The sequence below is a fragment of the Lactuca serriola genome, chromosome 3 (assembly GCF_051521515.1).
Source record: "Lactuca serriola cultivar US96UC23 chromosome 3, Lser_US96UC23_V15, whole genome shotgun sequence".
NCBI lineage: Eukaryota > Viridiplantae > Streptophyta > Magnoliopsida > Asterales > Asteraceae > Lactuca > Lactuca serriola.
Window position 1 is genome coordinate 29,157,628 of NC_136410.1, and position 144,179 is coordinate 29,301,806.

General features: G+C 38.7%; 1 long non-coding RNA gene across 1 annotated transcript; it reads right to left on the reverse strand.

Moving 5' to 3' along the window:
• Positions 1 to 101,270: 101,270 nt before the first annotated feature.
• On the reverse strand, positions 101,271 to 103,010 carry LOC145094321 (uncharacterized). The gene is made up of 3 exons (XR_013703286.1): positions 102,427 to 103,010; positions 102,245 to 102,342; positions 101,271 to 101,850 (listed from the first exon to the last, which is right to left on the reverse strand). It is a non-coding gene; the product is annotated as an uncharacterized LOC145094321 (long non-coding RNA).
• Positions 103,011 to 144,179: the final 41,169 nt, after the last annotated feature.

Below are 144,179 nucleotides of genomic sequence, written 5' to 3' on the forward strand. Positions count from 1 at the left end.
GGGGCATTGGTGAGCCCGAACGGCATCACCACGAACTCATAATGGCCATAGCGCGTTCGAAACGCGGTCTTCTGTACATCCTCTTCTCTGACCCTCATCTGATGATAACCTGAATGCAAATCGATCTTGGAGAACCAAGATGCTCCCTGCAACTAATCAAAAAGGTCATCAATCCTCGGGAGTGGGTAACGGTTCTTCACCGTCACCTTATTCAGCTCCCGGTAATCTATACACATCCGATGCGACCCATCCTTCTTCTTCACAAACAGGATCGGGTCTCCCCAGGGTGAACTGCTCGGTCGAATAAACCCCTTGTCTAGCAGCTCCTGCAGCTGCGTAGACAACTCCTGCATCTCGGGAGGAGCCAACTGATAGGGTGCCTTGGCTATCGGAGCCGCACCAGGAACTAGGTCGATCCTGAACTCCACCTGACGCTCCGGAGGTATTCCAGGTTGCTCCTCCGGGAACACATCAGCGTAGTCTCACACCACCGGAACCTCGCTGACGGTCGCCTTACCCGTCTCCCGGGTATCCATAACATACGCGACATATCCCGTGCAACGCTGCTAAAAGTAGCGCCTAGCTCTCGCTGCTGAACATATTATAGGTCCACGCTGTGCCCTCTCGCCGTGGATCACCAACTCTCCCCCGCTTGGGGTCCTGACCCGCACTAGCTGATGTGCGCAATCTATCACCGCCCCATTAGGGCTCAACCAATCCATGCCTATAATCACCTTGTTCCTTCGCAAAGGGATGGGAACCAAATCCACCAAATAGCGCTCCTCAAATAACCTTAGGACACAATCCTTGAATACTGCTGACGCTCGCACCGATCGATCATCGGCAATCTCTACCTCTAAAGGGCAATCCAACATGCTCGAAGACTCAGTAAACCTCTTGCTAAGCACAAGAGAAACAAATGATCGGGTGGCACCCGAGTCAAACAACACCTGGACAGGAATACCGTTCACATGGAACGATCCAAATGCATATACACAAATCACATATCAATATCATAACATCATAAAAATAAAGTAGAGGGAAAGAATCATACCCGTCACCACATCGGGTGCGGCGCGTGCCTCCTCTGCCGTCAGTAGAAACGCCCGGCTCCTCACCACCGGAGCCTCTGCCTTGCCCAGCCAGCTATCTGTAATCCGCAGGGTAGCTGGAGTTGGCGCCTTAACCGGTGCTGAAGCTGTCAACTGGGGGAAATTGGCCTTCTTGTAGCCCCTCTGGTTGCAGTGGAAAGATAGCAACTCAGATGTCTGAACAACCAAGACAGGAGCAGTACAATCCCTGCTAAAATGCCCCGCTTTGCCACACTTGTAGCTGCCTGATGATCCCATCCTACATGCTCCCTCATGCGACCTACCACATTTCCCGCAGCGGCCAGGCCCTTCTTGGCCTTTCGGCCTCCCCTCTGATCCTTTGGGCTTCTTCCCCAAAGCCCCAGCCACATGCCCTGCCTCTACCTTCCTCTTTCGAATGTGCTCTAAATCAATCAACCTTTCCCTCGCCCTGGCAATCATGGACTCCAGGGTAGGGCAAGCTGAAAAGCTAACATGCTCCCGGATGTCAGCCCGAGCATGTTATGATAACGGGTCCTCCTCATCTCCTCATCTCCCACATACTGGGGCACCAACAATGCCCTCTCCCGGAACTTGGCGGTGATCTCCGCCACAGTCTCCGTCGTTTGTCGCATGTCCAGGAACTCCCAGGCCAGCTGCTGAAGCTCGACAGTCGGTGCGAACTCCGCCTTGAACCCGGTAGCGAAGTCCGACCAAGTCATAGCCTCAACAGTCGAGGCTCCCAACGAGTCCCCCACGGACTCCCACCAATCCCTAGCTCGATCTCGTAAACACGCTGCTGCGAACCTCACCTTCGACCCCTCAGGGCAGAAGCTAATCGTCTATGCATATTCAATGTCTGCAATCCATCGTCTGGCAGCTATGGGGTCTTTCGCCCCGTGAAAATCCAGCGCACCACTGCCCCGAAAGTCCTTGAAGGGCAGCGTGCGAGATCCCGACTGGCCAGATGCCATGTCACTCCTGAATGCCCGGAGGCGATCCTCCATCAACTCCAATATCCCTTCCTTGATCGAACCAAAGATAATGGGGGTCGACTCAAGGATGCCCATGGTGATCTCTGACGCGATGAACTCGCGTACCCCTCATCTACTAGCTCAGAACCTGATCCCGAACCCGATCCCTCTCCTGTACTGCCGACTGTTGGCCTCGAGCGTAGTACCACCATTCTGAAACACAAAAGAAATAACAACCGGTAGCGATACTGATACCTCTGGAGGGATCACACCCACTACAAGTTCCCATGTCTTATTTTGGCCTTCCTCGATTCGGGTACGGATCCTCTGCTTTCAGTAGTATGGGCCCATACTACCTTCCACATCTATCCATACCTTCTCCAAGGACTGCCTTGACTCCACCAGGTCCCTTTCACTACCGCTGATCTCTGCTACTCTTATCCTAGGCTTACCCTAGGAAACCTCTAATTCCACTCAACATAGTCCTCAGCTGCGGAAGGTCTCTTGGTGATGCCAATTTAGCTATTACCTGAATACATTCACATGTGACGAGGCTCGGATAATCCTTCGAGTAAAGGACTCATCCCTACAACGGTTAGGACTCAAACAAGAGCTACGTAATAGGGGCAAATCCAACACTCTGAGATTATTCAACCCTGATCACATGTGACCTTAACGTATTCACCTAACAGCTAACTCTCATCACTCAAGGCCCACATAGCACAAAGCAAACAACATTTGGACAAAAAGGAAACAATTCTCAAGCAACTCTATCCTTGTAGAGAAAAACTGAATTAGCATACAATGCTAAACTAGTACTATCAGGCATAACCTAAACAGGCTATCCTACTGCTGTCTACTCAGCTCTAGCATGCAACTTTTCATACATTAAAGCACATAAAGCAGGCACATAAGGCATCACTCCTAGATCCTTAGTCCTATTCTAGCATGTTGTTCTACTGAAACTGAAAAACATAACATAAGCTTGTATGGGTACTTTGGGGAATACTTAATTGAGCTCGGCCGGTCGCACACATCACACAAGTATTCTTTCTTAAAACCCCTTTACTTATCCTTTTAGAAAACATTTTCTTTTTCCATAATCTTTTAATCGCTCGATTTGAGTTCAAACACCCCCGAAGGTGTGTCTGGATCCCTCAAACCAGGGCTCTGATATCAACTTGTAACATCCCAAAAATACGAGCGAAAAATTTCATTTTTAAAAACAGGTACTTAGCAAAACATTTAGGAATAAATCATTCAACGATCATATCATTTCACAAAAGATGTTGCATCTCGGGAAAACATTGTCATAAACATAAAAGTGTAAGAGTACATTTCACCAGGAAGATTTCATAATGCGGAATACAAAGCATGTGTGTGATGTGCCGCTACCACGCCATCTCCTTCCCCTTCGAAGTAGAGGTACCTGAAACCAAAACTGAAAACTGTAAGCATGAAGCTTAGTGAGTTCCCCCATAATACCTCATAACATACAAACATACAATGAACAACTAGGAGATACGGGCCTCGCCCACACTCATGAAGATACGGGCCTCGCCCACACTCCGCTAGCTGGGAGATACGGGCCTCGCCCACACTCCACTATCTGGGAGATACGGGCCTCGCCCACACTCCATTCTCAGAGAGATACGAGCCTCGCCCACACTCAGCTACTAACCCATAATATACAAGTATCACACAGACAACAAGTATAGACAACTCTATTATACTGGCATATATCATAATCCACTCAACCAAGAGATACAGGCTCGGCCCACACTCTAATACTAACATCTCGTCTATACGGGCCGGACTTGGTGCCTTAGACCCGTTACTACTGGAAGGAAACTCACCTCAGAGTAACTGCTGATCTGTGTGGGAACTGACTGTCTGCTGCTGCTACCGCTCCGGAAATCCTCCGGCTATAATTCCCACAAAACCCTTAGTCAAATACTGCTAACCGACCTCAGGGTAAAATGACCATTAACCCTTTACAAATCAAGAGTCAAGTGAAAGACAACTGTCAGTTGGCCTGACTCACCGAGTTGACTTGTCAACTCGCCGAGTCCCTATCTCTTTGTCCGACCCTAAACCCGTCACCACTCATCGAGTTAAGCATTGACCCGACGAGTTCTCCTTCTAAACTAAAGGCCAATAATCCTTCATCCTACTCGCCGAGTTGTATGAACAACTCGCCGAGTTTGTCTTCATTCGAAGAACACTCTAATCTGAGACTCGCCGAGTTGTATGATCAACTCGCCGAGTTGTTCTTGAGGCAAGAAGATTGCCTTGAACGCGCCGAGTCATGGCACTGACTCGCCGAGTTGCTTCACGAGTGAGTCTAGCTTCCGACTCGCTGAGTCCTATCCCACGACTCACCACTCCACCCCGCAAGCATGAAAAGGGGAAACTTGGGGACTCACGACTCGACTCACCGAGTCAGATGAACGACTCGCCGAGTCGGCCACATGCAAATACTATACACGCGATTCTGCTTGAATCCAGCTTATGCTATTCATAGATGTGGGTTCCTATGGCATGAATAACACGTAAAGTTTCCAACTTTATGTGTAAATATCCACCAATGAAGGTTTTAGGGCTCAAAATGCACCAAAAGGGTAGATCTAGGGCTTTCATGCAATATGGCTCCATAAAGGCAATATATCTAAGCTCTTGGAGCTCGATCCCACCTAGATCTAGAGGCTAACAACTTATTACAAACCATAAGGCCCAAAACAAGCTTGGGGAAAACTCAAGAAGGACTTCCATGGAGCTCAAAAGGGACTAAAATCATGAAAACAGAGGGAAATAGAGTTATACCTCAAGGAAAATACTGAGATAACACAAAGATGCTTGGCCTCCTCCTCTTCTTCTTGATCTAGTCTCTTCCCCTCTCCAAAACTTCAAGAAAACACCCAAAATGCTTCAAACACACAAGGAATAAGGCTTGAACGAAGTATAGAGCTCTGAGGGTGAATGGGGACGAGCTTGGGGGCGGATAAGAGGGTTTAAATAGGGTGCAAACCCTTGAAATTTAGGGTTTCATCAGACAGCGGGGACTCGCCGAGTCTAGAATATGGACTCGCCGAGTCACCAACTTAAACATGCTCCGGATCCTGTCTCTACTCGGCGAGTCGGACCTACAACTCGCCGAGTCCAAGGCTAAAAATGAAAAATGCTAAGATAAATTTTACGTACCAGGAACCAGGTGCTACAGGTAGGTTCATAAACTCCAAGCTACTCACTACAAGAAAAGGTATGTAATTCTATCTAGAGTTTTTGTTATTTATGTACCTAGGATTGCATGCTAGATATGTGAAGACTTTGGAAATCATTTTGCATGTATAATAGAGAAAACAGAGTTCCAAAGCTTCTAAGGTTGTATGTGCACCTTAAGGTTGTTAGGATTCTCAAAACCCATCAAATTGTTCTTCGGCTAAGGTCCCCATGGCCTTTGGATATAAGATATCTGCTGATCCCTTAGGCGAATCTGTTGATCACAAGTCTTATAGAGGTATTATTGGCTCTTTTATGTACCTCACCGCAAGCCGACTAGATATAGTCTTTGCAACGGGTGTATGCGCAACGTACCAGGTTGACCTAAAAGTGTTTCACATGACCGCAGGCAAACAAATTCTACGGTACTTAAAAGGAAGCAAAACTCTTGGATTATGGTACCCTGCAGGAAATGTTTTCAGTCTTCAAGCATTCACCGATACGGATCATGCCGGATGCAAACTTGATCGCAAAAGCACCTCAGGTGGATGTCAATTTCTAGGTGGAAGACTAGTCAACTGGTCTTCAAGGAAACAAAATTGTGTATCATTGTCTACCGCAGAAGCTGAATCTGTGGCCGCAACCAGCTGTTGTTCTCAAGTCTTATGGATGAAAACACAACTACTAGACTACGGATACAGAATGCTGCGGATACCAATCTATTGTGACTCTGAAAGTGCTATAGCAATTTCTCACAATCCTATTCAACACTCCAAGACCAAGCATATTGAACTATGGTATCACTTCATTAAAGACCACATCCTGAAAGGTAACATTGAACTAATTTTTTTCCATACTCATGAAGAGATTGTCGATGTATTCACAAAGGCACTTGACTCTACAAAAGTCAACACTTTCTTACAAATGTTAGGAATGATGAATCCGGACCCACAATTCTTTTTGAATTGATAGGTACCACAGACCATCCTTGGTCTTCGTTGCAGTCCTAGTTGAAGTTATTTATGATAGATGGTTTCGATATATCCTTTGTACTGCAACCATATATCATACTTTTACTTCAATGGTCCTTACTGTTTTTTTATTACTAATCTTTGTTCAAGTGCTCTTCTCAGTTCATCTACTGCAGTCATCCATCCGACAGTATATGATCCATCCGCAATGAAGTTTCAATCCACAATCACTTTAATTGATTTTCAGACTATTACATTCTTTTGAAAATAAAAAAAACATGGTGTGTTATTTAATGATCCTTCATTAAATAGAGAAACATTAAAGAAAAACATTCTTTGTGTAACTGTCTCCTTCTTTTTGAATAAACCTCGTGCCAGACCTATTTTAGGTATGATGACAAAAAGAAAGATTTTCCAAATCAAATCCTTTTAATCTGTCTCTTCCTATTACCCTAAAACAATCCGTTACAACTTCCCTTTACCCAATGGATTAATCTCACCCTCACCACACGTTCTCCAGACGTGGTCTTAAATCTGACATTTCATTAAATGCGAACTTTTTTTTTTGGTAAATCTCAAATACAAATTTAATCCTCTTTTTAATCTGTGGCTGAGATTAACGCTCTTAATTCGAAATAAACACCCAAATGTTTTACCCAAATTCACTTAGACTAAAATCGTTTCTCTCTTCCATAAGTCACTATAAAACCTCTTTCTTCTTCCCAAAGAAAAGTTTACGCTCTCTAAATTTCAACCTTCATCTTGCACTCTGTTTACCCTTCTCTTTCAAAGCTTTCTTCAAAATCCCACAATGGTGAAATCTAGTGTATCCAAGAAACCCTCCAAGGCATCTGGATTGGTGAACCCTACTGGTTCAAACTCTGCCTCGAGACATCCTTCTCCAACGATTGCCTCTAGCAACTTCAGAGCTGTGTTCGAAGAGCACTCTTTCTACGATGCTCCCACAAAGCTGATGATCAAATTTCTAACAAATCAGCCTCTATTTGGACCGTTTGACTCCTTCACAGACGTTGTTCCTCTTTCTACCCTATTCAAATGTGCCTTCTCAGCGTATCGACCACTTGAGAATCCTCAAGAAGTTCATTTAAACCTAGTTAACGATTCTTTGGTCATTTTGACAAAAGAAAAGTTTCTTATAGCCATTAACCTTCTTGTCGATCCATCCATCAAGATCTTTACTCCATCCATGGAGGACATCCTTTCTTCGCTTTACCAGATGGGATATCAGAAGAAAATCAAAGGCATTGGGGAATTCAAGAAAAACCAATTGCGTGCGGTCTGGCAATTTGTTTTCCATTTTGTTATCCGCAGTCTATCCGGCAAAACCGGAGGCACGGACAACATCGGACTCAAGCTCCTAAAACTCGTATGGAGAATCTTCACAGACCATGACGTCAACTATGGTCAGATACTATGGGATGATTTCCTACAATACATTCCAAAAGAAAGGCCAAGAGAGAACCCTACCGAACTAACATTTGCAAGGTTCCGGTCACTATGCATCTCAGACCTCAATGCAGATGCAAGAATTAGCATGGTCAACGACATCAACCTATTTGTCACCAAGGATCTCAAATTGTATAATCCCTCATCTGATCAATCTATTTTTGGACCAATTAGAAGACTACCAACCCACATGTTTTCTATTCTCGGTCTTAAGACTACTGATGTTTCAGATCATATTGAGGCTACAAAAGGTATTGCCCCATACCTTCCTACCCCGACTCTTCAAACCCTATCTGCAATCATTGCCCTAGGTAGTACCGTAGTCCCATCTTCCACAAATCTTTCCAATCTATCATTATCCCAAAGACACAAACAGCTAGTCTCTGCTCGTCAAGGCCCCCGCAACACCAAGAAACAAGGAAATCCCAAAGAGGATGCTTCCAAACAAACCAATCCCTCAAAGAAAAGGAAAATCACCCCACCTGTGATAACACAAGTCGAACCAAGCAAACGTCCCTCTAGTAGTGATTCTGATGAGGATGATCAACCTATCGTAATCCTCAAGAAACGAAAAACCGATCCCACAAGCCATATGCGTGACCGGACTGATACCTCAGCCTCTCAAAAGGCTCCAGTAGTCCTTGGGATGGTCGCAAATCCATTCGAAACAACTATCCTATACCACTCAGGTGCAAGTGGTGCGTCTGATTCACCGTAACGTGGAAACTCCTGTAGGTCAATCCAAAGAGGATGGATCAGGCTCCCGCCCTAAGGTCTCCAGGGCTTCCCGTCTTCATTTCTTTTCCCTAAAGAAGTTGCACTCCATTCTTTTGTCTCTTACCCAAACACTTCAAACACCATCCCAACCGCAAGGTGACTCTTCAGGCTTTGCCAGAACTGAGACGAGGCCAAACTTGACTTTAGGTCAAGGAGAACAAGGAAACTCAGGAAATCCTACTCTGCTTACATCATTAACAGGTGGTTTAGGCACGATGAGCACAAATGTGCAAGGATCCGTGAACCCGAGGGACACGTCGGTCCGGTACCAAGGAATTAATGATATAGATCTAAATGACTCATGGAGTAGGTATCAACCATCCAATGAAGCCGAGGCCATGAAATATGCTGCTTTCCGTAGGGTATCCCAAGCAAGAAGGGCAAGACAAACAAAGCAGCTTCAGCATAAACAAAAAGAAATCCAATCTGTAGCTAAGTATTGGGCAAAAGCAATCAATAATGCCAATACTGTAGCTACTTTCTGCAAGATCCATGCTCTAATGGACAACATGGCTAATACCATCCGCAAGGCTCAAGAAGTGACTGCTGATTAGACTCCTTCAAAGCCCCCTCCATCTCCAACTGCCAAATACTCTCAAGATGCAGGCACCGAAATCGAAGTTAGCTCTGCTCCCACCTTTGGTTTTGATGAAGTTGATCTACAGGAGGTCAGTCAGCCCATTCCGTCGGATGATGACCTCATGATGTTCGTTGAAGAAGAGGAATCGAGTGGTTCTCAACACTCAACCTCTAAGCCCAAGGAGAAAAAGAAGAAGAAAAAGATGGTCGTTTCAAGAAAAGAATTCCTCAGTCTTCAATCCAAAGATGACCAAATTTTGGCCGCAGTCAAGTCAATTCACCCACAATCCGAAGACCATCCTGTACCGTAGTCCTTGATCAAAAGGATTGAAAGGTTGGAAACAAGGGAACAACTGGTTGCTGAGAGAATTTCTCTCAAGGTATAAATGGGAATTAGGTCCCTTGATAATAATCGTCAAGAGGATCACAAGGAATTCTTGGCTGCTGCAGAACGCCTCATATCTGAGGTATCCGCAATCAAAGACAACCTGCAAGCAGCCATTACGGACCAATCTTCTCTGTCTTAGAAACTAATAGTTGAGACTCACACTGCTTATGAGTCCACTATTTCAGTCCTCCATGCAACCATCAAGAAACTCCAACGTTCCTTATCCTCAAGCGTACATGGTCCCGAAATTCTCTAATTAACAAAGGAGATTCATCGGCTACTCTTTAACACCATCATTCCAGACAATCAGCAACTGGCTGATGTTCTCAAAGCCCATTTCCAGGAGGTGTGTGCCAAAGTCGATGGTCTCAAACAATAGCTTGAGGAGGCTCCGGGTCTGAACTCCTCGAGAGGGGGAAGTGGAGAAGACCATCGAGAAGAAGAACACTATGAAGAAGATCATCAATCCAACAGTGCTTCTCAGATAATCCCTTCACCGCAACCCTCACCACAACATCAATCTCCTCCACATCAATCTCCACCACCGCAACAAAAAATTGTTCCTTCCCCTGAACAACCAGAGACTCCCCCTCACTTTAAGAATCTGGCGGATCACATGTCTTCTCCAAGCTCAAATGACTCCCCTGTCACTAAACAGAAGAAAGTTGACTGAAAAGTAGCTAAACTTGCAGAGCTTATATGGAGAGAATGCGGTTTTTCCACTGTGATGGATGAATCCTTGATAAATTCTTAGATCAATCCCCACCACAAATTGCTGGATGACGAGTACAAACCATACCTCACGTATGCTGAACCCCCTTCGGATGGCTACTGGGATGTACCTATCTCCCCAAATGCTAAATATTTTACAGTATTTGAGCAGTTTGACCGTAGCCTTCCTGATCACAAAAGATTGTCAATGGAATTCGAGAGACTTAATCGATTCTATGCAAAGCATGTCTCTCCCATTGAGAAGATATGGTCTAACGATAGACCATCAGTAGTTAAAAACTTCAAGCCCCGCAAATTCATGAAGGCTGACTTCGTGCAATATACACTCACTAGAAGGAATCAGGACTATGTCTGCACCCAAGCTGACTTCCCCTGTATAAACCCAGAATAAGTTTTCCTGGTAGCAAAGGTGTTCTAGAACAAGTGTGAAAAGCATCCGAAGATGAAGATACCACTTGAAAAGGCAAGTATTTATCTGAAGGAAATTGTTTGTGACTTTGCAAAGATCGATGCGCATATCCACCCAATCATTGCCAAGAAGTTTGATCTACCTCCTCTAAATCCTGCACCGATGCAAACCGAAGGCTATCAAGAAAGATCCCTTGGTGCAACAAACTTTCTTGAACATGGAGTTATATTCAAAAGAAAGACCGATCAGGTCAAGTACTTCATTTCCGTGGCCTCCATGAACCGACTAACAAAGAAACAACTTGAAATCTATCGAACCGCAGTGGAAAAATTGAAACATAAAACTGCCGAAGTGAAGTTTGAGATTTTAAGGAGGATCACTTGGTTGGAAAATATCAGGAAGTTTTGGTGGATCCTGATCAAGTTCCTTAAACTTGATAAGTGAAGATAAATTAGAGGTCACTTAGGGGGAAATTGTTGATACTTCAAGTGACCCTCTTAATTTAGCCTACCGCAGCCTACAAGCATCCGCAATTAAGCTTCCATCAACAGCCTCATCCGAAGTCATCTAGTCAACCACAGTCTTTTTACTTTACTTACTTTATCTTTCTTTAGTACTCTCTATTGTCCAGTATGCCTTGCATGGCTACTCTTAGAGAGTAAATCAAGTGTATTTCATGAGTGTCTATAAATAGGGCTCAATCTTTCTCAATCAATACATATCTCTCTTTACTCGTCTCTAAATCTGAATTATCTTCAAGTTTTCCTTATGCATCTCATATCTTTCTTACTCTCTAAATCCTCTCGTATATAACTAATTAATACTTCTCTTTGGAGCAAGTCATTCGTGACTTTATCACTAAGATTGATCTCACTCACTAACTTGGTCTGAATGCATTCCATATTATGAATCAACTTATGTGTTTTCTTGATATATATCCTGAAGGGTTTTATCCATAAGAACATCCTATGTGTTCATGCAAACCCTAATGCTTGGATCTAGGTTTCTCTATTGTACATGCAATTCATCCAAGACTTTAAACCCTAATTCTAGCATACAATTAATCAAATTAGCATATGAATGGGGTTTAGATCTTACCTTGATTGTTATGTAGCAATAACAATCTCAAATCCTCCTTGTAATGACTTTAGAAAGCTTAGAGTCACAAATGTCACTCCTCTAATGGTTCACAAACACCAAGGGCAAGAGGATGAAGAATAAGGAGAGGGGAGGCTGCCCAAAACGTGTGGCAACCCTAAGGAATAAGTTCACCACGTTTTTGAGTCTCAAGGGTTCTTTAAATAGTGAGGCTATTAGGGTTATCTAACAAGGAAATCCTAATTTGGATGCTTAGGCCCTAAGCAACCCATGGACTCCCTCCTTAGAGGCCTAGGACGATTTCTAATGGGTTTCCCCATAGTATTCGTGTACCCCTCTAATATGGAGTCCATTAGCCCAATATTCAACTATCACACAATTAACAGTTCTAGTCCCATAAGTTTAATTAATGTCTTTTAGCCACAAAGTTAATTCTTATTAATTCTTGACGAATATTAATTAAACAATATGATTTCTCCTTTAATATATTATTCTCATAATATATTAATAAATCATAATTAATCCTTTCTCTCCATAATTCATCCTATCAAGTTGCTTTGGTGAAGGCAACCCAAAAGGACCATGCACCATCGGGTCAAGTACATACCAAAATAGTTATGGACTTAGACACTAATCCAACAGTCTCCCACTTGGATAAGTCTAATAACTATTATGTGTATGACTTCAGATCCTGATCTGCAATTGTAGCTTTCCAAAGCCGCTGTCAACTCTGATCTTATCAGATACGAGTGTCATTTAGATAAGGGATCATATATTCCTCCATTCTAGATATCGTATAGATATAAGTCATAATTCTAATCATTCTCTTTATACTATTTCCTGACTTCCGATTTATGACGACTGACAACAGACTATAATTGATCACATTAAATTAGTCCCGGCTCGGCCAAGCGCTTAGGTGCCATCACTAAATCATCGAGGGGCCCAAAGATATCGCTTTTATCCTACTTTAGATAAAAGGAACGGATAAACTTTGAATCAATGCTCGCTTGCACTCACTTACCGAATTACACACAACAATATGTTTTATAACACCAAGTTACTGATGCGTTTACATATTATCAATGTGCAACCGACTCGCAAGATACAACTCACACATCTCGGTTTCAAGAATATAAGATGTTATCGTCTCACCAATCACTCGTGATATAATTCATGGAGTGATCCAAGTGAGTGTGGGTTTAATCCAATGCTCAAATCATATTCATAAGCACTCATGAACGTTGTAGCAAACAATTGCTTATGTCTAATACACTTTAGACAATCCACATACCAATTCACGACAGTCTTCATTCATACCTACTTCCAACATATGAACGACTGTGGTCCGTTCGAATAATTTGACTGTTCTAAACCAATTAAATTATTCAGGAAGTCAAAACCTGCAAAGTGAAACACAAGAATAATACTAATCCCATATGGCCCCAAACTTTTGAGTATAAATAAAACACTTTTTATCTATCACCATATTGATTACTCATTATTTGTTGTTTCGGGTAATCAACTTCTTATTTGAATTATTACTACACTTGTCCCACGCTCTTAGCATGCATACAATGTTTACCTACGGTTCTTACTTTGTGAAATAGATCAAATGAACACATTTCCAATCATACTCATTTCACAACTCCTAATCCTTTTCAAAAGTGAAAGAATATCAAATTCTTACCACTTATAGAATATGCTAGATTCTGACATTTTATGCAATGATCCTTTCATAATGTTATAGTACAAAAGTCACAATGACTATTCCCAATGAAATTACAAAGTCCTCTATCTGAGATTGTTACAATACAATTCCATAGACATGATGTCTCTCACTCAAAGTACATTCCTTTAACATCCTTTTGCATAAAAAAATATTAATCTACACATAGACTCTCAATATCCAACTCCTAATATGGAACCATTTCCATATTTCCCATATGACAACTCATTCTTAATAGAATCTTATCTATTCAAAATAATGTTGATATGGTCCATCCAATACTATACTTCCAACTACTCACAAGAGACCAATCCTCGGCGAACTTTGGATCGTCCTTTGATAGTTGTTTAATTATCTTAGTCAAAACCGATTCTTGTCCTTTTTCCCTCTAAATGCGCTAGACATTTGGAAAATTTTAGAATGGTTAAATATTATAATCCTTGCAATCGATCCTATACCCGAAGCGTATGGGACACGATGCATAATGTCTTACATAAAGATATGATACTTTATCAATCTTCTGCCATAATATTTAATGTGTCACGTTCTCACAATTCAAACTATGAAGAGGGATGCCATTATCATAATCGAAATTTAAGAATGCACTATGTATCCTTGACTAAATTTATTAACATTCCACAACCTAAGCCTTTAGATTTGAAATGAAGCATAATATTCTCTCCCTTAATTATAGCAAAACAACTTTTCAATCCTTATGACTTTTGCAAGGTATAACTCTTGTTTTCTATAATTAATATTGCTAACTTGCAATACTTACCTTAATAATCATACAAGCACAACATTTATGCTCCCACTATTATGATGATTATTGTCATATAAGCATAACACTTATGCTCCCACTAGCTTTGACATGTATTCAGAAAATTGCTTAACTTCCAGAAAAATATTACCTATTGAATTTCTTAAGTTCATATTTCTAATACCTAGTGATTTGATAATCCTTTTATCTAAGCTTCTCAAACTTATACACTTTTGCCTTAAATAGCTCACATGTGTGTCTAAACAATTCAGACTAATTGCTAAATCTCATAATTCGAATCATGGAAAGGGATACCATAACCATAATCGAATTCGAGAATCCAATTTTCACAATCACTATCTTCTTCAAATCTCTCTTAGTGAAAGCATTTCCTATCAGTCATTTTTATGAAGGAGGGAATCTTATGACACTTAGATTTTAATGGTGTATGTGTTCCTATCCATGTGAATTTGTCAAAACCAAAGTTTACGACAAATTCAAACTCATATGGATTGAACCTTCTCAATCTTGATTTCTTGACTTATTGTAACACGAGTGCTCACCATGTCTTCCAAGTAGTTAAGCAGCTCACCCTTTCCTATCAATGTACTTTTCATTGATCAAGGTGCTTGCCTCTTATGCATTCAAATGAGAACTCATAGAACTCATATGCATAATTAACTCGATTGGAACGACATAGAAACAAGATAGTGTCAACACGATAGGTTGTACACCTCAAGTCGTGTACTAGTGATGTTCGATAAGGTTTATTTTGATTTGTTCTTGAACCCTTTCAAGACCATTAAGACTCTCACTAACTCCTTGACATTTAAGATTCTCTTGTCAATAAACATTTCTTGACAAACAAATATTCAAGAGTTAGTGTAGCTTTTATCAAGACAAAACACTTCACAAAATTGGTCCTCGTTGGTCTTTGTCTAATCCAAGACATCACAACTTACCAATTTCAAATGTGCAAGAATAAGAAAACTTTTTTCCAAATTCTACATTTGATGAATGTTATAAGCCTTCTTAAGACTTGTCACTCAATGTCACTATCTTAACTCTAAGACTTGTTTTGGAACGAAGTATGATTGACTTCTTGATTTAACCATTTCTTCAATTCTTGATTCCTCTTCTCAGACATACAATTGTACTAAGACTCACTTAGAGGATCAATTGAGATATGGTTCTTAATCATTAAGACCTATCATAAAACATAATAAAAGGTACTCTCCCTTCTTCTTAGAATAGAGAAACTTTTATCTTTCTGCCTACTTGATTCTTCTTATTCGTTCTGCTATCAATTCAGAATTACAGTTAATCTTATAAGTATAATCATATTTACTAAACTTTTACTAAATCATGACGAATATCTTTGTTACTCTTGTGGTGGACTTGATCAACACACAACTTTGTGTACTCGATCTCTTAGTCCTTCACTTGACACTTTGTGAACGAATTAGTCTAATTTCCAAATGTGAAAGTTTTTGATTCATCATACACGTTGCATGATTCCAAGTTTCTGTCTAATTGAAACTTGGACGATGAGAAACTCTCCCTATTTGGTAAATTCTTGACATTTCCACATAATTAAGAAACAAATACATTATTGCTAATAATAGAAATCTTCAAACATCAATTTTTCATGCATGCCATTGTAAGGATAAATAAATAATATAAAACAAAATTTTATTTTATTGCAGAAAAATTTGTCCTTACAATGCAACTCATCGGAAAACTATGTTAATACATATTTCTTAGCAATCTTTTCTAACTCTAAGTAATAGCTCAAGAATCCAATCTTCAAGGAATGCGATCGAAATCCATTTCTTCACGATTAGATTCCGCTCACTTCTTCCCTTAAGCTTCCTCTCCTTTTTCTTTGATCCTATAAAACATCAATTGTAATCTTATCACATCATGTATTAAGAATCTAGAATAAGAACTTAAAAGAGTTAGTTAATGGATTTTACCTAAAGCAGAGCCATACGTTTTGACTCTCCCATCTCTTAGATCTCTTAGGTAAATAGGGCAGCTTCGTCTCCAATGCCCCTTCTCTTGGCAATAAAAGCAAATTGACTCTTTTGGGACAGCACATGGAACAACTTCAGACTTTGCCTTTCTCTTATGATCAAACTTTTCGATCATGACATGTCTTTCATTGCCATTGCCTATATCCATAGAGGTCTGGAAGGCAGATTCACCAATCAACTTTGCTTTTCCAGTGCGCCAAATCATTGCTGATTCAGCAGCAATAAGCATGTAGGTGAGATCTATAAGGGTCAAGTCGTGATTTATCATATAGTACTTTCGTACGAACTCACTATATGAGTTAGGAAGTGACTGAAGAACCCAGTCAACAGCCAGCTCCTCACCGACAACGGATCCCAACATTCTTAACCTATCAATGTGTGACTTCATCTCTAGGACGTGTGAACACACCGACTTTCCTTCTTCATGTTTACTTGCCAAAAGGGCTTGAGTGAGCTTGAACTTTTCAAGCCTTCGAACTTGTGGGTTAGGGAGAATAATTGGAGGAGGTGGAGGAAGTGAAGCATGATCTATTGTTGCTCGATCGAATTGTGGAATATCATCTTCATGTGGAAAGCTTGTTCCACGGGATTTAGGAATACCATAGTTGTCATACTTCGACATCTACAAAACGGGAGAAAACAAATTCAAGTTAGTCGATTAGAATCCTCGATGTGACAACCAAATGAAACATTGAGGCTAGGATCCAACACAATACACTACAACCTAGAAAAGGGATGTCGTAATCTAGTTGCAGAATATTTGAAGGTAGGTAAATGACGATTTACCAATTTCCACCATGAAAAACGAAAAAGAAAATTTAAGTTTTAAATCTATTGAAAATTCCTAGATCTTTTGAGATTCATTGAACATTTCAATGGCATGTTTAAATCTCGATATACCCCTCTAGTTTGTGACTGGGATATCGAAGATCACAAAATGGGTGTGAATAACCATGCAAACTTACATGGTGCCCCCACACGTCACAGTCACATATTCGATGTGCCGGTTAACCACACACGCTCCACCGAACTATGACAAACATTGAGTCACCCTTTGCTACCTTTTCTTAGAACTATTTAGTGTGTCGGTTAACCACACACGCTCCACTAACGTCTTCACAAGGGTACAAAGTGTAATTTCATGGAATTACATCAATTCACTTTTGCCTAAAGTTACTAAGATTAGGAATTTTATGAAAGCATTTAGTTACTTTTGTACTTCATTATACTTATAATGGAAGGTTTCTGTCCTATCCTACCCGTTTGGCTAACGACCCTCCACTAGTCAAGAGTGCGGTGGGTAAGAGTGGATACCTACTAACGGTAAGACTGAATTTTACTCATACATATATAATGTTAGACTTTTAATGTTATATATAGTATAGGGTGTATTTTACACTTTTAAAATACTAGGTGGTCTAATTTAATAAATTATACTTTTAATTTAACTAAATGTGAACCTAAACTTTATGGATTTATTAAATCTCCTTTAATTATACACCTTAATTAAATAATAAAACCATAAGGGTGTGATTTGAACTTTTTCAAACAATGCTAGGGTTTTAGAATTTAACATTTCTAAATTAAACTTTTAATCAACTTTTAAATTCCAAAACTTGAGGGCAAGTTTTGAAACATTTCAAAACATTAGGGTTTAACTTATTTTAATTTTAAAAACAAAACTTTTGAGTTCAAATTTAAACTAATAAAACCTAAAGGGGGAAAATTGAAACTTTTTCACAACATAATTCAAATCTAAATTACAAATAATCAAACTTTATCTAATAAAACAAATGATTATCCAAATTTTGACAATTATCTTCTATTTTGGTAAGGATAATCACCAAATATTGATAAAATTCGGATTTTATTACAAAAACATGTTTATGGTAATTATCCAAAGCTAAAACAGGAAGAAAATCACAAAAACGAGCTGTCAGACCCTTTGACTCGTCGAGTCTGGACCTGGACTCGTCGAGTACAACTGACTCAGTGAGTTCACCAAGTGACTCGGCGAGTCAAACACTCAGAAGCAAAAATTTCGATTTTCAGTGATAATTTCGATCAAATAAGCATCTGTACAATAGAAACCAATCAAGGCTCTGATACCACTGATGGGTTTAGCCATAAGAACATCCTATGTGTTCATGCAAACCCTAATGCTTGGATCTAGGTTTCTTTATTGTACATGCAATTCATCCAAGACTTTAAACCCTAGTTCTAGCATACAATTAATCAAATTAACTTATGAATGGGGTTTAGATCTTACCTTGATTGTTATGTAGCAATAACAATCTCAAATCCTCCTTGTAATGACTTTAGAAAGCTTAGAGTCACAAATGTCACTCCTCTAATGGTTCACAAACACCAAGGGCAAGAGGATGAAGAATAAGGAGAGGGGAGGCTGCCCAAAACGTGTGGAAACCCTAAGGAATAAGTTCACCACGTTTTTGAGTCTCAAGGGTCCTTTAAATAGTGAGGCTATTAGGGTTATCTAACAAAGAAACCCTAATTTGGTTGCTTAGGCCCTAAGCAACCCATGGACTCCCTCCTTAGAAGCCTAGGACGATTTCTAATGGGTTTCCCCATAGAATTCGTCCACTCCTCTAATATGGAGTCCATTAGCCCAATATTCAACTATCACACAATTAACAGTTCTAGTCCCATAAGTTTAATTAATGTCTTTTAGCAACAAACTTAATTCTTATTAATTCTTGAATAATATTAATTAAACAATATGATTTCTCCTTTAATATATTATTCTCATAATATATTAATAAATCATAATTAATCCTTTCTCTCCATAATTCATCCTATCAAGTTGCTTTGGTGAAGGCAACCCAAAAGGACCATGCACCATCGGGTCAAGTACATACCAAAATAGTTATGGACTTAGACACTAATCCAACATATCCTGCTATCATTTATGTCTCCTTACATTTCTACAACTAACTACCTAACTATCTAACTCATTAACTTATTATTGTTGAGCTTTTAGTTCCGTTGAGATTAACTAATTCCGCAAATATACTTGTTTTAACGTTTGTTCAAGTGTGTCTCAAGTTTTTCTCTCAACAATTAGGATTATGTTTTGTGATTATAGCGTGGGGATTTAAGTGGCTCAACAGCCAGGGATTTATCTGCAATATTAAGAAGTGCAAGGTGAGTCTCCTCACTAAGTTTAGCAGGTCAAAGGTGATGTGTTTTGAGCATTCTAACACCCCTATGGTGTACATGCAACCCTAGAAACCTTGGATCTATGTTTTTTCTATAATACATGCAAATAATAATTTTCCAAGGTTTGCTTCCTAACTAGCATGTTATGGGGTACTTGAATCATAAAATACTAGTAGAATTACATACCTTTTGGTAGTAGTTGATTGCTTGGAGTTTGAGAGCCTAACACTAATAATGTGGATGCCACAAATGAAAGTCACAAATCACCACAAACCTTGGAAACTTGAGAGAATAGTAGAAGACTACTTGAAATCATCCCACCCTTGTTCTCCCACAAAAACTAGTCCATTTCAAGTGCCCATGACTCCTTTATATAGTGTGGTGGATTAGGCTTACATCCATGTAAACCCTAATACCCATGACCTTGCATTTCCATGAGATCCATGGGTTAAAGCTCCATGGACTATCCATGGACTTACCATGCAAGCCTATCCCATTCTAAATAAACATTAATCCCACACTATATAAATACAAGAGTCCATATTTAATTAGTCACACTTTTGATCACTAAATTAATTTAGATCAAGACTAATTAAATAATATAATTTCATATTAATATATTAGAACTTATAATATATTAATAAATCATAACTTATACTTTTCTCAAAAGATTATCCATATAACACTTAGCACATGGTGTACGTATCTAAGATCACATACACAAATTTTGTGCAACCATAAACCTTAGTGGTGAAGACCGATAGTCTCGAGGGTTACAATGGTGAACCGAAATTTAATGGAGAATGTAAGGAGGAGGGTTGAAGAACCGAAAGTACCTCTGCTATATTATCATGACAAAGCAGAAAACTCTTAACTCATTTGAGAAGAGTAAGGTAGCTCTGGACTTGAGTTGATTTTATCAGCCTGATTGGAAAGAAACGATAGGTATAGATCGAATCATTAAGGCCTTGCTCTTAGTCATAGAGGCTTTGGTCAACATGCAACAACATGCTTCTAGGGACCCTTAACTAGTTCAAATGGAAATAATCATACCTGCCTTAGCTCCAAATTTTGTTGTACTAGTATACTTGGGACCTAATTAAAAGAACAAGCAAACAAAGACACCACACAAACAAAACAAACAAAAAATAATGTTGAGAGAAAAAAAATATTTTTGTAGTTTTGAGATTTTCTGAAAAATAATAAAAACAGAAAAACAAAATAATTATGGATTTTGAAGTTTTCTGAAAAATAATAAAAACAGAAAAAGAAAATATTTTTGGATTTTTGAAGTTTTCTTAAAAGTAATAAAAATAGAAAGACATAAATAAAGTAGCACAAAACACCAAAAAAAAATAAAAATATAGTTAAAAGAATAAGCAAAACGTACAACCGAAACCTTATCTTAAAAGAATGAAGCGAAATAAGCTGAGCGTTCGGTTCATTTCGATTCCTAAAAATTCCAGAGCCCAAATAGACCGAGCGTTCGGTTCATTTCGGTTCTCGAAATTATGGAGCTGAAATAGATAGAGCGTTCGGTTCATTTTGGTTCCTGAAAAATCCGGAACCGAAATAGACTGAGCATTCGCTCTATTTCGCTTGTCTGATTTTTAGTGAAAGATTTGAGGATTTGGTACCAACTCGGCTTCCATCATTCCCATGACTTGTAAAATTTTATTGAAGCTTGCTTTAGGCAAGGCTTTAGTGAATATGTCAGCCAGTTCATCAGAGGACTGAACAAAATGTACTTCCACGTTCACATCTTCTACATGGTCCTTGATGAAATGATATCTAAGTGCATTATGCTTAGCCTTTGAGTGTTGCACTGGATTGTGACATATTCTTATTGCACGTTCTGAGTCACAATAGAGAGGAATCTTCATCATACTCAGCCCATAATCTCCTATTTGACTTTGAATCCATATTACTTGGGAAGTACAGGATGCTACAGCTAGATACACAGCTTCGGCTGTTGAAAGTGACACACAGGTTTTCTTCTTGAACTGCCAGCTAACAAGTTTACCGTCAAGGAATTGGCATCCACCAGTTGTGCTCTTTTGGTCCAGACCACATCCTCCAAGATCAGCATCAAAAAAAGCTTGAATAAAGAATCCAGATCTAGCAGGGTACCGGAGACCGAGAGATGAGGTTCGCTTCAGGTAACGGAAAATATTTTTCACCGCCACCATGTGAGGTTCTCTTGGATTAGTTTGAAACCTGGAACAATAACAAACACAAAACATAATGTCCGGTCTACTCGCTGTTAGATACATAAGGGACCCTATCATTTGTCGATATAGTGTTATCTCAACAACAGGTTTTTCCAGAGAATGTGTTAACTTAGTGCCAAATGCCGTAGGAACCTTCCCTTTCGAATCTCTAGTCATACCAAATTTTGCCAGCAATTTCTTTATGTAGGCCTCCTAGTTGATAAATATATCTTCTGGTCCCTGTCTAGTATTCAAACCAAGGAAAAAATTAATCGGACCCATTGCGCTCATTTCAAATTTAGTCTCCATCAACTTCCTGAATTCAGCCGTTAAGCTAGGATTCATAGAGCTGAAGATGATGTCATCGGCATAAATCTGAACTGTCATTAGATGTTCGCCTTCTTTCTTTCGAAAGAAGGTTGGGTCAACCGAACCTTGCTTAAATTTTGACATTTTTAAAAAGCGAGTTCAAGTTTCATACCAGGCCCTCGGTGCTTGCTTTAAACCATATACAGCTTTATCCAGCACATAGCAATGATCTAGAAAGCGCATTCTACATCCATTAGGAAAATTTCGAAGTTTTTATGAGCAACATATGCCAGAAAGATTCTAACTGATTCCAACCTTGCTACTGGAGCGAAGGTTTCCTCATAGTCTATCCCTTCCTCTTGGCAATATCCTTTTACTACCAACCGAGCCTTGTTTCTAATGACGTTCCCCTCTTTGTCCAATTTATTCTTAAATACCCACTTCAAGCCAACCACTGAAGCATCCTTTGGTGTGGGAATCAGTCTCCAAACTCGATTGCATTCGAACTCCTGGAGCTCATCTTGCATTGCTTGTACCCAATCAGAATGATCAAGTGCAGCATTAACTGTTTTATGTTCGACTTTGGAGACAAACAAATTAAACATACAAAATTCAACTTTAGAGAATAATGCAATTTGTTTCGCTTTCAATTGAAAACGAGTAAGAACTTTCTCAAATGATTCACCAATGATTTGTGTTTTGGGGTGATCCTTGGTCCATTTTACTAAAGGAGGATAATTTGGGTCATAGGCTGGATCCAACTCTGCATTTACTTCCTCTTCAAGTTCTGATTGATCATCTTCGTCAGTTGTATTCTCTTTCTCCCCCTCGACTAGCGAAGTATAACCTATGTCAAGATTAGAGTTTTCATCCTCTGTGGAAGTCGGATTCTCCCCTCGATTGGACTATGATTGGGTTGGTTTGGAGTTGTATGCTCCCCCTCGCTTGGACCCTTATGAGTTGAGGATGGAATTGGATTCTCCCCCTTGAAAGACATTTCGGTTATCTTTGGTGCTGATGAACTCTCTCCTTTGAACATTGAGCCGTTGTTTGGAGAGCCATTGGAGGATTGACCTCTTGTCGGTTTAGGAGGTTCACTTTCCATTTCTTTAGCCGCTTCATCTATGATCTTTTTGAGATTGTTGATTTTGTTGTCTGCTGCTTTCACTTCTGAGTGTACTGCTTTCTCTGGTTCATCAAATAACCGAATGTACTCTTCAAACAAGTTGGATATTGGAACCGAGACTTGCCCTGATCAGGAAATATTTCCCCCAAGGCAGTTTTTCTCCTTTAAACTTTCTTCATGTAATTATCGTCAAAGGTTACATAATATGTTTCTTCAATTCGTTTGGAGCGTTTGTTCAAAACTCTGTATGCCTTTGAAGTGAGTGAATAACCAAGAAATTCCCTCGTTAGCTTTGACATCAAACTTATTGCGGTTCTCTTTTGAATTAAATATGAAACACCTTGAACTGAACACATGGAAAAAGTTAGCATTGGGCTTTCGATTGATCAAAATCTCATATGGAGTGATTGAGAATCTTTTGTTGAGCAAGGATCGGTTCTGAGTGTAGCATGCAGTTGCAACTGCATCAGCCCAAAAGTATAGTGGAAGAGAAGCGAAGCTTAGCATGGTTCTGGCTGCCTCACATAGGGAACGGTTTCGTCTTACAACAATCCCATTCTGTTGTTGGGTATAAGAATCTGAGAAATTGTGAGATATCCCTTTTTCAGCCAGAAAATCCTCGAACTCTTTATTCTTGAATTCCAACCCATTGTCACTTCTAATGTTTCTCACCAGTTTCCTCAGCTGTACTTCCACTTGCTTGATGAACGTCTTCAACATGGGCGTTGCATCTGATTTCTGTTTAAGAAAGAAAACCCAGGTGAAGCATGAAAAATCATCTACAATGACAAGAATGAACTTACTACCATGAAAGCTTTCGATAGCCGAAGGTCCATACAAGTCAATGTGCAGAAGTTCAGGAGCTTCAACTATCTTTGTGTTGATTCGTGTAGGATGGCTCTTTCTTCTTTGTTTGCCCATCTCACACGGTGCACAAAGATGTTCCTTATCAAACTTGAGAAGAGGAAGTCCTTAAACGTGGTCACCAAGCACTAACTTATTAATGTCGTTGAAGTTCAGGTGTGATAGGCATCGATGCCACAACTAGCTTTCATCAGTGTTTGCCTTTGATAACAATCATATTGTTGGTTTTCCTTGAATTGGGTTGAGATTCAAAGGATACATGTCTCCCTTATGTTCAGACTTCAACATAACCCTTTTGGATTCCTTGTCAATTATTTAAGAGGCCTCATCATCAAATGAAACCTTCAATCCTATTCCCATAACTAATTGTGACACACTGATGAGGTTATGCTGCAATCCTTCCACATACGCTACTTTTCGAATCGAGAAGTCTCCGTTGGTTATCATACCATATCCTTTGATTGTCCCATATGAGTTATTGCCATACTTCTGACATCCACCATCCATTAGGTACCGAAACTCCCTCATCTCTTCCTTCCTTTCTGTCATGTGACGTGAGCAGCCACTGTCTATATACCATTCATCATCGAACTGCTCGTCACTTATCAAATACAAATTCAAGCATATTTAGGAACCCAAAATTTATTGGGTCCTTGTGAGTTTTTCACAGAAAAAGGAATTGCAGTAGAAACATCAACCAAATAAGTTATTTTTATTAGAGTGGATTGATCTTTTCTTTTGATGATATACACCTTGATTTTGGTTTTATGTTGTTTAAATTTTAGTGTACTCGATGTTCTGTTGTTAAATGGTTCTTTTGAATTATAGGGTTAGCTGACTTTTTCTTATTATTGATATCAAAATCAGAATCAAGCTTTCCCTTTCCTTTAATGTCCTTCACTGAATTGAATTTTCTTTGGGAGTTGGATGGACCGAAACTTGAGTTTCGGTTCTGAGTGTTGTTGTTGGAACCAAAAGTAGAAGATTGGTTGTTAGCCTTGACGTTTGGACCGAAACTTGACATTCAGTTCTGTAACGCCCGCGTTTCTAGGCTAGGCATTTTTGTTGATGTAATAGTCTAGGTTAACCCTTGTAACTCTTTTTGAAGTATTAAAGATGAAATATTTGAGTATTATGTGAATTATGTGTTTATTTTCTTAATTATTATAATTTAATGAATTAAGAATAAAATAAGCGTCAAAAATTAAAGTATGAGATAAGCCCGATATCTTTGCATAAAGTTGTAATGGCCGAAACGAGGTTTCCGAATATATATAGAACGCCCAAATCTAACTTCGTATGAGAAAGTTATGATTTTCAGAAGTTTCGACTTATTGATATGCAGCCCGAATACTCGATTTGAGATCGAGCGGTTTTTAGCCGAAACAATCTAAATGAGAATCGAAGATCTTGCTGTTAGTAGCAAAATGATGAAAAGTTACGCGAGAACGGACGTCGGACGAACAAGTTATGAATTTATAACGAAGTTTTCCTGTCCGGGCCTACTAAAAATAGATATTAAAAATAAAGTCAAAATTAGCCAACGGAGTCTAAACAAAATTTATAGAGCGTAGTCTCGCCTACGCGTGGATATAAAGAACGTCGAAAACGGAGTTCGTATGAAGAAGATATGAATTTTTGAAGTTTATTAAATAATTAAAATATAAATTTATATATATATATATATATATATATATATATATATATATATATATATATATATATATATATATATATATATATATATTTCGGATAATATCCGAAGGGGGGAGTAGTCACCGTTCCGATCAACACTACGCCCAGTGTAGTGCTTTATGCCCAGTGTACCACTCGAGTGCTCCGGGTTCGTAAGCGATGACGTCGAAGTTCCGATGACGCAGGCCGTGACGACTTCTGAGGAGTATGCCCCGCGTAACCTCGTACGCCCAGCGTACGTGCGAGGTTCAGCCTCCTATAAAAGGGATGCGAGGGTTCCGGGCATTCTTGCTCGTTTCTTCTCTTTTTCGTGCCGAAGCTCTGCGTTTAAACCCCCGAAGCCATCCCGACACCCTAGATCTCATATCCAAGTTAAGAAGGAAGTTTTACACTCCCGAGATCCCGAGAAGTGCGATTCCCGAGCCGAAGCTCTGCCCGCGAGGAGTCCGATTTTTGTGAAGATCTTCCAGATCTATCGAAGTATACTGCTTCTGTAAGCCGTAGTGTTGTCCGATGATCTTCTGATCAAGTGAGTGTGTGGTTACTTTCTTCTAACGCATAATCATGAAGTATTTTATACAAAATACGTGTTATGTTTATATTTTGTTGTTATATGTGTGGATGTATATTCACTTTCTTCTATCTCATGGATCTGATTTATTCTCTATGAAATATGTGTTATGTGTATGTGTCTCATCTGTTGTTTGGAATATGTATTGAATGAGAATGCTATATAGATTTTAAACCATGTATAAAAATATATATTTTTATCTACTAATATGTCGAGTAGAACATGGGTAGATAGTTGTGTGATAAACAGATGAGAGGCCTCAATGTTGTTTTTCATTCAGTCATCTAGCGGAGTTTAGAGGACGACCATAGACTTTTCTAGACAGTCCTGTGGAACGCTAGTATGTTCGCCACCTATAGGTTTTAATGAACTTGGGTGTTCATTCGCTGTACTCCATCCCCCTCATGGTTGCCTTATTTGACATATATTGACGGGAAACCCCCGAATGTGTAACGACCCAAAAATCACGACTAAAAATTTCTTTTTAAAACATTACTAAAACTAGATTTATAAAAACGTATCATAAGTCAAACATAACTTTCGAGTATTAAATTCAAAACATAATATCATTATCAGAGTCAAACATTCCCAGGCTAACTGACTATGGTGTGTGCCCTGCAATCTTCCTTAGCTCCTCTTTTGAAAACCGAGTACCTGAAACCAAAACTGAAAACCGTAAGCATGAAGCTTAGTGAGCTCCCCCAATCTACCACATACCACATAATAACATATAAAGCACATACTGGGCCTTGCCCACTGCATCGGACCGAAGTCCGGACTAACTGAGGCCTTGCCCCCTACATCGAACCGAAGTCCGAAGTTGACTGGGACCTTGTCCCCTACATCGAACCGAAGTCTGAAGCTGACATCGGACCGAAGTCCGAAGCTGACTGGGACCTTGTCCCCTACATCGAACCGAAGTCCGAAGCTGACATCGGACCGAAGTCCGAAGCTGACTGGGACCTTGTCCCCTACATCGAACCGAAGTCCGAAGCTGACATCGGACCGAAATCCGAAGCTAACTGGGACCTTGTCCCCTACATCGGACCGAAGTCCGAAGCTAACTGAAAATAGCATAAACATATCAACTAGCATAAACACGTAAACCCTGTCTGAGCCACGAAGGCATCAAACATACTAACTACTACATCGGACCGAAGTCCGAAGCTGACTGGGACCTTCGTCCCCTACATCGGACCGAAGTCCGAAAACTACTGCTAGCTAAACGGGTCGGCATTGTGGCCTTAGACCCGTTCCTACTGAAGGGAAACTCACCTGAACTGCTGAGCTCTGCTGATAAACCTCTGGCTGCTACTCGACAATCCCCTGAACCGCTGCTCCTCTAGCTCTCCTAGCTATCAATATACATATAACACTTAGTCTGACAGTCAACTAAGTCAACTCTGGTCAAAGTCAAAATCCTGGTCAAAGTCAACCTTCCAGGTCAACCCTACTCGCCGAGTCCTCCTAATGACTCGCCGAGTTCATAAGCTCAGGGTCTTTCTATTCGCGACTCAACTAGCCGAGTCATTCTATGACTCGCCGACTCCAACTAGTTCCAAGTCCTGTCCTGTCCAACTCGCTGAGTCACCACCCGACTCACTGATTCGAGTCTCAACTCGAAGGGTTTGAGGTTTCGCGACCTGACTCGCCGAGTCCACTAATAGACTCGCTGAGTCCATGGCAATCTTCAACCAACTCGTCGAGTTGTTCTTCCAACTCGCCGAGTTCATTCTTAACTTCATCCGACTCGACGAGTTGCTCATCTCACTCGTCGAGTTCCTCTTCATCTTCAAGCTACTCGCCGAGTCCACTTGAAGGACTCGCCGAGTCTATTCAGATCTTCATACAATGCAGAGGACTTTTTAGTCATGCATGGACTCCATACTGCAGATCTACCCTTCCCAAGCCTATTCCCCACGTAAAGTTGCAAACTTTACGTGTAGAGAAGGAGATCTAGGCACCATACACCATAAAATTAGGGTTTGAGACAAAGGGGCTCAACAATCAACCCATAGACTGATGCTTTATGATTCTCTAGGCCAAGATACACATAGATCTGAAGTAGCAACTTCAAATCTGGGCTTCTAACTCGAAATGGCTCAAGAACTTTCTCTAAAAGCCCCAAATCCTATGATAAAGGTTGATCTATATGCAAAAGAGGGAAGGTAACGACTCATTACCTTCAAATGCTCTGGAAGACCTCACAAACTCTGGATCTACTGCCAATTCTTGAATCCCAAATGTGTCCCTTCTTCCTTCTTCCTTCAAATCACCCAAAATGGAAAGAAAGCTTGAATGAGCAACAATGGAGGCTTAGGGTTTCTGATTCTGGACTATAGAGTCGCAACCGAGCCCTAGGAAAGAGAATGAGATGCTTAAATAGGGTACCAAGCCCCGAAATTATGGTTTCCAAACCCAGACCTGACTCGCCGAGTCCACTTGCCGACTCGCCGAGTCGGTGAATTGCTTTACATCCGGATCTCGCTCCGACTCGCCGAGTTTCTCCCTGGACTCGACGAGTCAACCCTCTTCAACTTAGGGTTTTTCCTTTCCTTCCTTGACCTTCTGATTTCGGGTGTTACAACTCTCCCCCACTTAAACTAAACTTCGTCCTCGAAGTTTGCTATGGCCAACTGTTCTGCGAACTGCCTCCAACTCTCTGCCCGGAAAAACTAACACCCTTTTGTCCATCACTCCAGCCACTCACAGTGCCGGTCACTACTGTTGGTACATACTGAATCCTTCTCTTTTCTATAATTTCCTCTACGCTACTTCCTCCGACTGAAATCCTGTTGCCCCTCATCCGCCTACCGGATGCACTGAGACTACCCAGGTCTAACTAATCTGTCAATATCTGAGTTACCGGAATTCCCCATCGGTCACTGTACTCCGACACCATCTCCTAGTCGTTTCCGACAACTCCTGAAGATACTTCGACTATCTATAACTGTTCTATCCATTCTGCCATCCATACTGAAACGATGCCAATGGAGCCAGCCTGCTTATCTCTCATCTGATTACTCAACTCCTACTAACTCGAGTCTTTCATCCTGAAGGAAAAACTGCCTGCCTAGCTATCCTTACAGATCACTTATACTTGGCAGAAGGCTCGACTGATCCTGCTGAGAGGGACTTGCCATTTCCAAATCAAATACTAATACTGAACATGCCTGAAACTTTGAAACATGCCTGAAACGCTGAACCGACTGAAACGCAGAACGGCCTGAAACACTGAACTGACTGAAACACTGAGCTGCCTGAAACACTGAACTGACTGAAACACTGAGCTGCCTGAAACACTGAACTGGCTGAAACACTGAGCTGCCTGAAACACTGATCTGACTGAAACACTGAGCTACCTGAAACACTGAACTGACTGATTCACTGAGCTACCTGAAACACTGAACTGACTGAAACACTGAGCCGCCTGATACACCGAACTGCCTGAAACACTGAGTTACAGCTCAACCGTAGAGTCGAAGGACTTCTCACTTAGTCTTTCCCACGACTTCTGAACAAAATCTTTCTCTGGAACTAGTTTCCACTAGTTATCCTGTCACTACGGCTCTAACAATCTTCCGATCCAACCGATCGGGTCCATACGTCACATCCTGACATCATCAATTCCACGACTAACAACATGATGGCTCCATGACTGACGGTAGCCCTTAACATACCCGAACCCCAATGGTCCACTGCTACTCTGATCTCATAACTGATGTGACGATCTATAGCCAAAATTGCTGACTTAGCCATAACTGAACCATTTGGGAAGTCTGAAATCTAACCCGTGGATTCCCATATCCTCACTACTGCACTCGAACTGGTGGGTACTACTGCTTTCCCACGTCCAACACGCGCTCATGCTACCTACCAATTTGATAAAGGCTGCGACTACGCTCGCGGACTTACAACTCTCTAATACTATCTGGCTACTAGTGAATGCTACGGCTACCCCCGCAGACTTACAAAACCACTACTACTACCTGACTGCTAGTGAATGCTACGGCTACCCCCGAAGACTTACAACACTACTACTACTATCTGACTGCTAGTGAATGCTACATCTACCCCTGCAGACTTACAACACTACTACTACTATCTGACTGCTAGTGAATGCTACGGCTACCCCCGCAGAATTACAACACTACTACTACTATCTGACTGCTAGTGAATGCTACGGCTACCCCCCGCAGACTTACAACACTACTACTACTATCTGACTGCTAGTGAATGCTACGGCTACCCCCGCAGACTTACAACACTACTACTACTATCTGACTGCTAGTGAATGCTACGGCTACCCCCGCAGACTTACAACACTACTACTACTATCTGACTGCTAGTGAATGCTACGGCTACCCCCGCAGACTTACAACACTACTACTACTATCTCGAGGACATCCTGACTATCCCTAGTCCCACTAGTGATTCCTCATCCCGATTTCTCAAAACCAGCCCTCAATCTTTGAATACTGCATCGTCCTCGACATCTTATATCCTTGATATACTTAGCGCTTCGTCGAGGAACTCTTCGGCTTGGTTCCTAAACCAACCGTCCACTAATCTGGATACAAGAAGCTATTGTTGGGAAGTTTCCAAACTCCCAACTCCTGAATCTACACAATCCTGCATGCTGACGCTGACACTGGCTACTAATACGTAGACATCTCTTGCTAACCGTTCTCCGGATCCTCATTCCGACTCACTTGAGCCTCTACAGGTGGTCCTCCAATCCTGGATTCTCAACCAGCTTCTACCCATCTCGATTACATGAACTAACTGCTGGGAAGGTCCTCGAACTCCCAATTCTGAACTTCTCGATCCATCGATCACTGTGCTACTATCATTTCCTCTCAGAGGCTGCGTACTCATTCTGAGTCCACGTGGCTCTTATCCTTGTATACTTGGAAGGGTTCTCCCCCACTTGGATTCGACTAGATCCTTACTGCTCACTGGTCGAAAGGATTTCCAACCTTCCTTTCATTAGAAGGGCGATATGCTGTCCGCCGACGTTTATCCTTGCCAGCGCTCCAACTAACTCTTACCAGATCCGCACCCTTCCTGCTATCTGACTGAGCACCCTTCTGTCCTTAACAGTAATTGCTTTAGGGACTACATCCCGAGAATCTGCATTTGGGGTGCACCTCCCCAACCCACTTTCTTACTGACCGCTAGCTACTCCACTAAAAACTCTGAACTATCACAACTGAGAATATAATTGATCATTACTCGACTAACGCCCTCCGCAAGTAGTAAAGCACTACTGCATCTTACACATACATGGTACAGTTACTGTATCCGAAATAACCTGATCTAGAGGGGACGACCTCCAATTCACCATTCTAATCCCATGGTATGCAGATGCCATAAATCTCTGACACAAGTAGATAACATAATACCCAACACATATGCTTATTGACATCAATGCAGCAACATAGCAATAATATCATGAATAATAAAATAGAAGGAAAAGAATCATACCCATAACCTGCTCTGAAGGATCCTCAAATCCCTCTGACTTTCGAACCCTACTATGACAATGAGGCTGTCCCAACCGCTGAACGGGGCAGTTCACCCTAACATGGCCAGGCTGATGACAACGATGGCATAACTCTACTTCTACTATGCATTCTTGACGTTTGTGACCCTTCCATCCACATCTGCCGCACTTAGACTTGCTATGCATGCCAGCCCGTGCTCCCTTCTCCCTCGTGCAACCATCTCGACCCTGCGGGCCCCTGACACCAACTACAACAGTGTCCGACTGCCCATCTTGCCAAACTAGACCGGAAGACCGCTTCCTCTTCCTAAGCTGACTATCCAAGCCAATCTCCCGTTCATGGGTCATAGTGACCATTTCACCCATTTCCTGGACAGCTGAGGTCCGCCTTTCAATCCCGTCGACCACTCTATCGGTGATACGCCCAATGGTGTTTGGTAACTCTTCCTGGAGAGCCCGCGAAACCTCTGCAGCAATCCAATCCTGCAGGGAACCCTCTTGGGGGTAAGGTGGACCACTCACTCCCGACCCCGGATGACAAGTGCTAAAAATGGGACTCCCCTCCCTGATGGATCCCTCAGATCAATGAGAATCGGGCTCTAGATGAGCCCCAAACTGTGCTGAAACTACCCCGGCCCCTAAGGCCTTAAGTCGGCTGTCCATAAGCTCCATGATGGCCTCTCTAACCAAACCGAAAATTACTGGAGTCTGATCAATGATGTTGCGCATGATCTCTGCGGAAATGAAATCCCTCATCTGATCATCAAGCTGCCCGGCTCCAAAACCTGAGCCAGATCCCTCCTCGACGCCTGAACTGCTAACTGGTAGCTCACGTAATGTCACCATGCTGAAAATATATCAATTCCTGATCAATTTACACACTACTGCTGAGGGATCTCTCACACACTCTACTAGTTCCATGGTTTTGCCTTGGCCCCTCTTGAATCGAGTACGAATCCTCTACTTTCAGTAGTATGGGCCCCTACTACCTTCCACATCTATCCATACTTTCCTCAAGAGTTACCTCAACTCCACCAAATCCCCTTTTTCTCTACTACTGACCTTTGCTACTCTCATCCTAGGCTTGCCCTAGGGAACTTCTGATTCCACTCAAACCAATCCTCAGTTGCTAAAGGCCTCCTCGTAATGCCAATTAGCCACCACCTGAATACCATCACATGCAATAAGGCTCGGATAATCCTTCGAGTAAAAGTCTCGTCCCTACAACGGTTAGACTCAAACGAGAGCTGCACAGTAGGGCCAAACCCAACACTTTGAGATTATTCAACCCTGATCACATGTGATGTGACGTATTCACCTAATGGCTAACTCCCATCACTAAGAGTCCCACAAAGCACAAAGCAAGCAGCATTCGGATAAAGGAAGCATACTTATGCAAAACTATTCTCATAACAAGAAACTACACTAGCAAACAATGCTAAGCTCACACTATCAGGCATAACCTACACAGGCTATCCTACTACTGTCTACTCAATACTAGCATGCAATTCTCATCAAGCTGGAACACATAAAGCAGGCACATAAGGCATCATCCTAGATCCTTAGTCCTATTCTAGCATGCTGTTCTACTGAAGCTGAAACTGAAACTGATACTGATAATCATAACATAACTTGTATGGGTAAACTGGGAGTACTTACTTGAGCTCGGCTGATTGCATGCACCACACCCTTTTCTCTTTTCAAAACTCTTTTTGCTTTTTCTAAAACTCTTTTCTTTACACTTTTTCTAAAATTGTTTTCTTTTCTCAAAATTCTTTTTGTAACTACGATTTTTCTTTTGAAAACTCTATACCACTTCCTTAGTTTGAGTTCAGGCACACTCGGAAGTGCGCCCGAATCCCTCAAACCAAGGCTCTGATACCAACTTCTAACGACCCAAAAATCACGAATAAAAATTTCTTTTTAAAACATTACTAAAACTAGATTTATAAAAACGTATCATAAGTCAAACATAACTTTCGAGTATTAAATTCAAAACATAATATCATTATCAAAGTCAAACATTCCCAGGCTAACTGACTATGGTGTGTGCTCTACAATCTTCCCGAGCTCCTCTTTTGAAAACCGAGTACCTAAAACCAAAACTGAAAACTGTAAGCACGAAGCTTAGTGAGCTCCCCCAATCTACCACATACCACACAATAACATATAAAGCACATACTGGGCCTTGCCCACTGCATCGGACCGAAGTCCGGACTAACTGAGGCCTTGCCCCTACATCGGACCGAAGTCCGAAGCTGACTGGGACCTTGTCCCCTACATCGAACCGAAGTCCGAAGCTGACATCAGACCGAAGTCCGAAGCTGACTGGGACCTTGTCCCCTACATCGAACCGAAGTCCGAAGCTGACATCGGACCGAAGTCCGAAGCTGACTGAACATAGCATAAACATATCAACTAGCATAAACACGTAAACCCTGTCTGAGCCACGAAGGCATCAAACATACTAACTACTACATCGGACCGAAGTCCGAAGCTGACTGGGACCTTCGTCCCTACATCGGACCGAAGTCCGAAAACTACTGCTAGCTAAACGGGCCGGCATTGTGGCCTTAGACCCGTTCCTACTGAAGGGAAACTCACCTGAACTGTTGAGCTCTGCTGATAAACCTCTGGCTGCTACTCGACAATCCCTTGAACCGCTGCTCCTCTAGCTCTCCGAGCTATCAATATACATATAACACTTAGTCTGACAGTCAACTAAGTCAACTCTAGTCAAAGTCAAAATCCTGGTCAAAGTCAACCTTCCATGTCAACCCTACTCGCCGAGTCCTCCTAATGAATCGCCGAGTTCATAAGCTCAGGGTCTTTCTATTCGCGACTCGACTCGCCGAGTCATTCTATGACTCGCCGACTCCAACTAGTTCCAAGTCCTGTCCTGTCCAACTCGCTGAGTCACCACCCGACTCACTGATTCTAGTCTCAACTCGAAGGGTTTGAGGTTTCGCGACCTGACTCGCCGAGTCCACTAATAGACTCGCTGAGTCCATGGCAATCTTCAACCAAGTCGTCGAGTTGTTCTTCCAACTCGCCGAGTTCATGCTTAACTTCATCCGACTCGACGAGCTGCTCATCTCACTCGTCGAGTTCCTCCTCATCTTCAAGCTACTCGCCTAGTCCACTCGAAGGACTCGCCGAGTCTATTCAGATCTTCATACATGCAGAGGACTTTTGAGTCATGCATGGACTCCATACTGCAGATCTACACTTCCCAAGCCTATTCCCCACGTAAAGTTGCAAACTTTACGTGTAGAGAAGGAGATCTAGGCACCATACACCACAAACTTAGGGTTTGAGACAAAGGGGCTCAACAATCAACCCATAGACTGATGCTTTATGATTCTCGAGGCCAAGATACACATAGATCTGAAGTAGCAACTTCAGATCTGGGCTTCTAACTCGAAATGGCTCAAGAACTTTCCCTAAAAGCCCCAAATCCTATGATAAAGGTTGATCTATATGCAAAAGAGGGAAGGTAATGACTCATTACTTTCAAATGCTCTGGAAGACCTCACAAACTCTGGATCTACTGCCAATTCTTGAATCCCCAATGTGTGCCTTCTTCCTTCTTCCTTCAAATCACCCAAAATGGCAAGAAAGCTTGAATGAGCAACAATGGAGGCTTAGGGTTTCTGATTCTGGACTATAGAGCCGCAACTGAGCCCTAAGAAAGAGAATGAGATGCTTAAATAGGGTACCAAGCCCCGAAATTAGGGTTTCCAAACCCAGACCTGACTCGCCGAGTCCACTTGCCGACTCGCCGAGTCGGTCAATTGCTTTACATCCGGATCCCGCTCCGACTCACCGAGTTTCTCCTTGGACTCGACGAGTCAACCCTCTTCAACTTAGGGTTTTTCCTTTCCTTCCTTGACCTTCTGATTTCGGGTGTTACAGAATGCATGTGTTGTCGCCCCGAAGAAATATTCTAAGACTAGGTCCCTTGTGTTAGTTGTTTTACGGACGTAAAGTGAGAATAACGGGAATGGGTAATTAGGTTGTTGTTGGTTGGTGGAATTAAATATAATTATTTATTGTGGGTTGAAAACCCTATATGCTCACCGGGCTCCGAAGCCTGACCCACTCAGTTTGATTTGTATTACAGGAAGTGGCGCAAGGGCATAAGATGGATATATCATCAAGTTGTTTTGTTTACAAGTCTGTATATGTATATATATGTTAATCGACTTGTAATGTTATCGTTTATGCTTTATGGTCTGTATCAGAACATGACATCCCGAGTTTTGATTATATAATAAAAATACATTTCTTTATGAAATGCTTTGGTAAATATTATTTTATCATACTTTGTTTTTGGGAACAAATTCCGCAACTCTTTTAAATCAAAAGGATTTACTCTGAAATTATTTTAAAAGCATAAATGAAAATCGATCTTTTTTGGCCGAGATTTTCGGGATGTCACAGTTGGTATCAGAGCATTAGTTTAAGCGAACTAGGAATTTGTAGGATTTCTAGACTTAAACTTAAAATGCTAAGTGAAATTTTGAGATGTGTGTCTGTGATATTTTAGACACAAGCACTAGTTTATTTTAGGAAAGTTGCCTAAAATGCTTTTATGTGCTAAATGTTATATGTTGCCATATATGATATTATTTGTTCGGATCTATGGTCTGTTGCCGACCGGATCTGGAAACCTTATGTGTGTAGAATTCTAAGCGTACGTCTACGATATTAGAACTAGCATGTAAACATTTCGGAGTGATAAGGATGATTTGAATATCTATCGTGATTAAGGATCTAATTTCACCTTATTGGGTGTGAAGATCAAAAATGGTGAGAACAAGAAGTAGAGTTGGAAATGCTGATGTAAACAAGAATCAACCACCAGTGATTGAGCAAATACATGTCGTAGCAGCAACACCTAAGTCGATAACAATGGCTGGCGTACAAATGATGATTCAAACAATGTTGGATCGTCAAATGGAGGAGACTAGGCGGTTGCTTCAACAGAATCGTGAAGAACTGTCAATTCATGTGGAAGAGCCCGAATTAAATGAGGGGTACTCTGAAGGTGGAAACTTCAGTGGGTCTGTTGGTCAAGCCAACCCACCGATATTTAGGCAAAACAACCATGATGGAAGGAATGATGGAATGGGATGCAAGTACAAGGACTTTCTAACTTGCAAACCATCGACCTTCAATGGAAAGGAGGATCCGATTGGAGTTATGGTTTGGATCTCAGAAATGGAGTTAGCCTTCATGACTTGTGGCTGCAGACGCAAGTTGCAGACTATCTATGTAGTGCGTCAGTTCCAAGGTGGAGCCGTTCGATGGTGGAACACTCTAGGAAAGACTTTAAGCCCTAATGAGCCACTACAGTTGTCATGGGCAGAGTTTTTGGCACAGTTCAAGCGCAAGTTCTGCTCGGCTTAAAATCTGTTGGAGTTGGAGAATAAGTTTTTGACATTAACGAAAGGCAGCATGTCAGTTGATGAATACACTAATAACTTTACAGACAAGATGGAGTTTGCTTTGCGCATCGTTCCAGATGAGCTGATAAAGGTGGACCGGTATGCGAAGGGACTCCCATGGGAGTATGAGGTGCCAGTACATCAGGCACATACTCTAGAGGCAGCTATCTGGGCTGCCAAGTCTGTTGAGAACATGATTAAGGGGAGACACACCAAAAAGGTTGAGGTTGGTGAGAAGAGAAAGTTTGAGGGAACATCTGGTTCCGGTAAGAAAGAAAAATTTTCGAAATCTGATTCGAAAAAGTTTGGTGGAGGAAAAGGAGGCGAAGTGAAATGGTGTGATAAGTGTAAGAAAAAGCACTTTGGAAAATGTAGTGAGGATGTAACATGCTACAAGTGCGGAAAAACTGGGCATTTTGCCAATGAGTGTCCGAACAGAAAAAGGATGTGCTTTGGTTGTAACGAGGAAGGGCACATTTTGAAAGACTGTCCGAAAAAGAAGGAGGCAGCTAAGCCCAACATTCCACCAAAGCCAAAGGCGAGAGCCTTCCAGATGACACTTGAGGCTGCGAAAGATGAAGCTGATGTCGCTTCAGGTACCTTTCTCGTAAAAGAATTACCTGCTCAAAATTTGTTTGATTCTGGAACCAACTACTCCTTTATTTCGCATGAGTTTGGTATAAAACTAGTTTTGCATGTTGATAGACTAGATAATGTTTTATTAGTCGAAGTTGCTAGTGGCAAGTTTGTACCTATTAGCCATCGTATGAAAAAACATCTTAATCGACCTTAATGGGAATATGTTTCACGAGGAATTATTGCCTATCAAACTAAATGGTTTCGACATCGTTCTGGGAATGGATTGGCTTAGCGCCAATGATGCCGAAATTTTATGCAAGAAGAAGATAGTTAAAGTAAACCCGCCAGGGAAAGAGTCATTTATGGTGTACGGGGACAAACGGCGAGTAAATTCTGGAATCATTTCCCTAATGAAAGCCAAGAAGTGTTTGACCAAGGGATGTACATCATATTTAGCATTCGTGATTGATGCTAAGAAGGAAAAGAAGGTGATGCAGAGTATTCCAGTGGTGTGTGATTATCCGGAAGTATTTCCCGAAGATCTTCCTAGATTACCACCTGATAGACAAGTAGAGTTTAGAATAGACTTGTTACTAGGGACCACTCCAATAGCAAAAGCACCTTATCGATTAGCACCGATGAAGAAGAAGGAGCTGATGATGCAACTTAAGGAGTTATTGGACAAAGGTTTCATTAGACCTAGTTCATCACCCTGAGGAGCTCCGGTGTTATTCGTGATGAAGAAAGACGGAAGTATGAGAATGTGCATCGATTACAAAGAGCTAAACAAGGAAACAATAAAGAATAGATACCCGTTGCCAAGGATTGATGACCTGTTTGATCACTTGCAAGGTTCGAGCTATTTCTCGAAGATCAATCTAAGGTCAGGATATCATCAGCTAAAAGTGAGAGAGCAGGATATCGAGAAGACTGCGTTCAGAACACGATATGGACACTAGGAGTTCTTGGTTATGTCGTTTGGACTAACCAATGCTCCAGCAGCATTCATGGATTTAATGAATAGGGTTTGTAATTTGTTCCTTGATAAATCTGTGATAGTATTCATAGACGACATTCTGATTTACTCGAAAAGCCAAGAGGAGCATGGCAGACACTTGCGAGAAGTGTTAGAAGTCTTGAAGAAAGAGAAGTTGTATGCAAAGTTCTCCAAATGTGATTTTTGGATTCGAGAAGTCCAATTCTTGGGTAACGAGGTCAACCAGGAAGCGATAATGGTCGATCCAACAAAGATTGAGACTGTAATGAAGTGGGAACAACCACAAAGTCCCACGGAGATCCGAAGCTTTTTAGGATTAGCCGGATATTACCGAAGGTTTATCCAAGGTTTTTCTTCGATTGCTACTCCATTGACAGCTTTGACCCACAAAGGAGCTATGTGAGGCACCGATACTTTCTCTACCTGATGGAGTTGAAGACTTTGTTGTTTATAGTGATGCATCTGGGGTTGGATTGGGTTGTGTTTTGACCCAAAGAGAAAAGGTGATAACGTATGTGTCCCGACAGCTGAAGGAGCATTAAAAGAACTACCCTACTCATGATTTGGAGTTGGCAGCAGTCGTTTTTGCTCTGAAAATATGGAGACATTACCTCTATGGCACGAAGTATAAAATTTTCATTGATCATAAGAGTCTCCAATATCTCTTTAATCAGAAAGAGTTAAATATGAGGAAACGACGCTGGCTAGAGTTACTCAAGGACTACGACTGTGAGATACTTTACCACCCCGGTAAAACAAATGTTGTTGCTGATGCTCTCAGTCGGAAAGTCAATGTTGAGATAAAAACGCCAAGAGTGTTGAGAATAGAAGTTGTCTCGACAATTGTGGAGAGTATAAAGAAAGCTCAAGAAGAAGCTTCTGAAAAGAATGACCAAAAGGAGGAATGTTTGGGCAAAACGTTAGTGTTTGGTACAAATGGTCATGGACTGAAGGTATTCCAAGATCGTATTTGGGTACCTAAGTCAGGAGGAATAAGAGATCTTCTGATGGAAGAAGCTCACAAAACCATGTACTCAATTCATCCTGGCAGCACTAAAATGTATAGGGACCTGAAACCCTACTACTGGTGGCCGACGATGAAGCTTGATGTTGCAAAGTATGTGGCCGAGTGTGTGACTTGTGCGAGAGTCAAGACACAACATCAAAGACCATATGGGAGTTTAGAACCTTTACCTGTGCCTATGGGTAAATGGGAAGACATTGCGATGAATTTTGTCACTAAACTACCTAGAACAAAGAATGGTCATGACATGATTTGGGTGGTCGTTGATCGATTCACTAAGAGTGTGCATTTCATAGCAGCCAATGAGAAATGGTCTACGGAAAAGCTTGTGAATTCTTACGTGAAGGAAATTGTGAGGCTTCACGGTGTTCCGTTAACGATTGTATCGGATCGTGATAGCCATTTCACCTCATGATTTTGTAAAAGTCTACAAGACGAATTAGGTACCAAGTTGTGTTTAAGTACAGCTTACCATCCGCAGACTGATGGTAAGAGTGAAAGAACAATACAAACACTTGAAGATATGCTGAGAGCATGTACCCTGGAATTCCAAGGTAACTGGGATGAACATTTACCTTTGGTAGAATTTTCCTACAATAGTAGTTTCCACTCGAGCATAAAGATGGCACCTTATCAAGCTTTGTACGGACATAAGTGTCGTACGCCGTCTTGTTGGCTTGAGGCTGGAGAAAAGCAGTTTATGGGACCCGAGATGGTCCATCAAACCGCTGAAAAGTTGAAAATAATTAGAGAAAGAATGTTAGCAGCTCAGGATCGTCAAAAGAGCTATGCCGACAAGAAGCGAAGACCAATAACTTTTGAAGTTTGAGATTCGGTTTTGCTTAAGGTCTCACCGTGGAAGGGCTTATAAGGTTTGGTAAAAGGGGAAAGTTAAGTCCGAGGTTTATTGGACCGTTTAAAGTTCTTCAGAGAATTGGGAACCAATCTTACAAGCTCGAATTACCCGAAGAACTGAATGGAATTCACAACACATTTCATGTGTGTTATTTGAGGAAGTTTACAGGAGAAATTCCCAATATAATTCCAATTTCTGAATTGAGAATTGATGAAAACAAAAGGTTAATTGAAGAACCAGAGGCAATTGTTGACCGAAAGACTAAGAAGTTTCGACGCAAGATGGTTGAATTAGTGCTTGTCCGTTAGAAACATTCGAATGGGCCAAATCTCACTTGGGAAACGGAGAGAGACATGTTGAGTCGCTATTTGCATTTATTTGTTGATGTGTGATTCTGAGGACAGAATCATCCTAAGGGGGAGAGAATTGTAACGCCCGCCTTTTCAGGCTAGGCATTTTCGTTGATGTAATAGTCTAGGTTAACCCTTGTAACTCTTTTTGAAGTATTAAAGATGAAATATTTGAGTATTATGTGAATTATGCGAATTATGTGTTTATTTTCTTAATTATTATAATTTAATGAACTAAGAATAAAATAAGCGTCAAAATTTAAAGTATGAGATAAGCCCGATATCTTTACATAAAGTTGTAGTGGCCGAAACGAGGTTTCCGAATATATATAGAACGCCCAAATCTGACTTCGTATGAGAAAGTTATGATTTTCTGATGTTTCGACTTAGCGGTATGTAGCCCGAATACTTGATTTTAGATCGAGCGGTTTTAGCTGAAACAATCTAAATGAGAATCGAAGATCTCGTTGTTAGTAGCAAAACAATGAAAAGTTAGACGAGAACAGACGTCGGACGAAGAAGTTATGAATTTATAACGAAGTTTTCCTTTCCGGGCCTACTAAAAATAGATAATAAAAATAAAGTCAAAATTAGCCAACAGAGTCTAAGCGAAAGTTATAGAGCGTAGTCTCATCTACGCGTGGATATAAAGAACGTCGAAAACGGAGTTTGTATGAAGAATATATGAATTTTTGAAGTTTATTAAATAATTAAAATATATATATATATATATATATATATATATATATATATATATATATATATATATATATATATATTTCGGATAACATCCGAAGGGGGGAGGAGTCACCGTTCCGATCAACACTACGCCCAGCGTACCACTCGAGTGCTCCGGGTTCGTAAGCGATGACGTCGAAGCTCCGATGACGCAAGCCGTGACGACTTCGGAGGAGTACGCCCCGCGTAACCTTGTACGCCCAGCGTAACCTTGTACTCCCAGCATACGTGCAAGGTTCAGCCTCCTATAAAAGGGATGTGAGGGTTCCGAGCATTCTTGCTCATTTCTTCTCTTTTTCGTGCTGAAGCTCTACGTTTAAACCCCCGAAGCCATCCCGACACCCCGGATCTCATATCCAAGTTAAGAAGGAAGTTTTACGCTCCCGAGATCCTAAGAAGTGCGATTCCCGAGTTGAAGCTCTGCCCGCGAGGAGTCCGATTTTTGTGAAGATCTTCCAGATCTATCGAAGTATACTACTTCTGTAAGCCGTAGTGATGTCCGATCATCTTCTGATCAAGTGAGTGTGTGGTTACTTTCTTCTAACGCATAATTATGAAGTAGTTTATACAAAATATGTGTTATGTGTATATTTTGTTGTTATATGTGTGGATGTATATTCTCTTTCTTCTATCTCATGGATCTGATTTATTCTCTATGAAATATGTGTTATGTGTATGTGTCTCATCTGTTGTTTGGAATATGTATTGAATGAGAATGTTATATAGATTTTAAACCATGTATAAAAATATATATTCTTATCTACTAATATGTCGGGTAGAACATGGGTAGATAGCTGTGTGATAAACAGATGAGAGGCCTCAATGTTGTTTTTGATTCAGTCAATTAGCGGAGTTTAGATGACGACCATAGACATTTCTAGACAGTCCTGTGGAACGCTTGCAGGTTCGCCGCCTATAGGTTTTAATGAACTTGGGTGTTCATTCGTTGTACTCCATCCCCCTCATGGTTGCCTTATTTGACATATATTGTCGGGAAACCCCCGAATGCATGTGTTGTCACCCCAACGAAAGAATATGTCCCTTGTGTTAGTTGTTTTAGGGACGTAAAGTGAGAATAACGGGAATGGGTAATTGGGTTATTGTTGGTTGGTGGAATTAAATATAATTAATTATTGTGGGTTGAAAACCCTATATGCTCACCAGGATCCAAGGCCTGACCCACTCAGTTTTATTTATATTACAGGAAGTGGCGCAAGGGCATAAGATGGATATATCATCAAGTTGTTTTGTTTACAAGTCTGTATATGTATGTATTTGTTGATCTACTTATAATGTTATCGTTTATGCTTTATGGTCTGTATTGGAACATGACATCCCGAGTTTTGATTATATAATGAAAATACATTTCTTTATGAAATGCTTTGGTAAATATTATTTTATCATAATTTGTTTTTGGGAACAAATTCCGCAACTCTTTCAAATCAAAAGGATTTACTCTAAAAAAAATTTAAAAGCATAAATGAAAATCGGTCTTTTCTGGCCGAGATTTTGGGGATGTCACAGGTTCGAAGTTTTGGAATAGTAGGAATTTGGACTGAAATTTTCTTTTCCTTTTAGCTTTTCCTTTCCTTTGTCAGTTGATTCTTTCTTAGGAGGTACGTAGTTGGGATTCTGAGATTGCCAATAACATTTTCGCTCATTCAGGTTTCTATTGTATCTTTGATTTCTTTAGCGTTTCTGTTCAGCTAACTCCTTCTGAGATTTATGAATGTTGAAAGTTGATTTTGGCTTTTTCCTTTGAGTTTCGGTTGTTTTAGTTGGAACAAATGGTTCTCTCATTGGTTCTTCAGGGATTTCTTTTGTTCCACTTGTGCTTGGTTTGTTGAAACTCGAGGGTTTGTTGATAGGTTCAGCAACGTATCTTCCTTTAACTCTCCATGAAGTTTGCTCAGATAAGCCAACGGTTTCGTCTGCGTTCTCAATAGGGGTTGACCATAAGTAATCGTCGCACCCTTCAGCATTGTCTTTGTCAACTAAGATTTTTAACTCTGCTGTTTGTTTTGCATTGACTCCTGTAACAACATAGACTTGATTCGGCACAGTTTGAACCTTATTATAAACCATTGCTTTCTCCTTGAGTTTCTGTGGCTTGTCTTTTGAAAGGTGAGCGTATTCCATCGAATTTTCAGAAAGGAGGGGTTTCTCATTTTTGGTTTCGCTCTTCATGAACTCAGAGCAATCAACCACGTATTCAACTGAGATTTCGCTCATCTCCCTTTCTTCATCAAATTTAGACGTATTTTCTATGTTCATTTTATTTTCTAAAATTAATTTACCGTTGGACGAGTCAAGATTGAATGGTTTCGGACTTAATTTTTAACCTATCATTTTCATCTAAAAGATTTTTTAGCATACATTTATGTTCCTTAGAGTCGATGAAGGTCTCTATTTTATCCAGTCCAATTTTCTAAGCGTTGGATGTCTCTTCTAATGACACTATTGATTCACACTCAGCAATGACCTCATCCTCCTTAAATTCAAGGAAGGGTAAGATCATCTTATGAATCTTTTTCCCTATTTCACAACTTAAATGAAATTGAGCATTATTAGTATATAAGCTCTTAGTAATTAAACAAAAAACATTCCTTTGTTTCAAAAAATTTATATTGTCTCGTTGCAAATAAATACTTTCATCCCTAGCCCTAGTTAACTCCGCCTCCTTCAGCTCAATCCACATCCTTCTCTCCTCACTTTTTGAAGACACCCTGCTGAGTTGGTCAGTTAGGTTAGAATTTGCTAAGCGAGTTTGTATGAGACTACCACTTACATTAGAACATTTAAATTTTAATTCATTTAATTCTTCTTCATAATTTGTTACTGGAACTTTAAGTGATTCAAGGATGGAGTGTACCTTTTTTTTCAGTCGATCACAGATTGATCTTCTCGCTCACGGGCTTGGCTGCAAAGCATTTGTCCTCAGCTAGGTTCGGCTCCTTATTTGGACTTTCGGTTGATCCACCAGTTGTGACCATCAAACATCTTCCTGCCGAACTTGCATCCTTTGCCACATAAGCTTTTCCATGAGTGGGTTTTCTCACCTCTTCATCTTCAGAATCGGTTGACCAAACTTCAACTCCACCGAACTCATCTTCTTCTGCATTTTCCTGCACAATCAAAGCATTCATAGAAATGTTAGAAGTCTTCTCACTACTAGAAAAAAGGCCTTTTGCGACGCTAATTGCGCGTCATAAAACGCTCAGATGACGCGCAAATGCGCGTCAAGGAAGGCCTTGTCATAACGAGAGACGACGCGTTTTTGCACGTCGTCTATAGACGACACGCATTTACGACGCGCATTTATGACACGCATTGCGTATCATTAAAGCCGCTGTCAAGAAAGGTCGTGTCATAAATGAAGATGACACACATTTTTACGTATCGTAATTTTTATTTCTTTTAAAAAAAATTATTTATAGATTTACTAATTTTCAAATTAAATTTGCATTTCATGTCCCATAATAGAAAATAAAATACCATATACAAAAAATACAATCCATTGCATAAAAATTAATGTCATACAAAATACAAAATAAAATACAATAAATAAGAAAGATAATTCATTGCACTAAAACGTCAAATACAAATAATCATCGCTAACTATATAACCTAATACTACATTGCTATTAAGGGACGTCATCATAACTCACTGAAGATCTTCGAACAATGTTCTCGTCATCAACTCTTACACCAACCTTGCTTTAGTAGATGATTTTCACACAATCAATTTCAAACAATTATACAAATAATCATACGAGGCATACAAGATATCAGAAATTTATAAGATTATCCAACCAAAATAAAATAACGTAAAAAAACATACCTGTTATATGGCAGTGGCAGTGGGATTTCTCCGGGTTGGCTTCAACGGTGGTCTTCCGGTGGTGGCTGGTGGTCACCGAAAAACAACACATTAGTAAAAAAAACAAATAAAAGCATAATTCATGTAATTTTAGTTAATAATAGAAAAGAATCCTCTCCCTTTGTTACTTCCTTTTCCACAATAGCTCCCTTTGTTTTTGCTTTTTCACCAACACTAGACTTCTCCCCTTTTCTTTCTTTCCACTTTTATCTGCAAACATTGTTTAAATAAAATAAAATAATAATAATAATAATAATAATAATAATAATAATAATAATAATAATAATAATAATAATAATAATAATAATTACCAACCCTTTTGCTTTATCACTAAATATTAAGAGGTTCAGGGTTTTCAGGGAGAAATAATAATGACCTGAAATTTTTGTGTTCTTCAACTTTTACGTTACTTTTTTTTGCTTCAGCTTCTTCCTTAACAGCCCACTCAGCTCAGTCAGCTTGACTGCCAGCAAATTTATTCTGGAAAAACTCCACTTTTTCATCTTTCCACACACGAAAAAAAATTAAAAAGAAATATTTTTAATATTGAGTTTTTGTTATTGATAATTAGTTAATTACCAATTCCTTGAATAATGGAACAGGGGTCCCGATTTTGTGGCCAATAGGTATGAACTCCCAAGACGTTTTGGCCTTTTTGATATCTCCCTTACCATCACAGAAGGATAGTTGAAGGGGAAAATTGAGCTGCTTGAGTACCTGTGTATCAATAAAACAAATAGAAAGAATTATTTGAAGGGATAAAAACGGTATTTTACAGATTGGAAACAGATTAGTGGGAATTTACTTGCCTCAATGGAAACCAATGGCATAAAAGGTTCTAGAAGGCATGCAAGAAGATAGACGATTCCCCTATACCTTTATCATTATCTAAATTCACTCGATTGAAATTCCCTTTGTTTTTCTTACTTTGACTTGTGATACTTGCTAGAACACAAGACGCAATCTCATTGGCTCCATAAGTAACGAAACTCAAGATTCCACTAGATGATGATCTACCAAGTCCTTTAACATGTAGAGGGGATAAAATCAATCTTTTAAAAGGACCTAAGTCTCAAATATCACATGTTTCACGATACATGCTGCTATGACAATCAACATGTATTAATCTTTGACACCATAAACAACACCATATAGGTGATCCAGCAAGGAAAGAAGCACTACATGGATCTTCACAATGTGTACAAAAAGATGACGCCTCTGGTTGATCTATCACCTCAGTCCACCTCAGTCCACCTTATAGCCCATTGGTGTAAAACTTGCGCCCAACCTGCTGTTATGAGTCCAAAGCAATATTCATTAGAAAGCAATTAATTTAAAACAGAAAGCAATCAAGTGAAACTCCATCATATCAGCAAAGATTGATTAACTTCAAAAAGTGAATTTAATTTTCATAACACTAGTAAAGTACATAAGATGTATCAGAAAGCTAAAAGAAAAAGGTTGAAACTTACATGTTCATTATTTCCCTCCAGCAACCATCCTCTTTCGTATTGCACACATAGCACTTTTTCTTCTTTGCATGATGTTGTACAATAAATACATCACAAATTCCAAATAAGCCCCTCCTTGTATGTATTTATACCAATATATATATATATATATATATATATATATATATATATATATATATATGTATATATATATCAAATTTAGCAATAGGAATACCATTTCAGTAATTTGCTTAACCTGCTCTTCATATGATTTATGCATCTGCTCTGTGAACTCAGATATTTCCTGTTTGCTATACCCCTGCAAAGATTGAACTTCTTTTGTTTGTTCATGAAGCTTCCTAGTACCTCTATGTCAAGTACAAATATATATATATATATATATATATATATATATATATATATATATATATATATATATACAGTTAACAAGTAGAGTTGGAATTGTAGTAATGCAAAGATATCATTGTAAAAAAGAATAATGAGTTTCATAAATGATAATATAGTTTGTAGAAGTTAGGACTTAGATAACATTACCTAATGGCAATCTTCTTCAAAAGGCCAAGCTTTTCATCCAGACGTATCTTTTCCCAGTTCCCAAATCCATGTTAGTGGATCCCTAGTAGCAGCCTTGCATCATCCTCTTAAAAAGAAGTTTGTGATTGTAATTGTATTTCATACACAAGCATTTATTTATGTAGTGAAAAAAAACCTACTCTGATTCCAGCCATAGCCTTTTGACCAAGTTGCAGGTTTGAGGTACATCAAAGCCTGAAACTGTGAGATTGGATCATTATAGCAGTTTACTCGTTTTTCAAAACCCGACATCCAATCCCAAACTCTAAACCTACATCCATTCCATATATGTGCGTCTATTCATGATTTTTGGTAAATCTGATGTTTTAAAATTTATATTTTTTTGTACTTTCTTTCCTATAAAACTAAACACACAAATAAGTAAATTAAAAAAAGGAATGTGGATATATGTTTTGTTTCATGACTGCCAAAAAACTGTGGGATCATTACAGTATAATGTTCGATCTTGAATTTCTTGATCAGCCACATGATAATCAATTAGTTGTGATTGTACAATTTTACACACCATCAATCCAGATGGAAGCATCCACCATCCACCATCATCCCTGCACACCACCACCACTAGACTTAGGTTTTTAAGGTAAATAAAATAAGATAAGAGTAAAATAGTAGCTTACAAGCTTAAGCTCCAAGACAAAGAATTTAGATGATTTTCGTTTAGGGGGAGTTGATTCTTGTAATGAAAATATCCACAAACGAAAGCAACAACCTGTTTCAGAAACTATAGTTACAAAGGCTCATGTAATTTATTTTTTTCAAGTGTTGAAGGGAATGACTTAGACTTACAACATTGACCAAGGATGTGATGTTCCAGAGTGCATAAAAACATGCAATCCCTGATGAACGCTTAGGAGTATGACTAAATAAAGCGCTAATTCCAGCTAGAAATGGAAGGAGAATTCCGAGAGGGAGAAGAGATAACACTAAAAATAAATCCACCATGGAATTTGAGTAAAGCTGAAGCAACATTAGTAACACAAGTATAAAATCTACTAAAAGAAGAATAGATATCACCAACCCCACAAGATCCTGCAAACCATTAAATAATTATAATATTACAAAAGTAAGTAATACTCCATCTAAACACGCCCAAACATGAAACACAACACGATTGGCTGAGTTTACCTGATGACCAACTGGTTTGGTGTTGCATATGATAAATGATAGAGGATACCACATCATGTTCTCTCTAAGTTTTCTTAAGCTAATATCATCTAGACACCATCCAGATGCTCTTCTATGTGTCATCAAGGGTTCAAACTCTTGGAAATGGACATGTTCTTCAACTTTACCACGATGATTCATGAAATAGCTGCACATCATGTAAGTATAAAATTCAAATCAATGTGGACTTTTCAAGTATCTAAACTCCTAAAATCATGATGTGAAAATACATTTGCTATTTCTTGAGGTGACTCCAAAGTAGAATGAATTACCTTGACTGCACCTCGGGATCCAATCCTATACTCTAAACCATATATTAGGTCATGTTCCTATGAAGTTCTGAAGATAACAAAAGAATTAGCAGCATACTTGTCTAAACATACACTAATAAATGAAATGATAAACTAAAATTTAGGAACAAATAACGCATATATACTTACATAAATCTGGTTGTTAACCAGTCAGGTTGTTGTTGAATTGAGGTGAAAAGATCAATTGCCTTGACATTCATTTCTTTGCATAGGGCATTTATGTCTTTTGCATAGACGAGATATCAAGAGCAAGTCCCCATCCCACCATATTTCACATTTATTCTCATTGGCATTGGTCTCAGTCCCGGTCCCTAGTCTAAAGGGTAAAAAGGTAATTTTGATTTAGCAATGTACCTATGCTGGCAATGAAGGGCGAGATACACGGTTGTTGGATTGGCCAGACAGATATGGCATAGTGTTTCATCTCCAGCACAACCTGAAGAGTTATCTTTTGAGAATGGAAGAAGAAAATTCTTCATGGAAGACAAATTGACAAGGGGAAGAAGCAACAACAACATTTCCTGAACAAAAATTACTAAAAAAAATTAATTAATGATTTAAATGATAGTCAAATAAATAAGAACGATAATTACCGAAAATTCATCCCAGACTAATTGGCTATTCATATACTTGAATCTAACAGCACGATTCATGTTTCATGTTCTGTAATTGCTTTAAAAAGCTTACCTTTTACTCTTGTTTCCATGGTGTGTTTATCTTTGTGCGTTCACTTGGTTAACCCTAGATATTGCGATTGGAATTGTAGACTGCAAACAAATTTACCAACAACAAGTGCATGATAATTACCGAAAATTCATCCCAAACTAATTGGCGATTCATATACTTGAAACTAACAGCACGATTAATGTTTCATGTTGTGTAATTGCTTTAAAAAGCTTACGTTTTGCTCTTGTTTCCATGGTGCGTTCATCTCTATGCGTTCATCCCAAATCACCTGGTTAACCCTAGATATTGCGATTGGGGGAATCGTGGGAGCCAGAGGTGGAATCACCAGTACCACAGGTGGGATTCCAATGATAGGTGCATGTAATAAAGCAATTGATGTAGAGATCGAACTCGGGGATGGAACAAATATAGATGGCGACAAAGATTCTAGGGTTGGTGGTGGTGTAGTGGCAGGAGCTGCTAGTTTGGAAAATAACTCCACTAGAAGAAGAATGAAGGAGTTAAAAGAGATTGAGGACGAGGGTATCAGGATGATTCTGTTTCCATATGTGAATAGGGTTTCAGCTTGTAAATGATGCTCGCTAGTGGCAGACATGATATGATATTAGGGTTTCAAAGTGTGTGAGTTGACCAAGGATGGCTACACAATCACAAGCATGCTCTGGATTGGATCTCTCATAGATCTCACACTATCTCATCGTAGTCGCAAGGCATTTGATCACAAAAGCAAGAGCAATTCTGCTATGAAGACGAAGGCTAGGTCTTTTTCTTGCTAACTGGAAGAGGGAGGGTTCTAATTTTTAGGATCCAATAGGCGGGTGAAATCCCGCTTAAAACGCGTGTTTCATTAAAAAAATTATAAAACGACACACTTAGATGACACACATTTAATGAAAGGTGCCCTCCGCATTTCTATTTTTTTTTTTCTGACACTAATTTTTGGGCACACACAAATCCGTGTCCTCTATCCTTCATACTTTGCAAAACTGACATTATCTTTTAGGGCACACACAAATACGCGTCCTCTATCAGTGTGTGTCATTAATTGCGCGTCGTAAAAGGCTGTTTTTCTAGTAGTGTCTTTTAATTGATCTCTTCCAACTTTCACATGTAGTACGCCTCATTGTCTTCACCATCTCTTTTCTCAACCATTTTCCTCAGCATGCAATCTTTGGCAAAGTGGTTCTTACCGTGACAGTAATTGCAGTCGAACCCAGAGTCTCCTGTAAGCTTGCTCTCCTTCTTGTCATCATCCTTTTGAGAAGTAATTTTCGGTTCATCTTTCACCTTCTCAGAACTGTAACTTCCCTACCAGTTTCGGTTCTTATTGATAGGAAATTATCTTCGTGCAAACTTCTTTGGATTGGTGACCATGATAGCATATTCTTCTCTTGTAAGGTCACACTCAGATATATCCGACTCCTCTCCTTCTTCTGCAATATTCTTTCCTTTTGATACAAGGGCCAACGATCCCACACCTAAAACAACTTTCGCCTCCTTGGTTACCACGCTTTCATGGGACTTAAGTATTCCCACAAGTTTCGCTAGTGAGTAAGATTTAAACTGTTCATGAGCTTTCACTGTTGAAATCACAGCCATCCATTCTGGTCTCAGACCGATCATGAAGGTTACGTTCTACTTGATCAACATTCTTTCTATTCCATTCTTGATCATCTTACTTAGGAGATGATTGAATCGATCGAAAGTTTGTATCAGTTTTTCTTCTGGTTTCTGTTCGAAAACTCCAAATTCGAAGAGCAACAAGGTTTGAATGGAGTGTTCTAGATCTTCATCGGTTGAGTAAAGTTCTTTCAACCTATCCCAGATTTCTTTGGCCGTCGTGCGTGAACCAACTAACCGCAAAGTGTTAGATTGCAAGGCGAATTTGATCATTCTCATGGCCTTCACATTACTTAGCAACTTGTCCTTATCATCCTATGGCATCTTGTCTTCGTCTGCTACCAGCTTGTTATATTCTTTTTGAGTCTTAATAGTTGTGTTCATTCCAGAATGAAAGAACGGCCCAAGCATGATGGCTTCCCAGATGAGATAACCATTATCTTCAGATCCTACCACATAATCTTCAAAGTTGTGCGCCCACACTTCATAGTCTTGAGTGTAAAGAATAGGAATCCTGGTAGTGGATCCAATACTGTTAGAGATGTTGATGGGATTTGTTTGAGAATCTTCGAGAGACATGGTGAGCCGCTAGAATCAGACCTGTAAACTTAAGATTAGGGTTATATCAAAAACATAGTTACCGTCGACAGGAAGAGGACGACTTCTTTTATATTCGATAAAAGCGGAAACCCTAAAGAATTCTTAACACAGAAGGAAGGTGTATTAATTACACAGTCTCCTGCTCTGATACCAATTGTTGGAACAAAGTTCTATTAGGATCGATAGATTCTATGCAGGCAAACAATTAAGAACGTAATAATGAACACAAGAATGACTTTAAATATGTTGTATGATTAAAACTTCAACACCTCAGAAGAGCTCGATTAAGAACTTCGACTGTAGAGGTGCTTAGGGTTACAAAACAACAATAAATGATAATCACGACCGTATCTAATACATACATGCATGCATTATTTATAATAAAACCCTACTAGAAAATCACGGATGGATAGGCCCAATCCGGATACAAAACACAAGCCTATGACACAACATAATAAGAATCAACAGTCCTCATAGAGACTGTCAATGAGATGGAATGTCCGGGGTAGTCTCTCGCCAGAAATCGAGTCTTTGCGTCAGTGGCCTCAGCAGTCGCCCCTAGCTCCATTATCCGATTTGCCAATACCCTAGTCTGATGCCCAAGGTGCGAGATTCAATGAAACATGAAAGGGAGGGCCCTATATGCTGGTCCTCAATGGCTGAGGTTATAGAAACCTCACTGCATGTCGTAGGGTGAGCGTTGGTGTTGCTTCCTACTCCACATCTCCAGGTCGTCTGCCCAACAGGTGTGGGTCCCTGGTAGCCCATCCGATTAGCGGGAACCCAGGCGACGTAGGGTGGATTAATGACTTCAGACTCCGCATTTGAGTCCTCCTCTTCCTCTTCCTCATCTTTTTTTTCCTCCCCTGTTAGATCCTCTTCGGGTTCTTCTTCCATTAATTCCTTAAGATCCTTTTGGATCCACCCACCATTTACCTGGTTAGGGAAATAGGGGTCTCTGAGCATGTGAAATCCTACCATGATGTTTGTGCGAGAATAGAGATATGAGAAACATATAAAAGGCTTAAGTGTATGATTCTGTAGTATCCTAAAACACTCCTATAGTATTTTAACTTTATGTTTTGGTTCTAGTGTTTCTTGGTATATAGGGTTGGTAAGTTTAAGATTCGTTACCCATCGCGACCATTGCTAAACACATGTTGGTCATATCTCGTATAAATATAGTTGATCAGGCTATATTTATCCCAGATATGATTACACACTGCTCAGGCTTAATCGCAGTTTTTAACTCATCTAAATAATTTTCATATGGTTCTTATTACGATGTTGTTTCTAGTACGTATGCATGTATGTATACTCTTATAAAAATACTAATATTTTAAAAAGTATACTTTTAGTCAGAGTGTTTTAGCCCCATTGTATTTATATTATTATATCTTAAATGGTTTGATATATACTTAGTTCACTATAAACAATGCTCTGATACCAATCTGTCACACCCCCAAACCAAAACGGCGGAAACGTCTGGGGGCGGATGACTTCATGTACAATAATAGTGATCAAATCATTACAACCATTGTATTGAATATTTAGTAAGTTACATCATACTCAAAATATTGTTTACATAACATCAAGTGCATATGAAAAAATGAATAAATTGATGCGGCGATGCCTCGTCCTCCAAAAACGCTTTGATTACCTGTTTACTGATTTCCTGAGAATACAAGTGATTTAGAAAAGTGTCAACAATTAAGTTGGTGAGTTCATAAGCGTTTTGTACGAGAAGAATTTGTAAATGTTTCATGTAAAATGATAGTGCATACTTCCATAAAATCCAATATTTTCTTTATAACTGAAGTGTAAGTCTTAATCCAAAGAGTAATAATGTAAGTAATGTTGTACTGAGAAGTATTGTTATGAAGATTTATCTTTATATAAAACTACTTGAATGTATGTTAACCCGTAAATCAAATGTTGTGTCGATACCCTATGTGAGTTATTATAACCATACTAATGTGACTAGTGGCATGAACGATGTGCTTCGGACGTCGGAATAGTTACGACATTTGTCACCCCAAACCTGTCGGTCTAACTGTAGCGAACAATTTAGGTATGGGGTTGTCAATCCCGTATAGATCTATACACAAGTGTCATAGCGACTTTAGTGTGTATTCTGGTAGGTACGGTGAAGCCAAATGTCTCACAACCAGTATCAATCGATTTACATGAACTGAAAACTCCTTTATCTTGTAAATGAAATAATTATACCTTTAAATAATTATAAGTTTCTTCTGAAATAATAGTGAAAGTGTTGTGACTCCCAAACTATACCAATTATAGTTTATTTTGTTTGTTTGTTGAAACTATTTATAATAATCTTTTATATAAATACATAGTAGTTGTCTAGTGTCAAAATTCATGTTTTAAAATATCATATTTCTAGATGGTAACCCACAAAATAGTGAAATAACTAGAATGTACTCCTTTTTTGTTGGAAAAGCTATATTTTGGTAAAAAGCTTCCAAAAACCTTGTAGTTTTACAAATCATAATTTTTCTTATGATTTTATGACATGGATTATATCTTGTCTTTGTTAGTCTTGCATTTGAAAAGTAATATATCACGAATATTTGTAAAAAATCTAGTAGCAACCATAACTCATGCAAATAATGTCTTATCTTTAACATAAAGATGAAATGTTGCAATTATTTGTGTGGTAAACCACGTTTTACTTGTAACCCCCCCCCCCTCCCCCCCCCTCCCCCCCCCCCATGCATGAAAAACTCAAAAATGTGGGGGTATGAACTCACCTTGAGTGGTTTTTTGGATTGTTTTGAAGAGATGGAGTGAAGATTTCCAAGACTAAACACTTGAATGTGGTTGATGAACTCTTTGAAGATGATATTACCCTAAGAGTTTTAACACGTAATAATGTGTGTAAATATGATGAAATTGACTTGAAAAGGTATTAATACACTATATTATCATGAATTTATTACCAAAAATGCTAAGAACCAACTTGGAGGTTATGATATTAGAAGAACATGAGCTTGATCTTGAGAGAAAGAGGATGAATGAAAATTAAAGAAGTAGATGATGGTGGGTGAAGTGCTTTTGGCCGAAGATAAATAGGGGAAGGTGGAAGGGATGTTTACATTGTTATTTGTAGGATAATAAATTGGTTATATGTTGGTTAATAATTTTTATGGGAAATCCAAGGCATCTATCACTTCACAAAGTCAACTCTCCTCATTTCTCTCCCAATCGACACCTTTTATGCTCTACCGAGAACATGTGTTTTCGGCCTTAGGTGCCACCGAGAACATGTGGGGATTTCGGTCCAAGAGAGACCGGGAACACTAGAGTGTTCGGTCTAGTAAGTTCTCTGTTTAGGATTCTCAGTCAAGGGAGTTCTCGGCCTAGGGAGGGTTCTCGGTCTTGGGCATGATTTCGGTTCTAGGTTTAAAACACTATAAGTGCAAGTGGAATTTTTGAAATTCTTGGTTTATCTTTTTCACTTTCAAGTGTTTATTATGAATATAATTTTTAAAGCTTTATATATATATATATATATATATATATATATATATATATATATATATATATATATATACACAAATGATGCCTTCTTGGCTTTCAATGATTCTTATTGCAACATATATACGTTTTGGGTACACTTATACACACAACCCTTTAGAGTTTGTTGTACTCAAAATTTTATAGTTGTCACATAACGTGAAATGAAAACAAACACAAAAACCATTTATTGATTAAGTATCATTTTCTTACATATTTGGCCCCTAAAAGTTAACTTTTACCAACCAAAGCAATAATAACAGAAACTAACCTTGGTAACAAAATGGAAAGTTTGGGTCTTTACATAATTAATCAAATTTAAAAAATTAATGAAGCATGTAATTTGTGAAAATCAATTAGCATTGGGTTTTAAGTGTCACCAAGTCCAAAAGGTTATCGATATGATTATTACCACTATGGGAGAAATACATTCATGATTAATGTGAAATGAAAACAAACACAAAAACCATTTGTTGCTTCTAATTTGAAGATCTATTACTTAACCAAGAAATTAGCTACTAATTAAACATTCATTCATCCAAATGATTAAAAACAAATAAACATAAAAAGATGTTTGACTAAAAAAATACTCACATAGAATTTATCTTGGAGCTAGAAATGCTCTACAATAATGAGTGATAGTTAAATTAATATATTCCCTTTTATTATTGTGTAGAAGGTAACTCTTTCTATAAATAAAGGGGGAGTTGTCATTTTATTAAGTGCGCCAAAATGTAGTCACTTTAGTTTAGAGAGAGTGTGGCTAGGAATTTCTCTCCCAATCCATGTGTTCTTCATGTAATATTTTGTACTCGTTTTATCTAAGAACCTCATTGAAATCATTGTGTTCTTTAGTTTATTACATCGATTATCTTCATGTTTATTCATATGTAGCACCGTCCAATCGTTCAAATCTTAACTCACGAATCTATGAGGAACGATCTCGATGGTCATTTTATCTTGAAGATTTTCGATTTTTAGTATAGAAATTTCCAGTTTCACAACGGTTAATTTTTCGATGAGTTCTTATGATCTTTTTTTGTGCTGATTCAATCTATCAAACATAAAGTTTTGTTGTTCATTTATTTTTTTTAGTTTTTGAGTCAAGAAAATCAAGAACAATATTTTTTTGTTGTGAAGAAGAAGAAGTGTTCTTGAGAAAATGTGTTTTTAATCTTTTTTATCCTATGCATTTTATGTTATGAAAAAGACAATAGTATTTTTTCTATATGATATAAAAAGATCATTTGGTTGCGATTAAAACAAATTCTGAAGCTGATGGTATAACAACCAAAGAATTCATAATGGTTTGTGTCGTTGTTTGCATAGAGATCGTTGTTCAATCAAAAGCCTACCAGATGGTATCTTGAGTCGAGAATTAATGGATGTTCAAACACTAAGGATCTTGATTCATGCATGTATGTATTTCTACCGAGAATAAAAGGTGCCAGATTAATATTCTTGCAAGATTGAGAAACACTTGGGAGACATCAAACAACCAGGTCTTCATCAAAAGATGTCAAGAATTGGTTACATTGAAATGTCAATGTCTAAGAAAGGGATACAGCCGACCAATATGCTTTTCCTGGAGGGTGAGACGCATGTTCCAGTACCTTAATTACATATAATTCGAAACGGGCCCCATTTGTGAGGCATAATAGATGATGTTGTCCCATCTGTTTTCTCTCTGCACACAAAGTTACACCTTGCTCTTTTTCTCAAAATTCTAAAACTCTAGACATGCTAATACTTAGTCGGGTCCCATTAATAGCCTTGACCTTTTCTAATCGACCTACCTATTGACCTCTCCTTGGTTCTCCAATTGACTATCAGATCCACCTTATATTACTCGCCACCTAGCCCTTCTGACTGCCGAAACCTATGAAAATAATTCGAAAACTTTTGTCCCCTCTTTCGCTAAAAAAACAAAAACAAAACCTATGTACCCCACCATCCTTCTGTCAAAATAATTCACCATTCTCGCCTACCGAAGCTTCTATCTACAATGCAATTAGGAGATATTTTTGTCCGTACAAAACCTTATGATAAATATCTTCTAATTTTTTTTTTTGATGAAGCTACCTTTTGACCGAAAACTCTTCAGAACACCCAACCGCTTCTAATCCTAAGACTACTCTGACCCGTCGTACCTTCTGACCAGAAGAATTTTTTTTACCCCAATTAACTTGTTTAATATTTTTACCAATTATTTTTTTACACCAATTTTTAGCACCAATTTACCTTACCCCTTACCCACTGATTAGAAGCTTGTGTTTGAAAAACATCATTAACTCTTCACTGTAACATTTTTGTTCTCTTCAAACAAGTGCTCAAATAGGTTTATATCCGAAAAACTTCAACAAATAAATTTTATTTTTAGATTTTCAAGCTTCAGATCTTATGCTTTTCATTACATCTACTCATGGCTAATCTCAATAATGTGGATGTTATTCTGCTCTTTGTTTCTGACCACTTAAACGAGGTCGACTGAGGATATTTAGACAAATGATCGATAGATTCGAAGTCACGACTCAACAACTTTTGAATAAGAATTTTATTTGTCCGAAGCCTCTAAAGAGCAGTGTCCAAAGTTGATATCTCCTAGACCAGCAGACCCCTCTCGGTTGTTACAATATTTTGTGGATTAGTAATTGGTCTTGAAGCCTTTCTTCAGCTTAGCAAAGATTTTTAGTTGATGTTACTTGTCACTTTTATCAGTAAATATTTGTTCAGCATTACAGCAAAATCATCTGACTACATATGACCTTTGAAGTATTAATATACTTTTTGTCTCTTCGAGAACATTCTCACATCAAGGGGAACATGCGAAGCTTTTGGTATCCGACATTCTTCAACCCGAAATATTAATTTTTTATACTATTACATTACCGATCAAAAATAGGAGAGAATATTCAATGAGCATCCATATCATATTTGATGATTGTTCAAGTTTGGGTTTTTGATACTTTGAAGACCAAGATTTCTTTAGCAATGCGACGTGGCATTGATTTTTTGTCATTATTGATCAAATTTTTGGCATTGCTCGACTATCTCTGGATCCATCTTATTTATTATTCGGGCTTCATTTCAGGATACTTCACACCTTCAGTAGGTTATTTTTTCATAAGATGCTTTGGTACATTATGATTGTTGGAACATGCAAATGCTCTACAAATAATGAGTGATATTTAGGTTATTTATTTCCATTTATTGTATTTTCGGTGTATTTTCTCTCCCTCCTATATAAAGGGAGAGGTGGTCACTTTTCTGTGTGTGCACTTTCTAAAAATGTAATCTCTAGAGAGAGAAAGTGGTGGGATCTCTCCCACCAAGGAAGAATCTTTTCTCCCATGTTCTTTATGTGTATCTCTCTTTCTTTTCTTATCTATCTATGAATTCTCATCATATGTTCTTCATGTTATATCTTTTTATATCCGAAAAATCTCGAGATATTTTATTCCGCATCCATCATTCGTTTAAGAAAATAGGTTCTATCAATTGGTATCAAAGCCGTACCTTGAAGGTTCAAGGGAACAACTCCCGTTCGGTGTTTATCTTGGAGATTGTATGATTATTTGCAAGAATTTTCGGGTCCAAACGGGAAATTTGATGATTTCTTTCTATTTTCTGGTGTTGATTCATGTCTAGAAGAATAAAATTGTTGTTGATGTTCGTTCAAATTTTCTGCTGGAAATCATGTTCTTAATGGTCTTATTTTGTTGTTGAAGACATGAAGAAAAATGGGTGAAGAAATTAATTTTTGTGGTCTCTAAAAATGTTGAAGACTTGTTCCAGGAGGTGTTTGTTCTTGGAAATGAGAGACAAATTAATGGGATTATTATTCAAGAAAGTGGAGAAAAGCATTTCTTTATTGAAGATTTTTTTTCCCAGCAACTCTTATCTTCATGAGGTATGAAGCACTTAATCTTCTCACCTTAGTTGATGTGAATCTTTAATTTGAAATGTTTAGACGTAATATTGTATTCTCATAAAGCATATTTCCTTGTTACTCTTTTGTGTAAGGAGTACTCTACATTTAATTGCCTTCCCAAGTAAAACCATGTGACTTTGACCCTTCCCATCACCTTTTGTCCCCTTAAAACCCCCTGCATACTCCTCATTTTTGCCTTCCCAATACCACTTTTTGACTCAAAATGCTTTATAATTCCGTTATTAAAATATCAATAAATGGCCTTTTGGCATCATTTTTTCATAAAAAATAGCATTTTTCGTCACCTGTTCAGCCCTTCTCGGACCCCCAATCCGCAACCAAAAACTGCCTACCGGAGTCTCATAAGAAGCCTCCTCGATACCCCTCTCAGCCTTGATCCGTAGCCCTTCTTAGCCTTGGTCTGCAGCCTTCTCTTTGCCTACTGAGCGAAGTCTTCTGATCCACAATCTACCCTTCTAAGCTACCTCAAACCTGCCCTTCTTATTCCTTCGGACCAAAGCCTCTCTTCTTCCTTCTGACCGCAGTCTTAGACTCTTCTCGGCCTGTAGTCCTCGTCCAAGGATCTGACCGCAATGTCTTTTTTCTTCCCATCGGACCACAGCTTCGGATCTGCTGCTAACCGAAGTCATTCACCTTCGCACTGCAGACCCCTCGCTACCACAGTCCTACTTCCTTTTCACCTACCACGATCTCGCACCGAAACCACTTCATTCTTAAGCGACCACCGCAACCCTAACCCCCTTCACTTCGGTACTCCCCCTTCCATCCGCACCTTCTTCACATTTGCAACCTCACCCTCCATCAGCAGCCATCTCCCTTGACCCGCAACTCCACCTTGCCTACGGCCCTTCTCCTCCAGCCTCTCCCTTCTCACTCCGGTTCAGCCTCCCTTCTTCCCTCTTATTCGTCCTCCTTCCACCACCTTCCTCCTTATATTTTTTTTCCTCCTTCCTTCATCACCCCTTTTTTTAAGCTTCTTATTTTTTTAACTCCAATTTTTTTTATTTAGCCAATTATTTTTTTTAACACCAATTTTTTTATTTAGCCAATTATTTTTTTAACACCAATTTTTTTTAATAGAACCAATTTTTTTAATAACAATTTTTGCCACAACCTTGGGTAGTCACATTGGTTCATTTCATGCCGATTATTTTGGAAGACTTCTATTCTTTCCATAAAGATTACTCCATACCGCAGTTGGACTTCATATTATTCCTTGTGACACTTGCACCGCAACGGCGACTGATCAACAAAGTTGTTTCACATTCTTCGCTTTATGGGATTTTATGACTCGTCGCTCTTGATCTACGTTTGACCAATCATGTATCTTGAGCATGTGGGCTTTATTTTCTATTGAAGACCACTTTGAGAGTTCCGACACCGCAGTTTGGGTATTTTGGTATCTTTTCGGCACACAGAAAAGATTATTTCTTCATGCAGACTTATTCTCCTTTCTATGGTATTTGTTCGAGCAGCCTCCAGCAACTAAATCACACAGCTTCTCATGACCGTAGAGTATCTCTTTTACTCTATTTCTCGTGTCTTATCGAGACCTTTCATACATCCAGGGAGAACCTTCTTAGCTCTTGGTCACTTTTCTATGTGTGCACTTTCTAAAAATGTAATCTCTAGAGAGTGAAAGTGGTGGGATCTCTCCCACCAAGGGAGAATCTTCTCTCCCGTGTTCTTGTCATGTTCTTTATGTGTATCTCTCTTTCTTTTCTTATCTATTTATGAATTCTCATCATATGTTCTTCATGTTATATCTTTTTATATCTGATAAATCTCGAGGTATTTTATTCCGCATCCACCGCTCGTTTAAAAAATGGGTTCTATCAATTATGTTCTTCATTGATTTGAGATGGATTGGAATTTTGTAAGACGAAGTGTGATTTGATTTTGGGATACTCAATTTAGTAGTTTTGGTGGAATTTTGAAGATGATCAGCTTGGTTCACTAATCACATTTGTAGATATGTATCTCACTCTTCAACACTGGAAAAGCTTAACCCTCAGTATTTAGAAGACTTCAGTTACATAGATTCATCACCTTGATTTAGAGATCAAAAGCACTTTAGAGTTTAAGACATGATGTCGTTTCATGCTTAGATAGACCAATAGAATCTTATTTGCTACATGTATGTTTGTATGCTTCATTGGGTTGATACAGACCCGTCTAGTTGAAAGATACCGATTGAGTCGATACAAACTCAGGGTTGATGCGGACCCGGGGTCAATACAAACCTATTCAGTTGGAGGAAATCGATTGATTCGATATGGAATTAGAGTTGATGCGGAATTAGGGTTGATATAGACATGTTATGCATGGTTATATATGTTGTACGTGATATTTTGGGAAACTCATTAAGTTTTGGATTAGAGTTGTGGATTTTAATGTTTCAGATACTTTAGAGGATCAGGGAAAAGAAAAGGCATGACTGTACACACTCTTCAGTTATCTTCATGATTTTCGAGAGTTGTTTAAATATGACACTCTGATTTTGGATTTATATTTTGAAACAAATATTGTGGTGATGTTTGGTTGTATGAAAATGTGTGTTATTCCCTTTAAAATTTCTAGAATTTTAGAACGGTTTTTGGGACGTTACATTCTGACTCGGGTATTTTAGGTCAGCCACATATTTAGTCGAAGATAAAAACCATTAAGAGAGATTGGAAATGTTTTTATGATATGGTAAATGGATCAAACAAAATCGGGTTTGGATACGACTTCGAAGAGCATTGTCTTACCGTCGGGAATCCGGTTTGGGAGGCGTACCTACAACTACATGTTATAATATATTTTTTTTATAGTTTATAATGAAGGGACTATATGGAAATATATTTTTTTTATGTTTTTATCTTGTGAGTAAATAGGTTCATAAAGAAGCGACTAAATGGAAGCACAAATCATTTCCTTACTATGAAGATATTTGCATTGTTTTTGGAAAAGATCGAGCTCAAGGAAATAGAGTTAGATATTTCATTGAGATGGAGCAAGATGTGAACTTAGAAGAAGAACTGCAAATTTAAGATGATGATTTCCTTACATCTAAGGAAATTAGTTGTAATACAACAGTGCAAAATGAGGAAACTACACTAACTGTTCACTCCAGTAAAAGGAAACGTCGTAGCGATGATATGTTCGACAATGTGGTTGGTTTGATTACCAAAAGTCTTAAACAAATATTAAAGTACTTAAGTCAAATTATTAAACTTGACATGATCAAAGGACTGAGTGAAAAAATCCCTCCATAGATTGTAAAGATGAACTCATTAAGTAAACTCGAGAAGTTCAAAGCATTGACCAAGATAAGAAGTGATCTTATACATGTACAAAACTTTTGGGAAATTGAAGAAAGTTGTTGAGAGGTTTAGGTCAAATATATTTTAGAATGGTAGTATTATTAATTAGGATGTTAAATCATATTTTGGATTTTAAAGGTTTTTTTTGGGATGTTCATTAAGATGTTGATTGGTATTTTGGATTTATAAGTTTTTGGTATCTTGAATAGGAATCTATTGAAATATTGTTATGCTTTTTTGTAATATTATTTCGATGCAAAGTTGAATGACTTTAAGTTCTGATGTTTATTCTCAGGATTTTCATAATATTTTGGCATGAATATTCAATCAATACAATAAAATTTTACTATTCTAATAATTATATAATAAATCTTTATATATATATATATATATATATATATATATATATATATATATATATATATATATATATATGTGTGTGTTAGAAAAAAAAAAGTAAAATTAAGCAAAGACGACAAAAATAACAATTATGTCATTATATATGGATTTCAATTCCATTTCCTACCAACCGAACAAGATGTAGAATTGGATTCAAATTCCTAACCGATGCATTTTCCAATTCTAATTCTAAATTTTTCATAAACATTTTGCGAACCAAAGAACACCTTATAATCCACACTTTACCTCTCATGTGGTCATAAGTCCGACACATTGACATGGATTTTCTTTAATCTATAATAGGTTATATCGGATACAGGGTCGACCCGACATGTCGAAGGCCTTGTTCGAAAATCAAAGTGACGCCCAAAATTTTTTTCTTTCAAAATATTATTAAGTACAGTTGCTATCATTAAATTCAAAACTCAAAGTTGATAACAAACATTTCGTAAATTTATTATCATAACATCATGTATCCACTCATTAGATGTTCCTCTTTCTGTGATTATACATGTTCACTGAGATATCTTCTTCATCATCATTATTACCATTCAAGGTGACTATGTCTTCATCTACACGAGGCATATCTTCTGGCACTTGCAGTTCAACTTCTTATTCTTTAGGTTTTTCTACAACTTTATGAACTTCATTCATTTTTTTTGCACACATAATTCAACTTCTTCTTCTCTATGTTCTTTCACAACTGATTGTTCATTACGATGGTATCCTGATATTTTTTTGCACACATAATTCAACTTCTTCTTCTTTATGTTCTTTCACAACTGATTGTTCATTACGATGGTATCCTGACATTTGTTTAACGATAAATCGATTCATAAATCATATTTGACTATGAATAAATTGTTATTGTTTTTGTTTTCTTTGACGATGGCATCATTCGCGTATCCCAGAGGGCTGCCACCGATCATATATGATATAGTAATTTCAACAATTACCCAAAAGTTGCATCATCTCCCTATATTTATTCTAACGTTTAATATTTGTGTGAGCATCCTTATAGCTCTAATTAAAGTTATAAGCCACTCTTGTTAAATGAAACAATTGTATACGATGTTTAACATGTTGACCTATCTTCTTTTTTTGAAAGTTTTTTTTTTTTTTTAAATTAATTCATTTGGCATGCAATTAAAATAAATATAATCAAGATTAATTCATATTTGACACAACTGAATTAAAATCTCAAGGTATATTAACTCAATCAATCATTAAAAAATAAATGGTGATTTGACACCTTAAAATCATATACGATTCCATATTTCTAAAAGATTTTGTATATTTACTTACTTAGTTTAATTGTATTAATAAGTACTTACATCCGAAATTATTAAAAGAAAAGAAGCAAGTGCAGTTAGGAATCTCCATTTGAAGTTGATACATTAAATAAATAAAAGCCAAAGGTGGGTCTCACTTCTTTCTTTAGGAGCAAACATTAGCCAAACATAGGACTTATAGTAGAAGGTTTTATTTTTTACGTGCTTTAAGGAACATATGCTTGCTTATGGTAACATATATTATAAAGAAATAAGCAGTAAGAAACAAAAAGACAAGATTAATGGAGCATATATAAATGTTATCTTCGATCGATGTCAATGGTATTAAGCTAATAAAGATCAAGTATTGTGCATGAAAAAGTGAATATCAAAACCATGTCTTAGTTCATCTGGTTATGGTGCTTGATGGGCGCTTAAAGGTATTTATAATGTAATGAATTCCCTTAAAGGTATTTATAATGTAATGAATTTATTAGAGTTTAAGTTGATATTTGGTTCGCATAATGTTTAGGAAGGAATTGGAATTTGTCAAAATAATAAAATCCATCAAAATCGGAATTTAATTTTATATTTTGTTTGGTTGACAGTAAATAAAATTTAAATCTACTTTTATACTTTGTTTGGTAGGGATGAAATGAAATTAAAATAATATAAAATAAGAAAATTGTCTTTGCTATTATAACTTATATGTAAAGACATATTATATAAATAGTAAATGGTGGTTGTGGTGGTGATATAGGTGGTGTGGTGTGGTGTGGTGGCGGATATGTGGTGGCAGTGGTAGTGACGATAGTGGTGGGTGATGGCGGTGATGCTAGTGGGTGGTGGGAGAGCGTTTTCATATGTAATGAAAAATAAAATGGATAATATGGTAATCTTACATTTTTTCATGAATTAGCTAGATTTTAACTTTTCTCCTCTTGATGGAATGAACTTTTCCACCTTTGATGGAAAGTTTACCTCATGTAGAATTCCAATTTCTTCTTAAAATTCAACAAAATATAAGAAAATGATGAAATGAGATTCCAATTTCCACTAATTATATAAGATTCAAGATAACCAAGTATCCCCTAATAAATTGTTACATCATTGTTTTACTTTCCAAATATGTATATCCAAATTTTTTCTAGAACACAACCATGTCTAGAAAGTTCAATGGAACGTGTAGTTAAAATTACTATTATTTTTTTATGATTGAAGAATTCAATTAAAGAGCATTAAATTCCATATTGATTGATTGTCTTGCAACATGATATCTCATAGTTATAGAATTTAACTCCTTGAATGTTCATTACATATATCAACTCATTCAATTATTTTATTAAAATATGCATTTTAGATATTTTTAATGACAAAGGTTATACATGGTTTGTTTTCCTAATTAAAAAGGTTATAATTGAAAGTAAGTATGACTATTTAGTTACTTGCACACACTCATGACATAGTATGACTTACAAGCAAGGGTTGGTCTATCTCATATAAACTATTAACTGTGTATCAATGAGTAGTACACATAGATCTATCTCGTACTAAATTGTAACGCCCCGTTTATTTAAATCAATAAATAAATGTAATTCCCACACTAATTTGTGAAGAATTTTGATAGTTGGGGACTATTTAGTAAATTACGGAGTTGATTTGAGAAAGATTTTAGAAGCAGGGTTATGTTTGGTAATTATTACAACATATTATGAAAGGGATTTTCGAAGATAAAGACTGAATGGTAAATTTTGGATTAAAGTTGGAAAGATTTTATGGGATCAGGGGCTAAAGTGTAAGTGTTGGGCTTAAGTTGAAAGAAAAAGGGGGTAAGAGGGGTCGAATTTGTTATTATGGGAAACTTTCATATGCGCTCAGGGTATATAAGACCCGTCACCCGGTAACTCTTACCCTAACTCATGAAGACAACCGCCATCATCGAAAATCCTCCAGCAACCATCCTCACCTCACCTCCTTTCCAGCCGCCGCAGCCTCCTACCCACCGTGAAGCCAGAAACCGCTGAAGCCAACCGCCGTGCATGTTATTCCGGTCATTCGTAGCTGCCAAGTGACTACCAAACCCTTGTCACCTTGCTGATGTCGTTGCTTCCATTTCTGACGATAGGTGAGGCCGAGAATCGTAGCCGAACATCGTGAATCGTTGTCGTCAACTTAAGTCGCCGGTGCAGCTAGGGCTGTCGAACGCCGCCGCTCCTTCGCCATTGAAACGCTAATAATGTTGTTGCCGGTTTCGTGGAAGACCTGGCTGTCGCCGACAATGCTTTTCTGTCACCGTGAAAGGGTGGCTGACCTCGTGGAATCATTACGTGGATGCGTTGTATGGTTGTAGTAGGAGAGAAATGTCGCCGTGAGTGTTTTCTCATGGGGAGTCAGAAATTGTCCTTGCGGCTATCAGAAGCACCGCTGCTACCGCCATTTTGTGTTGTTGCCGCCGTGTGCCACCAGGTGGGTGGCTGGGGTTGTTTTGTGATCAGATAGAGTGTATATGTTTATTTTAGTAAAGTGGTGTTCGGTTGTTTGGCCAGAATTCCCAAGAACAACCACCGCCACCACTGTGAGGTGGTGGCTACCGCCACGAGCCATCGCCGGCCACCGTTAGGCTGGTTGTGTGTGTGTTAATTAGTGTGTGTGTTTATTTTTGGATTAAATCATTGTAATTTTAATTAGCAAAGAATAATGAAAAGAACCATAACCACCTCCGTAAGGTGGTGGCCGTCGCCGCGAGCCGTCGTTGACCACCACTACCCGAGGTGGTAGTGGGTGGTGCCCCACTAGCAAAACTCTAATTGACCTAATGATACCCTAATGGATCAAAGGACTTAGCTATTGGGCCTCTTGGGTTGAGATTGGGTTAGAAACCCTAATTAGGGTTTAGAAAACCCTTATTTTGGATATATAGGTCTTGGACTTATCGGGGCCCACATTTGAGCCATTCAAATTAGATTATGTACTAAGCCCGACTAAACCATATGATTTATCTAGTATAGTGATGGACTTAATGGATTAAGTCCTTAATGGGTTAAGTAAGAAACACTTAACCCTAATCATCATTTTATGTGAAACCCTAATTTCACTTGGGCCTTAAGTTGGGCCTTTCTATTGCACTTTGGTGATTGGGCCAATAATGGGCCATCCAAGAACAATCAAATGGACTAGAATAATTTAATAGGCTTTAGGGTAATGCCCATATGAAGGTTTGGGCCCAATTTGGAAAATTGGTCCATAGATGGGCCATAGTTTGGGCCTTAATGATTATATGATATTGGGCCATTAGAATGTCAATTGTTAGACTGGAATAAATGGTTGGGCCTTAGAATTAGACCATGTGAAGGTTTGGGACCAATGTGGAAAATTGGGCCATATGTTGGGCTTGGAGCCATAGTTGGACTTTGGGGCCTTTGGATTGGGCCTTGGGCTTGAATCAAGCCAAGTTAGGGGTAGAGTAGTCTTTTACCCCCAAGCATGGACTTATGATTATGTGTTGGAACCCAATTATTAATTGGGTGTCATTTTGATGTTGATAGATTGGGAATTTGTCATCCAGCAGCTAGAGTTTTCGTATGCAGGACTTCAACAGAGTGAGGTGAGTTACCTTCTAGTATTGGTGGGTCTACAGCCACAATGCCAGCCCACCAGCAGGAGTTTTCTTTAGAAGAGTGTCTATGTGATAATTGTCTAGGTTTGCCACTACCTGATGTATCTTATGTCCTAGTATGATATGTTATATGCGATAGCAGTAGTAGGAGGGGAATAGTCCCTTGATTCGGTCGTTAGGACCGAAGGGTAGGTCGGACACCCCAGATATGTCTGACAGCATTATTATGATATGTTATTATGTGATAGTGGTAGGGGTGAAACAATCCTCGTGGCTGGTTGAGATAGACTGGAGGGTAGGCAGGCACCCCAGAATGGCCTGACACGAGTAGGTCAGCACCCCATAATGGCTTGACATGGGTAGGTCAGCACCCCAAAATGGCTTGACATTGGTAGGCTGGGCACCCCAAAATTATCTAGTAATATGTATGATTGTATGGTATGTGGTATGATGGGGGAACTCATTAAGCTTTGTGCTTACGGTTTACAGTTTTGGTTTCAGGTACTTCGTTTTAAAGGAAAGGAGTCGGCTTGGTCGGAGCGCATCACACTATGTTTTCCGCATATGAGGTCTTTGAGATTACACTCTGATATTATTTTATGATGACATGTTTAACTATTGACACCTTGGTTTTGACATGAGAGGTTGTTATGGATGTTATTACACTTATCGTTTTATGATAACTTATTTAAAAATGAAATTTTTGGCCTTGAATTTTGGGATGTTACAAGTTGGTATCAGAGCCTTGGTTTGAGGGGTTTAGGCACACTCTCGGGTGTGTCTGGACTCAAACTGAGGACTTGGTATGAAATTTTTCAAAAGAACTTTGAAAAGAACAAGATGTGTGATGCGTGCAACCAGCAGAGCTCGAGTAAGTTTTCCCCAAGATACCTATACATGTTATGTTATGATATGATATGATTATGAGAGTTGCATGCTAGATTAGGGCTAAGGATCTAGGAAGATGCATGCCTTATATGCTTGTTGTATGTGCTTGTTAAGCCGCATGATAGTACTGATAAGTTAGTCATAGGATTGCCTGCTTAGGCTATGCCTGATTGTGTGAACCGTAGGATCGCATGGCAGTATAGATCCCTGACAAAACGATAGATTGATTTGATTGGAATATGTTGGTTAGATTTTCCATTGTCTGAATGTTGCTTGCTTTGTACTTTGTGGGACTCTTAGTAATGTGAGCTAGCTACTAAGTGAATATGCTAAGTCACATGTGGCTATATTCATAAGGTAGCTAGTTCACATTAGTGGGAAGTCCTTCAGCAAATTAGGACTGGGTGGGTACGAGAACCTAGGAAATCCTACGTAATGATTTAGTGGGTTTGGTTGCACTGTCAGCGAGCATTCAAGGTACTAGTTTGAGAAAGTGACTTGAAGGATTCAGGAGGATTGCCGAGGAAAGTATGGATAAGTGTGGAAAGTAGTATTGGACCCGTACTACTGAAAGCACAAGATCCATAATTGAATCAGTGAGAGTCTTGGAGAATCTAAGAAGCTTTGGGGAGGAGTTTGTGACCTGGTTTGGGGACATAGGATGTTCCATTTGTTGCAGCTTAGCCATGGGCAAGTGAGCTAGTGAGCGTGACAGGGTGTCAAACCTTGAAGGATATGACACCCAAGATTTTGTAGATGCGAGATTGGTTAGAGCGCCATGAGAATATAGGGACGTGCTAGGTGCGTATAGTAGAGAGTCCCAGGAAGAGACCCGTGACTTCTGATCATTGGGTGAAAGCTCAGCGAGGTCGGAGTCAGTGCAGCACGTACGGGAAAGTGCACAAGGGAGTTTTTCGCTCCAAGGGTTTAGGTTGCTACAAGGTTTAGGGTTGGTCATGTCAACAAAAGGTGATAAGGATTCTTCGACATATTCGAATCTTTGGAATGTCAGTTTGGTATGGTGTTAAGCACCCAAGAATGAAACTCAGATTCTAGTTCTAGCTCAGGAGCGGAGCCTGAACCAGTTGATGCGCAATCGCAGAAGTTCATCTCATCAGAGATTACTTGTGGAGTTTTGGGAATGGACCTTGGTGGTCTTTCGTTCAGCCAAGGAAGGGATTTAGGAGCTTTTAACCGTCGCCTTAGGGCCTTTTAGGCCAAATTCGTCACGCGACAGTTAGGGGTTCATCTATAACCCGTGGTCTATGTATTCTTAGAATCCTGCAGGAAGGAGGAACCTATTGTTAGTTCCTGTCACCGGGTTTGGAGAGATTTTTGTACCGTGTTCTCAGGATGGTCTAAGTATCTATAGAGAAGGTGATCAGGATTCCTTCAGATGTTGCGGGTATGTCATCTTCTACTGAAACTAGACGGATTTCGGGAATCAGTATTGCTTTGGAATTGTGAGTGCGTTTGGACAAGTCAGATCTCGATTTTCTGCTACTGTCTGGGTTATCAAGGATTGTCATATGCCAATCTACATGTCGGAAGTCCTTGATGAACCTATAGAGGGATGTATCTTGCGAAGTTGATTCCGCGTGTACCATTCTCATCCCGGATCTTTGTCGGGATTTGTATAGGAGTATTATTCAGAGAATATTGAGTCAGGATTATAGCGATAGTTCTCCAGTGAAGTCAGAGTTCAATGGTTATATCATTGTTTGGGGTATGGTCGTTAGCTGTCTACGGAAGAAATTTGGAATTCAAGGCACCACCGTTGCTAGGCAAGGATTGGTAGCATGAAGATAGTGGAGTCAATTGCGAGTGTTAGACGCATGAGTGTTTGATTATTGGATGTTCAAGAGAATTGCATTTCTCGTATGGGTTGTGTTCAGTTAGAGTTCAGTGGTGCTACAATATTGGAAGTTGGAACAAGGATTCGTCAGCTAGGGTGAAGATTAAGGCGTCCAATGGTTAGCATGGGAGGTGGATTGAGGTGTCAGACTGGACTAGATTTCAAGAGTACTCTTCAAGTGTTCAGAGAATGGGCGATCTTGAGGTTTGACTAGTAATTGATCATTAGCATTGGTAAGCTCAGATTGTTGACAATGGACTATTAGAAAGTAAGAAGGATTGGGAACCCTTCAACACTCACATGTAGTGAAGACTTAGCCGAAGCTAAGTGGGGGAGAATCGGTCAGGTACTCAAGAATAGAAATATGTGTGAAACTAGGATGCGTTTCACATTCGAGTCAGGAAGGAAGGTGGTTGAGCGACCGTCTAGTTTAAGGGTTGGGTGAGTTTTGAGCTGAGAAGACGTTCCAACAATTTGTTCACGCTTTTCCTTAACGTCAGTGTGACATCCCCAAAATGTCGGCCATAAAAGACCGTTTTCATTTATGCTTTTTAAACATTTTCAGAGTAAATCCTTTTGATTTTAAAAGAGATGCGGAATTTGTTCCCAAAAACAAAACAAGATAAAATAGATCTTTTATCAAAACATTTCATAAAGAAATATAATTTCATTTCATAATCACAATCAGGATGTCATGTTCCGATACAGACCATAAAGCATAAACGATAGCATTACAAGTCATTCAACAAATATATACATATACAGACTTGTAAACAAAACAACTTGATGATTCATCCATCTTATGCCCTTGCGCCACTTCCTGTAATACAAATAAACTGAGTGGGTCAGGTTTGGGAGCCTGGTGAGCATGTAGGGTTTTCAACCCACAATAAATAATTATATTTAATTCAACAATCAACAATAACCCGATTACCCATTCCCGTTATCCTCACTTTACGTCCCTAAAACAACATCTGTTATAAGGGACCTAATCTAGGATTTTCATCGGGACGGACATTACTGCAAAGGGGCTTCCTTAGCAATAAATATCCTAAAGGAAACCATGAGGGGGAAAGAGTACACCGGTGAACACGTCGTTCACAACACCTACAGGTTATGAGCCTGTTAGTGTTCCACATGACTGCCTAGAATAGTCCGTGGTCATCATCCATACTCTGCTGAATGACTAGAATAACACCAACAACATCGAGGCCTATCATCTGTTTGTTACACACCAATTATCTACCCATGTTCTACCCAACATATTAGTAGATAAAAATATACATTTTTATACAAAGTTTAAAACCTGTATAGCATGCTCGATCAATACATTTTTCCACATAACAGATGAGGCACACACACATAACATGTATTTCATAGAGAATAAATCAGATCTATGAGATAGAAGAAAGTGAATATACATTCACACATATAATCAACAAAGTATACACGTAACACGTATTTCGTATAAAATACTTCATAATAATGTGTTAGAAGAAAATGACTACACACTCACTTGATCAAAAGATAATTGGGCAGCACTACGGCATGCAGAAGTAGTGTTTCTCTGTAGATCTGGAAGGTCTTCACAAAAACCGGGCTCCTTGTGGGCAGGGCTTCGGCTCGGAAATCTCACTTCTCGGGATCCTCGGGACTTCGGAACTTGCTTCAGGGCTCGGGAATAATACCGGGGCTTCGGGGAATAAACGGCATGCAAATCGAGGCAAAACTTACAGAGAGAAAGGAAGAAGTTTGCAAAAGAAAGAAGCTGCCCTCACATGCCCCTTTTATAGGGCTGAACCCTCGCATTACGTTGGGCGTACTGCTTCAGTACGTTGGGCGTAATGCCAAAAGCGTCACTGCATGCGTCATCAGAGTACTCGAGTGCGAGGCTTCGTCACGCTTCGTTGTACGCTGGGCGTAACCCGGATAAGTCCGGTGACTCCTCTTCGGATAATATCAGATTTATTAATTAAATTTATATTTTAATTATTTACTAAACTTCAAAAATTCATATCTCCTTCATACGGACTCCGTTTTCGACGTTCTTTATGTCCACGCATAGGTGAGACTACGCTCTACAACTTTCGTTTAGACTCCGTCGGCTAATTTTGACTTTATTTTTATTATTTATTTTTAGTAGGCTGGGACAGGAAAACTTCGTTATAAATTCATAACCTCTTCATCCGACGTCCGTTCTCGCCTAACTTTTCATCGTGTCGCTACTAACAACGAGATCTTCGATTATCATTTAGATTGTTTCGGCTAAAAACCGCTCGATCTCAAATCGAGTATTCGGGCTGCATACTGCCAAGTCGAAACTTCAGAAAATCATAACTTCCTCATACGAAGTCAGATTTGGGCGTTCTATATATATTCGGAAACCTCGTTTCGGTCACTACAACTTTATGCAAAGATATCGAGTTTATTTTACACTTAAATTTTGATGCTCATTTTATTCTTAATTCATTAAATTATAATAATTAAGAAAACACACACATAATTCACATAATTTACAAATAATACATTTTTATTATTTCAAATTGGGTTACAAAGGTTAACCTAGACTATTACATTGCTAAAAATGGCAAGCCCAGAAACACGGGCGTTACAATTCTCTCCACCTTAGGAGGATTCCGTCCCCGGAATCACACATCAGCAAACAAATGCGGATAGCGACTCATCATGTCACTATCCATCTCCTAGGTGAGATTTGGCCCATTCGTGTGTTTCCAACGAACAAGCACTAACTCAACCATCTTACGTTGCAATTTCTTAGTCTTTCGGTCAACGATTCCCTTTGGTTCTTCAATCAACCTTTTGTTTTCATCAATTCTTAACTCCAAAAGTGGAATTATGTCGGGAACTTCTCCCGTGGACTTCCTTAAGTAACACACATGAAAAGTGTTATGAATTTCATTCAGTTCTTCGGGTAGTTCGAGCTTGTAAGCTTGCTTCCCAAATCTCTGGAGAACTTTAAACGGTCCAATAAACCTTGGACTTCACTTTCCCCTTTTACCAAATCTTATAAGTCCCTTCCACGGCGAGACTTTAAGCAAAACCGAATCTCCAACTTCAAAAGTCATCGGTCTTTGCATTTTTTCAGCATAGCTCTTTTGACGGTTCTAAGCGGCTAACATTCTTTCCCTAATTATTTTCAACTTTTCAGCAGTTTGATGGACTATCTCTGGTCCCATAAACTGCTTTTCTCCAGCCTCAAGCCAACAAGACGGCGTACGGCACTTCTGTCCGTACAAAGCTTGATAAGGTGTCATCTTAATGCTCGAGTGGAAACTATTATTATAGGAATATTCTACCAATTGTAAATGTTCATCCCAATTACCTTGGAATTCTAGGGTACATGCTCTCAACATATCTTCAAGTGTTTGTATCGTCCGTTCGCTCTGACCATCAGTCTGCGGATGGTAAGTTGTACTTAAACACAACTTGGTACCCAATTCCTATTGTAGACTTTTCCAAAATCCTGAGGTGGAACGGCTATCACGATCCGACACAATCGTTAACGGAACACCGTGAAGCCTCACAATTTCCTTCACGTAAGAATTCGCAAGCTTTTCCATAGACCATTTCTCATTGGCTGCTATGAAATGCGCACTCTTAGTGAATCGATCAACGACCACCCAAATCATGTCGTGACCACTTTTTGTTCTGGGTAGTTTAGTGACAAAATCCATAGCAATGTCTTCCCACTTACCAATAGGTACAGGTAAAGGTTCTAAACTCCCGTACGGTTTCTGATGTTGTGCCTTGACTCTTGCACAGGTCACACACTTCGCCACATACTTTGCAACATCAAGCTTCATCGTCGGCCACCGGTAATAGGGTTTCAGGTCCCTATACATTTTTGTGCTGCCGGGACAGGAAAACTCCGTTATAAAATCATAACTTCTTCATCCGACGTCCGTTTTCGCCTATCTTTTCATCGTTTCACTACAATTAATGAGATCTTCAATTCTCGTTTGGATTGTTTCAGCTAAAAACCGCTCGATCTCAAATCGAGTATTCGGGCTGCATATTGCTAAGTCGAAACTTCGAAAAATCAGAACTTCCTCATACGAAGTCAGATTTTGGCGTTCTTTTTATGCACGCTCTCGGTTTAACGAACTCTACGACTTTAGTTTAGTTCACTAAGGCTAAATATTGCTCTAACGTAAATTTCACTTTTTACGTCATTCAGCGTTGTCGGTTCTGTCGCGAAACTTCGACAGGTCATAACTTCTTCGTTATAACTCGGATTTCGGCATTCTTTATATCTTCGGAATCCTTGTTTCGACCACTACATCTTTATGCAAAGATATCGGGCTTATCTCATACTTTAATTTTGACGCTTATTTTATTCTTAATTCATTAAATTATAATAATTAAGAAAATAAACAGATAATTCACATAATACTCAAATATTTCATCATTAATACTTCAAAAAGAGTTACAAGGGTTAACCTAGACTATTACATCAACGAAAATGCCTAGCCTGGAAACGCGGGTGTTACAATTCTCTCCCCCTTAGGATGATTCCGTCCCCGGAATCACACATCAACAAACAAATGCGGATAGCGACTCAACATGTCACTCTCCATTTCCTAGGTGAGATTTGGTCCATTCGAATGTTTCCAACGAACAAGCACTAATTCGACCATCTTGCGTCGAAGATTCTTAGTCTTTCGGTCAACAATTGCCTCTGGTTCTTCAATTAACCTCTTGTTTTCATCAATTCTCAATTCAGAAATTGGAATTATATCGGGAACTTCTCCCGTGAACTTCCTCAAATAACACACATGAAAAGTGTTGTGAATTCCATTCAGTTCTTCGGGTAATTCGAGCTTGTAAGCTTGGTTCCCAATTCTCTGAAGAACTTTAAACGGTCCAATAAACCTTGGACTCAACTTTCCCCTTTTACCAAATCTTATAAGTCCCTTCCACGGCGAGACTTTAAGAAAAACCGAATCTCCAACTTCAAAGGTCATCGGCCTTCGCTTCTTGTCAGCATAGCTCTTTTGACGATCTTGAGCTGCTAACATTCTTTCCCTGATCACTTTCAACTTCTCAGCAGTCTGATGGACCATCTCGGGTCCCATAAACTGCTTTTCCCCAGCCTCAAGCCAACAAGACGGCGTACGACACTTATGTCCATACAAAGCTTGATAAGGTGCCATCTTTATGCTCGAATGGAAACTATTATTGTAGGAAAATTCTACCAAAGGTAAATGTTCATCCCAGTTACCTAGGAATTCCAGGGTACATGCTCTCAGCATATCTTCAAGTGTTTGTATTGTTCTTTCACTCTGACCATCAGTCTGCGGATGGTAAGCTGTACTTAAACACAACTTGGTACCCAATTCCTCTTGTAGACTTTTCCAAAACCTTGAGGTGAAACGGCTATCACGATCTGACACGATAGTTAACGGGACACCGTGAAGCCTCACAATTTCCTTCACATAAAAATTCGCAAGCTTATCCATAGACCATTTCTCCTTGGCTGCTATGAAATGCGCACTCTTAGTGAATCGATCAACGACCACCCAAATCATGTCGTGACCATTCTTTGTTCTAGGTAGTTTAGTGACAAAATCCATCACAATGTCTTCCCATTTACCCATAGTCACAGGTAAAGGTTCTAAACTCCCATATGGTTTCTGATGTTGTGTCTTGACTCTCGCACAAGTCACACACTCGGCCACATACTTTGCAACATCAAGCTTCATCGTCGGCCACCAGTACTAGGGTTTCAGGTCCCTATACATTTTAGTGCTGCCAGGATGAATTGAGTACATGGTTTTGTGAGCTTCTTCCATCAGAAGATCTCTTATTCCTCCTGACTTAGGTACCCAAATCCGATCTTGGAACACCTTCAGTCCATGACTGTTTATACCGAACACCAACGTTTTGCCCAAACGTTCCTCCTTTCGGTCATTCTTCTCAGAAGCTTCCTCTTGAGCTTTCTTTATACTTTCCATAATTGTCGAGACAACTTCTATTCTCAACGCTCTTGGCCTTTTCCTTTCAAGATTGACTTTCCGACTGAGAGCATCAGCAACAACATTTGCTTTACCGGGGTGGTAAAGTATCTCATAGTCGTAGTCTTTAAGTAACTCTAGCCAGCGTCGTTCTCTCATATTCAATTCCTTTTGACTAAAGAGATATTGGAGACTCTTATGATCAGTGAACAATTTTCACTTTGTTCCATAGAGGTAATGCCTCCATATTTTCAAAGCGAAAACTACCGCTGCCAACTCCAAATCATAAGTCGGGTAGTTCTTTTCATGCTCTTTCAGCTGTCGAGACGCATATGCGATCACCTTATCTCTTTGGGTCAAAACACAACCCAATCCAACTCCAGACGCATCGCTATAAATAGCGAAGTCGTCAACTCCATCGGGTAGAGAAAGAATCGGTGTCTCGCATAACTTCTTCTTTAGCTTCTCGAATGCTTCTTTATGCTTATCACTCCAAGCATAAGTAGCTCCTTTGTGGGTCAAAGCTGTCAATGGACTAGTGATCGAAGAAAAGCCTTGGATAAACCTTCGGTAATATCCGACTAATCCCAAAAAGCTTCGGATCTCCGTGGGACTTTTTGGTTGTTCCCACTTCATTACAGCTTCAATCTTTGCTGGATCAACCATTATACCTTCTTGGTTGACCACGTGACCCAAGAATTGGACTTCTCGAATCCAAAAATCACATTTGGAGACCTTAGCATACAACTTCTCCTTCTTCAAGACTTCCAACACTTCTCGCAAGTGTCTGCTATGCTCCTCTTAGCTTTTCGAGTAAATCAGAATGTCATCTATGAACACTATCACAGATTTATAAAGGAACGGATTACAAAACCTGTTCATTAAATCCATGAATGCTGCTGGAGCATTGGTTAGTCCAAACGACATAACCAAAAACTCGTAGTGTCCATATCGTGTTCTAAATGCAGTCTTCTCTATATCCTGCTCTCTTACTTTTAGCCGATGATATCCTGACCTCAGTTCGATCTTTGAAAAATATCTTGAACCTTGTAGTTGATCAAATAGGTCATCAATCATCGGAAATGGATATCTATTCTTTATCGTTGCCTTGTTCAGCTCTCTGTAATCGATGCACATCCTCATACTTCCATGTTTCTTCTTCACGAATAACACCAGAGCTCCCCAGGGCGATGAAATAGGTCTTATGAAACCTTTGTCCAATAACTCCTGAAGTTGCATCATCAGCTCCTTCATCTATGTCGGTGCTAGTCGGTAAGGTGCTTTTGCAATTGGCGTTGTTCCGGGCAACAAGACAATATGGAATTCCACTTGTCGATCAGGAAGATCTTCGGGAAATACATCCGGATAATCACACACAACGAGAATATTCTGCATCACCTTCTTTTCCTTCTTAGCATCGATCACGAATGCTAAATATGATGTACACCCCTTGGCCAAACACTTTATGGCTTTCATTAAGGAAATGATTCCAGAATTTACTCTGTGTTTGTCTCCATACACCATAAACGATTCCTTCCCAGGCGGGTTCACTTTCACTATTTTCTTCTTGCATAAAATTTTGGCATCATTGGCGCTAAGCCAATCCATTCCCAAAACGATGTCGAAACCGTTAAGTTCTATAGGCAATAATTCATCGTGGAACTTATTCCCATTCAAGTCAATGAAGATGTTTTTCATACAATGGCTAACAGGTACAAACTTGCCACTAGCAACTTCGACTAATAAAGCATTATCTAGTCTATCGACAGGCAAAGCTAGTTTTCTACCAAATTCATGCGATATAAAGGAGTAGTTGGCTCCAGAATCAAATAAAATTTGGGCAGGCAATTTGTTTACAAGAAAGGTACCTGAAGCGACATCAGCTTCATCTTTGGCAGCTTCCAGTGTCATCTGGAATGCTCTCGCTTTCGACTTTGGCAGAATGTTGGGTTTTGTTGCCTCCTTCTTCTTCGGACAATCTCTTGAGATGTGCCCTTCCTCACCACAACCATAACAAACATTCTTGGTGAGGGTGCAGTCGTTGGCATAATGCCCTAGCTTTCCACATTTGAAGCATGTGGCTTCCCCGCCGCACTTCCCATGATGCTTATTCTTACACTTGTTACACCATTTCGCCTCTACCTTTCCTCCACTTCCTCTCGAACCAGATTTCGAGAATTTACTTTTCTTGTTGGACCCTGAAGATCCATCGATTTTCCTCTTTTCAGCAACCTATGACCTTTCCAGACCTTTTTCCCTGATCTGGGTCTCAACATTTCTAGCAGCCCAGATGGCGGCTTTCAATGTGGTTGCTTGCTTAACCATTGGACCATAGTCCGCTGGTAGTCCGTGGGCAAACTTGTTGACCTTAGAGAGTTCTATTGGTACCAAATATGGGATAAACTTCATCTTTTCTGTGAAAATTGCAGCGTAATCAGTAACGCTCAATTTCCCCTTCTTCAAATTCTGAAACTCATTACCGATTTCCAGAAGGTCCTGGTCGGAGCAGTATTGCAGTTTTAGTTATTCCACAAAGTCTTCCCACGACATTTTGCTTGCTTCTCCCTTGGGCATAGAGTCAGCTAACATCTTCCACCAACTCAACACGCCAGATTTTAGCAGAGGGATCGCAAGAGCGGTCTTCTGCCTGTTGCTACATTCGCAACTTTCAAACATTGTCTCCATTTCGGAGATCCAGTCCATAACTTGAACCGGCGTCGGGCTTCCGGATAGACATGGTGGTTTGGATGCCATGAAATCCTTATACTTGCACCCACAACCATCATCTACTCCATACTGGTTGTTGTGTCTAACCACTGGTGGGTCGTCTTGACCAATGATCCCACTAAAGTTTCCTCCTTCAGACTGCCCTCCATTCTCCTCGGGCTCTTCCACTTGAATTGACGGTTCTTCACGATTCTGCCTAAGCAGATGTCTTGTTTCTTCCATCTGACGATCCAACATCGTTTGAATCATCATTTGTACACCAGCCATTGTTATCGGCTCAGGTGCTGCTGCTACGACAGGTATTTGCTCAATCACCGGTGGTTGATTCCTGTTTTCATCCGCGTTTCCAACTCCACTTCTTGTTCTCACCATTTTTTATCTATACACCGAATAAGGTGAAATTAGATCCTCTTTCACGATAAAATTTCAATTCATCCTTATTACTCTGAAACGTTTACATGCTAGATCTAATAACGTAGACATACGCTTAGAATCCTACACACATAAGGTTTCCAGATCCGGTCGGCAATAGACCATAGATCCGAACAAATAATATCATATATGGCAACATATAACATTTAGCACATAAAAGCATTTTAGGCAACATTCCTAAAATAAACTAGTGCTCGTGTCTGAAATATAACAGACACACATCTAACAACCTTCACTTAGCATTCTAAGTTTAAGTCTAGAAATCCTACAAATTCCTAGTTCGTTTAAACTAATGCTTTGATACCAACTGTGACATCCCCAAAATCTCAGCCAGAAAAGACCGTTCTCATTTATGCTTTTTAAACATTTTCAGAGTAAATCCTTTTGATTTTAAAAGAGATGCGGAATTTGTTCCCAAAAACAAAACATGATAAAATAGATCTTTTATCAAAACATTTCATAAAGAAATATAATTTCATTTCATAATCAAAATCAGGATGTCATGTTTCGATACAGACTGTAAAGCATAAACGATAACATTACAATTCATTCAACAAATATATACATATACAGACTTGTAAACAAAACAACTTGATGATTCAGCCATCTTATGCCCTTGCGCCACTTCTTGTAATAAAAATAAACTGAGTGGTTCAGCCTTGGGAGCCTGGTGAGCATGTAGGGTTTTCAACCCACAATAAATAATTATATTTAATTCAACAATCAACAATAACCCGATTACCCATTCCCGTTATCCTCACTTTACATCCCTAAAACAACATCTGTTATAAGGGACCTAATCTAGGATTTTCATCGGGACAGACATTATTGCAAAGGGGCTTCCTTAGCAATAAATATCCTAAAGGCAACCATGAGGGGGATAGAGTACACCGGTGAACACGTCGTTCACAACACCTACAGGTTATGAGCCTGCTAGTGTTCCACAGGACTGCCTAGAATAGTCCATGGTCGTCATCTATACTCTGCTGAATGACTAGAATAACACCAACAACATCGAGGCCTCTCATCTGTTTATTACACACTAATTATCTACGCATGTTCTACCCAACACATTAGTAGATAAAAATATACATTTTTATACAAAGTTTAAAACCTGTATAGCATGCTCGATCAATACATTTTTCCACATAACAGATGAGGCACACACACATAACACGTATTTCATAGAGATTAAATCAAATCTATGAGATAGAAGAAAGTGAATATACATTCACACATATAATCAGCAAAGTATACACGTAACATGTATTTCGTATAAAATACTTCATAATAATGTGTTAGAAGAAAATGACTACACACTCACTTGATCCGAAGATGATCGGGCAGCACTACGGCTTGCAGAAGTAGTGTTTCTCCGTAGATCTGGAAGATCTTCACAAAAACCAGGCTCCTCGCGGGCAGGGCTTCGGCTCGAAAATCTCACTTCTCGGGATCCTCGGGACTTCGGAACTTGCTTCGGGGCTCGGGAATAATACCGGGGCTTCGGGGTATAAACGGCATGCAAATCGAGGCAAAACTTAGAGAGAAAGGAAGAAGTTTGCAAGAGAAAGAAGTTGCCCTCGCATGCCCCTTTTATAGGGCTGAACCCTCGCATTACGTTGGGCGTACTGCTTCGGTACGCTGGGCGTAATGCCAAAAGCGTCACTGCATGTGTCATTGGAGTACTCGAGTGCGAGGCTTCGTTACGCTTCGTTGTACGCTGTGCGTACAGCATTACACTGGGCGTAACCCGGATAAGTCCGGTGACTCCTCTTCGGATAATATCGGATTTATTAATTAAATTTATATTTTAATTATTTATTAAACTTCAAAAATCCATATCTCCTTCATACGAACTCCGTTTTTGACGTTCTTTATATCCACGCGTAGGTGAGACTACGCTCTACAACTTTCGTTTAGACTCCGTCGGCTAATTTTGAATTTATTTTTATTATTTATTTTTAGTAGGCCGGGACAGGAAAACTTCGTTATAAATTCATAACTTCTTCGTCCGACGTTCATTCTCGCCTAAATTTTCATTGTTTCGCTACTAACAACGAGATCTTCGATTCTCGTTTAGATTGTTTCGGCTAAAAACCGCTTGATCTCAAATCGAGTATTCGGGCTGCATACTGTCAAGTCGAAACTTCAGAAAATCATAACTTCCTCATACGAAGTCAGATTTGGGCGTTCTATATATATTCGGAAACCTCAATTCGGTCACTACAACTTTATGCAAAGATATCGAGTTTATTTTTCACTTAAATTTTGACGCTCATTTTATTCTTAATTCATTAAATTATAATAATTAAGAAAACACACACATAATTCACATAATTCACAAATAATACATTTTTATTATTTCGAATTGGGTTACAAAGGTTAACCTAGACTATTACATTGCTAAAAATGGCAAGCCCAGAAACACGGGCATTACAGTCAGATAGCAGGTTTTAGGAACCAGGTCAGAGCTTCAGTTAGGACTCAAGTTCGGTTGAGTGTTAAGTCGAGTGTGTGTTCGACCTGGTTTGGAAAGTGTTGTAAGACTATGGGGGTAGCCGTAGCATTCACTAGCAGTCAGATAGTATGGAAAGTGTTCTAAGACTACGGGGTAGCCATAGCATGCACTAGCGGTCAATTAGCATGGAAAGTGTTGTAAGACTACGGGGGTAGCCGTAACATTCACTTGTGGTCAATTAGCATGGAAAGTGTTGTAAGATTGCGGGGGTAGCGGTAGCATTAACTAGCAGTTAGATAGTGATAGAATGTTGTGAGTCTAGGAGTGTAGCTGTAGCATTCATGAGGTTGACAGATAGTGATAGAGTGTCATGAGACTGCGGGTGTAGTCGTAGCATTCACTAGGTTGGTAGATGACATGAGCGTGTTGCTGGAATGCGGAAGGAACAGTGGTACCCACCAGTTCGGGTGTAGTAGTGAGGATATGGAGATCCAAGAGCTGGATTTTGGAATTACCCAGATGGATTAGATCTGGTTGAGCAAGTGATAAGACTGTAGGAGCGCCACTACAGTTATGGGATCAGGGAAGCAATGGACTGTGTAAGATTTCTTGTGATATAAGGCTACCATTGGTCAGGTAGCAATCACTTTTAGTCTTGGATTTGGTGACGTCAGGATTCGACACATGGACCCGATCAGTTAGATCGGAAGGTTGTTAGAGTCGCAGTGGCATGATAACTAGTGGCAACTAGTTCTAGAGAAGGATTTCGTTTATAAGTCGAGTGAGGCGACTAAGTAGGGAGTCCTTTGGCTCCGAAGCCAGGCCGGAACCCCGTATTTCGGATGTCTGGTAAACGAGTTGGGACAAGGGAGGTCTCGGTAGATTTTGGAAGGTAGCCAGTGTTAGGTTTTAGTATACTACAACATCCTATGGTGCACATACAACCCTAATGTAACATCCCAAGTTTAGAATCAAGAGTTCAGGGGTGTAGAGTGTAAATAGGAGGGTGGACTTGGTGAGTTGGAGCTATAACTCGTCGAGTCGAAACATGTGAAGGGCACGTGATTAAGTGGTCTGACTCGTCGAGTTGGCGACTGGACTCGACGAGTCAGTGGTGGGAAGAGAAAAACCCTAAGATTAAGGTTTGCACCCTATTTAAAGGATCTATTGTTCACCCCCTCTACCCCTTACTACCCTTTTGAGATCCTGGAACCCTAAATCGTGAGTGAGAGTCCTTGGAAGCAATTTGGAGCTTAGATAAGTGATTTTATGAAGGGATCTTGAAGATCAAGAAGCTTGGATCAAGGTGATTTGTGGAGATTCAGATTACTCTTCAGTGGGAGGTCGTTTTGGAGGTAATGAATCGTTATCTTGGCCTTCTCCTTTCTAGATCCATCTTTCATGGAGTTTTAGGGTTTGTTTGGGGATAATATGATGAGATTTTGGTGCATGAGTTAGATCTGGAGTTGAAACTCCAGATCTGAGTTCTATTTGGATCCAATATGCAGAAAGTCCTTTTGAATTGCTATGAAAAAGCCATCCCCCATAAGTTAAGTTCCTTTATAGCTTGGTTTTTGAATTATGGGACATGAAAGCACGTAAAGGTAGCAACTTTATGTTGCTAATGCACTATAGGGACCCAGATCTATTGTTTGGAGCAAAGGAGTAGCTCTGTATCTTGGGATTATGGGAATACCCATATGAACTCGGCGAGTCTGGGAGATGACTCAGCGAGTTGGTATGGGGTTTCAGGCACTGTATCGTGTAGTGACTCGGCGAGTCGAGTCGTGTATGGTGGGTTTCAGAGTTAAGTGAACTCGGCGAGTCACTAGGTTGACTCAGCGAGTAGGGTCAAATAGGAAGGTTGACTTTGACCAGGATTGAGACTTTGACCAAAAGTTGACCGGTTGACTTTCGAGGGTATGTTGGTAATTTGGGTTCTGATGGTTATGGTTTCATTGGAGTAATAGGTGGTGGTGTTCGTGGCGGTGATCATGAGTTTTGATTCTATCTCTCCAGCTTGGCAAGTGCAAGGTGAGTTATCCTCACTATACGCAAGGGTCTAAGGCACCAAGGTCGGCCCTTTGATTTGTATTTGTGATAGTTACATTGTGATCTGATGGCTCTGTATCCTAGTATATAGGATGGTTGTTATGCTGGTATGATTGGTTAGATCAGTATTTTGGTAGAGTGGAAGCGGTTATGCTTCATGACCTACAGTTAGGTCTGACTGTCTGTATACTAGTATGAGTTTACCTATTATATCTGCACATGATTGTTTGCTAGTTATGGGGTATTCCATCCTGAGGATGATAGGACCCTAGTATGTCGGTTTAGACTGTTATATGGTTATCTGATATTGGTGCACATGTCTGATTGATAGTACGTGGGCAATCCAACTCGATGGTTGTGGGCCAGTAGTATTCCATCCCGGTAGGATGATTGGACTTATAGTAGGTGGGCATTCCAACTCGATGGTTGAGGGCATGGGGTATTCCATCCTGCTGGATGATTGGACCCATAGTAGTTAGAATAAATGTAGGAGTGTGGGCATTCCAACCCGACGGTTGTGGGCCAGGAGTATTCCATCCCGGTAGGATGATTGGACTCATAGTATGTTGGCATTCCAACCTGATGGTTGAGGGCCTGGGGTATTCCATCCAGAAGGATGATTGGACCCATAGTACTTATTGTAAGTATAGAGGCGAGGGCATTCCAACCCGATGGTTGTGGGCCGGGAGTATTCCATCCGGTAGGATAATTGGACTCGTAGTATGTTGGCATTCTAACCTGATGGTTGATGCCCGGGGGCACTCCAACCCAATGGTTGAGGGCAAGGGGTATTCCAACCTGATGGTTGACTGGACCCATAGTATGCTATTTTGTTACTGTATGTGTATGGTTGTATGTGTATGGGTATTTTGAGGGTAACTCACTAAGCTTTCGGGCTTACAATTTCAGTGTATTGTTTCAGGTACATCAGGAGATTGTGGCAAGGCGAAGGCATGATTGTACGGCTCCTCATTTTTATGCTGATGTTTCTAGGATACTCTGATAATAATCTAATTGAAAACCTTTTTGTAATAATTAATGGATTTGGATTGTTTTTGAAAAATTTTGAATTTATTGGAAATTTTATGGATGTTACTGATAGGTTTAATACAAACAATCCTATGTGTGCATGCAACCCTAGTTGGATCTATGTTTTCACTATAAGGCATACAACTTTATGAACACAAAATAAACCCTAGCATGCTTCTATGATTTTCGAAAATTATATAGAAGTGTAGTAGACATACCTTTGTTGTTATATAGCAATAACAACTAGTTTTCTTGATCTCTTGAACTCTCTTGAACTCTTGAAAGCAAACACCACAATTGTAGTGCCTCTAATGGCTCACAAACACCTTGAAGCAAGAAGGCAACTAAGAGAGAGAAGGGAATGATGCTAATTTCGGCCCTAGGGTTCCCTTGGAATCAAGTGGCCTTAAATTGAAGCATAGGGCATGTATTTATACTATAGGGTGCTAGGGTTTTAGTCTAAACCCTAATGGACAGCTTAGCCACCAAGCAGCCCAAGGAACCTTATGGAATGAGGCCTTGGACGAAAATATGATGATCCTTCATCATAATTTCGTTCCCCCTTAGTCCATTAGGTTTCCTAGCCCAAAACTCAACTATCACACATTTGACAGTTTATACCCCTTTATTTAATTAATCTCTTTTAGTCACCAAATTAATTCCTAATTAATTTATGACTAATACTAATTAAATAAATATGATTTCTCCTTTAATATATTATTCTTATAATATATAAATAAATCATAATTTCTCCTCTCTCATATCAAATTACCTTGTCAAGTTGCTTTGGTGAAGGCAACCCAAAAGGACCATGCACACTCGGGTCAAGTATATACAAAATATGGTTACTAACTTAGACACTAATCCAACAGTCTCCCACTTGGATAAGTCTAGTAACTATATCTCACGTATGACTTCCGTACCCGATAGCAATCGTAGCTTTCAATAGCCGCTGTCAACCTTAACCAATAATCTGTCCTTTAGATAAGGGATCACATAATCCTCTGTTCTAGATATCATGCTAACAATACTTATTGTTTAGCACTTTATTTCTTGATCTCTGATTTGTTCGACACAGAACTCAGTTGAACACATCAACTTTATCCTAACCGGGCCCGGCACATAAGTCAAACCAAATCATCAAGTGGCCTAGATATCGCTTTTATCCTCATAGAATAAAAGGAACAGAAAAAACATTGACTAATATGCCTTTATCATTTACTAGTTGAACCACACACAATAATACGTTTTATAACATCAAGTTACTGATGCGTTTTCGCATTATCAATGTATAATCAACTAGCAAACAATAACCATATCTCTAGGTTTAAAGATTATATGATATTATCATCTTGCGATCACTTGTGATAACATTCATGAAGTAATACCAGCAAGTGTGGGTCTATTTCAATGCTCAATACAAATTTCATAAGCACTCATAAACTTTACAGCAAACCTTTTCTATGTCTAAAACTTTTCAGACAATCTACAAACAAATTTATGACAATCTTCCTTCATATCTACTTCCAACATATGAGCGATTGTGAACTGTTCGAATAATCTTATTATTCAGGAAGTCAAAACATGCAAAATTGACACAATAGATAAATAATCAACACAAGATAGAAACTTTCTTATAAATAACACACCTTCATTTAATCATCATTTGTTGAATATGACATTATCTATTACAAGTTTCCTACCTATCTAATCCAAACTAATATCGTCCTTCAGCCCTACACTCCTAGCGTGCTGTAAATGCTTGACCCTACTCAGTCCCTTCGTAAGGGGATCTGCTGGGTTATCTTCTGACGATACCCTCTTCACAACGAGGAGTCCCTCTTCTACCCGATGTCTAATAAAGTGGTATTTCCTGTCGATATGTCGAGATCTGCCATGATCCCTTGGTTCCTTGGTTAAGGCAACCGCTCCTTCATTATCACAGGAAATTTCCACGGGCTCCTTTATGGATGGCACAACTCCAAGGTCTCCAATATAGCCTCCTTTGACGCTTCGCTCGCCGCAATATACTCTGATTCGCACGTTGAATCAGCTACGGTCTCTTGCTTGGAACTTTTCCAAGTCACTGCTCCTCCATTTAGGGTAAAGACCCAGCCCGACTGCGATCGGAAGTTATCCCGATCCGTCTGAAAACTAGCATCACTGTACCCTCGTACCCTTAAGTCGTCACTCCCACCGAGGACTAGAAACCATTCCTTGGTCCTCCGAAGGTACTTAAGAATATTCTTAACTGCAATCCAATGTGCTCTACCATGATTCCCTTGATATCTGCTGACCATGCTCAAAGCGAAGGCCACATCAGGGCGAGTACAAGTCATAACGTACATGATAGAGCCTACTGCGGAAGCGTAAGGTACTCGGCTCATATCAGCTATCTCTGTCTCTGTACTCGGGCTCTGAGTCTTACTCAGCTTGGTATTGCTTTGGATTGGCAACTCCCCTTTCTTGGAATTTTCCATACTAAAACGCTTTAGCACTTTTTCCAAGTATGTATCCTGACTGAGTCCTATCAGTCTCTTTTCCCTGTTTCTTACTATTCTTATTCCCAGAATATAAGCGGCTTCTCCGAGGTCCTTCATAGCGAAACATTTCCCAAGCCAGGACTCGACTTCCTGCAAGGTTGGGACATCGTTTCCTATGAGTAGTATGTCGTCGACATACAATACGAGAAAGCTTACTATACTCCCACTGGCTTTGACATACACACAAGATTCATCTTCGCTTCGCAGAAAGCCAAACTCTTTAACCTTCTCATCAAAACAAAGATTCCATCTGCGAGATGCTTGTTTCAATCCATAAATAGATTTCTCAAGCTTGCATACTCTATTCGGATGCTTCACATCGACAAAACCTTCTGGCTGATTCATGTAGACATCCTCAGCCAACTTTCCATTAAGGAAAGTGGTTTTCACGTCCATCTGCCATATTTCATAATCATGAAACGCAGCTATGGCAAGCATCACCCTAATAGACTTTATCTTCGCAACTGGTGAAAAGGTCTCATCATAGTCAACTCCGGGAGTTTGAGTAAAGCCCTTCACAACCAATCGCGCTTTATGAGTATGCACTTTCCCATCCATGTCCGTCTTCTTCTTGAAGATCCACTTGCACCCGACTGTCTTACGACCCGGTACATTATCAACCAAATTCCAAACTTGGTTGTCGTACATGGACTGAATCTCGCTGTCCATAGCCTCTTTCCATTTTGCAGACTCTGGGCATGCCATGGCTTCCTTATAGCTGCTAGGTTCATCCAAATTTACTAGTGTACTATCACTAATAAATGTATCCCCTTCAGTAGTAATATGAAAACCATAAAACTGGGGTGGAACACTAGCCCTAGTGGAACGTCGAAGAGGTAGGGACTCGTCAATAGGTTCAACAGGAGTTTCCTCCTCAAGTTGAGTGCCAGTGTTCGAGGTTCCTTCATCGCTTTGATCTTTAATTTCTTCAAGTTCAATTTGCCTCCCACTGTCTTCTTGGCTTATTAATTCCCTTTCTCGGAAAACCCCTCTTCTAGCAACGAAGACAACATTGTCACTCGGTCTATAGAAAAGGTAGCCAAAAGACTTCTGCGGATAGCCAATGAAATAACACTTCTCACTACGAGGTTCTAGTTTGTCGTGAGTCTCTCGTCTTACGAAAGCCTCGCAACCCCAAACCTTGATATGTGCCAACGAGGGAGCCTTCCCTGTCCACATCTTGTGAGGAGTCTTGGAAACCTTCTTGTTGGGAACTAAGTTAAGTATGTGGGCGGCAGTCTCTAAGGCATACCCCCAGAAAGCTATTGGTAACGAAGTCCGACTCATCATAGAACGAACCATGTCCAACAAGGTCCGATTACGTCTCTCAGCTACACCATTCAATTGTGGCGTTCTTGGAGGCGTCAATTGCGAAATGATTCCGCATTCTTTTAGATAGTCGTGAAACTCAAGACTTAGGTACTCTCCTCCTCGGTCTGACCGAAGCATCTTGATTTTCCTGCCCAGCTGATTCTCCACTTCATTCTTAAACTCTTTGAACTTTTCAAAGGTTTCTGACTTTTTCTTGATCAAGTAGATATATCCATATCTGCTATAATCATCTGTAAAAGTCACGTAGAAGCGGCAAGCATCCCTTGTGGTGGATCTAAAGGGCCCACACACATCGGTGTGTATGAGATCCAATAAACCCTCACCCCTTTCACAAGTGCCAGTAAAGGGTGACTTGGTCATCTTCCCAAGTAAACAAGACTCACACGTGTCATCGTCCATAAGGTCGAATGACTCCAACACTCCGTCCTTTTGGAGTTGGGCTATGCGTTTCTTGTTGACATGGCCAAGGCAACAATGCCACAAGCATGCTTTGTCTAGACTAGTAGACGAATCAATATTCAAAACATTATTTCCAAAATTATCAACAATCATCACAGATTCATAAATCCCATTACAAGGTAATGCATTGAAATAAAAGACACCATTCAAATAAACATTAATAGAACCATTATTATTATCAAAAGAATATCCGAAACCTTGTCTAAACAACCCGTGAAAAGAAATAATGTTTCTTGCCATATCTGGCGAATAACAACAATTCTCTAAATCTATTCCTAACCCATTACTCAACACTAAAGAATAAACATCGACTTTGGTCACAGGCGAAGATCTTTTGTTTCCCATAATCAGGTTCATCTTCCCATGCTCCATCTCCCTACTTCTTTTTAGGCCCTGCAAATCAGAACAAATGTGGTAACCACATCCTGTATCAAGAACCCATGAAGTAGCAAATGATGAGTTATTAGATTTAATAGAATACATACCTGCAAATGTGGGCTTGATCTTCCCATCTCTTATGTCCTGCAGATATTGTGGGCAGCTTCGCTTCCAGTGGCCCTTTTGGTGGCAATAGAAGCACTCTGCTTCTTTAGGATCGGAAGAGGGTTTAATGGGGCCAGCTTTGGTCCCACTTGAGGACGAACCATCACGGGGTTTCCCTTTATGGTGGCTCTTACATGGAGCCTTCCTCTTTTTGCCCTTTCCTTGACGTATTGCCATCACAGGAGCGGCCACAGCAGGGGACGGTGCAACGGATTTTTCTTTGAGGTTGCTCTCAGCAGTCCTCAAAAGTCCTTGGAGCTTGCTCAAGGAGACCTCCTCTTTGTTCATATGGTAGGTCATCCTAAACTGATTGTAGCAGGAGGGCAAGGAGTGGAGGATTATGTCGATAGCCAAATCCTCATCAAACTTAACATTAAGTTTGAGAAGACGATCAACATACCTCTGCATTTTCTGCAAATGAGAGGTTAGGGATTCTCCACTCCCCATCTTAGCGGTGATCATGTTAGTAATGATCTCATAGCGCTCTTGCCTCGCGCTCTGGTGATACCTGTCCAGCAAATCCTGATGCATTTCATATGGATACATGTCCTCATAGGACTTTTGGAGTTCGAGGTTCATGGTGGCCAGCATGATGCAGTGAACTTTCGTGGCATCACGCTCGTGGGCCTCAAAGGCGGCCAGTTCCTCAGGAGTAGCAACATCTGGGATGATCTTCTCAAGCTTTTCATCGAGGACATATTCTTTGTCCTCGTAGCGTGTGATCATGCGAATGTACCTCATCCACTCGTTGAAGTTTGAACCATCAAATGTCACTTTCTGACACAAGTTCATCAACGAGAATGACCCAGAAGCGTTGTTGTTGTTGTTTTTGTTAGCAGACATCTGAAAAACAAAGGGACAAAGCTTGATTAGAAATGAATCCCTAATTAAACACCCAAATGAGAAATTAGGGCTACGATCTAACAACATTATTTACAACTTAGAAAGGGATGCCGTACTCTAAAAGTAAATAACTTGAAGGTAAGTGAATGACGATTCACTAATTCTCACCATGAAAAACGAAAAAGCAATTTAGGTTTTAAATGTATTGAAAACTCCTAGATCTTTGAGATTCATTGAACTTTTCAATGGCATGTTCAAATCTCGATATGCATTTCACATTTGCGACTGGGATGCCGAGGATCGCAAACAAATTTGTGAATAACCATGCGAATTAACGTGGTGCACTCAATGTCACTATCACCTAATCAATGTGCCGGTAAACCACACACGCTCCATTGATCTATGACAAACATCGAGTCACCCTTCGCTACCTATGTCATCCCCAAATTGATGTGCCGGTTAACCACACGCGCTCCATCAACGTTTGACAAGGGTACGAAGTGTAATTCCATGGATTAGCATCATTTTCACATTTTACCCTAAAGTAACTAAGAGTGGGAATTTGTAAAACAATGTAGTTACTTTAATATTTCCATTATACTTTTAATGAGGAATTAAGTGCCCTATCCTATCCGTTCGGCTAACGACCCTCCACCAGTCCAGCAAGCGGTAGATGTGAGTGTACATCCATTAAGCGCCATTTTATAGGCAACAACCTTATACCCACCTTATAGACTGGCTTCGTGAATGAGGCCTACTAGCGATAAGACTAGCTTATTCTTATACATATATAATTATTAATCTTATAATATCATAATTGTATAAGGGTGTATTTTAAAGCATTTCAAAATACTAGTATCTTAATGTGTATTTAAAATTTTCGAAAATCAAGGCTATTTAATTTAAAATTTTAAACACCAAAAAAACACTTTGATTTAATAATTATCAAAATAAAACAATTAATTTGAATTATTAAATCTTTAAGGTTTATCATAAAATCAAAACTGATATTATCCCCTAGATTTTATGAATTTTTAAATATATGGAAAGGATAATACAAGATCTTCAATTATCTAGTTTAAACAATTAAATTGATAATCACAAAGATAGCAATATCCAAATCCCTAAAATCTTGGGATCTTATCTTAGGGGGCAAGGGGTTTTCGAAATCCCTAGGGTTTCCTAACCATAATTTTGAAATTTGGAGGCTAGGCAAAAAAAAGTTTAAGAACCCTATCAAAAAATCGCCAACTAGGGTTTTGCAACCCTAATTTGCGAAAATCACCATGCCTTAGGGTTTACTTGCCATAAACCCTAATTTGTCAAATTCATAATATGTATTAAATCCAATTGAAAACAAAAAACCAATAGCTCTGATACCACTGATAGGTTTAATACAAACAATCCTATGTGTGCATGCAACCCTAGTTGGATCTATGTTTTCACTATAAGACATACAACTTTATGAACACAAAATAAACCCTAGCATGCTTCTATGATTTTCGAAAATTATATAGAAGTGTAGTAGACATACCTTTGTTGTTATATAGCAATAACAACTAGTTTTCTTGATCTCTTGAACTCTCTTGAACTCTTGAAAGCAAACACCACAATTGTAGTGCCTCTAATGGCTCACAAACACCTTGAAGCAAGAAGGCAACTAAGAGAGAGAAGGGAATGATGCTAATTTCGGCCCTAGGGTTCCCTTGGAATCAAGTGGCCTTAAATTGAAGCATAGGGCATGTATTTATACTATAGGGTGCTAGGGTTTTAGTCTAAACCCTAATGGACAGCTTAGCCACCAAGCAGCCCAAGGAACCTTATGGAATGAGGCCTTGGACGAAAATATGATGATCCTTCATCATAATTTCGTTCCCCCTTAGTCCATTAGGTTTCCTAGCCCAAAACTCAACTATCACACATTTGACAGTTTATACCCCTTTATTTAATTAATCTCTTTTAGTCACCAAATTAATTCCTAATTAATTTATGACTAATACTAATTAAATAAATATGATTTCTCCTTTAATATATTATTCTTATAATATATAAATGAATCATAATTTCTCCTTTCTCATATCAAATTACCTTGTTAAGTTGCTTTGGTGAAGGCAACCCAAAAGGACCATGCACACTCGGGTCAAGTATATACAAAATATGGTTACTAACTTAGACACTAATCCAACAGTTACACCTAAATACCTTGGATCTATTATTCACCAATTATACATGCAAATAGTCCATGTTAGTGTGCCGGTTAACCACACACGGTCCACCAATGATTTGGTAAGGTACAAAGTGCAATTTTATGGGTTAGCACCAAATTCACATTTTCCTAAGTAACTAAGATTGGGAATTTATAAGTGTTTAGTTACTTAGTATTCATCATTATACTTTTAATGAAGGGAGAATTAATGTCCTGTCAAACCCGTTCGGCTAACGACCCTCCACCAATCAAGGAAGCGGTGGGTGAGAGTGGACACCCATTAAACTGGCATTTTATAAGCAGTAACCTTAAACCCCCCTTATAGACCGACTTCGTGAATGAGGCCTACTAACGGTAAGTCTGACTTTATTTTTATACATACATATATATATATATATATATATATATATATATATATATATATATATATATATTAAACCTATAATATTATAATAGTATAAGGGTTGAATTTTAACTTTTAATATTCTAAGGGTTCAACTTGGAATTAAAGTATTCATGGGTGGAAACTTTACAAATTCCAAAACTTGAGGACAAGTTTTGAACAATTGAAAAAACTTTTCAATTCCATAGCTTATGAGTTTAAAGTAGTTTTAATGAAAAAAAAACTCTTCAAGTTCCATAACTTGAGGACAAGCTATGGAAGCCTTTAAAGCATTTAAAAAAAGTGACTCTTCATTTTCATAACTTATGGAAATCTTATGAGTTTTTAAAAATCATAAATGTGACTTTTCATATAATTTGAGGACAAGTTACAAAAACACATATTATGAACCGATCAACTTGGATTGAAAACACATTATCACATAATTTTTCTATTAATCTAAATCAACTCATAAGAACAAGACAATTCAAATCAAACAATTTTCATGTAATTAGCCTAACTATTAAACTAATACATAACATGAATCTAATAACAATTATCTATTGAATTGGATTATAATGAACATTACCACATCAAAAACAGGTTTATAGGTTCAAAAATAGCTTAGGGTAATGATTCTAGTCCAATTTCAGCCTTAAAACTCGAAGATATGCTGTTAGGAGCTCTAACTCGCTGAGTGCAAGAAAAAACTCGACGAGTTGGATGAGTTTGTACATAGACTCGTTGAGTCCCTCAATGGACTCGTCGAGTCCCCTGTCCAGACAGCAAAAAACTTCGATTTTCAGCCATTTCAGCAAGTATAACATGAAAACAAGCTTTGGCTCTGATACCATTGTTGGGTTTTAGTATACTACAACATCCTATGGTGCACATACAACCCTAAATACCTTGGATCTATGTTTTCACTAATTATACATGCAAATGGTTTCCAAGGCATTAAACCTATAACTAGCATGCAATTTGACATAAACAATACAAAATACTAGTTAGAGTAACATACCTTTTATGTGGCTTGAAGTTTTGATGTATTTTGGTGTTGCTAGAAAGACTTTGGGCTGTAAGAACTTAGTGCCCCAAGTGTTGCACCTCAAATGGTTCACAAACACCATGAACAAAACATGACTTTTTGAGAGAAGCTTCTTGTCACACAAAATCGACTATCTCCTCCTTAGAATGCGTAGGTGTCGATTTTGGTGAATGTGGGTCCTTTTTATAGTTTGACAAGGTCTAGGGTTTCATCCATGCAAAACCCTAATGCCCATGACCTTTCATTTCCTTAGGCTCCATGGGTTAAACCTCCATGGACTATCCATGGACCACCATATTGGTTTAGCCCATAACAATTGGCCCACACTATAAGACTTATTGATTTACCAAATCAATCCCCATATATCTAATTAGTCTCTTTTGATCACAAAATTAATTCCAACTTAATTCTTGATCAATACTAATTAAATTATATGATTATTAATATATTATATCTTATAATATATTAACCCATCATAATAAGCTCTTCTCAAAAATCATCAAATTGTCCTGGTAAAGGCAACCCAAATGGACCATGCTACTCTCGTGTCAAGTACATACCAATTAAAGTTATGGGCTTAGACACCTAATCCAACAGCCAAGGCGCAACATACTGTTTCAGACAGTTCATTGATTCAGGAAATTCAGTGCTTCAGACAGTTGCAGTGTCTCAAGCAGTAAGGGTATTTTGGAATCTCATGTATGGTTAGAGTCACAGATAGCTTGGGTTATGCTAAGTCACTCACTGTGGGACTATATGAGCATGGACAAGTATAAGTGATCTGCGGGGATAATTAGGTATGTGATCCTATTTTATAGTGGGAACATCGAGCTATTAGAATTTGAGTAATCACTTGAGGGATAAGTGGACTGGGTTCAACGATATAGATTCAATATGGGCGGTCTATCAGAGAGTCAGACCATATCGAGACTACAAATTTCAGAATGAGTAATGTGATCGTAATGCAAGGAATTCTCTTATCTTCGGGTTCTAGAACCCTGTGAGGGATAGTCTTGGTTGCCCTGGAAAGGCTAGGGTGTGCCCAGGATTGTGGCCATGTTACTTGAGTAGTTGGGCGTGTAAGGAATGGTAAGAAATGATTTCGAGGACGAAATCTAATTTAAGTGGGGAAGAGTTGTAACACCCCGTTTATTTAAATAAATTAATAAATGTAATTCCCGTACTAATTTGTGAAGAATTTTGATAGTTGGGGACTGTTTAGTAAATTACGAAGTTGATTTGAGAAGGACCTTCAGAAGCGGGGGTATGTTTGGTAATTATTACGACTTATTATGAAAGGGATTTTCAAAGACAGGGACTGAATGGTAAATTTTGGATTAAAGTTGGAAAGATTTTATGGGGTCAGGGGCTAAAGTGTAAGTGTTGGGCTTAAGTTGAAAGAAAAGGGGGGTAAGAGGGGTCGAATCTATTATTATTAGAAACTTTCATATGGGCTCGGGGTATATAAGACCCGTCACCCGGTAACCCTAACCCTAACTCATAAAGAGAGCCTCCATCATCAGAAATCCTCCAGCAGCCACCATCACCTCACCTCCCTTCCAGCCACCACAACCTCCTAGCCACCGTAAAGCCGGAAACTGCTGAACCCGACCGCCATGCACATTATTCCGGTTAGTCGTGGCCGCCAAGTGACTGCCAAACCCTTGCCACCCTGCTGCTGTCGCTGCTACCATTTCCAACGAGAGTTGAGGCCGAGAATCGGAACCGGACGTCGTGATTCTTTGTCATCAACTTAAGTCGCCGGTGCTACTAGGGCTGTCGAACACTGCCGCTCCTTCGCCATTGAAACGATAATAATGTTGTTGCCGGTTTCGTGGAAGACCCAAATGTCGCCGGGAATGCTTTTCTGCCACCGTGAAAGGGTGGTTGAGCTCGTGGAATCATTACGTGGACGCGTCGTATGGCTGTAGTAGGAAAGAAATGTCGGCGTGAGTGTTTTGTCATGGGGAGTTGGAAACTGCCGTTGTGGCTACCGGAAGCACCGCTGCTGCCACCGTTTTGTGTTGTTGTTGCCGCCGTGTGTCACCAGGTGGGTGGCTGGGTTCGTTTGTGATCAGATAGAGTGTATGTGTTTATTTTCGTAAAGTGGTGTTGGGTTGTTTGGCCGGAATTCCCAAGAATAGCCACAGGCCATCGTCGGCCACCATTAGGGTGGCTATGTGTGTGTTTTAGTTAGTGTGTGTGTTTATTTTTGGATTAAAGCATTGTAATTGTAATTTGCAAAGAATAATGAAAAGAACCATAACCACCACCGTAAGGTGGTCGCCGCCGCTGCGAGCCACCGTTGACCACCACTACCCGAGGTGGTAGTGGGTGGTGCCCCACTAGCAAAACCCTAATTGACCTAATGATACTCTAATGGATCAAAGGACTTAGCTATTGGGCCTATTGGGTTGGGATTGAGTTAGAAACCCTAATTAGGGTTTAGAAAACCCTAATTTTGGATATATGTGCCTTGGATTATGTATTAAGCTCGACTACACCATATGATTTATCTAGTAGAGTGATGGACTTAATGGATTAAGTACTTAATGGGTTAAGTGAGAAACACTTAAACCGTAATCATCATTTTATGTGAAACCCTAATTTCACTTGGGCCTTAAGTTGGGCCTTTCTGTTGGACTTTGGTGATTGGGCCAATAATGGGCCATCCAAGAACAATCAAATGGACTAGAATAATTTAATGGGTTTTAGGGTAAGGCCCATATGATGGTTTGGGCCCAATTTGGAAAATTGGGCCATAGTTTAGGCCTTAATGATTATATGATATTGGGCCATTAGAATGTCAATTGTTAGACTAGAATAAATGGTTGGGCCTTAGAATGAGACCATGTGAAGGTTTGAGCCCTATGTGGAAAATTGGGCCATATGTTGGCCTTGGAGCCATAGTTGAACTTTTGGGCCTTTGGATTAGGCCTTGGGCTTGAATCAAGCCAAGTTAGGGGTAGAGTAGTCTTTTACACCTAAGCAAGGACTTATGATTATGTGTTGGAACCCAATTATTAATTGGGTGTCATTTTGATGTTGACAGATCAGGAATTTGTCATCCAGCAACAAGAGTTTTCGTCTGCAGGACTTCAACAGAGTGAGGTGAGTTACTTTCCAGGAGTTGTCTTTAGATGATTGTCCCTATGATAATTGTCTAGGTTTGCTACTACCTGATGTGTCTTATGTGCTAGTATGATATGTTATATGCGATAGCGGTAGTAGGAGGGGAATAGTCCTCCGATTCGGTCGTTAGGACCGAAGGGTAGGTCGGACACTCCAAATATGTCTAACAACATGATTATGATATGTTATTATGTGATAGTGGTAAGAGTGAAACAGTCATCGTGGCCGGTTGAGATAGACCGGAGGGTAGGCATGCACCCCAAAATGGCCTGACATAGGTAGGTCAGCACCCCATAATGGTTTGACACGGGTAGGTCAGCACCCCATAATGGCTTGACATGGGTAGGTCGGGCACCCCAGAATTGCCCGGAAATATGTATGATTGTATGATATGTGGTATGATGGGGTGAACTCACTAAGCTTCGTGCTTAAAGTTTACAGTTTTGGTTCCAGGTACTTCGTTTCAAAGGAAAGGAGTCGGCTTGGTCGCAGCGCATCACACTTTGTTTTCCACACATGAGATCTTTGGGATTACACTATGATATTATTTTATGATGACATGTTTGACTATCGACAACTTGGTTTTGACATGAGGTTTTACACTTATGGTTTTATGATAACTAAGTTAAAAATGAAAATTTTTGCCTTGAATTTTAGGATGTTACATAAATATTCTTAAGTTATACACATAGTATTATGTGTAGGCAGCAAGGTCAGTACCAGTATCTATGTTTATGGGTGTATGTAGGTGTATGATCATTAGATAAGAGTTGTGTTTAGTACTTATTATATAACAAGATGTGTATTTTTATTCGTTTAAACAATTTTGATATGTTAAATACTGCTTTATTGGATCTCATTGGAGACATGAAAATCTTGAAAAACAAGTAATTTATAATGTAAAGCACATTGTTCTATTTAATATGATTTGCAATTAAAACCATTGGCCACCCATGGTTGTGTCTTATATAGGAATTTAAGTGGTGGATAAGGAGGTACCGAGTCCTTATTTGGAAGGAGTCGCGAAAGGTTTACTTAACAAAAATGGAAATCATTCGTATCAACAATTAATTAACATGTATTTTTATATAATACTTTCTCTCAACCAACAATAATACATCTAATGTGTTGCAGGTATCTTTGAACATATGTCTCTTTAATCTTTTTTTATCGTCTTTTTGTTTTGTCCTTAAAGACGGCATGTCATTTATTTACGAGTTAAAGAATAATATTAAACCACCCTAGTATGCTACTCGTGCACTTCGGGTATTTAATTTTTGCTTTTGGAACATGTGAAAAGTAAAATATAAGAAAACAAATACTAAAGAGGTGTGCACGAGAAGGAAAAGAGAAGCACAAAAGAAAAGATGAAAATGTAAACAAAACTCAGAAAGAGAATATTCGAAAAAGACAAAACCAACTCGAAAAATAATTTTTTAGTCATTTGGTGTCACTCTCCATATATATCACATTAGATTTACTAAAAAATAATAGAAATTAATAGGGGTGAGCAAATTGAATCCGAAAAACCGGTAAAAACCAACGAAATCGGAATTGACAATGTTGGTTTAGATTTTTAAAATACCGAAAACTTATGTTTGAGTTCGGTTTTTGGATTTTATAAAACCAAAAAAACCGAACTTTTGTTCAAATTATTGAAAACCGATCTTGTAGATTTGGATTTGGGTTTAAACAAAACCAATCCAAACCTACTTACGTATACCTTAGAAAATATTTACATACACCACTTTAATTTTCATGTATTTTTTCACTATACTTAAATATTTAAAAAATATATATATGTAATATAAAATAACTTATTATTTAAATAAAAACATATTGTTTAAAGGATATTATTATATGTATAACTAGATGAGAAGCCCTGCTTTGCGGGAATAGATTTGGACAGCTCCGATCATTTTGGCCACTTTGTGCTTGTTATCGATAGAAAGGATTACATAGTAATTTGGAGTAAATATAGAGACTATAACACACTTACTCATCTAATATTACAAACAAACAGAGCAAACCTACTTTGCAGGGTATGGATTTGGCCATAAGAGAGTAGAGGTGACCAAATATGTTAATACTTTGAACTTATAACGATAGAAGATTATTGTTTGGTCGATTTACACTGGGGTAGTTTTTCTTACATAATGGGTCAGTAAAATCTACTTACTCGTCTAATATTACAAACAAATAAAATAAGCAAAAAAGGTTATATGCTAGAAATAACAATGTACTTTTGATGATAAGTTTACAGTAGCATCTTACTTTCTCCATTCTAGCAAATATCTGCAAAAAGAAAAGGAGATTAATTAAAAATTTTAAACTAAAAGTTCTTAAAAACCCATTGAATGTTTAGAGGAATAATCAAACTTGTATAAAATTATTCTCAACAATCGGTATGAAAGTTCTTGTTTAATCATTACAAAGAACATCCATTGCTACGATTTCTTCTATTGATTCTCCATATAGTTTCACATGTTTACATATTAAGTCTTTTAGGTTACAAATGATCATTCATTAAATGGGAAATCACAAAGAAAAAACATTAGACCACCCCATTGTTACTTTTTGCAACCGCATGCTCATTAAAAATCAATAAAGCTACCATTCAAATAATAATAAAAAACACACATAACTGACATTTTTCATAAAAAAACTATTAAAAGGTAAGAAAGAAAAGAATAAATATTCAACAATCTTGTTTGACTTTTTACCCTAGATACTGGACTTCCATTGCTGAATTCGTATATGTTTCAACTATAAAAATTTCAGTATTAGAGTACATCAACAATAAGTCGGTACAATCTATGAATAAATGTCCGTCTCACTAATGAATATTAGATGATTAAAACTCAAAAATAAAATCAATTATTAATGGTAATAGAAAAAATTACAATCATGAGAACTAAGATATGTTGTTTCGGTCTAATAGTTTCTTTCAATAGAGAGGCGACAATTAATTTGGTGAATAGTTGTGAGGAATTATATTGAATACCCTTCCATATGAACTATTAAATAGTTTTAAGACTCTTTTATTTTTTATTATCCCTTTAGACGATATTACCAAAAAAAAACATATTATAATTTTGAAGCGATAGAATTCTAAAAAATATGGTCAAAATATGTCTTCTCTACAAAGTAATTACCTTAATTATGATGCATATTTTCGTTACATCAACAACAAATCAATGTCAACATTTCATGTAAAACTCTATATGGGAACCTATATTTAATTAGAACAAAATAAATATATAAAAGAATAATAAATGTAAATACCTCATAATGGTTTTCCCTTTTCATAACAAAAAAAGTTCCTATAGCACCACCATCTGGATCCAACTATAGTTAGGAAAGAGTAAGTCGGTGTATCTGAATCAGAGGTAGCACAATATGTGAGATGCATTGTAGTCCATTAATAGCATATCGTCAATCATATCTAACTTCATAAGAACCGCATGCCATAAGTAAAATATAAAGTATGTTATGATACAATAAAGTTAATAACATAGTACAAATTGAAACAAACCAAAATGAGGCTTAAATCTTAATAGCAAGTAATATTTTGTGTTTCAGCAGGGGCATTTGGATATTTGACATCAATTCATATTCCTCATTATTATTTGAAAACCATTCATCGCCTTCGTTAACAGTCATATCAGTACAGGTCACTACAATTACCATTTTGTTTCATTTTTGTAAGACTAATCTCTCAAGCCTACACATAAATATCACCCACAATCTATAAAATCTAAAATAAAGCTCGTCTTCGTCTAAACAGTAGAGAGGAACCGGAAAACACATATTGGAGGGAGGTTAAGATTATCAAGACAGATTTGCCCTCGTGTGTCGATATTTGGGTGGAACACACCTGGATTAAGAAATGAAAGTATTGTTCAATTTCTTGATATCCCCACTATAAGAGACAAAAAAATGAAAATATACACATGTTTAGTATCACTCAATTGTATCTTTATTTTATATGAACTAAGTTTTAAATAGATATATGCATTGATCTAAAGAAAAAAAATATAAGGAAAATCACTTCTATCATTATGATAATCTTTATGTAGCAAGGGGTTCTTCATTGTCTTTTCCGTAACATGTGGCAGGTCCCAGAAACACATATTACAAAACATAAGAGTCATGCATAATCAATGCAATTATTATAATGAGTAAACTCAAGCTTTTATCTCACAAATATTTGATCGAACATGTTAAGTGCAAAGTAAAAACTTGTTTGAAAAAAACATAAAGAGTTGTACCTTATCCACTCTACAAAGCAAATCCCTTCACGTATCTCAGGATCATGTCTTGCCTGTTATTGAAACTTCTTAAACCACCGACAAAATAGCACCATTAACTTGCTCCCATCAACCAACATATGAACTTCAAACCTCATGTAAAGGTTAAATTAGAAAAAAAAAAAAATAGGATTCGAAAATACCTCAAGATGGTGAAAAATGCCTAAACCACCCACGACGATGGCCATTGAAGTGGAAACTCCAAATTTGAAGCCAAGTCGATGATTAAAGACGATTGCTCAAGCGCGGTGGTCAATGCAGGTGGAGGTGGTTGTCGATGTAGGTGAAGATGACAAGTGAGGAACGAATTGGATTGAGAGTGAAAAAGAATACACTGGAAGGAACAAAGAATAAGATAAAAAAGGTGGCAATCTATTAAAAAATAGGGAGGTTCGGTTTCAAGTTTAGTACCTACGATTCTTGGTGGTGTCGATCGGAACTGAGAACTTACGATCAGAAATATGGATGGTGACAAACCCTCGTCGGACGGTGGTGAGAAGGAAAAAACTGCCAACGTCTGCTGTGGTGGATACTAAATCGATGCATCTTCTTCTATAGCGGAGGCACACCACCGATGGAGGCTGTGGCAGAGGTGGTGTTCTGAAACGAAAATGTAAGATGGGTTTTTGGTGAATAAAAAGAAAGCAGATGATACGATTAGCGGTGAAGGGGTGTGCAATCACGGTGGAAGATAGATGGTGGAGGACTGATTCTTTTTGGAAGGCGGTCTAAGGAAGAGTTTAGAGACAGTGGAGAAGATTGGATTTGAAGTGGTGTAACATCTGGATTTAACCTGGGTTGACAAAAAGCGGGTACACAAATCCTAATCTTATCATATCATATCATATCATACTATACTATAAAGGAAACATTTTTTCTTAAACCACACCAATTTGAAACTCCCAACTATTTTTTTTTACCACATGCATTTGAAACTCCCATGACCTTTTCAATTTCTTTCTAATAATTATTATAAGTTGGTTAATAATGTTAAATAAATATCAAACCAAAAGTGTAATCATAAATAAACTAAAGTTCAATATTAAAATAATATCTTTACTTCTACTTATAAATTTATGTCTTTAACTTTTAATATATTATACTTACTATATTAGATTTAAAATGTTGTATTTATCAATTATCAGTTAAAGCTACAACTTTTGAACAGTTAGGATAAAATACTTAAATTGTTAATTTAAATACAAGATTACATGATTAACTTAAATATAAATTTAAATTTCACTTAAAAATCCCAAAGAATATTTTGTGAATAGTTAAAAGTGATAAATTGTAATGCTAAATGCAAAAACTAAATTGTAATCTCAATTTAACTAAAATATTTCCAAAATATATTTTTATAATTATTAAACGATTTCAAATAAGTAGCTTAAGATAATTTACCATAAAAATAGATAAAAATAACTCTATATAAATGATTATATTGTTACCTTTAAAAACAAAAAACAATGTTTGAAGTTTTAAATAATTACAATGATAGAAATTAAAACGTTAAGCAAATAAATTTTAAAACGATTGAGATTATGCAATTTTAATAGTTGTATATATTATCATATTATTCAAAATAATCTATATATTATATCAATTTAGTATATGAATTATTATATCAAATTTAACAACAACTTTATTATTATATTTAATAAAATATATATTTGTAAAGACTTCAACTATATATGCATTTTTATTTGCACCACGTGCATTTGAAACCTCCATGACTTTTCAATTTTTTTCTAATAATTATTATAAATTGGTTAATGATGTTAAATTAATGCAAAAACTAAATTCTAATAATAAATTAACTAAATTACATAGTTAACTTATTAGTTTATATATGTTGTTGTATGTGAGTAATTATTATTTTAAAGTCACAATTTTTGTATAATTTATGATTTTATGCAAAATAGTTCAATTATTAATTTTAATATAATGTTAAACGATTAATTTAAATCAAAATTTCAGTTAAACATTAAAAAGTTGAGAGACTATTCTATAAATAGCTAAAAGTTATAAATTATAGTGTTGAACCTAAATTGCAATTCTAAATTAACAAAAAAATGAAATTATTTTCTATAATCATTAAGAATTTTTAAATAAGTAGCTTAAATATACCTTACAATAAGAATAGCTAAAAGTAATATTATATAAAAATTATATTGTTATCGTTAAAAACAAAAACAATGTATGTTGTTTTAAATAATTACAATGAAACTAATAAAATTTATCAAATAAATTTTAAAAAAGTTAAATTTTTGAAACCAAATTAAAATAATTAAGAGTTTCCAAATATTTTATTTAAAATAACTTATAACAACAATAGTTAAAAGTAACATTGTATACAAAAATTATATTATTACCTTTAAAAACAAAAACAATGTTTGATGTTTTAAATAATTACAATTATAGAAATTAAAATGACAAGAAAATAAACTTTTTAAAATTAACTAATCTTAACAACAACTATAAACATCATTAAACAGTATATTATATTTAATTTTATTAATTAGTAACCCCTGGTAGAGACCATTGAGACACCTGATATTATAGAATTTTAAAAGATGTCTATATTATCATATAATTCAAAAAAACTATGGTATAAGAGAAAACAGCATCATTGATATATTTAAAAAACCTATATTTATAAATATTTCAAATATATTGTTGTATCCTGCGTAACGTGCGAGTATTCGCCTAGTTGGATCATAAAGTGTTGAAGCAAATTCAAAACAGCACGTGGACACAAAGAATGTATAAGGTGACATAAAATAACCCCTTAAAAGAAAGGAGATTGATTTGCAACCCCATTCATAATCAAAGGACCCATTATGTCAAAAATGTTTGATGTTTACTATTCCTAACAATGACTCTTCTTTAATATATATATATATATATATATATATATATATATATATATATATATATATATATACTAGGCATTCTTGAGGGCCGTGCTTAGCACGACCCATGAAAGGTGATTTGGTTATTTCCTTCATCATTGTCTAAAGCTTTGAAGAAATATAAGTACATTGCTATTATAGGTACATAATTCCAAGTACAATGCTATTATTAGTTAAGAAACAAGTATGTGTATGTTGCTAATACGGGTAAAGACATGAAATTTCATTGACATGTTATATCATCCTACTCTTACTTTTTTCTATTATAGCATTAGACTTCAAAAATGAAAGTATATTGCTATTATGGGTTAGGAAATAAAACTACATGCTGTGGTTTTGGACTTTTTCCGTTTAGCAAAGTGGGACCCTCCATTTTCTGTCTATCATGTAATTTTGATTTCGTCTTTTTGTTTATGACAATTGGTAGCAGATTCTCCTCGTTCGTGTCTATTGCCTCATCCTCATGATTTGGTTCACTTGGAAGCAGAGGTGCTGCAGATTCTGCAACTTCTACTCATGCAATTTAACAATCAGAATTACAGGCCACAAAGATGATAAAAAAACAAGGGTGGACAAAAAATTTGCGATTTTTGTCCCATTAACAGGAATGGGTTACCAACCCTATGACTAATCATAATTGAATAACTACACAGGGACTAAACTTTATCACTAAATGAGAATAAATAAGACCCATTTCGAGCTGTTGCTTCAAGACTACATAGATTCATTCTCGGATGATGTTAGATAAGATCAATTTAGTCGCCTAAAATTCCATTTCCCATGAAAATTTCGGCTTAGAATATAATACAATCTGAATGATTCTAGTCTAACTTGAATTAAAAAACTTGAAATTTCAAATAGGGTAACTTTGGCCACAAAACACTTTTTATTGGGTTGAATGCTTAAATGTTCGGATTTTCTGACTAAAAGCATGAATAAAAAAAATGGAAAAATATTGTTTTTATGAACGAATAAATGAAAGTTAGATTTTCTAATTTTTGCATAATAGTCGTTACATAATGTGTTTAAGATCCAATTAAGGCCATAATCCAACGAAATAAACATCATTACATGTAAAGGAAAGTAAAAAAAAAAAAAAAAAAACATGAGAATATAGAGTTTCTTGTAGAAATATATGAGTCAATAGGTTTCTACATATTTCAACTTTAAGTAGTTTTGTTGTATTATTATTATTATTATTATTATTATTATTATTATTATTGATTATATTATTTTTTAACTAGTTTTGTTGTATAGTTATTTCCATGTATATTTGGTTTTGTTTTACAAAACTAAGGACACCTATATGTGTGATTGTGTGCTTTTGTTTACAAATGATTTTATTGTATATCTTATTCAACGATATAAAACATCGAAACAACATAGATCATTTTAATAATTATTGTTTTTTTAATCTTTTCTTTTTTTTTTTAAATTCAAAGAGTTTATATTCGTATTAACAATATTGTTATTGACTCAATATATACATTACACCACGAGTTAATAAAGTCTCTAATTTTTTCATTTGCTTAATCCGTGTGATGAGGGTGAAGTGTGACCCAACTAATTATATAAATTAAGAAAATACTATAATCAATACGAAAATCACAACAAAAATAAACTTATGGATGGTCCAAACTAAAAAAGAGAGACTAAAAAAGATAGGAAACTCGAATTATTTAATAATAATAATAATAATAATAATAATAATAATATTATTATTATTATTATTATTATTATTATTATTATTATTATGTATTTCATAAGAATATTACAAAGAGTAGATAACACAAGAATAGTCCAAGCCGAAAAAAAAATTAACAAATGGATAGTTGGAACAAAAAAAAGTAACCCAGAGATAGTCGAAACAAAAAATAACATACCGATAATTGAAAAAAAAGTAACACAAATATAGTTCGAATGAAAAAATAACACATGGATAGCCTGAACGAAAAAAATAACACGGAGATAGTCCGTATGAAAATAATAATAGAGTGATAGTCCGAACAAAAAAATGAATAATCTGAATAAAAAATGACACAATGATAGTACAAACAAAAAAATAACACAAAGATAGTCAGAAAGAAAATATAACATACGAATAATCTGAAAGAAAAAAAAATAACACATGGATATTTCAAAGAAAAAGTAACAAGGAAAAAAAATAACACATAGATAGTCCGAAAAAGAAAAAAAAATAGCAAATGGATATTTCAAAAAAAAAATAGCACATGAATAGTCCGAATAAGAAAAAAATAACAAATGGATATTTCAAACAAAAATATAAATAACATAGCTTGTCGAACCAGAAAAAATAACATATTATAATCCGACCCAAAAACATAACACATGGATAGTCCGAACGAATAAAACAACACAATGATAATTCGGATGAAAAAAACACAATACTCCGAATGAAAAAAAAAAATAACACAAGGATAGTCCGAACGAAAAAAATAACTCAATGATATTATGAAAAAAAAATAAACAGACGAACGAACAATACAACAAAATTAAAAAAATACTAAAAAATAAAACAACAACAAAAATAACAAAAAAGTATTAAAAAACAACTAAAAAACAAAACTTCAAATCATGGGGTGCACCAAACAATTAGGATGGGTAAATAAATATTTATCTTATTTATATCGAAATTAAAGATATTGCAAGACCCCACAAAAAACGTTAGGATAGAAATAAAAAGAATTAACGATAACTAATATTATCTATGTTCTATATTTATTGCCCACTTTTGGTTTTTTAAGTCCTTATTCTTCAATTTTGATGTTTAATATTTTTTGTTTTTAATATATAATACTTGATGAAAAATACATACATGAATTGTGTTTTACATATCTTTTCATTGTTATAAGTTTCATCAACTAATATATAACACAAATAATAAACATATAAGATCAAAGTTGAAGAATAAAGACTTCAAAAGTCAAAAGTGGATAATAAATATGGGACAGAGGGAGTATAACTTTTTACCTTTAATTTTTTCACAAAATTTTGCCTTCATCGCTAGCAGCACTTCAAGATCTTTGGATGTCAGACCATCGGTGTTCGTCTTAAAAATTGCCAAGTTATTGAGTAGTTCTTGATGTCAATGGATTCCTTATTTTCGATATTTTCATTCCCCATCAGCACCTTCTTGTCTTCAAAGAATTTCTAAATGCGCGTGTCTCAACACGTTTTTCTCTTGTTAAACTACATTATGCTCCTTGATTTTTCACGTCTATTTCCGCCATGTGCTTCGATTTCCTTTTGATATCTTCTACATGTTCAACTGATCGCTTCACATTGTCCCTTCCTATCGGTTTCGAGGATGGGAGATCTCCTCAATGTCATCCAAAATTTCATTTGCATCGGAAACATTGAGTGAACTCGAATTTCGTGGCCTCTTAGATTGCACATCCAACGATGTTGGACATTGAGTTCATTTTAGATATCTTCTCAGCATCTTTCATAGTATTTCAAAATAAAAAACACGACCCATTTCCACTCGATATCATGATTTTGCGGCGTCAAACATATAGAAGTCATTGCAACAACTTTCATTTTATGAATAAAGCTTATTGTAGGTCGACTTAAATTTGGTGCGTCACTTGTTCAATTCTTGCCATTTACTACTTAACATATTGGTGTTGCGGTATGAAATTTTTTCAACAAAGCATGAAATTTTTTGACGTCGGTTCCCAAAAAGTTTTTTTTTTCTTCATACCATTTCCTTGAGTGTTACTTTTTGATGTCTCACACCATGCTTCTGCTAATGCAAATTCCTCATCAGTTGTCCACCATTGTAGAATGTGTTGATTGTTTTTGGTTTTCACTTTCACTTTCCCTTTACGACAACCTTCGGCTTGAGTTTCGATAACAAACTCTACCAATGTTTGTGTTGGTGGTTGTTGTTAGAAAGGAGTTGAGTGGTGGTTATTGGGTAGGTGTTAGTTTTTTTAATCCAAATGTTCCCATTTTTCCTACATTGAGTGACATTAAAGACGCTACGACATGTGTAGCCAAGGTTGTGTTCCCGTTCCCCTAACGACATGGAGGGAGGCTAGGTCAAGCTCTTCCATGGCGTTTTACTCCCATAACAAACAACCTAAAAGATTGAAATTAGCTCTTAAATTGTTTTACAGTGTGTTTATATAATCATTATTTTTTTTCAATGATTTATAAGGTTCTTTAAGTTGTTTGTATTTTATGATTCACAATAAACTCATAAACAATGGAAGTTGTGAAAATCGATATAAAAGAATTCATTCCATTTCATCCTTGACCTTGACCATTTGAAATATGACCCGCGGTGAGAACTTTTTGAAGCCTACTACATAGGGTTTGGAGTCTTGGATCACATTCAAGAAACGAATAACGCACCCAAACGAATTTTGACATAATTAAATGCAATCTTTTTCATTCCATCGTCAAAATATGGATCCATAAATCATTTTGCAACCCTTTTTTTCATATGATCTTGAAGAAAAAAATAACTACTGCTCATAAAGTTTGGAAGAATATGGAGACACTCTTTCATGACAACATGGATGTCAAATCTATCTAGTTAGAAAACAAGTTGAACAATATTGTCATCGATGATTCTTCCATAATCGAATATTGAAATTATATCAAGACTATTGTTGATCTACTTGATAATATCAATGCTACAATATCAAAAAAGAATCTAGTAACCTACACCATAAAGGACATTATCCAAAATTCGACAATATGGCAAGTTTAATCCACCATTACCCCCCCCCCCCCCCCTCAACATTCCTATATTTATAGAGATTCTCAATGCTCTCACTTGAGAAATAGAGAATGGATCAAATTCATAACAAGCAGTCCCAACCTTCCTACATGGATCAATCATCCTCACAACTACTCTTGTTATCGAACACCTTCTTAACTATCAATTTTTTTCTCAAGGGGAAGTATTGTAGGGGTTCTAGCAGGGGAAGACAACGACGTGATAGCAAAGGTGATAGGTGTTGCGGTCGAACCTCATATGGACAATATCAACAAAGCGTACCTCATTGTTGATACCCGAAACTCCCTCCTCAATAGCTCATCAATGCGGTCCTTGTGTACCTATTTCCATGCTCTCGGGCCTTCTACCCATGTCGGACTCCACATATAGCCATGTCTCCCCCAACAATAGCTTCTTTAATGGCTAAATGTCACTCGACAACCCAATTTTAGGCAGAATCCATAACGACAACAACAATTTAGTCCATCATCTCAATATTTAGATTTTAATTTGCATGGAAATCTGGCCCATTGATCAATCAGCCTCATAAACCTCCATATTCTTGCATAAAATATTTAATATGATGTCTTTGAATGATCATGATAATGCTAATTGGCACATAGATTTGGGTGCTACATCTTACTTACATGTTAACACATGTATTATTCAAATTCAAAATAATTACTCAATCCCTTATGTTTTAGTTGGTGACACATCAAATATCATATAAGTATTATGGGAAATGCCTTGTTGTTAGGGCCAGGATCCTTATAATATTCAGGATCCTCAGCTACCTTAGGATCCCAGCTAATTGCCGTTATTATTTTTATTAATATTTATAACGATCATATTTTGTCTATAATTAACACGTGTACAGAAGTAGTCAAGGAAAGACCATTTCTCAACGAAGAATCATCTCAACTATGCTAAAGACCCAAAATACTTGGTCAAATAATGTTCATGAAGCTGATCATAGAGGATCCCATAAATATCGGACATCTTGTTGGCTAGTTTAGACTATAAATTGACACTTGTAATCTATACACGACAGACGTTTTTGAATCTAAGCTTACTCTACGAAATTCTTTAAGGCGGGTGATCATTATCAAGGCATTGGAATCTTCATTTTAATCATTTTAATCTTCATTTTATATCAATAAAATCATCAAGGCATTGTGTCACTTTATTTTACCATTTGCTATTACACAATCTGAACATCATACCCTCTCATTCAATTTGGTTGATTAGTACTTGTGTAATTTTTTACCAAAACAATTTGGCGCCCACCGTGGGGCCGTGGTGTTCAAAATCCTCGAAAAAAATCATGTCCACGTAACTGATCCTCTCTTCGTCCTCTGCTCCTTCCATTCCAACCAAAAACCTACCACCTCCTCTGAGTGGCCCCTTACTCAGAGGAAAACACATGACACTTCCAAGAAAACCAACCCCTCAATCGCTAATCCAGGAAGTTTGGGATCCTCAAGGCTCCAGGATCCAACTGCTTCAGTCACTACTACAGAACTTTTCGCTATGATGAGGAAAATGACACCATAGGTGACCCAACAGCAGGAGGAGATTAAAGCACTACTCAAAGAAGTGGAGAGGATGAAGGCGAAATTTCATTAATCCCAGGAAACAACGCCCATGGTTTTGCAACCAAGGATGCTAGACTTTGATAATGTAGGATCCTCAGAAAATCACCAGAAGAACACGATTCCTACCACCATGGCGTCACAGTGGGGGGCAACTATGAAAAACCTAGTGTCCATGATCAATGACATCAATGAGCCTTTCAACACTCCTAGAACCCTTGATCGTAGTAACTTCTTAAACAACAATACTATTAATACTAACTATACTAACGTTGATGCAGGAATAAACCCAAACATGGCCAGGGAACATCAACAATTAAGACAAATGATCTCCAGTGTACCTAGAGTGATCCAACCAATACCGATACCGAAGTTCCTAAGCACTTCCAAACTCCTAGCATGAAGCTATACGATGGAACTACAGATCCTAAAGAGCATATAGTGTTGGTTTTTAAGCATAACAACATTCCTATGGTGTACATGCAACCCTAATTACTTTTGTCACACCCGAAAACCAAGAACGGCGGAAACGTTCTGCGGCGGAGGACGTCATGTATAGTATCATAACAATGCAAAGAAGTAAATAAGCAACAACATCATCCATTGCATTAATAGTATAATTTCATACAAGTGTGTTATTTATAAGTAATAAGACACCAAAAATGAATAATCAAAATAAAAGACGAGTCTTGAAGATGCTCCGTCTTCTCAAAACCTGGTCATCGGTACCTGTCTACTGGTGACCTGAGAATACCAGTTATTTTGAAAGAGTTGATCAACATTTAAGCTGGTGAGTTCATAAGTATTTAGTGTCAATGTTTGTATAAGTTTGAAGAAAATGTTTGTAATTGATCAATGTAAATGTTTGTATATGTTTGAAAACTCCTAGAAAATCCTATATTTTCTACTAGTATAAAAAGTAGTCTTCTACCAAGACCCGACTGTTTTGTATGTTTGTTTATCTGTAAAAGTGAATGCTTTTCCCAAATATGACTATTATTACCAAAATATAGTTTTATATTACCCTTTATGTGAGAAGATCAGAATTTGAATATAATGGGAAAATGTATGTGTACTGCAGTATTATTTGTATTAACTACTGAAGTAATAACTACCTTAAAACCAATGGTTTAATTAATGCAAAATGTGATAAGATTGTTACCATACTAAACTGACTATAACACAACGATGAAAGACGTCGGAAGAAATGACATTTGACACTTGTAGACTTGCAAATCCCATTGTAGTTAACAGCAAAGGTGTCAGATAGTCAATCCAGTATAGATCTATACGCAAAATCATGCTCTCCCTCTAGGAGATTCTAGTTACAAAACGTGACATAACAAAATGGTCGACGTGTCATGAAGTAGTATCTCACATTATGTTATCTCTGAATCTTGTTATAGTAATAGTATCTGTTAGAACAAAGTTCTTTTAGGATCGTATGATTCTAAGCAGGATATTAAATAAGAACGTAACAAAGAACACAAGTATGGCACTGAATATGTCGTATGATTAATGTGATAACACCTCAGAAGAGCTCGATAAAGAACTTCAATCTGCAGAGGTGTTTAGGGTTACAAGAATCAACGTAATTAACCACCGTTTTTAATATACACATATATGCATGCAGATATATACTATAACCCTAACAACTAATCTAGATAACAACGAAACTAATCTAGATAGACACGGATGGACAGACCCAATCCGGATACAAAATATATGGCCCAAGACGCAACACAAACAGACTCAACAATCTCCCCCTTTGCGTCCTAGGAGCCGAAACCTCATTCCTTTTTAACAGCTGGAGGCTTCTTCACAGTTTTGAACACCTTCGGTATAATGGCTATCAAATGATGGCAAAAAGTAATATACCAACGAAGCATTTCAGTAAAGTTCTTCTTATCAGCCGCTGAGTTCTGCTTGCATCGGTGTATGATATTGATGATATGCTCTAAACAGTCTATTGAAAACAGATGCTTATCAGCCAGAGCACACAGAAACTTGAGTCCTTCTCCTTTCGTGAACATGACAGTTAGATTTGCTGAATCTATCTGTCCCAATTTCATCATGTTCACATCACCAGGTTTAGGTGTCGGCTTCACAGTCGGCTTTTTATTCATTACCTTTGCTATTTCCTGATCCATAGTTGCAAGATCATGGATATATGAAGCCAACATTCTCTTAAGATGATCTAAAATCGGCTCATACTCCCTAGGATCAGAGAGCAGAATGTTGTATAGCAGAATCCAATCATGAGGATTGAGGTTAAGAATATCTGCTAGAGAGATTATAGACACAGTGTTTGTTGAACCATAGGTGATTTTGAAATTGACATTTACGAATCTCCCAACAGGTGAAGGTTTCAGTACCTTAACTTTTATAATCTTCTGTGCACTCCAAGTTAAGTACTGCGGTTGACCATACTTCAAGTAAAAATTGATCAATTCCCTGTCAACCTTCGGGTGTGGATGTGGAAACTCAACAGTCGCCTCAAAGCAGTGAAACGTAAAAGCTTTTATGGTAATAGGCATATCAAACTGCGAGTCTTTAGAGTTATCACAATCAAACGAAGCAACTGGTTCCAACCAATAAACAGAAGGAAAGTCAATCGCTTGATTGATAAGTGTGTCTCTGTTCCACTCAGGAAACAAAGCCTTCTTGCACTGCAAGACATCCTCTTCTTCCTTGTTTCTCTTTTCCTGCTCCTCTGCTTCACTAACCACTTTCATCGTTTCATCAAGCTCTCTGTTTCTTTTCTTTCGTATTAGAGCATCAGCTATAGTTTCTTCAACATCACTCTCACTGTCATCATTAATCCCTTTCTGCTTTGATTGAGAACCAGAACCCGAAGCTAAATTAACCTTCGGTTCTGTTGTGACTTTCGGTTGTTCATCTTCTGTCTTCACAATCGGTCTCGGTTTAACAAAATAACGAGCGTTACTCTCTCCCCCTTGTTTTGGAGGTACAACCCCCTCCGAAACACCTTTCATTTCACTTAAAATGGCAATAGCAGGAAGGAATTTGGATTGAAGATGATTCCGAATAGTCAGAGTTAAGATCGGATCATGCACTTCAAGCAAATTAGTCAGCAAATCTTTTACATCTCCTGCACAACTTTTATAAACAGCCCTTTGAGTTTTCAACAAGGAAATTTCTTTCTCCACCTGGGCCAGCTGCACGTTCTGAACATCAATTGTTGCTTGCTTTTTAGCCAAATCCTCCTTCAAGGCACTCTCTGTTGCAAGATTAGCAGCCAGAGCATCAAAACGAGAATCCACTGAGTTTAAGAAAGAAGTGGTTTCTGTTCTAAGCTCTGAGCGTACAACCTCAAACTTAGTAGTTTCATCGTGAAGGGACTTAGAAAAGGAGTCCACAGAGAATTGATAGTGTGCTGCATGGGTGTCAGCATGAGACTTTAACGACTCAAGAAAAATCTGAGTTGTATGAACAATCTCAGAAACGTCTTTGGTGGCCTGCTTACAGGTGGAGGTGGACTCATTAATTGCCTTTGTAGAATTATCAATTGCCAGAGTATACTGCTCAATAGCTGTCTCCAGAAATGCTTTAAGAACAACACCACCATAGGCTTTGTTGTCGACAAGCAAACGATCCAACTTCTCATGAATGCCCTGTATTTGTTGACTTGTGATAGGAGCATCAGTCTCATGATCGGTTGGAAGTCAGTAAGGACTGTAGTAAATCGAGTCAAATTCCTCATCTTCTCCCCCAAGAGTAGCACCAGAATTAGAGGATGGAGTTGGTGAAGGTAGTTTGGTAGCGATTGGAGTTTCAGTCACAGTAGTAGCCCCTGTATCAGATACATTGATTCCACGGTGGATTTGGGAATGGTAGTGGTTGTTGATTCGGTTATAAGTGGAGAAGATAAGGGTATAGTAGAAATAGGAACTGAAGTAATTGGTGGTGGGGTTGTCAAAGTTGTTGCTTGAGTGGTAAGGGGTGTAGTAACAGTGGGAACAGAAAGTGGAACAGTTTGTTTCAGTGATGGGGTTGGAGTTGGAACTCTGTTGTGATTTGGAGATTCTGGTGGAGTAGGAGATCATGGAGGAGTGGGCTCTCGGGGTGAGACATGACAAACCTCTTCTTCCTCACTTTGTTCATTTGCATGATCTGTGCTTGGAGGAGTGTTCCCTCTAGGTCTGCGAGCCATCTTCTTTATCTTCTTCGGTTTCGGTTGAGAAGTATCTCCTTCACCAGACTTGCATTTAGAGGACTTGGACTTACGTTCCTCAGGATCCTCTTTCTTTGAAACCCTCTTTCCTCTGTTGGCAGGCTTTTCTAGTGTATCCAAAGCTGCTTGCTGCTTTGGAGACAGAACTCTCGGTCCGATAGGAGGAAGTTTCCTATAGTCAGCCAAGACATTACCCTTTTCTGCAACACCACGATACATGGTTTCAGGAATCATTCCATAATGAGGAAACTTGAGCGGATCAGAGAGGATTATCTTCTTTGTATGGAATGTGGAAATAGAAGCAAGTAGAGCATTCTGCATGATCGGAATCTCTAAAGAATTAATTGCCTTCCTTGTAATTAGGGTCCAAAAACGCACACATGAAACTTCAGAATGCCGTGTCGATGTATTGAGACTCTGCACCACCTGAGACCAGATTATAGAGCCATAATCAAGATTGATCCCGTTGTAGAGGCCGTAAAGAATGGTGAGAAAACCCTTGCTTGTAGTATCAGAACCACCACATCGTTCTGCTAAACCCTTAATCAGTAGAGTGAGCAAGCCATTCCACTGAGAGGGTAAACAAGATTTCTTCACTTTGGTGATGGTAGTTAGCACATCAGTATACCCCATCTCGTACATCATCGAAAATAGCTGAGATGTGGTGATGAAGTATGGCGAGATGACAGAAGAATCTACTGCCAGATTCAAAATCGAACAGAACTTCACCTTTGAAACGGAAGCCTTCTTGTCGTGGATGGTAAAATAGATACGATCTTTGTTTCTGTCATGAGTCGCCGTGGAATAAACCTGTGATAACAGCGATATTGGGACTGCTTCAACCTGGGTTAGGGCTAAAACCAGGGGGAATATTTTAAACATTCCACAACCTGCAGCATATATGAATCATATAAGAACGGATTAAGTTCAATGATCATATTTTGGTTAGGTTTAATGGTGAGTAAGGATGATGATGCCGTCTGTTCATGTACTGAAGAGGAAGTCGCCATTGATGAATGAAGAAGATGATGAAAACTGTTTACTCGTCGTTTGAGAGACTTGAATGCTGGTAAGTTTGAGAGAATTGAATGCTGGTAAAAGACAAGTATGATGTTCAACCCTTTATATACCATTTCTTGGAGAGAGAAAACCGTGATGATTATGATGAGATCACTAAATGTCGCCTGAAAAAACGCGATGTGACAGGGTGGTTACTCCCAGATATACGTCAGCACGCGTGGCTTTAGAAACCGTTCAAATTCACGCGCCTAAATCTTATCTTCAATCGGAGTTTAAAATTCCACAATAGCCCCTCGTTTGGTTACAATTAATAACCCAAAACTCAAACCAAACAGTAACCAGAATGTTGGAAAATAAAAATTTACGTGCATAAGTGTGACAAAGATAAAGAAGCAAATCAAATGTGTATGGGATGTGAGTGATGTCTTATATTTAGACAGAAAGCAGAGGATTCCGGGCAAGAATCACTTCTCTCAAAGTCAAGAGAGACTTGAAGTGCTTGTGTGGTTTCCCGAAAAATACGATCAACTGTTTGTTAATAAACATTGAAAGGCTTCTTTTAATCATAGGCTTAGGGTAGCTTATCTTCAACCGAACTTCAAGTTTCAACATAAAACCGAACGTTGGAAGAAGTACCTGTGAGACCAATGTGGTCTGTAGAACAGGTAGGTAGGTGGGTTTTGTTGGAAGAAGTACCTGTGAGACCAATGCTTCTAGGGACCCTTAACTAGTTCATTTTGAAATTGAATCTTACCTTCCTTAGATCCACAGTCGATTATTTGGGTATTCATATCACCTATGAAAAGTAAAGAAACACACCAAACAAGCCAAATAGACAAACATACGAGACAAACAAAAAAATAAAACAGAAAGATAAAATATTTTTGGAATTTTGAAATTTTCTGAAAAAGAATAAAAACAGAAAGATAAAATATTTTTGGAATTTTGAAATTTTCTGAAAAAGAATAAAAACAGAAAGATAAAATAATTAAGTTCAAATCAAAAGAGAGATATGCACAGAATATACAACCGAAACCTTATTTTAAATGAGTGAAGCGAAATAGACCGAGCGTTCGGTTCATTTCGGTTCCAGAAAATTACGGAGCCGAGATAGACCGAGCGGTCTGTCCATTTCGGTTCCCTAAAAGTCTAGAGCCAAAATAGACCGAGCGGTCTGTCCATTTCGGTTGTCTAATTTTAATGAGAGTTTTGAGGATTCGGTACTGACTCTCCTTCCATCATGCCCAAGCCTTGTAAGATTTTGTTAAAGGTTGCTTCTGGTAAGGCTTTAGTAAGGATGTCAGCCAGTTGATCAGTAGATCGTACAAAGTGTACTTCCACGTTCCCATCTTCTACATGATCCTTGATGAAATGATACCGAAGTGCAACGTGCTTGGTTTTTGAGTGTTTTACTGGATTATGACAAATCCTAATTGCACTTTCGGAGTCGCAATATAGAGGAATCTTCTTCATACTTAGCCCATAATCTCTTAGTTGACTTTGAATCCAAACCACTTGAGAGGTGCAAGATGCTACATCAATATATTCAGCTTCGGTTATGGATAATGAAACATAGGTTTGTTTCTTGGACTGCCAACTAACAAGTTTCCTGTTAAGAAATTGGCATCCACCTGTTGTACTCTTTCTGTCCAGTCCACATCCTCCTAGATCAGCATCAGAGAAGGCTTGGATGAAGAATCCAGATCTTGCAGGATACCAGAGACCGAGAGATGAAGTTTTCTTCAGATATCGAAAAATGTTCTTCACAGCATGCATGTGAGGTTCTCTTGGATTGGCTTGAAACCTAGCACAGTAACAAACAGAAAACACAATATCAGGTTTACTAGCTGTTAGATACATAAAGGACCCGATCATTTGACGATAAAGTGTTATGTCAACAACAGGTTTCTCCAAAGATGGGGTTAGCTTAGTGCCAAATGACATAGGAACCTTCACTTTTGAGTCACCCTTCATTCCAAATTTTGTCAGTAAGTTCTTGGTGTATGCTTCCTGGTTTATAAAGATACCTTCTGGTCCCTGTCTAATATTCAAACCAAGGAAAAAGTTAATTGGACCCATTGTGCTCATTTCAAATTTAGTCTCCATCAACTTTCTGAATTCAGTTGTTAACCTAGGATTCGTGGAGCTGAAGATAATATCATCAACATAAATCTGAACAATCATCAAATGTGTGCCTTGCTTCTTACGAAAGAAGGTTGGATCAACCGAACCTTGTTTAAATTTTGACATTTTCAAGAAGCGAGTTAGTGTTTCATACCAGGCTCTCGGTGCTTGTTTTAGCCCATAGACAGCTTTATCCAGGACATAGCAATGATCAGGGTATTTTTCATTCACAAAACCAGGTGGTTAGCTTTCCATCTCTTTAGTAGCTTCGTCTATGATCTTCTTGAGATTATCGAGTTTGTTATCTGCTGCGGTTGCCTCTGAATGAATTGCTTTTTCTGGTTCATTGAATAGACGAATGTATTCCTCAAACAGGTTGGATATTGGAACCGAGACCTGTCCAGATTCTGGGAATATGTCTCCTAAGGCACATTCAGTCCTTTGAACCTTCTACATATAATTGTCATCAAAGGTGACATAATAAGTCTCTTCAATTGTTTTGGAACGCTTATTCAACACCCTGTATGCTTTTGATGACAGAGAGTAACCCAAAAATATGCCCTCATCGGCTTTAACATCAAACTTATTTCGGTTCTCTTTGGAATTAAAAATGAAGCACCTTGAACCGAAGATATGGAAAAATTTGACATTCGGCTTCCTATTGTTTATGATCTCATAAGGAGTTATGGAGAATCTCTTGTTGAGCAAGGACCGATTCTGAGTATAGCATGCAGCGGCAATTGCATCAGCCCAGAAGTTTAAAGGTAGGGAAGCGAAACTTAACATGGTTCTGGCTGCTTCACATAACGAGCAGTTTCATCTTTCAACAATCCCATTCTTCTGTGGTGTATTAGGGGCCGAAAAATTGTGAGTTATCCCCTTATCAGCCAGAAAGTCCTCAAAATCCTTGTTCTTGAATTCCAGACCATTGTCACTTCTGATGTTTCTGACCGTTTTCTTTAGTTGTACTTCTATTTGCTTGATGAATGCCTTCTGCTTGGGAGTAGCATCTGATTTCTGCTTAAGAAAGAAACCCCAAGTGAAGCGTGAAAAATCATCTACAATAACAAGAATGTACTTACTTCTACTGATACTCTCTATAGCAGAAGGTCCACATAAATCAATGTGTAACAGTTCAAGTGCTTCCACTGTCTTAGTATTGATGCGTGTAGGGTGGCTTCTTCTACTCAGTTTACCCATCTCGCATGCTGCACATAAATGTTCCTTTTCGAACATGAGAAGAGGAAGGTCTCGAACGTAATCACCAATCACTAATTTGTTGATGTCTTTGAAATTCAGGTGTGATAGACGTCGATGCCATAACCAGCTTTCATCAGTGTTTGCCTTTGACAGCAGACAGATAGCTGGTGTCCCTCGAATTGGGTTAAGATTCAGAGGGTACATCTCTCCCCTTCGTGCAAATTTTAGCAGTACCTTCTTGGATTGTTTTTCCACTATCTCAGACCCCTCATCATCGAAAGATACCTTCAAACCCGTGCCTACAACTAATTGCGACACGCTGATCAGATTGTGTTGCAATCCTTCTACATAAGCCACCTTTCTGATCGAGAAGTCTCCATTAGTTATCATGTCGTATCCTTTGATTGTTCCATAGGAATTGTTTCCAAACTTCACAGACCCACCATCTTTCAGGGACTGAAACTCTCTTAGCTCCTCCTTCCTCCCTGTCATGTGACGCGAGCAGCCACTGTCTATATACCATTCGTCGTCAAACTGCTCGACACTGATTACCTGCAAATTCAAACAGATTTAGGAACCCAAAGTTTCTTGGGTCCTGGTGAGTTTTTCACAGAGAAAGGAATAACTGTAGAAACATTAACTAAAAAGGTTCATTTAATGAGAGTGGTTTGATCTTTTCTTTTAATGGTATACACCTTGATTTTTGTTTTATCTTCTTTAAATTTTAGTGTATCAGTTGGGGTTGTTTTTGATGGTTTAGGATTTTTCGTTTGATTCCTAGTTTTAGTAGAGGATTTCTTATTTTCCTTCTCAGAGTCTGATACCAGCTTTCCTTTTCCTTTGATGTCCTTTAAAGAATTTGTTTCAACTTGGGACTTGGAGGATCCATTACTAGGATTAGGACCGAATCTGGGTTGAGGACCGAATCTAGGTCGAGGACCGAGTCTAGGTCGAGTACCAAAAGTGGGTTCAGGACCGAGACTTGACTTTCGGTTCTGGGATTTGGAATAGTAGGAATTTGGACTGAAATTTTCCTTCAACTTTTCCTTTCCCTTGCCCACGGATCCTTTCCTGAGAGGCTCATAGTTGGGATTTTGAGAATTTCAATGCTTTTTCCTTTCATTCAGATTCGTGGCATATCTCTGATTTCTCAAGCATTTCTGTTCAGCTAGCTCCTTCTGAGATTTGTGAATATTGAAGCTGGCCTTTGGTTTCTCCTTCTGAGTTGCAGTTGCCTTACCTTTCATTTTAGATTCTGTACTCTTCTTAGTTTGAGCTTTCGGTTCTTCCCCCTTGATTGGAACATCAGGTTCAACCGTTGGTTCCTCAGAACATCTTTGGTTCCACTTGAGCTTGGAATATCAAAACTGGAGGGTTTGTTGATGGGCTCTGGTATGTATCTACCTTTGACTCTCCATGTGGTTTTATCAGATAGTCCCACAGTCTTGTCTGCGTTGTCAATAGGAGCAGACCAGAAATTGTCTTCGCATCCTTCAGCGTTATCTTCGTCAACTATGATTCTTAATTCTGCCGTTTGCCTTTGAGTGACCCCAATCACAGCATAAACCTGATTTGGCACGGTCTGAACCTTTTGATACACCACGACTTTTTCCTTTAGTTTTGGTTTCTGTTCTTTTGACAGACGAGCAAACTCAACAGAGTTTTCTGATATAAGAGGTTTTTCATTCTCGGTTTCATGTTTCATAAACTTCAAGCAATCAACTTCATCCTCTACTGAGATTTCACTCATCTCGCTTTCCGCATCAAATTCAGACGAATTATCTAAGTTTATTTTATTATCTTGAACAATTTTGGCATTTGACAGATCGAATGTTTGTATAGTTTCAGTTTTATTCTTTTGCCTATCATTTGCATCTAAGATATTTTTTAACATACTCTTATGTTCCTTAGAATCGATGAAGGTTTCTATCTTATCCAAACCTAGCCTATACGAACTTGATGTCTCTTCAGAGGACACCTCTGATTCACATTTTGCTATAACTTCATCTTCCTTAAATTCAAGAAAGGGCAAAATCATTTTATGAATTTTCTTGCCAATTTCACAGCTTAAGTGTAATTGAGCAATATTAGTATAAAGATGCTTCACAATTAAACAGAAAACATTTCTTTGTTTTAATAACTTTAAATTGTCTCTTTGCAAATAAATACATTCATCCCTAGTTCTAACTAACTCCGCTTCCTTCAGCTCAATCCACATTCTCCTTTCCTCACTTTTTGAAGACACCCTACCGAGTTGGTCAGTTAGGTTATGTAACGCCTGTGTTTCGGGCTTGCCATTTGTAGCAATGTAATCGTCTAGGTTGACCTTTGTAACCCGTTTTGAAATAATAAAAGTGTATTATTTGAGTATTATGTGTTTTGTGCTTAATTGCTTAATTATGTGGTTTGATTAATTAAGAATAAAAATAAGCGTCAAAATTTAAGTGTAAAATAAACTTAATGTCTTTGGTTAATGTTGTAGTAATTGAAACGAGGTTTCCGAATATATATAGAACGCCCAAATCTGACTTCGTATGAGGAAGTTATGATTTATCGAAGTTCCGGCTTAGCGATATACCGCCTGTTTTACTCGATTTGAGATCGAGCGGTTGTTAGCCGAAGCAATCTAAATGAGAATCGAAGATCTCATTGTTGGTATTGAAACGATAAAAAAGTTAGGCGAGAACGGACGTCAAACGAAGAAGTTATGAATTTATAACGAAAGTTTCTGTCCCGGCCTATTAAAAATAATTAATAAAAATAAAGTCAAAATTAGCCGACGGAGTCTAAACGAAAGTCGTAGAGCATGGTCTCACCTTTCCGTGGATATAAAGAACGTCGAAAACGGAGTTCGTATGAAGAAGTTATGAATTTCCGAAGTTTATAAATCATTTTGTATTTAAATTTAAATCAAAATTCGGAAGCATTATCCGAAGGAGTCACCGATCTGATCCGAGGTACGCCCCGCGTACTCCGAGGGATGTCGACACTCGCACTCGAGCACTTCGGATACGTAAGCAATGATGTTTTGGGCAGTACGCCCCGCGTAACGCAGTACGCCCCGCGTACTCCGAGGCTCCAGCCTCTATATAAAGGATCCGAAGACAACCTTCTTTGTTGTTCAATTTCTTCTCTTCTCTCTAGTCTTTTGCATCGTTTTTCATGCCGAAGCTATCCCGAAGTCCCGGTATCATACTCTAGCCCCGAGGCAAGTCCCGAGACCCCGAAGATCCCGAGAAGTGTGGTTCCCGAGTCGAAGCTCTGCCCGCGAGAAGTTCGATTTTTGTGAAGATCTTCCAGATCTGCTGTGGATTACTACTTCTATAAGTCGTAGTGCTGTCGGATCATCTTCTGATCAAGTGAGTGTGTAGTTATTTTCTTCTAATACAATAATACGAAGTATTTTATATAAAAATACGTGCTATGTGTATATATTTGGTTGTGTTATGTGTGAATGAGTATTCACTCTCTTCTATCTTATAGATCTGCTTATTTCTTTATGAGATACGTGTTATGTGTGTGTGTGCCTCATCTGTTATGTGATATATGTGTTGATTAAAGCATGCTATACAGGTTTTCTGTAAACTATGTATACAAATGTATATTTTTATCTACTAATATGTTGGGTAGAACATGGGTAGACCGTTGGTGTGTAATAAACAGATGAGAGGCCTCGTTGTTGTTTGATTGAGTCATCTAGCGGAGTTTAGATGACGACCACTGGCTATTCTAGACAGTCTTGTGGAAACATTAGCAGGTTCGCCACCTGTAGGTGTTAATGAACTTGGGTGTTCATTCGCTGTACTCCATCCCCCTCATGGTTGCCTTATTTGACTTATATTGCTGAGGTACCCCCGAAGCATGTGTTGTCGCCCCGATGAAATATTCTTAGACTAGGTCCCTCATGTTAGTTGTTTTAGGGACATTAAAGTGAGAATAACGGGAATGCGTAATTGGGTTATTGTTGGTTGGTGAAAATTAAATATGATATTTATTGTGGGTTGAAAACCCTATATGCTCACCAGGCTCCCAAGCCTGACCCACTCAGTTTTAAATTGTATTACAGGTAGTGGCGGAAGGGCATGAGATGGATGAACCATCAAGTTGTTTTGTTTACAAGTCTGCATATGTTTATATTTGTTATATGACTTGTAATGTATTCGTTTATGCTTATTGGTCTGTATCGGAACATGACACCCCGAGTTTTGATTATAATGAAAATACATTTCTTTTATGAAATGCTTCGGTAAACAATGTTTTATCATGTTTTGTTTTTGGGAACAAATTCCGCAACTCTTTCAAATCAAAAGCATTTACTCTGAAAATATTTAAAAGCATAAATGAAAATCGGTCTTTTCTGACCGAGATTTTGGGGATGTCACAGTTGGTATCAGAGCATTAGTTTAAGCGAACTAGGAATTTGTTGGATTTCTAGACTTAAATTTAGAATGCTAAGTGAAGTTTTGAGATGCGTGTCTGTTATGTTTTAGACACGAGCACTAGTTTATTTTAGGAAAGTTGCCTAAAATGCTTTATGTGCTAAATGTTATATGTTGCCATATATGATATTATTTGATCGGATCTATGGTCTGTTGCCGACCAGATCTAGAAACCTTATGTGTGTAGGATTCTAAGCATACGTCTACGATATTAGAACTAGCATGTAAACGTTTCGGAGTGATAAGGATGATTTGAATATCCATCATGATTGAGGATCTAATTTCACCTTATTCGGTGTGTAGATCAAAATGGTGAGAACAAGAAGTGGAGTTGGAAATGCTGACGAAAATAGGAATCACCCACCAGTGATTGAGCCAATACCTGTCGTAGCAGCAGCACCTGAGCCAATAACCATGGCTGGTGTGCAATTGATGATTCAGACGATGTTGGATCGTCAGATGGATGAAACTAGACGGTTGCTTCAACAAAATCGTGAAGAACTGTCGATTCGTGTGGAAGAGCCTGAACTGAATGAAGGGCACTCGGAAGGTGGAAACTTCAGTGGGTCTGTTGGTCCAGCCAACCCACCGATAGTTAGGCAAGATAACCATGATGGAAGGAATGATGGAATGGGATGCAAGTACAAGGACTTTTTGACTTGTAAACCATCGACCTTCAATGGAAAGGAGGATCCGATTGGGGTTATGGATTGGATCTCCGAAATGGAGTTAGCCTTTATGACATGTGGCTGTAGAGGCAAGTTGCAGACTATCTATGTCGTGCGACAATTCCGAGGTGGAGCCGTTCGTTGGTGGAACACTCTAGGGAAGACCTTAAGCCCTAACGAGCCACTGCAATTGTCATGGGCAGAGTTCTTGGTGCAGTTTAAGCGCAAGTTCTGCTCGGCTCAAAATCTGTTGGAGTTGGAGAATAAGTTTTTGACATTGACGAAAGGTAGCATGTCAGTTGATGAATACACCAATAACTTCACCGATAAGATGGAGTTTGCCTTGCGTATCGTTCCAGACGAGCTGACAAAGGTGGATCGGTATGCGAAGGGACTTCCATGGGAGTACGAGGTGCCGGTACGTCAGGCACTTACTCTAGAGGCAGCTATCTGGGCTGCCAAGTCTGTGGAGAACATGATCAAGGGGAGAACCACCGTCAAGGTTGAGGTTGGTGAGAAAAGGAAGTTTGAAGGAACATCTGGTTCCAGTAAGAAGAGAAAATTCTCGAAATTTGATTCGAAAAAGTTTGGAGGAAAAGGAGGCGAAGCAAAGTGGTGTGATAAGTGTAAGAAAAGGCACTTTGGGAAATGTAGCGAGGATGTGACCTGCTACAAGTGTGGAAAGGTTGGACATTTTGCCAATGAATGTCCGAACAATAAAAGGATGTGTTTTGGGTGTAATGAAGAGGGGCATATTTTGAAAGACTGTCCGAAGAAGAAGGAGGCAGCTAGGCCCAACATTCCACCAAAGCCGAAGGCAAGAGCCTTCCAGATGACACTTGAGGCTGCTAAAGATGAAGCTGATGTCGCTTCAGGTACCTTTCTCGTAAACGAATTACCTGCTCATATATTGTTTGATTCTGGAGCCAACTACTCCTTTATTTCGCATGAGTTTGGTAGAAAGCTAGTTTTGCCTGTTGATAGACTAAATAATGCTTTATTAGTCGAAGTAGCTAGTGGCAAGTTTGTACCTGTTAGCCATCGTATGAAAAACGTCTTGATCGACCTTAATGGGAATAAGTTTCTCGAGGAATTATTGCCTATCGAACTAAATGGTTTCGACATCATGTTGGGAATGGATTGGCTTAGCGCCAATGATGCCGAAATTTTATGCAAGAAAAAGATAGTTAAAGTAAACCCGCCTGGGAAAGATTCGTTTATGGTGTATGGGGACAAACGCAGAGTGAATTCTGGAATCATTTCTCTAATGAAAGCCAGAAAGTGTTTGACCAAGGGATGTACATCATATTTAGCATTCGTGATTGATGCTAAGAAAGAAAAGAAGGTGATGCAGAGTATTCCAGTGGTGTGTGATTATCCGGAAGTATTTCCCGAGGATCTTCCTGGATTACCACCTGATAGACAAGTGGAGTTCAGAATAGACTTGTTACCAGGAACCACGCCAATAGCAAAAGCACCTTATCGATTAGCACCGACGGAGATGAAGGAGCTAATGATGCAACTTCAGGAGTTATTGGACAAAGGTTTCATTAGACCTAGTTCATCGCCCTGGGGAGCTCCGATGTTATTTGTAAAGAAGAAAGATGGAAGTATGAGAATGTGCATCGATTACAGAGAGCTGAACAAGGCAACAATAAAGAATAGATATCCGTTGCCGAGGATTGATGACCTATTTGATCAATTGCAAGGTTCGAGCTATTTCTCGAAGATCGATCTTAGGTCAGGATATCATCAGCTGAAAGTAAGAGAGCAAGATATCGAGAAGACTGCATTCAGAACTAGATATGGACACTACGAGTTCTTGGTTATGTCGTTTGGACTAACCAATGCTCCGGCAGCGTTCATGGATTTGATGAATAGGGTTTGTAATCCTTTCCTTGATAAATCCGTGATAGTGTTTATAGACGACATTTTGATTTACTCGAAAAGCCAGGAGGAGCATGGCAGACACTTGCGAGAAGTGTTAGAAGTTTTGAAGAAGGAGAAGCTTTATGCAAAGTTCTCCAAATGTGATTTTTGGATTCGTGAGGTCCAATTCTTGGGTCACGTGGTCAACCAAGAAGGGATAATGGTTGATCCAGCGAAGATCGAAGCTGTGACGAAGTGGGAACAACCGAAAAGTCCCACGGAGATTCGAAGCTTTTTGGGATTAGCCGGATATTACCGCAGGTTTATCCAAGGCTTTTCTTCGATTGCTACTCCATTGACAGCTTTGACCCACAAAGGAGCTACTTATGCTTGGAGTGAGAAGCATAAAGAAGCATTCGAGAAGTTAAAGAAGAAGCTATGCGAGGCACCGATACTTTCTCTACCCGATGGAGTTGAAGACTTCGCTGTTTATAGCGATGCGTCTGGTGTTGGATTGGGTTGTGTTTTGACCCAAAGAGAAAAGGTGATAGCATATGCGTCTCGACAGTTGAAAGAGCATGAAAAGAATTACCCTACTCATGATTTGGAGTTGGCAGCGGTAGTTTTCGCTCTGAAAATATGGAGGCATTACCTCTATGGCACGAAGTGCAAACTTTTCACTGATCATAAGAGTCTCCAATACCTCTTTAATCAGAAAGAATTGAATATGAGGCAACGACGTTGGCTAGAATTACTTAAAGACTACGACTGCGAGATACTTTACCACCCCGGTGAAGCTAATGTTGTTGCTGATGCTCTCAGTCGGAAGGTCAATCTTGAAAGGAAGAGGCCAAGAGCGTTGAGAATTGAAGTTGTCTCGACTATTGTGGACAGTATAAAGAAAGCTCAAGAGGAAGCTTCTGAGAAAAATGACCGAAAGGAGGAACGTTTGGGTAAAACGTTGGTGTTTGGTACTAACGGTCATGGACTGAAGGTATTCCAAGATCGTATTTGGGTACCTAAGTCAGGAGGAATTAGGGATCTTCTGATGGAAGAAGCTCACAAGACCATGTACTCGATTCATCCGGGTAGCACTAAAATGTATAGGGACCTGAAACCCTACTACTGGTGGCCGACGATGAAGCTTGATGTTGCAAAGTATGTGGCCGAGTGTGTGACTTGTGCGAGAGTCAAGACACAACATCAGAAACCGTACGGGAGTTTAGAACCTTTGCCTGTGCCTATGGGTAAGGGGGAAGACATTTCTATGGATTTTGTCACTAAACTGCCCAGAACAAAGAATGGTCACGACATGATTTGGGTGGTCGTTGATCGATTCACTAAGAGTGCGCATTTCATAGCGGCCAGGGAGAAATGGTCTATGGAGAAGCTTGCGAATTCTTACGTGAAGGAAATTGTGAGGCTTCACGGTGTTCCGTTAACGATTGTATCGGATCGTGATAGCCGTTTCACCTCAAGGTTTTGGAAAAGTCTACAAGAGGAAATGGGTACCAAGTTATGTTTAAGCACAGCTTACCATCCGCAGACTGATGGTCAGAGTGAAAGAACAATACAAACACTTGAAGATATGCTGAGAGCATGTACCTTGGAATTCCTAGGTAATTGGGATGAACATTTACCGTTGGTAGAATTTTCCTATAATAATAGTTTTCACTCGAGCATTAAGATGGCACCTTATCAAGCTTTGTATGGACATAAGTGTCGTACGCCGTCTTGTTGGCTTGAGGCTGGAGAAAAGCAGTTTATGGGACCGGAGATGGTTCATCAAACTGCTGAAAAGTTGAAAATAATTAGGGAAAGAATGTTAGCCGCTCAAGATCGTCAAAAGAGCTATGCTGACAAGAAGCGAAGACCGATGACTTTTGAGGTTGGAGATTCGGTTTTGCTTAAAGTCTCGCCGTGGAAGGGACTTATAAGATTTGGTAAAGGGGAAAGTTGAGTCCAAGGTTTATTGGACCTTTTAAAGTTCTTCAGAGGGTTGGGAACCAAGCTTACAAGCTCGAATTACCCGAAGAACTGAATGGAATTCACAACACCTTTCATGTGTGTTATTTGAGGAAGTTCACGGGAGAAGTTCCCGATATAATTCCAATTTCTGAATTGAGAATTGATGAGAACAAAAGGTTGATTGCAGAACCAGAGGCAATTGTTGACCGCAAGACTAAGAAGTTGCGACGCAAAATGGTTGGGTTAGTGCTTGTCCGATGGAAACACACGAATGGGCCGAATCTCACCTGGGAGACGGAGAGTGACATGTTGAGTCGCTATCCGCATTTGTTTGTTGATGTGTGATTCCGGGGACGGAATTATTCTAAGGTTGAGAGAATTGTAACGCCTGTGTTTCGGGCTTGCCATTTGTAGCAATGTAATAGTCTAGGTTGACCTTTGTAACCCGTTTTGAAATAATAAAAGTGTATTATTTGAGTATTATGTGTTTTGTGCTTAATTGCTTAATTATGTGGTTTGATTAATTAAGAATAAAAATAAGCGTCAAAATTTAAGTGTAAAATAAACTTAATGTCTTTGGTTAATGTTGTAGTAATTGAAACGAGGTTTCCGAATATATATAGAACGCCCAAATCTGACTTCGTATGAGGAAGTTATGATTTATCGAAGTTCCGGCTTAGCGATATACCGCCTGTTTTACTCGATTTGAGATCGAGCGGTTGTTAGCCGAAGCAATCTAAATGAGAATCGAAGATCTCATTGTTGGTATTGAAACGATAAAAAAGTTAGGCGAGAACGGACGTCAAACGAAGAAGTTATGAATTTATAACGAAAGTTTCTGTCCCGGCCTATTAAAAATAATTAATAAAAATAAAGTCAAAATTAGCCGACGGAGTCTAAACGAAAGTCGTAGAGCATGGTCTCACCTTTCCGTGGATATAAAGAACGTCGAAAACGGAGTTCGTATGAAGAAGTTATGAATTTCCGAAGTTTATAAATCATTTTGTATTTAAATTTAAATCAAAATTCGGAAGCATTATCCGAAGGAGTCACCGATCTGATCCGAGGTACGCCCCGCGTACTCCGAGGGATGTCGACACTCGCACTCGAGCACTTCGGATACGTAAGCAATGACGTTTTGGGCAGTACGCCCCGCGTAACGCAGTACGCCCCGCGTACTCCGAGGCTCCAGCCTCTATATAAAGGATCCGAAGACAACCTTCTTTGTTGTTCAATTTCTTCTCTTCTCTTTAGTCTTTTGCATCGTTTTTCGTGCCGAAGCTATCCCGAAGTCCCGGTATCATACTCTAGCCCCGAGGCAAGTCCCGAGACCCCGAAGATCCCGAGAAGTGTGGTTCCCGAGTCGAAGCTCTGCCCGCGAGAAGTTCGATTTTTGTGAAGATCTTCCAGATCTGCTGTGGATTACTACTTCTATAAGTCGTAGTGCTGTCGGATCATCTTCTGATCAAGTGAGTGTGTAGTTATTTTCTTCTAATACAATAATACGAAGTATTTTATATAAAAATACGTGCTATGTGTATATATTTGGTTGTGTTATGTGTGAATGAGTATTCACTCTCTTCTATCTTATAGATCTGCTTATTTCTTTATGAGATACGTGTTATGTGTGTGTGTGCCTCATCTGTTATGTGATATATGTGTTGATTAAAGCATGCTATACAGGTTTTCTGTAAACTATGTATACAAATGTATATTTTTATCTACTAATATGTTGGGTAGAACATGGGTAGACCGTTGGTGTGTAATAAACAGATGAGAGGCCTCGTTGTTGTTTGATTGAGTCATCTAGCGGAGTTTAGATGACGACCACTGGCTATTCTAGACAGTCTTGTGGAAACATTAGCAGGTTCGCCACCTGTAGGTGTTAATGAACTTGGGTGTTCATTCGCTGTACTCCATCCCCCTCATGGTTGCCTTATTTGACTTATATTGCTGAGGTACCCCCGAAGCATGTGTTGTCGCCCCGATGAAATATTCTTAGACTAGGTCCCTCATGTTAGTTGTTTTAGGGACATTAAAGTGAGAATAACGGGAATGGGTAATTGGGTTATTGTTGGTTGGTGAAAATTAAATATGATATTTATTGTGGGTTGAAAACCCTATATGCTCACCAAGCTCCCAAGCCTGACCCACTCAGTTTTAAATTGTATTACACGTAGTGGCGGAAGGGCATGAGATGGATGAACCATCAAGTTGTTTTGTTTACAAGTCTGCATATGTTTATATTTGTTATATGACTTGTAATGTATTCGTTTATGCTTATTGGTCTGTATCAGAACATGACACCCCGAGTTTTGATTATAATGAAAATACATTTCTTTTATGAAATGCTTCGGTAAACAATGTTTTATCATGTTTTGTTTTTGGGAACAAATTCCGCAACTCTTTCAAATCAAAAGGATTTACTCTGAAAATATTTAAAAGCATAAATGAAAATCGGTCTTTTCTGGCCGAGATTTTGGGGATGTCACAGGTTAGAATTTGCTAAGCGGGTTTGCATGAGGCTACTACTTAGGTTAGAAAATTTAAAGTTTAATTCATTTAATTCTTCTTGATAATCAGTTTTTGAGATTTTAAGAGACTCAAGAATAGAATGTACCTTTTTGATCAATCGATCGCAGTCGTTGATCTTCTCACTCACCGGCTTGGCCGCAAAGCACTTGTTTTCTGTCAGTTTTGGTTCTGTATCTGCACTTTCGGTTGATGGACCAGCAGTGACGATAAAGCACTTTCCACCCGAACCTTCATTCTTTGCCACATATGCCTTTCCATGAGTGGGTCTTCTAACCTCTTCGTCTTCAGAGTCGGTTGACCAGACTTCTACGCCACCGAACTCATCTTCCCCAGCATTCTCCTGTACGATTAAGGCATTCATCGAGCTATTGGACGCCTTTTTCTTCTTTGCTTCTTCTAATTTCCTCATCATCTTCACCCTCTCTTTTCTCAGCCATCTTTCTCAACATGCAATCTTTGGCAAAATGGTTCTTGCCGTGACAATAGTTGCAGTCGTATCCAGAGTCTCCCGCAAGCTTGCTCTCCTTTTTCTCTTCATCCTTTTGAGAGGAGACTTTCGGTTCATCCTTCATCTTTTCAGAACTATAACTTCCCTGCCAGTTTCGGTTCTTGCTGACGGGAAATTTTCTCCTTGCAAATTTCTTTGGATTTGTGACCATCAAGGCATACTCCTCTCTTGTAAGGTCGCATTTTGACATGTCTGACTCTTCTTCTTCTTCTGCAGTACTTTTTCCTTTAGAAACAAGAGCCAATGACCCCACAACAGAGATCACTTTCGCTTCCTTGGTTACAACACTTTCATGAGACTTTAGTATACCTACTAGTTTCGCCAGCGAGTATGATTTGAATTGTTCATGTGCCTTCACAGTGGAAACCACAGCCATCCATTCTGGTCTCAGCCTGTTCATGAACGTTACTTTCTGCTCGATCAGCTTTCTCTCTATCCCATGCTTGATCATCTTACTGAGGAGATGATTGAACCGATCAAAGGTCTGTACAAGCTTCTCTTCAGGTTTCTGTTCGAAAACTCCAAATTCTGACAGCAACAGAGTTTGAATGGAGTGTTCCAGGTCTTCATCAGTTGAGTAAAGTTCCTTCAACCTATCCTAGATCTCTTTAGCAGTTGTGCATGAACCTACTAGCCGAAAGGTGTCAGATTGCAGGGCGAATCTTATCATTCGCATGGCTTTAACGTTACACAAGAGCTTGTCCTTCTCATCATGTGGCATTTTCTCAACATCCGTCACCAGCTTGTTGTAATCCATTTGCGACTTAACAGTCGTGTTTGTTCCCGAATGTACAAACGGTCCACGAGTGATAGCTTCCCAGATGAGATAGCCATTGTCTTCAGATCCAACCACGTAATCTTCAAAGTGATGAGCCCATACTTCGTAGTCTTAAGTATAGAGTATGGGTACTCTGGTTGTTGATCCGATGCTGTTTGAGATGTTTACGGGGTTTGTATGCGAATCATCGTGAGACATGGTGAGCTGCTAGAATCAAACCTGTAAACTTGAGATTAGGGTTTTATCAAAAACAGAGTTGTCGTCGATATGAATACGACGACTTCTATTTATACGATAAAAGCGGAAACCCTAAAGTATTATGAATACAGAAGTAATGTGTATTGATCACACAATCTCCTGCTCTGATACCAATTGTTAGTTCTTTTAGGATCATATGATTCTAAGCAGGATATTAAATAAGAACGTAACAAAGAACACAAGTATGGCACTAAATATGTCGTGTGATTAATGTGATAACACCTCAGAAGAGCTCGATAAAGAACTTCAATCTGTAGAGGTGTTTAGGGTTACAAGAATCAACGTAATTAACCACCGTTTTTAATATACGCATACATGCATGCATATATATACTATAAACCTAACATCTAATCTAGATAACAACGAAACTAATCTAGATAGACACGGATGGGCAGGCCCAATCCGGATACAAAATATATGGCCCAAGACGCAACACAAAGAGACTCAACAGTATTCTATGTATAGTACTTTCTGTATAGTATCCTTTGTATAGTATTCTCTGTTATAGTATTCTCTATCTAGTATTCTCTGTTATAGTATTCTATGTTATAGTATTCTCTGTTATAGTATTTGTATATGATAGTATTCTCCTAAACTATACCTATTATAGTTTACTAGTAATTTCTATAGTTTGAATGAATGAAGGTATGCGTTTGCTACTCAAAGGTACTGAACTGATTGATAGTACTTTTATATCTACATATGTATACATGATATATATCTAATATTTAGACGACCTTTGGACAAATAACCGATACCCTAAGTCCACATCCAAACAAGGAAAAGGAAATAAGGCGAGTTAGCAGTCCTAAGTCCTTTAAACACTATTTATATAACTATACATATATAGACATGCGTTTGACAATATATAAGTTTAAAGAGGTTTTGTAATACATTTAAAGAGTTTAACTATAAATATTAATGATTTGATGTCAGTTTATAAAACGATTTAAAAGCAGTTTGATTGATAATACAGTTTGAAAGCATACAAAATCCTTTGTTTGAAACACAGTTTGAAGTATATGAAATCCTTCGTTTGAAACATAGTTATAAATCAAATGTGATTGATTATATAACTATCATGTTTTCTACTTGTATCCCCCCATAAAAGCATTTAAAATCATTTAAAAGATAAGTTAAGGGGTATGAACTCACCTGTAGTGAGTGGTTTGGATGAACAAGTGGTATAGGATGCTAAGTGTCAAGTGGAGACTTGAGCACACACACGGATCCTATTTAACATATAATGACACATATATGTATCTAATTAGTGTTTATAACACCTAATCATGAAATGAAACAACCTTAGGGACTAGTAAACACTTGTTTTGAAGTGTTAAATCACATGGGGTTGCATATAAAGGGTGTAGGGCCTCACTTTGGAGTTTACGAGCCAAGTGTAAGCATCCCCATGAGTTTACGGCTCATGGGTATGTGGCCCAATGAGTTTACGACCGTAAACTCATGGTAATTTGTACTTATGTGTGTTTTAAGGTCTTACAAGTCACAATGAAGTGTTCTAGACTTGATTCCAAGGCTTAGGAAGAGATTAGGGCTCATTTGCACCCTTAATTAGTGTTTACGGCCCAAGGAGATTGCCTTGGCCGTAAACTCTCTTTTGATCTTGATTTCTTGATGCTTTCAGGTGTAAACTAAGTGATTCAAGCATATAACAAGCTAAGGCAAGAGTACTTACAATATAGAAGCTTGATAGGGTGATTAAAGTCCAAAAACACAAGTGTGTGTTCTTGGTGAAATGAAGAACAATTGAAGATCTATCAAAATGGAGTGATTTCATGGATAAAATCAATGATCCTTACTAGATAAAGTGTTGTAACAACAAATCAAGAGAAGGAATTCTTAAATTTTTGGAAGATCAAGATGATGAACTTGATGATACTTCAGAGAGAATGGGAGTTCTTTGATTTGAAATGAAGGAAACGAGGAAAAATGATGTAAACTCATGCATATAGCATGAGTTCACGGCCAAGGATGAGTTTACGGCCCTAACTCATGAATTTTGGCCGTAAACACCTCATAATGGGGTTTAAGGGTTGATTGATGGACATTAAACCCTAGAAGATACTTCCTAACACTTGATTCTTGAATGCCATATGATTAAAACATCCAAATAGACTCTAAATAGTGTTAAAAGATAGCAGAAGCTAGTCTGACTTTGATTGAATTAATTGACTATACAAGATAGAAATTTCGGGTTGTCACATCATCCCCCCGTTAGAGAGAATTTCGTCCCAAAATTAGAGTTTAAGCAAATAAGCAGTTACAATTAACTAAGTAAAAAGATGAGGATATTTCAGTTTCATCTGATCCTCGCGCTCCCAAGTGAATTCAGGTCCTTGCTTGGCATTCTAGAGAACCTTCACTATCGGGATACAACTTTGTTTCGTTTTCTTGACCTCTCGGTCCATGGTCTCTACTAGTTCTTCCACGAAGGTAAGGCTCTCGTTGATCTCAATCTTGTCGAGTGAGATTGCTAGAGCCTCGTCAGACAAACACTTTTTCAAGTTCGAGACGTGGAAAGTAGAATGTACGTTACTAAGTTCGCGAGGCAGATTGAGTTTGTATGCTATAGGGCCGAGTCTAGCGAGAATCTCAAAAGGCCCTACGTATCTTGGATTTAGCTTTCCACGCTTTCCGAAGCGTATTAAAGGGTGATACTTTCAAAAGAACGCGGTCTCCCACCTGAAATTCCAAAGGTTTCCTCCTTTTGTCAGTGTAGCTTTTCTGTCGGTCTCTAGTGGCTTTCAACCGTTCACGAATCTGAATGATCTTCTCTGTCGTTTCCCGCATGATCTCCAAACCTGTGAGAATGCTTTCAGGAACTCGTCCTTTAGCTAACTGGGTGTCACCCACATCAGCCCAGCATAGAGGGGATCTGCACTTCCGGCCATAGAGGGCCTCGAATGGAGCAACCTTTATGCTCGTGTGATAACTATTGTTATAGGAAAATTCGATAAGGGGTAAATGAGTATCCCATGCCTTCCCAAATTCGATCACACAGGCTCGCAACATATCTTCCAAAGTTTGTATCGTTCTCTCACTTTGTCCGTCGGTTTGCGGATGGTAGGCTGTACTCATGTCCAACCTAGTTCCTAGGGAACTTTGTAGCGACTGCCAAAACCTTGAAGTGAATCTACTATCTCTATCCGAGATAATGGATATAGGAACACCATGCAGTCATACAATTTATCTAATGTAAGTTCTTGTTAGTTTCTCCATCTTGTCAGTCTATTTGATTGGTAGAAAATGCGTGGATTTGGTCAATCTGTCGACGATGACCCAAATGGTATCAAGTCCACCCGTTGTCTTGGGCAACTTGGTTATGAAGTCCATAGTAATCTGCTCCCATTTCCACTCCAATATTTCCAGTTGTTGTATTAATCCTAAGGATTTCTGGTACTCGACTTTAACCTTTGCGCAAGTAAGACATTTACTCACGAAGGTAGCAATATCTGCTTTCATGTTAGGCCACCAGTATAGTCTCTTAAGATCCAGATACATCTTATCTGAACTTGGGTGGATGGAATATCTAGTGTTATGTGATTCAGTCATGACCAAGTCTCAGAAACCACCGTGTTTCGGTGTCCGGATACGATCCATGAGGTATAAGTCTCCGCCACCATTGACTTCTAAGTTCTTATCCATGCCTCTCAGGGATTCACTCGCCACAATTTCAGGTTTTAGGGCGTCAGCTACTACATTGGCCTTTTCGGGGTGATAACGAATTTCGCATTCGTAGTCATTGAGTAGCTCGACCCACCGTCGTTGTCTCATGTTGAGCTCCTTCTGGTCGAATATGTGTTGTAAGCTTTTGTGGTCTGTAAAGATAGTGCTCTTCGTATCGTACAGATAGTGTCTCCAGATCTTTAGAGCAAACACAACTACTCCTAACTCAAGATCATGTGTGGTGTAGTTGATCTCGTGTGTCTTCAGCTGACGGGATGCATAGGCAATGACCTTTCCTCTTTGCATAAGAACACAACGAAGCCCTTGGTTGGATGCATCGCAATATACCACAAAATCTTCTATCCCTTCTCGGAGGGATAATATCGTGCGGTGCACAAGGCTTGTTTCAATGTTTGGAACGTCTTCTCTTGTTTCTCTTCCTAGTCAAAGGCCACATTTTTCTGGGTCAATGAAGTAAGCGGTTTTGCGATGCTAGAGAAGTTTTGTATGAACTTGCGATAGTAGCCAGCGAGACCTAGAAATTGACGCATTTCAGTAGGTGTCTTCGGTGCTGACCAGTTCTCAATGGCCTTGATTTTAGAAGGGTCCACATGAATTCCCTTCTCGCTAACAACGTGGCCCAATAATTCGACTCTTCGGATCCAAAACTCGCACTTAGAGAACTTCGCATAGAGCTTCTCTGATCGTAATGTTTCTAAGACTCTTCGTAGGTGTTGACTATGCTCCTCCTTACTTAGAGAGTAGATAAGTATGCCATTGATGAAGACAATGACGAACTAATCCAAGTAAGGATGGCACACCCTATTCATTAGATCCATGAATACATCTGGTGTGTTGGTTAATCCGAACGGCATCACTACAAACTCGTAGTGTCCATAACGAGTTCAGAAGACTGTCTTGGGGAAATCCTCCTCTAACACTCGTAACTGGTGATACCCGGATCTTAGATCTATCTTCGAGAAGTAGTTTACTCCTTGAAGTTGATCAAATAAGTCGTCAATGCAGGGTAGAGGATAGCGATTCTTGACAGTAAGTTTGTTCAACTCTCTGTAGTCGATACACATACGAAACGATCTGTCTTTCTTCTTCACAAACAAGATCGGTGCTTCCCATGGTGAGAAGCTTGGCCTAATGAATCCCTTCTTGAGAAGTTTGTTAAGCTGACTAGAAAGTTCCTACATCTCTGCTAGTGCCAGACGATAAGGAGATTTGGCTACTGGTGTAGCCCCTGACACTAAGTCGATTCTAAACTCGACTTGGCGTTGCGGGGGTAACCCCGGTAGTTCTTCTGGAAAGATGTCGGGAAAGTTGCATACTTCTGGAATGTTCTGAATGTCTTTCACTTCTTGAATCGTATCAACAATGTGTGTAAGGAATGCATGATATTCCTTTCGTAAGCACTTTTGAGCTTGAATACACGAAATGATACGAAGGTTCGTACTAGATTTGTCGCCGTAGATAACTAGAGTTTCGTTGTTAGGGAGGTTAAGACGAACTGCTTTCTCAAAGCACATGATGTCGGCGCGAAGATAACTTAACCAATCCATGCCAATTATGACGTCGAAACTTTTAAATGAGACCGGCATGAGGTCTATTTAGAAAGAATGACCATCTAGAGTTAAAGTGCAACCTATGTATATGTAGTTAGTACTTTCCGTTTTCCCGTTTGCCATTTCTACAGTGAATGATTCCTCTAGTGCACGTGGTTTTTGTTTAAGTAAGTGAGCAAACTTTTGGTTCATGAAACTCCTCTCCGCTCCACTATCAAATAGTATGCAAGCATAAGAATTATCGAGGAGAAACGAACCCGTAACTTCCGTAGGATCAACTACGGCTTCCTCGTGGCCTATCGCCAGAATTCTTCGCACTCCGCCAGCATTTCCTGCCTTCGGGCAGTCTCTCTTGAAATGACCAACGTTGCCATTACCTGTGACATCCCCAAAATCTCGGCCAGAAAATACCGATTTTTCATTTATGCGTTTAAAATAATTTCAGAGTAAATCCTTTTGATTTGAAAGAGTTGCGGAATTTGTTCCCAAAAACAAAACGTGATAAAATAATATTTACCAAAGCATTTCATGAAGAAATGTATTTTCATTATATAATCAAAACTCGGGATGTCATGTTCTGATACAGACCATAAAGCATAAACGATAACATTACAAGTCATTCAACAAATATATACATATACAGACTTGTAAATAAAATAACTTGATGGTTTATCCATCCTATGCCCTTGCGGCACTTCCTGTAATACAAATAAACTGAGTGGGTCAGGCTTGGGAGCCTGGTGAGCATATAGGGTTTTCAACCCACAATAAATAATTATATTTAATTTCCATCAACCAACAATAACCCAATTACCCATTCCCGTTATTCTCACTTTACGTTCCTAAGACAACTAACATAAGGGACCTAGTCTAAGAATATTTCATCGGGGCGACAACACATGCTTCGGGGGTTCCTCAACAATATAAGTCAAATAAGGCAACCATGAGGGGGATGGAGTACAGCGAATGAACACCCAAGTTCATTAACACCTATAGGTGGCGAACCTGCTAGCGTTCCACAGGACTGTCTAGAAAGGTCTGAGGTCGTCATCTAAACTCCGCTAGATGACTGAATCAAAAACAACATCGACGCCTCTCATCTGTTTATCACACGTCAACTATCTACCCATGTTCTACCCAACATATTAGTAGATAAAAATATATATTTTTATACATAGTTTAAAACCAACATAGCATGTTCAATCGATACGTATTTCACATAACAGATGAGGCACACACACATAACACGTATTTCATAGAGAATAAATTAGATCTATGAGATAGAAGAAAGTGAATATGCATTCACACATATAACAACAAAATATACAGAAGAAAGTAACTACACACTCACTTGATCAGAAGATGATCGGACAGCACTACGGCTTGTAGAAGTAGTATTCTTCGGCAGATCTAGAAGATCTTCACAAAAATCGAACTCCTCGCGGGCAGAGCTTCGGCTCGGGAATCTTACTTCTCGGGATCTTCGAGACCTCGGGACTTGCTTCGGGGCTCGGGAATGATACCGGGGCTTCGGGATAATTCTTGCGCGAAAAACGATGCAAAAACGCAAGAGAAAGGGAAGAAATGAGCAAAGAACTCGGCTGCCCTCGACACCCTTTTATAGGGGCTGAAACTTCGAATTACGCTAGGCGTAATCTGAAATTACGCCGGGCGTAATGAGGATCAGCTCACTGACTCCCTCCCCCCCCCCCTTCGGATAATATCGGAATATATATATATATATATATATATATATATATATATATATATATATATATATATATATATATATATATATATATATATATAATTAAATATCGAAAATATTTAATAAATTTCAAAAATTCATATCTTCCTCATACGAACTCCGTTTTCGACGTTCTTTATATCCCCGCGTAGGTGAGACTACGCTCTACAACTTTCGTTCAGACTCAGTCGGCTAATTTTGAATTTATTTTTTATTATTTATTTTTAGTAGGTCGGGACAGGAAAACTTCGTTATAAAATCATAACTTCTTCATCCGACGTCCGTTTTCGCCTATATTTTCATCGTTTCACTACAATTAACGAGATCTTCAATTCTTGTTTAGATTGTTTCGGCTAAAAACCGCTCAATCTCAAATCGAGTATTCGGGCTGCATACTGCTAAGTCGAAACTTCGAAAAATCATAACTTCCTCATACGAAGTCAGATTTGAGCATTCTTTTTATGCACGCTCTCGGTTTAACGAACTCTACGACTTTAGTTTAGATCACTAAGGCTAAATATTGCTCTAACGTAAATTTCACTTTTTACGTCATTCAGCGTTGTCGGTTCTATCGCGAAACTTCGACAAGTCATAACTTCTTCGTTATAACTCGGATTTCGGCATTCTTTATATCTTCGGAATCCTTGTTTCGACCACTACATCTTTATGCAAAGATATCGGGCTTATCTCATACTTTAATTTTGACGCTTATTTTATTCTTAATTCATTAAATTATAATAATTAAGAAAATAAACACATAATTCACATAATACTCAAATATTTCATCATTAATACTTCAAAAAGAGTTACAAGGGTTAACCTAGACTATTACATCAACGAAAATGCCTAGCCTGGAAACGCGGGTGTTACAATTCTCTCCCCCTTAGGATGATTCCGTCCCCGGAATCACACATCAACAAACAAATGCAGATAGCGACTCAACATGTCACTCTCCGTTTCCCAGGTGCGATTTGGCCCATTCGAATGTTTCCAACGAACAAGCACTAATTCGACCATCTTGCGTCGAAGATTCTTAGTCTTTCGGTCAACAATTGCCTCTGGTTCTTCAATTAACCTCTTGTTTTCATCAATTCTCAATTCAGAAATTTGAATTATATCGGGAACTTCTCCCGTGAACTTCCTCAAATAACACACATGAAAAGTGTTGTGAATTCCATTCAGTTCTTCAGGTAATTCGAGCTTGTAAGCTTGGTTCCCAATTCTCTGAAGAACTTTAAACGGTCCAATAAACCTTGGAATCAACTTTCCCCTTTTACCAAATCTTATAAGTCCCTTCCACGGCGAGACTTTAAGCAAAACCGAATCTCCAACTTCGAAGGTCATCGGCCTTCGCTTCTTGTCAGCATAGCTCTTTTGACGATCTTTAGGTGCTAACATTCTTTCCCTGATCACTTTCAACTTCTCAGCAGTCTAATGGACCATCTCGAGTCCCATAAACTGCTTTTCCCCAGCCTATAGCCAACAAGACGGCGTACGACACTTCTGTCCATACAAAACTTGATAAGGTGCCATCTTTATGCTCAAGTGGAAACTATTATTGTAGGAAAATTCTAACAAAGGTAAATGTTCATCCCAGTTACCTAGGAATTCCAGGGTACATGCTCTCAGCATATCTTTAAGTGTTTGTATTGTTCTTTCACTTTGACCATCAGTCTGCGGATGGTAAGTTGTACTTAAACACAACTTGGTACCCAATTCCTCTTGTAGACTTTTCCAAAACCTTGAGGTGAAACGGCTATCACGATATGACACGATCGTTAACGGGACACCGTGAAGCCTCACAATTTCCTTCACATACGAATTCGCAAGCTTATCCATAGACCATTTCTCCTTGGCTGCTATGAAATGCACACTCTTAGTGAATCGATCAACGACCACCCAAATCATGACGTGACCATTCTTTGTTCGGGGTAGTTTAGTGACAAAATCCATAACAATGTCTTCCCATTTACCCATAGGCACAGGTAAAGTGAAACGACCCAAAAATATGACCCAAATTTTTTTTTTTCATTTTTCAATATAACCAAAAACCATAATCTGAGTGTCATATCATAAAACCGTACGTGATGTATCTCCAACATAATAAAAACACTGTGAGGAAAACTGTATCATATCTATATCATATCAAAATCAAAAACTGAATCAACTCCCAGGATGAAAACTGAGCTGTGGTGTGTGCGATGCCATCATCCCGAGCTCTTCCATTTGCTTGCGGAAGCACCTGAAAAAAAAACTGAAACTGTAAGCAAGAAGCTTAGTGAGCTCCCCCAAACTACCGCATACCATACAATAACATATAAAGCACATACTGGGGCCTTGCCCCCTCCATCGGACCGAAGTCCGAAGCTGGCTGACTGGGACCTTGTCCCCTCCATCGGACCGATGTCCGAAGCTGACTGATTGGGACCTTGTCCCCTCCATCGGACCGAAGTCCGAATCTGGCTGACTGGGACCTTGTCCACTCCATCGGACCGAAGTCCGAAGCTGACTGACTGGGACCTTCTCCCCTCCATCGGACTGAAATCCGAAGCTAACTGACTAAACATAGCATAACATGTCAACGAGCATAAACACATATATCCTGTTTGAGCCACGAAGGCGTCAAACATACTAACTACTGCATTGGACCGAAGTCCTGAAACTACTACTAACTGAACGGGCCGGCATTGGGGCCTTAGACCCTGATCCTACTGGAAGGAAACTCACCTCGTGAACTGGCTGCTGTGTGTATGGCTCTGGAAGCTATCTGCTGCTGCTCCGGTATCTCCCCGGCTACAAGTCCATAAACACACTCAATCAATGCTAAACACTGCACTGGGGTAAAATGACTCTTTTACCCTTGGTCAAAGTCAACTCTCCTGGTCAAAGTCAACCCACAGTTGACCTGACTCGCCGAGTTGGGCCGCCAACTCGCCGAGTCCCTATTCTCACTTCTCGACCCTACTCGCTGCTACTCGTCGAGTATGGCATCAACTCGACGAGTTCCCTTTTGAATCAAAACTTAGGCAATCTGCATCCGACTCGCCAAGTCATATGAACAACTCGACGAGTTGTTCTTCGAGCTAAGAAGATTGCCTTGGACTCGCCGAGTTGTATGAACAACTCGCCGAGTCCCTCCATTACTGAGTCTAACCTCAAACTCGCTGAGTCCACTCTACCACTCACTGGTCCTACTCGACATTACTCGAAAAGGGAAAATTGGGGACTCTCGACTCGACTCGCCGAGTCGTTCATCAGACTCGCCGAGTCGCTTGCATGCAATAACTCAAAACTCGATTATGCTTGAATCCAGTGCATAGAACTTATAGATCTGGACTCCCTTAACTCGATTAGCACATAAAGATTCTATCTTTACGTGCCCATATGCATCCATGAAGATAAAATAGCTCAAAATCATAAAGAGAAGGCTAGATCTAGGGTTTTCATACAAGGAATCAACAAAAGACAATAGATCTGGGCTCTACAACTCCTAAATGAACAGATCTAAGGATATCTCGACCTAATAGGGCATCCATACCATCATAAGGCTTGAGAAAAGCATCAAACTAGATCTAGAAGAGTTCTAATGGGGTTTTAAAGCATAAAAGGGAAGGAAATCTGAAGAATACCTCAAGGAACTCTGATTTTCCCTTGAATCTTTGTTCTACACCTCTTTTCCTTGCTCTTTTCTTCTTCTCCTTCTTCAATCCTTCACAAATGCACACAAGATCACTTAAATCACTCAAGAACGGATTAGGGTTTTCTCACAGCTCTCTGAGGGTGGAGGAGGCGAGATTGGGGGCTATAAGGTGGCTTAAATAGTGAGCAACCCGGGGATTTAGGGTTTCTTTCAGACATACAGACTCGCCGAGTCCAGAATATGGACTCGCCGAGTCGCCGGCTAACACGTGCTCGAAATCCCATCCCTACTCGGCGAGTCAAGCTATGAACTCGCCGAGTCCCTCTTGCAAATTCAAAAATAAATACCATGGAATCATCATACCGGATACGGGTCGTTACAATTCTCCCCCACTTATCTCAGACTTCGTCCTCGAAGTCTGCTACGGCTGAATCT